Genomic DNA, 121896 nt, shown 5'->3' on the forward strand with positions numbered 1-121896 from the left:
TTGGAGAAGAAAAATAATTGACTGATCAATTACAATAGGGTCCTCACACCATCGGTGCTCGGGCCCTAAAAATTCCATTTACTCATCAATTATACTGGTGTTACTGTGCAGTTAAAGATGGCACTTTTAACTACCATCCTGAGGGAAGATGTGTGCTAAAGAGGGGGCAAGCTCGTGCTCCGCCAGCGTGTCTCCTCACGGATGACACACCGCTTCAGAAAAGCTGTCAGCATGCTGACACACACATACACACGCTCACTCTCACATTGTATCCTCAGCAGGTCTCACCAACTGAAGGCTGACGGCGACAGACAAGCGTTTCATTCCTCTTTTTTTTTCAGCCATTGTATGGCGGGCGCAAGCGTTTGGGCCACAGAGGGTTCAATACACAGGCGCCCGGTCCCATGTCTCCGGCCCAGCCCGGTCTTTTTTGTGAGCCAGTCATTGGGATTGAATTGAGCCTGGTCGTGGGTGCCAAGGAGGATTACGCCAGGAGGATGGGGGTGAGGAGGTGGCTAGTGGCAGACCAGGCAGGCGACCTATGGGAAAGCCCAATGCCCTTTCTCCTGGGGTAGAGTGTGGGAAAAGTGGCTGAAAGCTGGCAAAACGCTTAGAGGCCAGAGTTGATGGGAGAATGCCAGGCCAATGTGGGGCATATGGTGGTTATTCAACTTCCCGGGTACAAGAAGAGGGTTCATGCTGTGCCTCAGCGTGCCCCAAAGTTACCCCTTCACCGCCCCTCCATTCGCTTGCTCTCTCACTGGCACTGGCTCAGCACAGCAGATGGCAGTTTAGAGTGGAGGTTAGCTACAGGTAACCAAGAACAAGAATAGGTTATGGTTAGAACAATGGCACTTTAGTTGGCACTGGATAAGCTATTGCATAATTATTTTAATTAACTGAATGAATAATTTATTATATTCATTCTCTTCAAAGTATGAGCAGGAATAGTTGTAGATAAAGTTAGAATGCACAGCTAGCTGTGGATTATCCATAAAAACAAAACAAATAATGACTTTATTTAACAATTTGAACTATCAAATTAAAAAAAGTTGCAGAATATTAAAAGTAGAAAATAGCAAATATCAAAAGTAGCAGTCAGTATCTGTTGTGTCCACCAGCTGCTTTAAAGGGTTAGTTCACCCAAAAATGAAATTTATGTTATTAATTACTCACCCTCATGTCGTCCCAAACCCGTAAGATCTTCGTTCATCTTCGGAAAACAAATGAAGATATTTTTGATGAAATCCGAGGGTATCTAAAGCACACATAGGCAGCAACGTTATTGCACCTTTTGAGGTCCAGAAAGGTAGTAAAGGCATCGTTAAAAAAGTCCATGTGACTACAGTGGTTCAACCTTGTTATGTATATGTTATGAAGCGCCGAAAAACTTTTTGTGCGCAAAAACAAAACAAAAATAACGACTTTATTTAACAATTTGAACTGTTGTCATGCGCAGTTGATGTAGTGAATGCAGTTCAGCGCTTCTGTGTTCTATGTCAGAACGCCGACTCATTATTGTTCTGCTCCTGCGTCAGCATCACACGCATGCGTCGTGCTGCTCACGTGTACAGCATCAAGCCAATACTGAGCCGGCGTTCTGACGTTTTGCACACAAAAAGTATTGACTTTGACTTTGTTTAGGGACGTCAAATGTCTGTGAAATGTCTTCAGTTTATGTATCATATATATTCTATTGTGACCATAACTTAATAGCAAAAATCCAAAAAACAAAAACAAACAAAGCGATCCAAAAAGACATCTTTACAGAATATTCAAAACATCATGTGTGCCATCACACAGTTTGTATAGAAGATACTCAGTTTCCACATGGCACACCAGGCCTGCATTTAGCCGCATTGCTGCAAAAAGACGTAAACTATTAGGGACATTTGTATTGCATGTTCTTGAGGTCAGGACAGCTGTTCCCAGTTGAATCACAAATTCCCCTCTAAATACTACCACCCTGCAGAAAGACCTCCAACATTCAAATCCTCTTCAGTTGGACTCTGTGCCCATCCAAGTGTGATCATCTAATCTTTAACATGATTTTCTAAAGCATAACCCTGATATATTAGGCTTAGTGTGAAGTTCTGAGTGGAGTTGATGGTGGATGAGAGAGGGGAGAAATCTGCTTTTATATAAGCTGGTTTGGGATCAGTTATTTAGAAAAACAAAGGGAATGTCAATTTAACATGTTAATTTAAAAATATTATAACTACATCATATTATTTGTCATTATATTACAAACAACAGTGAAGAAAATTTTCACTCAGAAATTGCTATGTTATGAATGTCATTTTTCATATTGTAAGTTCTGTTTCAATGCCTTGTGAACTATGCCTACTCAGATTGTCCATCATTTATTTTTCCGCTTGCCTATCAGAATCGGATCAAATAAATAAAGTGCACAGATTGAATGTCTAACTTTTGAAAAGCCTGTGAAAAAACTGTGTCAGCTGGCACTGGCCCATAAAATAAACAGAGGTAGATATAGTCTTTGAGTTTTTCCCACGGTTAGCAGTGGTGTTGGAGTTACCAGTGAGAACTCTAGGTCCAGTGACTGACGTTAGACTGCTGTGACTGTGTTCAAACATTACACAGAGAACTGATTCTTATTGTGCCAATTCAGCAGCCTTTGAAATGCCACACTGCCAAACAGGAAGGTGGATGCTATCCAAAACACTTCACTGTCACGGCTGTCCCCCCAAAATTGACAAGACTCATGCACCTCTGTTCATTCAGAACTGAGCCTATAGGCTTTTAAAACCATAAGTGCCTTGAAATGCCATGAGTGAGCTGTCCAAGATAGTAGTTAACAGCGTTTTTGAGTGAGTGCTGCCACTTGCACTTGTTATTGTTTGTCACCGAGTGAGCAGGATCAGTTATCCCCTTTTGACCTCTGCCCTGCCACGCACTTACTGGGAGAATCATTAGAAGTCACTCTACATGAACAACGGCTGTTGATATCATTAGCTTTAAATGTGTGTGTGAGTATTCATAAGGCATAGTTTATGGGGGGTGTGTGGCTGGTCTGTGGCAGGTGTACAGTGGTATTTTTAGAAAGATTTCTAGAAGGGAAAGGCAAACACTCTTCTTGTTCATTTGTTGCATTTGTCAGCAGTTCTGTGGACAAGTGACCTGGTAACAATAACCTACTCTCACATGTGTGACATGTTGTCCAAGTCAGGTTTCTGTGACAAGACCTCATCATCCTGTCTATCTATAAAAGCGAGCATACTATAAATGAATGATCAAACAAACAAATAAATAAATAAATATATAAACCTTAAAGGGATAGTTCACCCAAAAATGAAAATTCTGTCATCAATTACTCACCCTTATGTTGTTCCAAACCTGGGGTGCGTTTCCCGAACAACGATGCATAGTTGAACAAATCGATGCATCGTTTCCCGAAACCGTATTGTCGCAAACCTGTCATTCAACCACGTTGGTGAATGACGTCACGCAGGTGGTGGACTAATAACTTCTTTAAATTAATCCTTCTTTAAATTAAATTAAACTTCTTTAAAATTAATTCATTTTAGATGATTAAATAAATTAATGCTAGAATTTCTGCTATAAATTACAGACAAGGCATTAGAGGACTAATTCTCATTTTCCTCAGTTATTTTGCTTTATTTCCAGATTAAATCAAATGCTTGTTCTTATGTACTAAACAATGATGCGCGGGTTGATCCAAAATGAGCGGGTACCTGCGGTCACCCGCGGTTACCCGCGGTTACGAGTCATCCAAAAATATTTGTAATGATATTCGGGTCGCGGTCGGTCGGGTCGTTTGAAATAAAGATGCCAATTAAACCTTTGTAATTTATATAGTACTAGACACAGTTTTCTATGAAATACATAGGCCTAGACTTTATTGGCTGAATAACTTGCGCGAAGATGACGCACGAGCTCAGTCTGCAGGTAGAGATGGAAGCGGCAAGAGACAAGGTGAAGACTGGGGAGTGGAAGCTCCACAAATACACAAATAGAAAGAGCAAAGTGTGGGAGACATTTGCCGAAATAATGAAAGAATGAAATAGTAACATTATTAATGTTGAGCGTTATTAACTTTTGAATAAATGCTGGCGCGGGACAAAATGCCAGATTTCCCAACACGTTGAACTGAGCCATTGCACCATTTTAATAGGCTACTTTTAAACGCATATAGCTCAGTAATGTCAGTTTTATGTATTTTCTGCAGAGGGGGCGGAATTTTTGTTGGGAAAGTCGGGGGAGAGACGCACACTTCGATTAGACTGGATAAACACATGCAGCATCTTAATTGTTAAGAAAATGAAACGAAATAAATGAATAAATCAAGCCTTTATTACATAACACTAGGCTATATCATACAGCATTCAGAAAAAGAACAGTTTGCGCTCCTAAGGGCTGTCACACTTTTCCAAATATGGCCCAATGACGCTACGATGAACATTTACCACTTTTAAAAAATGCGGGTAAGGAAGCGGGTCGGGTACAATATTTTCTTTCTTTTTTTTTTTTTGCGGTCCGAGTTGCGGGCGGGTTAGTTGAAAACGTCGGTCGGGTTGTTTATACATTGATCCGCGCATCACTGGTACTAAAGCACGTACGCACATGCGTGCTCTTCAAAAACAGTGCTTTAAATCTCTTGACAAACTAAAATATATAAATGACATTTGTATACATTCGAAATAAAAGTTATACATTGTACTTAATGTCAGCTTGCTTATTTTGCTCAAGATAAGGATTTATTAAGTCTACCTGTCATGAAAACAGGAAACTATGCTTCTAACCACAGCTCGAGACCACACAACCACACAAGTTTGCGATGCAGTTTGCGAATGTTCGTTTGAACTATGTAAGTAACGATGGAACTTGTGATGTTAGTTGGCTAACGATGCTTTTGGGAAACGCACCCCTGTATGAGTTTTTCATACAGGTTTGGAACAACATAGGGGTGAGTAAATGATGAAAGAATTTTCATTTTTGGGTGAACTATCACTTTAAAGATCAAGATACTGGTGATAAAAAACATTTTACTTTTATTTTAAATGACCAATCAATAAATCGATTGATCAATCAATCAATCAATCAATCCACGAACCTGGAGTTAAAAAATAAATAAAATAAATAAATAATTTTAAGAGCATACAATACATGAATACACTTCACTGTGTGCAACAGAAAGCAATAAAGAAACACAGCTCTACTCCTTAGGCCCGGTTCATGTCCCCACCAAGAAGACTGAGTAGGAGGGTGGGAGAGAAGAGAGGCGGAGGGGAAGGGGGAGGGGGGGGGGGGTTATTGGCGTGAAAACGTTCTTCGGAAGTCATAGTTCCAGGCGACGCGCTTTTGGCAGCCCCCTCCATTTCCTGTGTGCGGCCGACGTGGGGCAGGGCGGTCGCCGGGAGAGTGCCAGAGGAGAAAGCGATGGAGAGAGAGAGCGAGGGAGGGAGGAGAGGGGGAGAGTTCAGCAGAGAGCAGCACTTTCCCACAGTCTGGGGATTTGACACATGGCTCTCACACATTCCACAGCCTGTGGCCGGTGGGGCCTGAGCCAGTACTGAGCGTCAGAAGCACAGCCTGGCGGAGGAGAGGAGAAGAGAGAGGGAAGGGGGGTGGCAAGGGTACATGTGTGTATGTGTGTGTATTTATGTGTGTGTGTGTTTGGAGGGGTGGTGTTCCGCCCTTGGCACTCGCACTGGTGTGGAGATATGGAGGGAGGGGTGTGTGTGTAACCCACGTTGCGCTCTTAACCCTCTCTCGTCCAGGGTTAGTGTACAAGTGTGTGCGGGCGTGTCTGAGCGTATTTTTAGACCTGCTGAAGTGGATTGAATCTGTCTGGTGTGTAGGAGTGAAACTATAGCTGTCTTGTTTATTTGTACTGAGAGGAAGTGTGTTTAAATGTAGTAAATGACTTTCTAATGACACTTAACAAAATGTCATGTATTCAACTTTTGTAATGAGCAAATGAACATGTGATGGCCCAAAAATGAAGACTGTAAGTGGCTAATAGTAAGTTTATTTACAAAGTTATAATCAAACAGGATGTTTGCGTACAATCTTTATCTGTCTATTCAAGTATATGACAGAAAGCGAATTGATTATTGTTCAAACATGTCACACGCTGCCTCTGACCTTCGGAGCGATGGCACAATGCCAAGGCCAATTGTCGTACTAATGTGTATATAGAATGCAAGAAGATGAGATATACAATCAAATTAAAGATCTGTTAGTCCAACTTCGCAAAAACCATACTGGTACAATTTCAGTCAACTAGAGCATCAGAAAAGGGTAATTATTTCTTTAGTTCGATTGAAATTGTACTTGCGTGTAAATACACCTAAGGGCTTTTCACACTGTGCTTAAAGGTGCTAAAGAGGATCTTTTCGTCGACTGAGAAACCAAAGACTGTTACTGAGTTTTTGAAATGAGCGCATACGTAAGAATTTCGAGGGAACGCCTCCCAAAACTCGTGCATGAGTATTGGAACACGAGTGTTTACCACCGGCATTCGCTGTGTTGTGTTAGTGGATTCATTATGTCGGACTCACCGCATGTAACTCATAATCTGCAGTTGTTACTCCTGTCTCCTGACAAAAACATTGCATGCGGCGCCTGTGGAGTGTGGAAAGTTACTGGAGTGCGCAGCCGCCCTCGTCTCTCACAAGGAACGTCATGGCAGTGATTGACAAGCCAGAGGGCCAATCCGCACGTCTCTCACAAGGAACGTCACGGCAGTGATTGACAAGCCGGAGGGCCAATCCGCACGTCTCTCACAAGGAACGTCACGGCAGTGATTGACAAGCCGGGCCAATCGTTTTTAAGGCCCTACCTCGTGCACAGATGATGTATATTAATATTATTCCTTTCAGTGCACCTAATAAATAGTCTTTTATCAGTTAGTAAAGACAGTTTCAAGTAATATTGCAAAAATGTATAAAACAAAACATCCTCTTTAGCCCCTTTAACCCTGTGTTATCTTTGTTCTAAACACCACTTTTAACCCCAGGTAAAGGAGCGTTTCACACTTGCAATTTAGATGCGGGGTTAGCACCGCTTTTTACCCGGGGTTATGAAACCCTGTTCCGGAGCAGTGTTAGCACCTCTTTTGCAGAGTTAACCACCTCATTGCAGTGCCAAACTTGTACAGTGTGAAACAATGCGGTGTTAGAATGTTAAAACTAGATGCTTAGCAACCAACAACCAATTGCGTGCCTTATATTCATGCGCTTTGGGCAGACACGCAAACACTGCACAGTGTATATGAACAGTCAATTCTGCGTATGATAAGAAAAATGTCAAACAGCGATGGAAAACGCAACAATTGGAGTGAAGAAGAGACCGTTTCATTCTTACCTTCATAGTTCGAAAAGTTCACTCAGAAAAACTTGATATTACAGTTAGCAATTTGTAATATGAGGACACGCAATGCTAGAGCCTTATGTAAACAGGTCACGTGCTGCATTTGTCCAGTCAGTGACACTGACACCGCGAATATTCAAACTTTAACCCAGGGTTTAGGAATGTGTAATGTGAAACAGCAGCTTATGAAAACCCAGGATTAACCCCGGATATATTATGAGCAGTGTGAAACGTGAAGCAAGATAACCCAGGATTCCATTTAACCGGGGTTTAGTATGACTAAGGGTTAACTATTTCATGTGTGAAAAGCCCTTTAGAAATAGTCTAATTAAGTTGACTGTTTTCTGAAAAGGACTAAACTATATCATGGTTTACAGAAAAAAATATTAAATCTCAGTATCTTCAAGCAAGTTTTCAACATTGATAATGAGAAAAAAAAATTGAGCACCAAATCAGCATATTAGAATGATTTCTGAATAATGATGTGATACTGTAGACGGGAGTGACGACATTAAAAAAATCTTACCAACCCCAAACTTTTGAATGGTAGTGTACTTATTACATGAACTGGCTTTAAGATATTGAGATTGTACAATTTCATTTCTATCCAGACAAAAATATTCATATCCGACAAAAATGAGTCACGCAACACCCACTTTTGACAATTGATCAGTGAGTACAACATCCTGTGCCGTTTCCCCCTCTCCATCTGTTCGACTCATCTGGGATAAACATCAAGGAGGTCTTCACTCCACTGTGACTGTGAAAGTCCATGAAACAGGTGGCTGTCTGGCACTATCATTAAGAACACTTGCTCATTTTTTGACAGATTTTTTTTAATAAATCTAAACAAATTATGTGCTTTTGGCGTTTATGTGCGGTGGAGCAGGATTGCTGATCTTGTCATGCCACTGTTGTGCTTTTTTGGTTTCTCCCAAGCAATCATTGTACATTGCCTCTTCCCTCCTCCTCCTCTCTGCGACCAGGCTTTGAAGTGGTGGCCAAGGCCACGTGGCCCTGCCTCTTCCTCTCCCCTGTGCCTCCTAAATAAACGTTCTGCATGGTGTGATTTTAAAGGAACGAGGAGGTCACCCTCTTGGCAATTAGAATCTCAGCACGGAAAAGCAGGGCTTGGGAAAACCAAAAACTGCCTTCGCAGACGACAGACCACCCATTAGCTTTGATTTAAAACACGGGTTAGGAGACGACAAGAGGAAGAAAAAGAGAAACTGGGAAGAGACACCCGAGGAGGAAGGGAGGAAAAAGTTGGACGGGTGGCAGGGTGGGGCGGCTGATGAAAAGGGGCCGAATCATTTCTTACTTGAGTGCCCATCTGCAATGGGACTCAACTGAATCACAAATTGGCAATTAAGCGAGGCTCCTGAACCTTTCTCTTCCCCCCCGGTCAGGGTCAAGATGAAAACATCTCCAGATGACCGGGCAAGCCTGGCCCTGGGAGAAAAACGTAAAAGAGGGCTGGAAATCAGCTTGGTGCTAATTCCGTGTGCCCCAAAACAGCAACAAAGGCAGGAAACGGAGGAAGGGGCTGTAGCCCTCTCTTACCTCTGACATAGTAACTTCTGGGATAATTAGGAGCCATTTTTGGAGTCAGACCTCCTGTCATCACACTCCTCTCTTCTCCATTGCAACTTTGCTTTCTGCCTCCTTTAGGATCAAAGAGCATGAGCGAGGAAACAAACCTTCTGCATTATAGTACTATTACAGTAGAATGAGTAGGAATTTACTAGCCTTAAGTCCACGGCTCGTCTATAAGCACGAGGTGGATTACCTTGTGCCAGTCACAAGAAGTACTAGTTCTCCCTGCTTTTCTTCTCCTTTTTTTTCTCCCAGGATGGCTCAGAGATGTTGAGGGTCTTTGATCTATGGGTGAGATGTTTTGCTCGCCGAGCCGGGCGCCAGGCAGTGCACCCCCTTTGCACACTTACACCCTCATCAACCCCATCCGTTCTGTTCTCCCGGTGTGTGTGAACATGTTGGATTAGTGGCCCCTTGAGTTCTGCTAATGAAGGTTCCCGTTTGATCTGCAGGGCCCCAATTACCCTGCACAGGATCACCCATTAGAGCAGACCTTCCACTGACCCCACGTTTCTCAAACCAAGCCTCACTGTGACAGTCGGTGAGGAGTCTGCAATTTTTGGTCTAATTTATTGTTGTTTTTTTGTTAGTTAATTCAATTATTTTACTATTTGTACCTTACATGCTGTTTTGTCTTAAAGGGGTAGTTCACCCAAAAATGAAATTTCTGTCATTATTTACTCACCTTCATGTTGTTCCAAACTCATATGCCGTTTTTGCTTCTGTGGAACACAAAAGAAGATATTTTAATGAATGTTTCAGCTGTTTTTTATACATACTATGAAAGTCATTGTTACCCAAAACTTTCAAGCTCTAAAAAAAGGACTTAAAAGTAGCATAAAAAACCCATACAAATCAATATTTAAAGGGATAGTTCACCCAAAAATTTAAATCCTGGTATAATTTACTCAACCGCATGGCATTCTAAACCTTTATGACTTTCTTTCTTCTGTGGAACACAGAAGAAGATATTTTTGTCCATTCAGTGAAAGTCAGTGGAGTTCAATATTGCTGAAAAACAAAAACCATATGAATTTGGAACAACATGAGGGTAAGTAATAGTAAATAATGTCAGAACTGTCCTTTTTAAATGAGCTATACCTTTAATGTCTATACAAACATACAGATGCCTTAAAGATCTTGCTATGTGGGCAGCTGTCTTCCAAGGGAAAAAAATGGTCTATTTTGTTTTCACCAATCTGACCCCTGTCCAAACCTATGTAAATATTTAGTTAAAGGGAAGGAAATCTATTCTGACATGCCGGCAAGAATCAAGCGTGTGAATGCTCAAATTGTGTGTGCCCTGAATAAGCTTTCACATTCGATAATACGTAACTCCTTGTATATGTGCCTGTCAGTCTGTGTGTTGGTCTTTATTTTGGCCTGTGTGTATCTTTGCAAGTAGGCGTGTGTGTGGGAGTGCAGTGTTTGCCATAAGGAGAAAGTACCTGGGAGAATAGCTTCTCAAACTCCCTTTGTATGAGTGAGCTCCTTGTCTGTGTGAAAAAGAGAGGGAGAAAGATAGTGCGTAGCTCTGGGATAAGAGTATCTCTCTTGACCTCTGCCTCCTAATTCTGTTTTGGAGGAGTATTTAGACATTCACAAAGAGACACCAGGGAAATGTTCACCAACACGCACATTTTATGGCTGCTTCTCAAACAGATGCCTAAAAACATACTCAGTAGCATTTACAAACTGCATAAATATGAATTACATAAATCAGACAAAATGGCTTTGTAAAATGTAGCAGTAACTGTGTGTTTTGAGGAGGATGGTGAGGCAGCGTAACACAACACATAGCTTGATAGAAAGGGTGAAAATATATGAGTTGTGAGACTGTGGATGAGAAGAGATGGAAGAATATGACAGGCAGATGGATTGATTTCTTCCCCTGTCAAGTTTACACATCATACTATAACGCATACTATAACAGTGAATCCTTTAATATAGTTCTCTTTCAAAAAACCACTGAGCAGCTTCACTGCTGACTCTCTACAAAGAAATCTTAACCATCATAGAACCTCATAACTGTCCAAATCGAAACACTCTACATTGGCAGCAACATCACATTTTTCACAGAAGACTCCACTCCACATTTCAATACAATCTGACATTAGCATGTTGCTAAGCTAACACATAAAATACATAACACACATAAATATTTGTTAAAATGACATTACTTTTCAGTATTGAAAGGAATACATGTTAACACTTATTTATAACAGTTTTTCTAACCCTCCACACCTCAATGTATTTATTTTAATAGATTTATCATGTGTTCTAAGATCCAAACAAAACAAAGGCAATTAGCATCTTTTTAATGAGTGAATGAACCACAGTCCTATGAAATGTTGTGAATTACGTAAAAACAATAGAAAAATATAAAACTTTTGATTGAAAGTTGTTTATTATAAATATAGAAGCAATAGATTTTAAGTTTATTGCAAAATAATCAGATGTATAGAAATTTATAAGCAGTTGTTGAATGAAGGGAGACTGACTCGAAAATGGCAATTGCAGTGTTTCATTGGAAATTTGTTTGCCGCATTTCTCTAATTGGATGGACATTTCTCTGCAGGATCATGGGTAGTGTAGTTCTTCACAACGAATTTTGGCACTAAACATGGTTTTCATAAAATCAACTGGAAATTCATTATAAGCATGTACTATCAATTAACAATGTTGGAGCTCCAGATGGTTTTTAAAGGTTAAAATCACTACGCCTATAGAAAAAATGAACAGCTTTTGAAAAATGAACAATCTTCAGGCATGAGTTTTTTTGTTTTTTTTTAGCGAATCCATTCTTGATGTCTTGGGAAAAAAACAGATGAAGAGCACAAGAAGAAAAGGAAACCAATTTGAATAGATCAGGACAGGAAGTCAGATGAGAGGTCCACGGATGGCAACAAACAGAACAACACAGTCAAAAGAACCATTCAAAGATAAACAGTGAATGAAAAATGCTTGGACTTGCTAACCAAAATGACTCACACTGAGAAGGGGGGAAATGGAGGGTGAGTGGACGGGAAATGAGAGATGACATACTCGTCCCTCTTCTCAAGGGCCCCTACAACAGCGAGTCAGTGTATGTGCGTGTGTGTCCAGGCCCTGGGGGGCCCTCTCTACGTGCCAGCGGGAGCCTGTTTGCCTCTGAAAGCATGCGCGGCACTCCCTGGAGAGGCCCCGGCAGTTTGTTGTGTGATCTTATCTGGCGCGTGCCTGGGCCGCCCTTTCCCACACTCTGCACGCTGCGCTGTCAAGCATGGGATGGGGGGAGGAGGAGGGGGGAAAGAGGTAAAAAGGCCCCGGCCTGTCAACATTACATGGACTTGACAGCCGTGACATAAGCCCCACACCCAAACCTTTTCAATCATCAGTACACTTTATATAACAGAATCTCTGTTGCGAGGCTCTTCTCCACAATCTGGCATCCCCTGCTCTCCACAGGAGAAGCTTCCCTCCAATCAGCCTGTCCATTACCCATTCCTTTCCCTCTTTACAGAAAGCAGCTTTTCACCTCCTTTTGCTTTTCAATTTAATTCCATATCTTATAGGATTAGGTCCACCCTGGTGCTGCTGCCATCACAGGGGAGTATGGAAACATTTCTGACATATTTGAGAGATCAAACGGTCTAACTGAGGAGGGTTGGGAGGTTTATAGTATTGTGATGTACTGATGTGCCACTGCAGAAGAACCAGATTGCTATATTGAATAGAACAGAGATCCCAGAGACCTTAAACTTCTCCAAAATGATCATTTTATCCATATTTTACTGTATAAATAGGTGCATATTTAATTTTTTCACATTGTACCTAGCCTTACATGGTAGAATTAAGAATTGAGTAATTCAACTGTACACTGTAATGAGTCTGGAGTGAGGGTGGAGGAAGATGAGTGTGGGAACATGACAGGTTGTCTTGATAGTGCCGAGGGCTCGGCAGAGTGAAGGTGAATACATGGAGAGCTGAGGAGACTCTGGGTCAAGCTCTCTCTGCCCTTCAGTCTCCTCCAGGGGCTACGGTTGCTTCTGCTGCTAGGGAGGATCGATACTCTCCTCGTTCTCCTTTCACTGTCAAACCCACTTACAAAATGAGAAAGAAATGAGGGATAGAAAGAGCAATGAGAAAGAAAGAAAGAAAGAAAGAAAGAAAGAAAGAAAGAAAGAAAGAAAGAAAGAAGCAAGTAAGTAAGGAAGGACAATCAGACAAAAGAAAGAAAGAAAGAAAGAAAGAAAGAAAGAAAGAAAGAAAGAAAGAACACATAATAAACAAACAAAGAAACAGATGTAAAGAGAGAAAAAGCAAGGAAGGAATGAATGAAGAAAGAAAACAGAAGGAAGGAATGAATGAAAGAATGAACAAATACATAAATAAAGGATTCAAAGAAAAGGTGAACAATCTAATGAACACATGGCCAAATGAATGAATGAATGAAAGAGGAAGGAAGGAAAAGTAAAGAAGGCAGACAGCAGTGAGAGAGAAAGAATAAATAATAAACAAACAAAGAAACAGATGTAAAGAAATAAAAAGAACGTAAGGAATGAAGAAAGAAAACAGAAGTAAGGAATGAAGGAACAAATAAACAAAAAAGAATCAAAGAAAATGAACAAACTAATGAACACATGACCAAATGAATGAATGAATGTCATAAAGGAAGGAAAGAAGGATGGATGGATGGATGGATGGATGGATAGATGGAAAAGTAAAGAAGCAAGCATTGGACAGGTAGACAGCAGAAAGAAAGAAAGAAAGAAAGAAAGAAAGAAAGAAAGAAAGAAAGAAAGAAAGAAAGAAAGAAAGAAATGTAGGAAGGAGGTAGGGATGAATGAATGAATGATAAACAAACAAACAAAAAAGAATTAACAGATAGAAGGAAGGTGAACAAATGGATGAATGAATGAAAAAACAAAAGAACACAAAGAAAGAAAGAAAAAGAAAGAAAGAAAGAAAGGAATGAACGAAAGAAATGTAGGAAGGAGGTAGGGATGAATGAATGAATGATAAACAAACAAAGAAAAAACAATTAAAAGACAGAAGGAAGGTGAACGAATGGATGAATGAATGAACAAACAAAAGAACACAAAGAAATAAATAAAGAAGGAAATACATACATACATACATAAAGAAAGAAAGAAAGAAAGAAAGAAAGAAAGAAAGAAAGAAAGAAAGAAAGAAAGAAAGAACAGAACTAATTAGCAAAGGAAGGAACAAATAATTAAAGGAACAAATGAACAAACTAACAAGCAAAGAAAAAGGAAGAAGATGCCTGTATACACATCACAGATGTTACAGTCCCTTACATTGGCAACTTGAAGACAATTTAACCACATCACACACATACACGCTTATAGTACTACCCACACACATTGTTGCATGCTGCTTGGCTGTGCACCTAATTTCTTTCTTTCTCTCTCCATCCTTCTCTTACACACACACACACACACACACACACACACACACACACACACACACACACACACACACACACACAGAGCTGTGCTCCTGCTTGTCTGCGTGGGGGGCCCTGCAGGCTGTCTGGAGCCCAGTGCAGAACAGGATGCAGAGAGCGCGATGGAATGGAGCTTTTGCTCATGGCTGATCTCTGCTCTGATCCGACTAGCTGCTGAAGAACACTTTTTTCCTTCTTCACACCATTTCTTCTGCTCTCTCACTGTCTTACTTTTCATTTCTTTCTAGTCTCCACTTTCTTCCAGACATGAACGCAGGCCACATCTGATCCCTCCAGTAACCCTCGAAGGCATTGAACACTCACACACCTGCACACAAACATTGTAAATACATACAAGGAGCTGACATGTGATTGTGTTTAGAAACACTCTGTAAAAGACTTTTAAGCACAACTGATCAGGATCAGTTGCCAAACATGCATACCTCCTCAATTATCTAAAAGCGAATGTCAAAGTTACAGTGAAGTGTATGAAGTGAATGTTTATACAATAAGTCTCCTATGATCACCAAGTCTGCATTGATCAAAAATAAAAACAGTAATATCGTGAAATATTATTTCAATTTAAAAGAAATCAAAATATATAATGAATATTTAAATAAGTAATTTATTCCTGTGATGGCAAAGATTTTTAGCAGAATTACTCCAGTCTTCACTGTCACATGATTTGATGTTCAAGAAACATTCCTTATTATTATCAATGCTGAAAACTGCTTAATGTGTTTTTGTGGATTTTTTGACGAATAAAAAGTTTATTTGAAATTTATTTGAAAAAGAAATCTGTAACATTATAAATGTCTTTACTGTCGCTTTTGATCAATTTAATTTGTCCTTGCTGGATATATAATAAATAAGATATTGCTATCAAGTGCTAACAATGCAAAGGTTGTGGATTTGGTTCCCAAAAAGAAACCTTAATGCAGGGATGGGCAACTTCAGTCCTGGAGGGCCACTGCCCAGCAGAGTTTAGCTCCAACCCTAATCAAACACACCTGAACCAGCTAATCAAGGTCTTCAGGATTAGTAGAAAGCTATAGGCAAGTGAGTTTTTATCAGGGATGGAGATAAACTCTGCAGGACACTGGCCCTCCAGGACCGGAGTTGCCCATCCCTGCCTTAATGGATATAATCTATAAATCTGAATAAAAGCGTCAACCAAACATAAAAATGAAAATCATTGATCTCAATGTTTTCATATTTCTACCCTTTCACTCAAATCAGAACAGAGAATCATGCCCTTTCTGTCACAACGTCTTACATCACGGGTGCCAATGGCTGCTCATAATCCCCTCGCTGGAACATTCATTAGAAACCATGCATAGCTTTGTGCCCTGGGGGCCAACCATGACTTTCCCAGGACAATTAAAGTTACTTAGGAGGAAGGAAAAAAACTGGGTTTGCTGAGGAGTAAAATGAATAAAGGATAGAAAAAGAGTGCAATGGATGCAGGGAAGGAAGGATGAAGAGATCCTTCACAATCTAGCCAGAGACAGTCAGACTGGATCGGACCAGGATTACCCATTTTCTTAAAGGGTATAATTGGCCAATCTGTGGGAAAAATCAACCCCAGTTGCGCATTTACTTCTCTCTATAATTTATGCAAAGCTCTTGCGCTGGCTTCTTTTTAATAAGCGACTGAGTGATTAAATGTCCAGTTGGCTCCTTGCTTCCTGCAAAGCATGAAATAGACTCAGGAGGCTCAACATCATGTGGAGCACAACTTCTTGTTTCCAAAAAATAACTAATTCACCAAGTCTAAGGAAGAGGGGAATCTGGCCAAGAGCAACCTGTAGGAAAAGGGGGTGCATTCTCTGTATGACTGGAAGGGGGATTTGTGATGGTCTTTGAGATAGGGAACACTTCCTTATCTACAGAAGAACCCAATTTGACAGATGTTGTTATCCAGACTGATCTGTCAGAGATGCACTTTAGTCTAGTTCTATCTTGCTTCAGGATGTGGGATGAGAAAGCAGAGGTTACTACTAGCAGTATACTGAACCTTTGACCTCATGCTGACCTCACAAGCCTTAGCTGGATTTTAAGTTCAATTTGCAGTAACACCAAATTACAGACAGCTAAGAGCTCTGTGTTCTGTATGTGAATGTACTGTATGTTTGTGCATCACATGCAGTCTACAAAAGCTGTTTTGAGCAAGATATGCAGGTAAATTTGTTTCAAACTTTCTGCAAAGTTGCTTTTGAGAGCAATGCACTGTACTAATAATCATGGAAGACAATATATGAATATGAATATACCTACTTCCTTAAAGGTGATAGAGAGGATTTTTTCGTCGACTGAGAATCCAAAGACTGTTACTGAGTTTTTGAAATGAGCGCATGCGTAAGAACAACCCCCCTCCTTCACAACGCATTTCAAAGGAACGCCTCCCAAAACTCGTAAACACTCGTATTGGAACACGAGTGTTTACCACCGGCATTCACTGTGTCGTGTTTTTTGGATTCATTATGTCGGACTCACCGCAGGTAACTCATAATCTGCAGTTGTTACTCCTGTCTCCTGACAAAAACATTGCATGCGGCGCCTGTGGAGTGTGGAAAGTTACTGGAGAGCGCAGCCGCGCTCGTCTCTCAAAAGGAACGTCACGGCAGTGATTGACAAGCCAGAGGGCCAATCCGCGCACGTCTCTCACAAGGAACGTCATGGCAGTGATTGACAAGCCAGAGGGCCAATCGTTTACGCGATGATCGCGTAAATGATTGGCTGATGTTTTTAAGGCCCTACCTCGTGCACAGATGATGTATATTAATATTATTACTTTCAGTGCACCTAATAAATAGTCTTTTATGAGTTAGTAAAGACAGTTTCAAGTAATATTGCAAAAATGTATAAAACAAAACATCCTCTTTAGCACCTTTAATATATGCAAAAAGCGGCATGTCAGAATACACAGAACGTTTTTTTATCGGTGGAGAAGTTTGGTAACACTTTTTTTACAGTGTGCCTGTTACACATCTTACATGTACGCTGAAAAAAAAAAAATTGTTGGTTTAACTTAAAAAAGTTACCTTGTTGCCTTAAAATTTTGAGTTCATTGAAATTAAAAATTTGAGTTAAAGGGTTAGTTCTGTCATTATTTACTCACCCTCATGTTGTTCCACACATGTAAGACCTTCGTTCATCTTCAGAACACAAATTAACAGATTTTTGATGAAATCCGAGGGTTTCTAAACCAGACAGGCTGCAACCAGTGTTAATTTTGACAGCAAATTTTGATTTAGCTTTAGTCATAGTCTTTTGACTAAAATGCCATTTAATTTTAGTCATATTTTAGTCATCAGAAATTGTTTTAGTTTATAGTTTTAGTCGACTAAATATCATAAAATTTTAGTCGACTAAAATCTAATTTAGATAAATTGTAATGCATTAAGCATTTCTCTAACAATACACAGATCCAATACACTGATATAGGTACATCTGATATTCCTCAAACTGTTTATGTTCACCCAACTGTACTTTGCTCGTTTGACCGTTAAAGTGCAAAAAGACACAAAAGAGCAAAATTCAGTACTTTTCAGGGATTGACACACTTATCATTGAGTTACTATTATAGTTTTCGTTTAATTTAATAATTTTTATTAGATTTGATTTTTGATTTGTAATTGTAATTTTAATTAAAAGTTTTAGTATTTTTTTGTGTTTGGCTTTTAGTTTTTGCTTTAAAATGTCTATAAGTTTTTATTTCTGTTTATTTTAATACCTCAGGTTAAGCTAAAGCTTAGAAACTAGATGAAATAAAATGTTTACATTATTTATATATTTATTTTTTATTTAAGTTAATGTTTATTTCAAGTAATGAAGATTTCTTTGGTTTTAGGTTTAGTTAACTATAATAACCCTTATACTTGTAAAATATATTGAATAATGTGTCAAATAATGTTCTTAGTCTTTCCTTCCTGTGACGGAAGATACAGTAGTCTAGTATGAATTAAACAGAAATTAATTGTGTAAACAAAATAACAATAATGACCAGGAAAAAATAATAATTATAAACCACCCCAAAATACACCGTGACTCTTATTCTGAAATGTCTGCAGTATGCACTGTAGCAGGCTGCTCATGAGGGTGATAAAATATGCATTCTTACAACCGTCTAAAACATAATACCATATAAACATTGTGTAGTAAACATTGTCATAATTCATCAACATTACCTCATAAGCAATCGCTTGGCATAAATGTGCGCTATTCATTAATTGCGAAGCAGTCTGAAGTGCTGCTGGACGAGCCTGTAGAGGGCGCAACAGCGCTGCATTTCCCGCGGTTAGATCAGCACGTTACACTTCAAATGTTCGCATCTTCCACACAGGACAGCAGTCCTGACTGGATATCTTCCCAAAGCGTCCCTCTCTTTCCTTTTCGTCTCGTTTTTATTCGTTGACAAAAATTAGAGTAGATTTTAGTCATAGTTTTAGTCATTCAAAACGCATTTTTATTTAGTCATCGTCTCGTTTTCGTCCGTGAAAAAATGTCGTAACGAAATTAACACTGGCTGCAACGTCATTGCACCTTTTGAGGTCCAGAAAGGTAGTAAAAACATGGTTAAAATAGTTAAAGTGACTACAATGGTTCAATCTTAATGTTATGAAGCGACGAGAATACTTTTTGTGTGCAAAAACGAAACAAAAATAAAGACTTCATTCAACAATTTGAACTGTTGTCATACGTAGTGAACTCAGTGCAGGCTTCCTTGTTTACGTCGAAACGCCGACTCATAACATTAAGGTTGAACCACTGTAGTCACTTTGACTATTTTAACCATGTTTTTACTATCTTTCTGGACCTCAAAAGGGGCAATGACGTTGCTTCCATCTGTCTGTTTCTTGGATTTCATCAAAAATATCTTAAAATTATGTTCCGAAGATGAACGAAGGTCTTACAGCTATGGAACGACATGAGAGTGAGTAATTAACAACAGAAATTTCATTTTTGGGTGAACTACCCTTTAATACAATGAAGGCGATTGGTTTAATCAACAGAAACTCAAAATATTATGTTATCTAAACCACATTAATTATCTAAGTTGATTTGACAAAAGAAAAAATGAATTATGTGTACATATACATAAATTATGTATAATTCGTCCAAACCCTAATTATATAGTAAGTACATGTTGTTAATTAATATTACCCAGTACTTATTTGTATAATTAAGCTGTAACAAGGGCATCTTAAAATAAAGGGTTGCTTCTTTTCTTTTTTTTTCTTTTTTTTTTTTTACAGTACGTGCACTTACATGTACTTACAGTGTACTTACTTAAGAAAGTACTGGGTAATATAAGGTAACTACATTGGTTACAGTTAGGTTTAGGGGTTCAAGGTTAGTACCTAGTTATTACCCAGTTATTGCAATTACTATAATAACAGCACTGTAAAATAAAGTGTAAATTAAAGTGCTACCAAATAAAGTGTAAGCGTAAATGTCACATTAAATGTGATACACACTTTGACATACTTCAGAAAAAAAATGAACCGGAAAAGCAAAAAAAAAAAAAAAAAATCATACCAGGGTGCTTGGGGCAAAATCAGTACAACAAATGATTATATTTTTACAAAGAAGAAGGGAGAGATGGGGAATGTGATGCATGTAACACCGGTAGTGTGCTTGTTTTAACAAAAAGCACAACAAAAAGGTTTAGAGTAACAGGTATCTCACCTTGAGGGATGAATTCCATTCATGACATAAATTATGCAATGTAGACTAAAAAACAGGCCAGTGATGGAAGAACTTCTAATGCCTTGTGTATTAGCAAACATGCCTTCTACTTTATATAAAACTTGCCAATAGTTTGTTTGTCGACCTAAATTGTACATTTCGGGTGAGAATGAATACAGCACAGTAGCTTCTGATAATCTGTATTCTTGCAAGTCAGATCGTTTTAGGCTTAAACCCACTTATGTGTGAAACTACAATTGAAACCAATTATAAGCTCCCAGGCATCAGTCTAGCACCAGCAATGGGACTGTAAGTTCTGAGGGTGAAAGTTGATGCTTCACGAGGGCTAAGCTAGCCACTTTGTCCAGGGGGAGACAATGGACCCTGAATGGGTGGAGTGAGACTAAGAGGCCAGATTCAGTGTTAATACGGCCAGAGGGAAAAGGGAATGTGATTGGGAGGTGCAAGGTGAAACCTGGGGAGAATGTGCCAGCGATGAGGTCATGTGTGTGTGAGTGTTTCTGTGTGAGACGCAATGAATAGCCCGGGCTACAATGAGCAACAGGCCAGGAACTCAAAGGCGGCATATGATGTCATGGGAACTTGTGAGTGGCTACTGGATAGAGAGAGAGCAGTGAGATGTTTTGAAAGACTTTGTGTCCATGGCAGTGTATCAACATGGATCAAAGATGAATCATTTGCAGCACCTGCTTTAAAAAAAATACAGTAAAAAAAAATTGACCAATTCATTTCCATGACTTTTATGGAATAAGGAAGAGAAAACTGTTTTGACTCAGACTGATTTGAATGACTAATTTAGAACATTTTGTGAACAAATCGAAACTGACTCACAAGAACAATCACAAATCTACACTGTAAATTAATGGACCCTTATTTCCAGGGAGACTTTTTTCAGTTGTTTTGAACTGAGATGAACTTTTAGACATTTTGAAATTTCTGAATGATACAAACAAACCTCTTATATTCTCATTTCAAAAATGACTCAGCCTTCAGCTAACTTTGAAGTACTTTTAATAAAAATGCTTTAGAATCTTAAAAAGAAATGGAAAAACTTAAAAGAAAGGAAAATATGTAAACCTGCGGTGACAAGAACGGGGCGGAGAAGGAGACGCTGAGTCGATTCCAGTTCCTCAGATCTTTCAGACAGTGGCACTTGACCTTCTCCAGTACTAAAGAATATGACAGCCGTGAAGCTGGGGGAAAAAAGCAGAGAGAGACAAAAGCCACACAAAGTGCAGCCTGGCACCAAATAGTTAGTTTGCAATCAACGTCAGTCATCCCTCCTGTAGAGACAGTTTGATTTCTACTTTTCAAATGAGGCGTTTATTTCAAGGCCTGATAATAGGGCGGCGAAATTGAAATTGGCAGCTCGACAATCTACAGATAATAGTGCACTGCACAGGAGATCATGTGAATGGTGCTTTTTTACCCCCTTTTTTGTCCGAGACTTGATAGAGAGAGAAAGAGAGAGAGAGCATTTTGTGTGCGAGTGTGTGTTTGTGTGTACGAGAGCGAAAAAGAGAGAGATGTTTCACAGTCAGGTTTCAAAAAAGAAAAGTCTAAAAAAAAATGAGTCCAAGAAAAGGTAAAACTAGACAAAAAGCATAGAAATGTTAGAAATGGGGTAGAAATGCACTGGGTGGGCATGCTTGGAGGGGGTTAGAGCTCTTTAATGTTCCTGGCAGAGACCCAGCGGAGGTCTCAAGGTTATCCTGGCTTTGCAAACTCCCACGGGAAAGGTGGTGGAGTGAGGGGAGGTGGCTGGGTTGGATGGAGGTGGAGGGAAAGGGGGGGGGGACAAAACTACAATCTTCCGCAGGAGCAAAGCTCATGAACCAGGGGGCTGTTATCTAGGGGCCTGGCCTTGCTTGAGGTGGAGGTGCAACTGTGACCCTTTAACATTTTCAGCATGTGCTTCGATACAAAAAGGCCAAGTAAGTGTTTGATATGGGAATAACTCATTTATGCAGATTCGATCAATACAGGACACAAAAATCGTACTCAATCTTTTCGTTCTGAAATTAAAACCCGAATGACACCGGTGCTACATTGCGTAGACAAAGACAATAAAAAAATGGATTTCATAAACAGTTATTAGTTGAGCAATGTGTGCATTTTGGGATCTTTTAAAGCTTATGCACATAAAAAAAGTGTGCACATCCAAATCCCAGTAGTAGGCCTATGTGCAAAAAAAAAAAAAAAAAGGGGCCAATAACTTAAGGAGCACTGGGGTACACTGTAAAAAATAAAACGGAAAAGGTACTGGCAGCTCATTTCCAGGACATTATCCAGTAATTTTACAGACATTTCCATTAACCCTAAAACACAACTCGAAGTGCAAAATTACAGGTAAAACACCTGTAAAAAAAATAAATATGGAAAATTCTGTTAAATTAAAGCTGCAGTCTGTAAGCTTTGCCTCTGTCGCCAGCTCTGTTTGAAACCTGCAATTATCATCTTTACATGGGTTGTGCATCTGCACGGCTCCTCAGCGCGGATGAATCTAATGTTTGCTGTCAGTCACCACATCGGTGTTGATACTGTACTTCGGAATCACAGATTTTACATCTTGGAAGTATGACCAAAATAAGAATTTTCACCGGAAAATGTCATCTGAACAAGTAAGTAACAAATCTGCCAGTTTTGTTCTGACCAACTGAGAACAAAAGCATTACAATAAATCGCGCTGTCAATGGTGATTAAATCTAATGATCACTTAGCTCGGATCTCGTCAAACTGCAAATTATTATTATACATTCTTCTCAAATTGTTAATGTTAACAACATCAGCATTGTGTGACTATGTGTATTTAAAGGTCCCGTTTTTCGTGGTTTTTTGAAGCTTTGATTGTGTTTATAGTGTGCAATATAACATGTGTTCATGTTTCGCGTGTAAAAAAACCCAGTATTTTTCACATAATTTACTTATCTGTATACCGCTGTTTCCACTGTCATAAAAACGGGCTGATGACTTCCTTGTTCTATGAAGTCCCTCCTTCAGAAATACGTAACGAGTTCTGATTGTGCCAGCGGTTCCTGTGTTGTGATTCGACAGCAGCTTCTGCTACATCTTTCAAGAATAATCTTTGTGCAAATCCGGCATTAAACTGATTGAGATTGAGGAAGCTGTCCTCAGCAAAATGTGCTGCACATAGTTTTACATGTGGATTATAATTTTCGGGAACCGAGTTAAACATAAATTGTAACCATTGATCTCTAAGTACAGCCTCCCTGGGAAGGCCAAACAAAGGTAATTGGACTGCGGAATGAAAATAACAGCGTTACGACGACATGGCGACAAACACACTCTACAAACGCAACTCTTGCTCTTCTCCGTGGGAGCGCAACAAGACCACGCCCCCTTTTTTTGTGTATTCCTGTGGGCGGAGGTTAGTCAAAAAACTGTTTTAGTGACGTCATTAAAGAAGGAAGTAGAGGGATGTAGTCCAAACTGGCCGTTCGATGTAGGCGACTTCTGTTAAATAAAATATCTCGCTTGGCATTGAACTTTGAGCTTTAAAATTTTACAGATTTTATTTATACTCTAACAACAACATTACACACTAACTAAAGTTTGAAACATGGGATCACGAAGAACGGGACCTTTAATGTGTATTAGCGTTACCTGTAGATTTCAAATTCTGTAGCCCTGCAGTCCGAAGTCTTTTGCTTTTGTCACTGTTGATTGTCATTTGGACCTCAGTTTAATTATTCCAGCTGCTGTAAGAATATGCTATAAATGATCCGCTACCAGCAGTATCCTCACATGCCATATAGCCTACTAGCTGGGACTCCTTATTATGTAAACAGACGTGACGTAATGACGCAAAGACGAACGGCTGCATGCTCGAATTTCCCGTGGAAACCGCCAGTACCGATTTTATTATAAAACATTATTACAAGCTTACCGTTGTGAATCGGACTAAGGTAAGGATATAGTTTTGAACACTGGATGGTTATGTACTTGCTCAAAATTTGATTTTGGATAATTTTTAACCAAAAAAAAAGTTACGGACTGCAGCTTTAATAAAGTACATTGTGTTCTATTTTTATTTATTTTTTAAAGGCAGGAACACATCAAGCCGACGGTCGGCCGCCGGGCAGTTTTTCTTCGTCGGCCGACTAAGTTTTCTCAGTGTGTTCTGCACCGTCGGCTGAAGTTGGTCCTCGTCTGCCTTTTTTCAGCCGATTCGAAATGTTCAATCGGCGTTGGAGCTCGTCGGTCCGTCGGGCCATCTGATCATTCTGATTGGCTGTTCAGCTACTGCCGCCTGCTGTTTCGGAAAGGCATTTCATATCACACAGGCGCAGAACTGACGTGCTGCTTGGCCGTCGGCTGTTTAGCGTCGGTTTGGTGTGGCAGGGCAACTTTGGACACAGACGCTGCCGACATGAGCAAACCCTGCAGTCTGCTTTCGTCTCCACTAGTTCGTCGGCATCGGCTTGGTGTGTTCTGGCCTTAAGAGTATAGAAAACATAAAAAGACATGTATAAGCAACATCACATTTACTCATGCAAAAATAAATAAATAAATAAAAATGAATAAAAATTGTTTGAATGAAAAACCAGACAAAGGCATAAGAACTACAAGAAAAGCTTTATGTCAAAATTCTCATTTAGCCCTGATGGTGGCATGTTTAGAGTCTAAATCCAAAAGCATTCCCTTGAATAATTTTCATTGTAAATTGCCGCCTCTTGAAGCTTTCTGTACCTTTTTAATGCCAGCGTATTGGAAAGCATTAACATTATGTCCAGTTTGCTTCAAATGTAACGCTATAAGACTTCACAGTTAAAATCTGAAAAAATATCCAGCATATGAACATATTAAAAAATAGACAAATACATTGCATGTTTTATAGAAAAGTGAACGAATCATTTAAAAAAAGGCTGAGGCTTTGATATGTAAATTGAGAGGTGAAGGTAAAGGTAAGTTCAACAATTCCTGCTGTTTATTTACACTCTCCCAGTGCCTGTTAAAGATAATTATGCAAGTCAAAAGTGGGCCTATGCCTTCAACAGTTTATCTACTGTAAACAACAGGACTCCCTGAAGAGGAAACAGGCCGGTTTATTCACCTTTAATTCAAATGCAGCAAGATCAAGATCCTTTTTGTAAACAAAAACCCATTGCTCAGCCATTGTATGCAGAATACTTCTTTATCTCTAAGGTTCAGATACCATCAACAGCGAGAGAAAGACAGCTATCGGTTATCTGCTATCTTAAACTTAAAGAATGCTTTCAATGTTTGTGGTCTGGGAAAGTCTCAATTGAAAGACTAAATTAAATTAAGCGGCACGTACACCGAATGTTACATGGTACGTTAATGCACAATGAAGTGCTTCATGCATTTATTTGAGCTCGGACGTGTATTGTCTCTATTGGAAGGATTGTCATTAGCAATAACGCCCCAGGCTTGTTAATTCACTCACCACCCAAACCAGTCGAGCCTGGCAGCCAGATACTCATGCTCACGTAGTGACCCATGACCCAGTCTCTACTGCCTCCTCCACACAAGCACACAGCCCCTGGTACGCCGCTCCATGGGAGAGAAAACTTGGCTAAGCTTTACTAAAGATCCCCCCTAAGGCACACGCTTCTCCCCTGCCACAGAAGAAGCAGCAGCAGCAGCAGGAGCCGAAGCGAGCCCAGAAAGGCTTGAATCACCACTGCGCTAGGCATCTGTTTGAAAATCTCCCCAGCCCCTGCTAAATACAAAACACAGAGCGCTAATGTCTGCGAGGCTGGTGGTGACCCCGAATGATCTGTGTGTGTGTGTGCGTGCATGAGTGAAGGTGTGTTTTGGTCTCGGGGAATTTACATGTAGGTGTGCGCATGTGTGCGTATGCATGTGCGTGAAGAGCACTGTGAATCGACGCTTTTATCACGCCCCTGCCTCTGATCCCCTCAGGCCCTGGAGGCTGTGCTGTTCAGAGCCTTGTTGCAGTGTGTGAGTATGTGGCGCCTATGTTCCAGCACTCGTTCTGGCTGCTGTGTCTGCTCCGTGGGAAGACTGCTGGAGGGTCTCCAAAGCAACACTCATTCCCCTCTCTCATCTCTCCCACCTCTTATTTTGTTTCCTTTCTCTCTGTCTCTCTGTACTTGAAGGGTCTTGGTGCTGGAAGAAACTTCAGCACCCTCTCACATTTTTACTTCAGCAAGTGGTTGTCTACTTATATCTTGGTTACAGGCTATATTAATCATTCTCGATAAACAAAATACACATACACAAGTGAATATACAAATGCACTGTAAAAAGTGAGGTGCTTCAAGAACTTAAACAATAAAGGCAACTGTTTGCATGGCTTTTTTTTGGCACAATATGTAATATTTTTTGAAAAATATCCAAAAACCACTAGAACAGTGTTATATATTTTGTTGACTTGTGTACTTACATTATCCCAGATGTTTCCAAGAATGGTAAAATCCAGAGAAATAAGCAATTTTAATTTCCGTGCGTCGCCTCAATGACATCATACCCGCATTACCCTTGATTTCCAGATTTATTTTGTAAAAACCATGGAAACACCAAAGATGCTTTAATATATTATATGTTTTATTAGACAAGGGAACAACTGTTTGGATACATTAATAGACTGAAAACTAATCATTGTTATATAGCTCAACACATTTGGTCTTATTGTTTAAATCTCGTTTTCTTGTTTATATTAATATGATATTCTAATATCGATCTAGCTTACTGCAGTGTGCAACAAGTGTCTCATAGCAGCCGCCAAGCGAATACATAGAGCACATGTTACGTTGTAACATCATTTTCAACACACTCAAATGTATCTAATATGATAAAACAGCTCTGTTTTACCCCACGTATGCTTGACTGGAAGAAGCGGAAACGGCGACCGTGGCATAATAAAAGCTCCACTACTCGCCAGCCGTATGTCACGCTCGTCTCTCTTCAGCAATCGTTCTTGGCGGCCTTGTTACGCTCCCACAGCACTCGGTTCTGCTCTGCTTCATACTACAGTAATGTTAATAATCTCATCCACGAACATGATTTCTGCCCGAGTCCCGTTGGATTCTTTTCCCCTGGCTGTGAGGTGAAGACAACATCTCCCATGATTCTGCGCTCAATCTCGCCATCATCAAGCTACGCCTTTGTTTTGAATAGGTGACCTCTAGTGGCGAAAAACAACATATTGTGTCTTTAATTATTTGATAATAATACTGCACTTAAAATGTGACTTTAAATCTACCATCACTGTAACAATAACCAACTTAAAGAGATGGTTAGTTTAAACAAAAATTAAACTTCTGTCATCAGGTCATTCCAAACCTGCATGACTTTATTTCATGACAACTCTCTGAGTGTTTGGCATGGTAATGGATATGACAATGTTGATATGTTTGGTCTTGGCGGAATAAATCTGCTATGCTGCTGCTGCTGCAGAGAAAGAGTGGGACTTGCTACTGCCAATACATACACGGCACGCTGCTGTGAGCATGTAAGACATGAATTACCCATAGCAGATCTATACAGGTGGAGCTGGGGAAGGTGGAGGGTTTCTGAAAGCATGCTGCACCACTATAGCAAATGCTGACCAAGTATTTAAAGGTTGAGCAGTGAGCTCATTGGCTACTGATACAGCAGGAACCAATCAGCTGTGCTCTACAGTATGACGTGATGCAAGCAGATTGAGTTAACCCTTTCGAGCGTGAGTTTAAAATATTCTAACTGTCCCCCCAGAGTGAGTTTTTTTTAAGGCGACCGTTATTTTAGAACGTTTGCCTTTAATGTTTCCATAGTGACGCGTCTTGCTTGTCACGAGCGCTGAACGCAGCCACAATAAGGGGCCGTTCACACAGAACGCGTTTTTCTATTCCAATGCGCTTCCCATTGTTTTTCTATGTAAACACGCGCTTGACGGACGTGCATGACCGTTACGCTCGCGTCTCGCGTCTTTTGCAGCGCCTCACACATGAGCGCCGCGTTTTTAAGACGCCGTGTCAAGTTAAAAGAATTTCAACTTTTACACGCAGCGCAGCTCATCAATGTCAGTTCCAAAACAGTGTACCAATCAGAAGAACTTGGAGGCGGGGCAAGCGTTGCGAGTTGGCATGACAACTGTTTTATATAATGGCAACATGTCGGAGGAGGCGCTCATTATTATCTTATTTTCTTTTTTTTCCATGTCAAAACTTGTATCTGTAAATTCTGCAGTTTGCCTATTTCTATTATTTCCATTCTTGTTGTTATTGCATCACGTCTCAAAGGCGCGTCTCGAGACTCTCGCGTTCTGTGCTGCGCTTTTTTTAAAACCACTCCTGAGCGCTGCGTCTCGCGTTTTTAGACGCAAAGACACATTCTGTGTGAACGGCCCCATATGTGGGACCGTACGCCCAGGGGCACTGAAATAAAAAATCCCATATGTGGGACTGTACCGCTCAAAGGGTTAGTTCACCCAAAAATGAAAATTCTGTCATTAAGTACTCACCCTCATGTTGTTCCAAACCCACAAGACTTTCGTTCATCTTCAGAACACAAATGAAGATTTTTTTGATAATCTAAAAGCTTTCTGTCCCTCCATAGATAGCTACGCAACTGACACTTTAACTCTTCAAAAAGTTCATAAAGAGATCATAAAACTAATTCATATGAATTGAGCGGTTTAGTCTTTAGTTTTGTGAAGAGACTCGATCACTTTATATAATGAACAGATTTAATTTATGCTTTTATTCACATACAGGGAGTGCAGAATTATTAGGCAAGTTGATTTTCTGATCATATTTTTTTCCCAAGCACATTTTACCAATTCCAATCCACATCAATCTTAATAACTACTATTAATATTGTTTTTAATCATTTATAAGTGATATATAATTGTTCATGAAGGCTGGAAATGAAAAATGCCTTATATTCAGGTGTGCAGAATTATTAGGCAAGTTTTCTTTTACAGGCAAAATGAGCCAAAAAAGAGATTTAACTCAGACTGAAAAGTCAAAAATTATTAAATACTCATGAGAAGGACGCAATATTAATGCAATACTAGAAATTGCAAAGTTAAAGCATGACCAAGGGACAGCAAAATGCTCATTGGGTCAGCGGGGTCAGACAAAAACAGGTGGAAAAGAAAAGACACATGTTAACTGCAAAATAATTAAGAATTATGTGTGAAACCATCAGGAACCCTTTAGTCTCCAGCGCCACCATTTTCCAGAACTGCAACCTACCTGGAGTCTCCAGAAGTGCAAGGTCTCAGGATCTCAGAGACTTAGGTTAGCTAAAGAATCCTAAAAAATGACCCGCACTTGATAAGAATCACAAGCTGAAGTGTTATAAAATACATGAAGACTGGGTTTTTATAGGCCTTATAAACAGACAGCTTGAGAGTGACTCCTGAAGGACCAGCACCACATCCTCTTGTACCACTGTTTGAAGAATTTATCTTCCAGAATCTGGCAGTAAGTTTTGGAAGATCATTTTTAGTCCATCTCTGCAAGACAGACATTTCAGGATAAGAGATGGACTAAAAGTGAACTCAAACACCTTACTGCCAGATTCTGGATAAATTCTTCAAACAGTGGTACAAGAGGATGTGGTGCTGGTCCATCAGGAGTCATTCTCAAGCTGTCTGTCTATAAGCCCTATTAAAACCCAGTCTTCATGTATTTTATAACACTTCAGCTTGTGATTCTTATCAAGTGCAGGTCATTTTTTAGGATTCTTTAGCTAACCTAAGTCTCTGAGATCCTGAGACCTTGCACTTCTGGAGACTCCAGGTAGGTTGCAGCTCTGGAAAATGGTGGCGCTGGAGACTAAAGGGTTCCTGATGGTTTCACACTTAATTCTTCACCTTAATTCTTAATTATTTTGCAGTTAACATGTGTCTTTTCTTTTCCACCTGTTTTTGTCTGACCCCGCTGACCCAATGAGCATTTTGCTGTCCCTTGGTCATGCTTTAACTTTGCAATTTCTAGTATTGCATTAGTATTGCGTCCTTCTCATGAGTATTTAATAATTTTTGACTTTTCAGTCTGAGTTAAATCTCTTTTTTGACTCATTTTGCCAGTAAAAGAAAACTTGCCTAATAATTCTGCACACCTGAATATAAGGCATTTTTCATTTCCAGCCTTCATGAACAATTATATATCACTTATAAATGATTAAAAACAATATTAATAGTAGTTATTAAGATTGATGTGGATTGGAATTGGTAAAATGTGCTTGGGAAAAAAATATGATCAGAAAATCAACTTGCCTAATAATTCTGCACTCCCTGTATAAACATTGATCAGATATGAAATAAAAAGAAGCTCAACTGAACCTGCTTGACACACTAGAACAAACCTCTTGCAGAAGCTCAAACGTGCTGCGTAACACACGAGACCGAACCTCATTGGTTCTCGCACGCGCCAAAGCAAACATGCTTGAGCTTCCGTTTACCACAACTGATGTGTGAGTTGACGAATGTTTATATGTGAATAAAAGCCTAAATTAAATCTGTTCATCATATAAAACGATCATGTCTCTTCAGAAAATTTGGACTAAACTGCTCAATTCATATGGATTCATTTTTAGGATCTCTTTATGAACTTTGAAGAGTAAAAGTGTCAGTTGTGTAGCTGTCTATGAAGGGACAGAAAGCTCTCAGATTTCATTAAAAAGATCTTCATTTGTGTTCTGAAGATGAACGAAAGTCTAACAGGTTTGGAATGACATGAGGGTGAGTAATTAATGACAGAATTTTCATTTTTGGGTGAACTAACCCTTTAAGGGCCTATCAACCTGCATCATCTAGAGTTTCTTGACTGAATTTTGTATTTCTTGTGTGGAACACAAAAGAAAATAACTTGAAAAACTTGTCAGCATTTTTTTTGTCCATACAAGGCAAAAACAGTTCTTTTGTGTTCCGCAGAAGAAAGAAAGTCATATTGATCTTAGTCAGGGTAGCGCCATATTTAATTTTTGACAGGAATGAAAACAAGGCTGTGAGGGATAAAAGTACAGTGCGTTTAATGGAATGTACTGTAGTTTAACTTACCATTTACAAAGTCTTTTGATAAAAAAAACAGTTCTGAAAGTTGTGAGCTGTAAAAATTACATGATAAAATTACATAGAGCATGGGCCATTGTAAAGACTGTAAGTCTATCCCTCACAGCCTTGTTTTCATCTGTTAAATTCAATATGGCGTCTAACCTGACTAGGTATATAGGTTTGGATCAACATGTGAGCAAGTTAATAATGACAGAATTATCAGATTTTTAGATGTAACATCCTAAAAAGAGTTCTGTGCAAACTGTTCTCTTCATTTACATTTAATTTTCCATAATTTCATCAGAAATATACATGGAGAGCCAAGTGCTTGCTGGTTTAAACTATTAAAAACATCACATACTCATCACAAAACAATGAACGTGACAGTAATCAACCAACAACTATGTAAAGAAAACCTGCCAAACAGTCAAATGCAAGCAATTCATACCACAGTGCATGCTGAGAATAACGTATATGGGACAGAATATTGTAAGTTCTCAAAACTATTGAACTGTAAGTAAACTTATTTTTAAGCATTATTTACCTGATCTAACAATCATTTTTCTACAGACTAAAAATTCATCTGCTTATTCACACATATGGATATCTGCCAATGTCACATTATACATTTCAGTAAGCCGTCAACGGTGACTGACAGCTCCTTGAGCAAGGCTGACACCATGACACCCTCACTGCCGGCTGCCCGACCCCTTCAAGAGATCCCTATGAGCCGTCAACAGCAACTTTCCTTTGGCAGCTGGCATTCATCACTGGCTTACACATTAACTTTACACTGGCTCTGTGATTGCAGCTCAGCATGTTTGGGAGCATGCTATCTCCCACTTTCTCACGTACTTTAGTCCTGATTACATTATTGCTGTGTGTGGACAGCCATGGTTGAGAGACCTTGATAAAGATATGATTCTGAGAGAGAGAGAAGTGTGGAGTGAAAGGGGGCTGCAGAGGGAAGTGTATGAGTGTGCTTACGTGAGTGAGCGAGATAGTGAGATTGAGAGAGAAGCGGTGACATAAAGACTTTGCTAAAATGAGTACATGTTGCTTTAACCATAGTTATGTCAATAAAAGTGACAATAAACCAAGTGAACACACGGCCATAATGAACTTAATTGCACACACAGATGTATGCTGTTCTTCATTGTTGCAATTAATACACACCGTAACAATGAGCCTATTTTTCCCATATAGACACAATAACGACATGATCTCACAAAAGGTAACACTGCAGGAAAACGCACACGGGACTGGCAGCGTCCAGGTGCTTGGGGGGTGGGTAAGGGGGGTAAAGGGAGGGACAACGCAACCTGCCCGTAATTCAATGCACCCTCTAGATCCCTTGTGCAACACGAGCATGAGAAAGTTACTCATGCGGAGACTAAAGGTTTCTGAATCTACCAGTCTTTGTCTACTTGACATCAATACATTTGTTTTGCGAGTCCTTTACAAGTGTGAGAAAGAGCGATGAATCTGTTTCGCAGTGTAAACAAATGGGACATTGAGTACTTTGAGTGGTAAGTTTTTCTTAAAAATGTGTGGAGCTAGAATATTATTTTCCTGCAAGGGGAGAGCAGGAGTATTGTAACACATTTTGTCTGTAACTCAGTGTTTTGTGTCTCAAACTTTGATATGGTTTTCCCATATTAATCTGCTTCAAATTTACATTGTGTAGAAATCTACTACTTAACACTAAACTGTGTAAATTAGTGTGAAGCACAAAGAGTTCTGTTTGTTGCAACCTTCCCCCACTTCCGGGATGGGTTGTAACAGTAGGTGGGGTGGGCTGTAACACTAATTTACTTGTTCAAAATAATTGTTATGCCACCCCTCCATCACCTCCCCCATTTCAAAAGCATTTTAATTCAAAGCCGTATATATGCAAAGAAAACACTTCCATTCATAACAGCTAATAAAACAGAAAGCATGTCTGGTCAGACATTATATTAGCTGTTTTTTTTAACATGTAGCCTAGATGAAATGCATGTAGATGTTAAATATTTCATTAAACAAGAATATTCTCATTAAGTTCTCTCAAATAAGTCATTAACATTAATTTTCTTACCTCAGAATTTTTAATTGGTTAAACTGATGATGTTCAACTCACCCTGGTGTTACAACAGCTGTCTTTCCTACAAAAAAAAAGAGAAGAAATACATACATAAATAAATAAATAGTCACACACTGTACAAAACAATGTTCATTATCATACAAAGGTAAAGTAAAACTGATAATAAACAAGATGGAACTGCTTGAAATTGTTGCTCTTTTATTGCCATATAACAGTTAATTAACATCAACATGTATGTTACATGCACGCTATAGTGTCGTCAATACGAATTTTATAGCAAAAACTGAGGAAATGTGATTAGAAACGCATATAATAACAACACAGACAGTTTAGCAGCCTGCCACTATGATATATCACAGTCATGAACTGCAGGCGAACCCCCGGCGCTCTGTCCCGCAGACGCGCGCAAAGCCGGCAGGAGCAGCGCCTTCCCCCGCCGCTTGCGCGCCACGTGTCGCGGGGTCTGCAGCAGCTGGAGACTCTCACCCCTGTAAATGTGCATATCAGAGGGCTGGCAACACACTCCACACACTCCAACCAGTGTCTTTACTGTTAGTGGATTATGACACCACTAACTGACAAGTCTGTTAGTTTATGATAGATGGCAAAAATATGCAATATGTAAACGTCATCGTTTAAACGTCGATACATTCGACTTCTCTTTAGCGGACCGTGCACAGGGTTTTGTCCAAATTGTGTTTGTTTTCATGGCAGGACAGGCAGAAAAGCATGAATGAATTTAGGGTTTTGTGGCGTTCGTTTGCGACCTTGTCCGAGGATCATAAAATCATGACCTAAATTAGAGCTGCTTCTGACAGCCACAGTCAAGGACACTATCCGCGTTGTGCGCGCTTTCGGTCTGAAATATCTTCACACTGGCTCGCATTCCGATAAGCCCGATCGAGCTCTCAGTGGGCGTGGTTTTCCCAGGCTTTTAGAACAGCAGCTGCTATTTACCTTCCCTCTAATGTAAACCACCACCGCCACCCCTAGCCCGCCAGCCAAACCTCAACCACCGAGGTAATAAAACATCCTGGCACGTGCTCCACATTCACAATAGCGCTCGTGAGCCGACAGATGTCAAAATGCCAACAGCAGCGACGCACTTAAAGAAATACAGCGCTGCTTTGACAAATGAACTTGTACACTGTAAAAATGTACAACACACTAACATTAAAAAGCCTAAATTTAATTTCTGCCTTATTTTTTTTTTACTTTTTTTTTTTTTTTTTTTAAGTTAAATCAAAGTGGTGGGAAAACAGCCTGCAGTGATTAGGTTATGCACCTTTTCAACCACTTTAAATCGAATGACAGTAGCCTAATTATTGTGAGAAGTTAAGAAGTGACTTTCTTCAGTGTAACTTGCCAGAGAAAATGTGCATCCTCCTTTTTTAGATTTATAAAATTGAGACCACTTTAAAAAAATGCTGTTTTCATTTTTAATGATTTATCATTTGGAATACTGTAATATTGCGGTCTTCACAACAGGCAGTTTATTTATTTATTTATTTAGTAAAAGGCAAACTCAACTGCATTTTATTTTACTTTTTTATATAGCCTATTATAGTAAACAATTTTTTTCACGTGTTAAGCTTTCTATAACGAGCGGGACGTAAGTAGCCTACTTTTAGTTTCCTTACTTAGTTTCAGTGGATCTATATGTGTATTGAAATGTAATTACAAAGTATCTTTACGGAGACTGGCTCTTAAGTGTTAATATGTAAACTGAATGATTGAAGGCAGTCCCGGTTGTGCCCTAAACCCGGCCGCGCGCCATTGGCCACCCGCTCAAACGCTAAACAACCAATGGAGGGGCGCCGACCACGAGCCATCCTCCCCTCGGGCCGCGTGTCCCTCACGCTGATTGGTAGAAAGTTACTGTGGGAAAGAAAGTTTGGGAAGTTTCACACGAGCCGTTCGCGTGCAGTCGGAGATATAAATAAGACCAACACGACGCTGAGGCAGGCAGTTGCTACGACCGCTGGCAAACGGTGAAATCAGAGACTGTGACATCATTGCCGCACTAGTTGATCTCGGGACACTTCGTGCGGATATCCATTCATATCTGGAACTGTATCTACGTGCATAACAGCGTTTACTCTAATAGAAGATACTGAAGAGGAGGATTTCTTTTTTAAAAAAATCTCAAAGGATACTTCCCAGAGAAGATGCCTGCCGACATCATGGAAAAAAGCTCCTCTTCTCCGGTTGCCGCGACTCCGGCGAGCATGAACAGTACACCTGATAAACCCAAAACGGCTTCAGAGCACAGAAAGGTTTGTATTGATATTGAACTGTACTGCATTTATTTCCAAACATCGCACACTGGATTGAGAAATAGTTCCCGAAGTTGATAGACGCACTGACTTATTTTTTTTTCTTTTGCATTTTAGTCTTCTAAACCCATTATGGAGAAAAGAAGAAGAGCGAGAATCAACGAAAGCTTGGGTCAGCTGAAAACGTTAATCTTAGATGCCTTGAAAAAAGATGTAAGTACTGAAAGTCCGACTGATTTTTGCAATTATATCTGGGTTAAATATTAATATATCTCCTTACAAAACCGCATATCTAAACCAATCTCCTTTTTTTTCTCCACACAGAGCTCCAGACACTCCAAACTTGAGAAAGCGGACATCCTGGAGATGACAGTGAAACATCTCAGAAACATGCAGCGGGCACAAATGACCGGTAAGTCGCGGATCTAGCTAATGAATATTCATAAAAAATAGTTTTTGAGAACTTTCAGAAACTCGGCTGCAGAGCGTTTCTCTCTGTAGGCTACACTTGTTTTAAATGTTGCGAGATTATTTCCCCCTCCTGAATTCAGAGTTTTAGAACATGTTCAGCTACTCAAGATGTTCTGACCGAAAGTTTTTCCTCATTTTCTTTCCAGCTGCCCTGAACACGGATCCCACCGTTCTTGGGAAGTACAGAGCTGGATTCAGTGAATGCATGAACGAGGTGACCCGGTTCCTGTCCACCTGTGAAGGGGTTAACACCGAGGTCAGGACCCGGCTGCTGGGTCACCTAGCCAGCTGCATGACACAGATCAACGCAATGAATTACCCAACACAGCACCAGATACCTGCCGGGCCTCCTCATCCATCCTTCAGTCAACCGATGGTTCAAATCCCCAGCGCGACTCAACAAGCCAACGTTGTGCCTCTAAGCGGAGTCCCCTGCAAAAGCGGGTCTTCCTCCAACTTGACTTCTGACGCAACAAAAGTTTACGGAGGCTTCCAGCTTGTGCCGGCAACGGACGGACAGTTCGCCTTTTTGATTCCCAACGCTGCCTTCGCTCCAAACGGCCCCGTTATTCCAGTGTATGCCAACAATTCCAACACACCGGTTCCGGTGGCCGTGTCTCCGGGAGCACCGTCCGTCACGCCAGATTCCGTTTGGAGGCCTTGGTAGACAGATGAAAGAAAACAAAAAAAAACTCTTAAAGACTCTTAAAGACAAATTACACTTGTTTTCTTTGTTCAGCGTTTACTTTTTTGTTCTTTTTGTATGAAAATGTGTTTTAAGAGATGATGCACTATATTTGTATAGATCAAAAGGGAGAGAAGTTCATATTGAAATAAGTTTTGTATTGTTGAATTCCGTTCAATGCATTTTTATATTTGCGGTATCTTTTCCACGTTGTGATGCCAAAGATATGTTGAATGCGCTTTCAAGTTTCTTCATTTTGGAAGATAAATAAATTACATATTAAAAATGAAATGTTTTGCCTCAGTGTTTAGTTATATTCTAACCTTGCTTTTCTGAACATTGCTTATTCTTACTTTAAGCAATGATTTGGGCCGTCTCGCATGTTCATTTAGGCTAAACATGCTGCAGTCTTTAAAGAAGCTTGTTTTGTTGCTCTTAATCACTGTAAAGAACAAACTCAGGAAAACTTATGTTAAATCACGCCGGTGGAACAGACATTAAACTGCATGTAGTAGCTATGGATGTAGGCTACATTACTCTTACGTCTAAGAAGTGTTTTTAAGTATTTTTACAATCAGCTGATCATCTGTCACTTGTAGCCTCGTTTTCATTCGAGAAAAAAAAGTCTACACTGAATAGGTTTACAACTGTGGTGATACAACTTCTATATAGGCTTTATTTTGATTGATATCCTAGTGAAATACAAGTATTGTTTATATAGGCCTAAAAGTAGACTTTGTTAGCACGTAAATGGTGTCGAATTGTAGGCTAATTCGAAATTTCTATCGTTATTAACACTTTTCTCTTATTGCTCAAGAGAAACACTTAACTAGAAGTTTGTATTAATTAAATAAAGATTATATTTTAATAACTAAATGCTATGTCGAACACAGGACGAATAGGCTACTGGAAGAAGGTTTAATTAATAGCTACAATTAGCTTAATGAATTAACTGAATTAATAGCATGTCGCTTTATATAGCCTAAACATATAGGGATTTTTATCACAACAAGTACTTCATAAACATTACTGTTGAACGATTAATACCTGTATAAGCGTTGTGTGTGACATGTAGACAGCCATCAAAGGGATTACAAGAGTCTGAAGCTGAATGTAGCAACAAAGTTCAGCAGCAGACAGAGCGAGTGCAAACGATTTTTATTACGCGACCATTTAGCGCCATCTAGTAATTCAAATGTGAACTACAACTGCAGAGACACCGAGCGGACTGGTCAGTTAAGGATGTCAAGGACATTTACCTAGCCACATTACTTGCATAATGCCATCTTAACATTTATTTATTTGCATCTGCGTCACTAAATAAAAGTTTATAATAATAAAAAAACAATAAACTCAATAAATTATTATGATAATATCGAAGTAATGAAAAGTGGGCTACTTATTAAATAAGCTTAAGTGTTTTTATTTAGCATAAAGGATGCAGAAATATTTACACACAACTCACATGGCTTTGTTTAGTGTAGAATAGGAAAACGCTTGACATGATGAAACGTTTCCTTCTTCATGCATCCCTGTGTTTTCCAGGTGTGTGTTGCCTGTAGCTATTTCAGTGTGGCCATTCTTTGAAGGGGGCATTGCAGGTGTTTGCAATTACCTGCTATGAGGCACAAAGTGTAGATAAGTGCAATCATTTTGAGTTTCCATCACACCTTTTGTGGTGCCGAGAATATAGAGATTGGAACCACATGTTGGAGAAAAGCCTGCAGGGGGTGGCTCATCTTGAAATGCATATACGGTGGGTCACCCTGCTTTGCCCACCTTAACTCTGAGCACACCACCATCTCAACAGATCCACAGTGTTGTGGAGGACCATTTCCTTTATTCCAAGGTTACAGCTGGATCCAGAGGCGAGCAGCGCAACCAAGGAAACCGGCCGACCCCCTTCAGGCGTGCTTCCTCCTGCCCACCTCACTACAACCCACCTCTGGAGGACAGCTTTACGAGGGTCTCAGGTTACTGGCGCACTGACCACTGTGCCGGGGCGCCCGTGCACATGTCACAACATGACTGGAGGGTTAGCCAGCATGTATGTCAATTAACTTTTCCCACACTCTGTGCAAATGCAAGAGGCTTGAGAGGAGAAAGGCGGGGAGAGAAAAATAAAAAGGACTAAACGAAAGCCCCCTCTCTGCTTCCTCCTTGGCTCTTAAGTGTTACCATATGGCATGATCTCTCTCTCTCTTCTCATTCTATCTCTCTCGCTCCTTCTTTCTCTCTCTTAACTCGTCATCATTACCGCCTTGTCTTTGATTGTAGCCCTGACAAGCCTGGGATTTATGATTTAAGCACAGGGATTGCTGTACCAAGCTCTGGACTCACTATGCAGCCCTCTTTCTCTCATTCGCACTCCTTTTCCCTCTCTCGCCCTCTCCTGCAGTTGCAGGGGAAAGGCTGTTTTCTGGCAGGAAATGAATAGCTCCCAGATGAGCTGAGGAACCTGAGAGGTCGTGAGAAAGAGGCGAACCCCCTTCCCACAGCCGGCGCACTGCCAGCCGCCGGGGGAATGTGGGAGAGCGTCTCTCTGACACACGCATCAACTCTCCCGCTGCTTGCCCAAACACCCCACCGCCTGCCTGCCAGCAAGCGCTGACGCACAGGGCCCATCTGAGGGGGGTAGAGTTGAGCTGATTGGGGCAGTATGTGGGTAGTTTGACAGCAGAGACGTACGTGAGGACGAGGGCAGGGGACAGGAAGGAGGATGGAATGATGGAAGCCACGATGAGAAGAACATGTTCCCTAAATATACAGTTACAGAAGTAGTGTTTTTAGCAGTGATATCATTCAAAGGGAAGCAGGAGTTGAATAGTCGGTTACAACTAGCTGCGAATACAGAAAAACAAATGTATTATTCATGATATTCAATCGATTTACTCTTTATCTTGCTAAATGTCATCACTGTGCCAAAAAAGTGTCTTTTTTTTCTCTCTCACGTTTATATAAACATAAAGCTTAACTTGGTTTGAGAGCCTCTAAACAACTTTTTCAAGTTCTCAGACAGGAGAAGCAATGGTCAAGGGCTTTCATTTTGACTGGAGCAAATACGGATTAATGTGAGTGACCAATGAGTAATCAAAGTGGCACATTTGGCACAGCAAATGAGGGAGATGGCAAAAGATCTGCAGCATTTAAAGTTTAAAAAGCTTAAAGGAAAACACAAATACATGAATGCAATATAGATGGGAATTCTTTCCAAAATTTTGATGGAAGATATATATTTTGTCTATGGCAAGGAAATGTGATCATTTGGAAAAGAATCATAGCATTTGTTTTGAATCGTTTGTTTTGGTTTTTTGCTCAATAAAGCAAAGTCAGTCCACTTAGTACTGAGACGTTTTGAATCTGGCTTATTGTGGCTTTTTAATATGTGTAACAAGCAAGGAAGAATGCATTTAGTACACTGTAAAACTCAATAGGTTCAGAATACTCAAAACATTTAAGGAAACCTTTTACCTCAAAATATTTAAGTAAACTATTTTTTTTTAAAAGTTAGTAGAACTTAAAATTGTTGTGACAAGTGGGGTGGGGCAGAGAGCTGTGGAAGCGGAGCAAGGCTTGTGTGGTGCTCAGGTGTCTTTCATTAACAATCACGTCAAAGGCATCCCTTCGCTCTCACAGTTCTCAGCCTCACCCCACTCATCATAATGTCAATTACACACAGTTCAATTACATAAACATCACATTCAGATCTTGGTTAAATGTTAGATAGCAAATAATACATGCTATTATAACTATCAAAGAGACTGTCATTATATACTTGCATGTATATAATCAAAGTTTGCAGCCCATCCTGAACCTAACCACAGACTCTACTCTTCACCACAATAACCCTACAAAACTAACATAACAGAACCCCCTGTAAATCCCAACATAACACAACATTAAACACTAACTATGTCTCCCTGTGTTAATCTTGTGCAACAACAGACAAAATAACACTTAATTTCAGCATTTATTTTCCTTATACAGTCTGACACAAAGAAATCTGCTGCAACTCAATCATATTAAGTTCATCTTACTACAATCAAATTTTGAGTGCACACAAGTACAATGAACTTTAATTATTATTTGAGTAAAATGAACTCAATTTAAGTAATTTCACTGTTCTGTTTTAAAGTGTACCTCATACATATTTGATTAAAAAAATACAGTAAATTAGTAATATTGTTAACATTTATAATTAACCTTTTTCTATTTTAATATATTTTAAAATGTAATTTATTACTGTGAAGGCAAAGCTAAATTTTCTGCAGCCATTACTCCAGTCTTCAGTGTCACATGACCCTTCGGAAACCGTTCTAATATGTCGATTTGGAATATTTCTTGTTATCAATGCTGAAAACAGATGCATTGCTTAATATTTTTGTGGAATCCATGATACATTTTTTTGGGGGGATTCTTTGATCAAGTTCAAAAGAGATATGCTGTCACTGAAATATGCTGCTTATTATAATGTAACCAAACATTATACACTAGACAGGATTTGAGACTTGACTTGGGGCCAATGACAATTTTTGTGATGCAGTACTTGCATGATCAAAACTCTCAACTAAACGCTTATTTATAGTGAAAATAGTAAAGACTAGTCATAAAATGCATACACCCAATTGGTAGCGCTTTGACTCTTTTGCATCCGACATTCTATTTTAAATCTTCTAATTATTAATATGGAAGTATGAATTACTTAATATGTGACTTTTCAGTTTTTACACTGACTGTGCGGCTATAGTAGCCTTCCTGCACTTTTTGGATGCTTGTGTAGTTTTTTTTCCCTGTAAATCAACTACAAATATAGCTGCGAGCAGCGATGGCGGGCCCAAGCCCGGTGGCACCGCCACCCCGGTGGCTTCAGGGCAACTGTGCACAGCGGGCAATAGGCACTTAAAACGGTTAAACATCAAAGGACTATGTCAAATTCACTCCACATTTACTGCACTACAAGGTGCCGCTATAGAGCCCCTCCTCCCTGCCCATTTTCAAAGGATTACATGTGCCAAGTTTTAACATTATTCTGATGAATTTTGAAGCAAATCAGGTAAAAATAAGAGGGTGATCTCAATGTATGCTGAAAGTGACACATTTTCTGCTTCCAGTTGGTGGCGCTATGACTTTGAATCACAATAGTCACATCCATGTGATCAGCCTTGTACAACGAAGACTAAGCCGAAGTTTCATCAAAATCAATTAATGTATGCAGAAGTTATAACACTTTGTTTCCCTTTTCTTGCCATAAATTCGTTGCCTCGCCACGGCCAAACCGTTTGAGATATCCAAAATCCGTTTGCAATTAAACAACTTCAATGTGTTAGCAACAAGTTAAAAAAAGCTTGGTGTAAATTGGATAAACCCTGTAGGAGTAGTAGTATAAAATTCATAGCCTGTTTTTTCAAAAAATTAACATTCAAACCAAAATAGCTGACTTCCTGTTGGTCGGAGCTAATGAATGTAAATTAGAAAATTGTCCGGCTTGATGAGAACAATATGTGTACCAAGTTTGGTGACTGTAGGAAAAACAAACCCCCCCACTTTTGTCAAAAGGTGGCGCTACTGAGCCCCTCCACCACGCCCATTTCTATGGCTTTGTCCATGTCTACTGGTTGACAATATTGATGTGTGTGTCGAGTTTCATGCAATTTGAAGCATGTTAAGAGCCTCAAAAACACTCAAGAATATTATTACAGTTTGACCTGTTGCCATGGCAACAATATTTCAAATATCAAAAATCCTGTCATAGGTCTACATCTGCTGTGTATTGACATTACACTGATGAAGTTTGAAGCAAATCAGGTAAAAATAAGAGGGTGATCTCAAAACATTTCAAAAAGTGATACACTTCCTGCTGCCAGTTGGTGGCGCTATAACTTTGACTCACAATAGTCACATACATGTGATCAGACTCCTATAACGAACACACTTGTGAAGTTTCATAAAGATCAATATATGTATGCAGACGTTATAACACATTTCCTGTTTCCTTTTTCTCGCCATAAATTCGTTGCCTCGCCACGGACAAACCGTTCGAGATATCAAAAATCCCCTGGCAATTTTTAATCATCAGTGTCTTGACTTCATGCTGACCGAGTTTGGTGGCGATCGGATTAATCGTCTAGGAGGAGTATATCAAATTCCAGAGCATGCGTTTTTCAAACAACCCTTAATAGCTGACTTCCTGTTGGCGTGACGTTTAACTTAGAGCACGAAAGTTGTTCGGTCCGATGAGGTCTATATGTGTACCGAGTTTCAGACTAATACGTGCAAGCGTGTTTAATATATGGACCAAATTTTCAGACCTTTTTCAAGGGGGCGCTGTTGAGCCCCCCTGCCACGCTCGGGTACCAGCTTCTGCCCGGCCCTGTTGGCCGCGGATTCCAATGTGTGTGCCAATTTTCAAGAGTTTTTGAGCATGTTAAGGCCCCCAAAAAGCCCCGGAAGACGGAAAAAAAAAAAAAAAAAAAAAAAAAAAAAAAAAAAAAAAAAAAAAAAATATAGCTGCGAGCAGCGATGGCGGGCCCAAGCCCGGTGGCACCGCCACCCCGGTGGCTTCAGGGCAACTGTGCACAGCGGGCAATAGGCACTTAAAACGGTTAAACATCAAAGGACTATGTCAAATTCGCTCCACATTTACTGCACTACAAGGTGCTGCTATAGAGCCCCTCCTCCCTGCCCATTTTCAAAGTATTACATGTGCCAAGTTTTAACATTATTCTGATGAATTTTGAAGCAAATCAGGTAAAAATAAGAGGGTGATCTCAATGTATGCTGAAAGTGACACATTTTCTGCTTCCAGTTGGTGGCGCTATTACTTTGAATCACAATAGTCACATCCATGTGATCAGCCTTGTACAACGAAGACTAAGCCGAAGTTTCATCAAAATCAATTAATGTATGCAGAAGTTATAACACTTTGTTTCCCTTTTCTTGCCATAAATTCGTTGCCTCGCCACGGCCAAACCGTTTGAGATATCCAAAATCCGTTTGCAATTAAACAACTTCAATGTGTTAGCAACAAGTTAAAAAAAGTTTGGTGTAAATTGGATAAACCCTGTAGGAGCAGTAGTATAAAATTCATAGCCTGTTTTTTCAAAAAATTAACATTCAAACCAAAATAGCTGACTTCCTGTTGGTCGGAGCTAATGAATGTAAATTAGAAAATTGTCCGGCTTGATGAGAACAATATGTGTACCAAGTTTGGTGATTGTAGGAAAAACAAACCCCCCACTTTTGTCAAAAGGTGGCGCTACTGAGCCCCTCCACCATGCCCATTTCTATGGCTTTGTCCATGTCTACTGGTTGACAATATTGATGTGTGTGTCGAGTTTCATGCAATTTGAAGCATGTTAAGAGCCTCAAAAACACTCAAGAATATTATTACAGTTTGACCTGTTGCCATGGCAACAATATTTCAAATATCAAAAATCCTGTCATAGGTCTACATCTGCTGTGTATTGACATTACACTGATGAAGTTTGAAGCAAATCAGGTAAAAATAAGAGGGTGATCTCAAAACATTTCAAAAAGTGATACACTTCCTGCTGCCAGTTGGTGGCGCTATAACTTTGACTCACAATAGTCACATCCATGTGATCAGACTCCTATAACGAACACACTCGTGAAGTTTCATAAAGATCAATATATGTATGCAGACGTTATAACACATTTCCTGTTTCCTTTTTCTCGCCATAAATTCGTTGCCTCGCCACGGACAAACCGTTCGAGATATCAAAAATCCCCTGGCAATTTTTAATCATCAGTGTCTTGACTTCATGCTGACCGAGTTTGGTGGCGATCGGATTAATCGTCTAGGAGGAGTATATCAAATTCCAGAGCCCCCCTTTTTCAAGGGGGCGCTGTTGAGCCCCCCTGCCACGCCCGGGTACCAGCTTCTGCCCGGCCCTGTTGGCCGCGGATTCCAATGTGTGTGCCAATTTTCAAGAGTTTTTGAGCATGTTAAGGCCCCCAAAAAGCCCCGGAAGACGGAAAAAAAAAAAAAAAAAAAAATAATAATAATCCTTAGAAAAACAAGAGGGCCCTGCGCGAATTTTCGCTTGGGCCCTAATTATAAAGCGACGAGAATACTTTTTGTGCGCCAAAAATAACAAAATAACGACTTTGTTCAACAATATCTAGTGATGGGCGATTTCAAAACACTGCTTCATGAAGATTCGAAGCTTTAAGAATCATTTGTTTCGAATCCGTGGTTCAGAGCGCCAAAATCACATGATTTCAGTAAACGAGGCTTTGTTACGTCATAAGTGTTTTGAAACTTCAATAGTTCACGTGACTTTGGCTGTTTGATAAACGCTCCGAACTACTGATTCGAAACAAAAGTTTTGTTAATCTTCGAAGCTTCATGAAGCAGTGTTTTGAAATCACCCATCACTAGGTATTGTTGAATAAAGTCGTTATTTTGTTTGTTTGTTTTTTGGCGCACAAAAAGTATTATCGTCGCTTTATAATATTAAAGTTGAACCACTGTAGTCACATGAACTGTTTTAAATATGTGTTTAGTAGCTTTCTAGGCATTGAAAAAGGGAGTGTTATTGCTGGGGATGCAGGCCAGATAAAAAAAAACTTTTTGTGGTAAGCGACATGCTACAAATGTTGTTAAACAAGCTTAACTTGTAATCAACATGGGATAATGAGTTCATCAATGTAATAAATGATATATGGGCAGTTAAAAAAGAAATTAAATAATTTATTTTAATTCATTCTAATTATTTATAATTAAATTGATAATATGTAAATTAACATTCAAACCAAAATAGCTGACTTCCTGTTGGTCGGAGCTAATGAATGTAAATTAGAAAATTGTCCGGCTTGATGAGAACAATATGTGTACCAAGTTTGGTGACTGTAGGAAAAACAAACCCCCCCACTTTTGTCAAAAGGTGGCGCTACTGAGCCCCTCCACCACGCCCATTTCTATGGCTTTGTCCATGTCTACTGGTTGACAATATTGATGTGTGTGTCGAGTTTCATGCAATTTGAAGCATGTTAAGAGCCTCAAAAACACTCAAGAATATTATTACAGTTTGACCTGTTGCCATGGCAACAATATTTCAAATATCAAAAATCCTGTCATAGGTCTACATCTGCTGTGTATTGACATTACACTGATGAAGTTTGAAGCAAATCAGGTAAAAATAAGAGGGTGATCTCAAAACATTTCAAAAAGTGATACACTTCCTGCTGCCAGTTGGTGGCGCTATAACTTTGACTCACAATAGTCAGATACATGTGATCAGACTCCTATAACGAACACACTTGTGAAGTTTCATAAAGATCAATATATGTATGCAGACGTTATAACACATTTCCTGTTTCCTTTTTCTCGCCATAAATTCGTTGCCTCGCCACGGACAAACCGTTCGAGATATCAAAAATCCCCTGGCAATTTTTAATCATCAGTGTCTTGACTTCATGCTGACCGAGTTTGGTGGCGATCGGATTAATCGTCTAGGAGGAGTATATCAAATTCCAGAGCATGCGTTTTTCAAACAACCCTTAATAGCTGACTTCCTGTTGGCGTGACGTTTAACTTAGAGCACGAAAGTTGTTTGGCCCGATGAGGTCTATATGTGTACCGAGTTTCAGACTAATACGTGCAAGCGTGTTTAATATATGGACCAAATTTTCAGACCTTTTTCAAGGGGGCGCTGTTGAGCCCCCCTGCCACGCCCGGGTACCAGCTTCTGCCCGGCCCTGTTGGCCGCGGATTCCAATGTGTGTGCCAATTTTCAAGAGTTTTTGAGCATGTTAAGGCCCCCAAAAAGCCCCGGAAGACGGAAAAAAAAAAAAAAAAAAAAAAAAAAAAAAAAAAAAAATAAATATAGCTGCGAGCACGATGGCGGCCCAAGCCGGTGGCACCGCCACCCGGTGGCTTCAGGGCAACTGTGCACAGCGGGCAATAGGCACTTAAAACGGTTAAACATCAAAGACTATGTCAAATTCACTCCACATTTACTGCACTACAAGGTGCCACTATAGAGCCCCTCCTCCCTGCCCATTTTCAAAGATTACATGTGCCAAGTTTTAACATTATTCTGATGAATTTTGAAGCAAATCAGGTAAAAATAAGAGGGTGATCTCAATGTATGCTGAAAGTGACACATTTTCTGCTTCCAGTTGGTGGCGCTATTACTTTGAATCACAATAGTCACATCCATGTGATCAGCCTTGTACAACGAAGACTAAGCCGAAGTTTCATCAAAATCAATTAATGTATGCAGAAGTTATAACACTTTGTTTCCCTTTTCTTGCCATAAATTCGTTGCCTCGCCACGGCCAAACCGTTTGAGATATCCAAAATCCGTTTGCAATTAAACAACTTCAATGTGTTAGCAACAAGTTAAAAAAAGTTTGGTGTAAATTGGATAAACCCTGTAGGAGCAGTAGTATAAAATTCATAGCCTGTTTTTTCAAAAAATTAACATTCAAACCAAAATAGCTGACTTCCTGTTGGTCGGAGCTAATGAATGTAAATTAGAAAATTGTCCGGCTTGATGAGAACAATATGTGTACCGAGTTTGGTGATTGTAGGAAAAACTAACCCCCCCACTTTTGTCAAAAGGTGGCGCTACTGAGCCCCTCCACCACGCCCATTTCTATGGCTTTGTCCATGTCTACTGGTTGACAATATTGATGTGTGTGTCGAGTTTCATGCAATTTGAAGCATGTTAAGAGCCTCAAAAACACTCAAGAATATTATTACAGTTTGACCTGTTGCCATGGCAACAATATTTCAAATATCAAAAATCCTGTCATAGGTCTACATCTGCTGTGTATTGACATTACACTGATGAAGTTTGAAGCAAATCAGGTAAAAATAAGAGGGTGATCTCAAAACATTTCAAAAAGTGATACACTTCCTGCTGCCAGTTGGTGGCGCTATAACTTTGACTCACAATAGTCACATCCATGTGATCAGACTCCTATAACGAACACACTCGTGAAGTTTCATAAAGATCAATATATGTATGCAGACGTTATAACACATTTCCTGTTTCCTTTTTCTCGCCATAAATTCGTTGCCTCGCCACGGCCAAACCGTTCGAGATATCAAAAATCCCCTGGCAATTTTTAATCATCAGTGTCTTGACTTCATGCTGACCGAGTTTGGTGGCGATCGGATTAATCGTCTAGGAGGAGTATATCAAATTCCAGAGCATGCGTTTTTCAAACAACCCTTAATAGCTGACTTCCTGTTGGCGTGGTGTTTAACTTAGAGCACGAAAGTTGTTCGGCCCGATGAGGTCTATATGTGTACTGAGTTTCATACTAATACGTGCAAGCGTGTTTAATATATGGACCAAATTTTCAGACTTTTTTCAAGGGGGCGCTGTCGAGCCCCCCTGCCACGCCCGGGTACCAGCCTCTCCGGCGTCCTAATGGCCGCGGATTCCAATGTGTGTGCCAATTTTCAAGAGTTTTTGAGCATGTTAAGGCCCCCAAAAAGCCCCGGAAGACGGAAAAAAAATAAAAAAAAAAAAAAAAAAAAAATAATAATAATCCTTAGAAGAACAAGAGGGCCCTGCGCGAATTTTCGCTTGGGCCCTAATAATCCTTAGAAGAACAAGAGGGCCCTGCGCGAATTTTCGCTTGGGCCCTAATAATAATCCTTAGAAGAACAAGAGGGCCCTGCGCGAATTTTCGCTTGGGCCCTAATAATAATCCTTAGAAAAACAAGAGGGCCCTGCGCGAATTTTCGCTTGGGCCCTAATTATAGGTAACACTTTACAATCAGGTTCATTAGTTAAACATTAGTTAATGTATTAACATGAACTAACCATTTGCTAATCTTCGTTAGTTAATGAAAATAGAGTTGTTCATTGTTTGTTCATGTTAGTTAACAGTGCATTAGCTAATGGCAACAAGATTTTAATAATGTATTAGTAAATGTTAAAATTAACATTAACAAAGATTAATAAATGCTTAGAAATGCACTTCATTATCAATTCATGTTAAGTAATGTAGTTAACTAATGAACCTTATTGTAAAGTGTTACAAAATTATCAAACATGACAGTAAAGACATTTAACATTTAATGTTACAAAATACTTTTTTGAAAAAAAAAAGTTATTCTTTTGAGCTTCATATTTATCAAAGAATCCTGAAAAACATATCACATTTTCCAAAAAAATATTAAGCAGCAAGAACTGTTTTCAACATTAAAACGCAAGAACCATTATCTTATTATTAATAATTGAGCCCCAATAATAATTGATAAAAACTGAGCACCAAATCAGCAAATTATATTTCTGAAGGATCATGTGACACCGACAGGTGTAATGATGCTGAAAATTTAGCTTTGATATCACAGAACTAATTTACATTTTAAAATATATTAAAATAGAAAACATTTATTTTAAATTGTAATAAGATTTCACAATATGACGGTTTAAAAAATCTTAATTATTCCAAACTTTTTACCAATAGCGTACGGCAGAAAAAACAAAACAAAAGGAAATTCCCTATTCCTTCAGCAATGACCGACAGCATAACAAAACCACAAATCATAACTGACATTCTTTAGTAAGTGTTGAATAATTAACAATCCTTTAATAGAACAATATATCATTCTGATTAAAGCTATGAGACCAGTATAACAAACCAAACGGGAGAAAAACAGAGTTCTTTATACAAGCATCACTAATGTATGCGCATTGATAAAGAGCGTATGAGATAGAGGGGAATATTAATTAGCCATCAGTGCTACACCACTGAGGAAGGGCTAGACCGCTCGGAGGATCGGAGTGGTTGTAGGAGACCGTGCAAATGAAAACAAACAGATGTCAGCTTCGATATATCCATCGGAAGCTTTTTTCAAAAAATAAAAAAGAACAAGGTCAGCAAACACATAAACATAAAGTCATTATAGCTCTATGGAACAAACCATGAGGAAAAGCAGCCGTGCTGAGATGAGTCAGAGGTCACAGTGACGCACCAACTCAAAAAGCTAAAAAGCATCAGGTGATAAGAATATTGTCACAATAAATGTGTATAATAGCACAAGATTAACCCCTTCACTGTCGTGCTAAACGTGACCAGCAATGAAGTGGAAATCTATGTGAAAGGTCACAGGGACATCACGATTCTGTGTGTACAAACAGGAACAGCGCAAACCAAATAAACACAACTCTGCAAAGAGAGTGATGTCACGGTTTTCCTGTTTTCACTCCTTTTTGTGAGCTCTTCTGTATAAACTCAAAATCTTTCAACTGGAAAATATGCTCAAAGCTTCATATAGTACAAGTTCCACAAAAGAAATACCAGTTCAGGTCTAATACACACGTGACCTCTTTAAGAGAAAGTTCTCAAATTACTCCTATGCACACAGAAAACTCACACTAATAAAACCATTTCAAAACACTTCAGCACATAATGATGCATTTATCTAAATTGGGCTGTTCATTTATTCATCTATTCAAAATGTGTGAAACATTTGCAATCCCCGTTTGTGAAGATTTAGTTGGCAGTCAGCCATAAACATGGCACTACTTATGTGCATATTTTTGAAGGTAACCTGCAGATGGACGTTGTTATTTTTCTTGGCTTTTCCAGTAATGATAATGATTGATTTTGGTTGTCAATAATCAGACGTCTTAAAAAAGGTGGATGGAAGTAAATCATATTATAATAAATTAAATTAAAATGAATAAATAAACAATTAACAAAAAAAAAGAAAAAAGAAAAAAAAAAACCTGCTTAATAAAATGTATGTGAACTTTGAAGTACAGTGGTCCCAAATAATTGTTTAAATTATATAAGAAAATATAAAACAAAGTGGTATTTATTTCAAAGATAGTAATGATAAAGAATTAAACTTGAATCATTTTTACTTTATACATGCTTACATAAGCATTCGCATATCGATGCAGTCAAGTGCAAGAAAAAAGTCATTGAGTTTCTTTATTCTGGATTGTGCCTAATTTCTCAACAGCCTGTGGAAAAAAAAATCTTTTAAATAATAAAGTAGACTTAGTGAAGTGAGCTGTATGACTGATTAGCCTTGCTATACAATATAGTCCTTACCAACTAATATTATGAGCAATGCTCCACATTACACAATAAGCTAAAATGAGCTTAACATTTAAGGTTCAACACAAAAAGACGGTTAGGACCATGTTTGGAAACTCCCAGGAAATCCAATTAATACAACTATTCATCTGATAATAAAAACAAGGGTCACACTTAGGACTCTACGATATTGGAAAAGACTGGCATTGTGATATATACTGTGATATGAAAACAATTTCACCACATGACTTGAATAGCTCTATTTGGACAGAATTAATCATTCTAAAATTATTGGGGTGATTTTGTAGGGGAGTGATACAAAAGAACAAAGATAAAAAATAAATAAACAGTGCTTTATGTTTTTCGGGCAAGACTAACAGTATTCAGGTGCAGAAATGTAATAATCAAATGTAAAATAATGCATAATCTTCAATGTATAAATTTAATGAACTTAATCTTTGGTAAAGCTACAAAAGTGAGTTTCTCTTTGTATTCGGTTGTTTGATTAACATAAATGACACTGCAGCAGGAACATTAAGCTGCTGTCACTTTAAAGGAGTAGTTCACTTTTAAATACACTTTTCCTGATAAATTTACTCACCCCCATGTCATCCAAGATGTTCATGTCTTTCTTTCGTCAGTCGAAAAGAAATGAAGGTTTTTGATGAAAACATTCCAGGATTATTCTCCTTATAGTGTATTTCAATGGCTACCAACAGGTTGAAGGTCCATATTATAGTTTCAGTGCAGCTTCAAGGGCTTTAAACAATACCAGATGAGAAATAAGGGTCTTATCTAGCAAAACGATCGGTCATTTTTCGAAAAAAAATACAACCGCTTATGCTTTATAAACAAAATATCGTCTTGAACGTACTTTCCGCTTCCGCATTCTTCATAACGCTTCCGCTGAATGTCCTACGCCTTGCCTATTCAACTTACGGAAAAAAACGAAACTGGTGCCGCGTTCGTTCCGTAAGTAGAATAGGCAAGGCGTAGGACATGTAGCACAGTACTACTTAAAGTTATACACCTAAGAGTGATAAAGAAACATGCATGAAGGAGAAAATAAAGAATGAGATGTGCTTGATGTTGAGTGCAAAAAGCTGTAAAAAAAAAAAAAAAAAACGTATGTGGTTGGTGCTCGCGCTGACATACAACCAAAGCGCGTGCACAGAAAGCCGCCTCTCAGACAGAATGCACTGCGTTTGCGAGGAAGGATACTCACCAAGATGGGCATTTTGACATAATTTTGCATTTATGTGTCTGTTTAAGCACAAATGCAGAGGAGAATGGATTTCAGTGCTGTCTGTGCTGCTGTTTTTGTGCACAGAAAACAGCACACAAGCTCCGAATTGAGTTCTCTTTCATGTCTACTTGCACTCGAATGGTTTAAAATTGCTTGAATGTTTAAACTGACAGGACCTAAAACACGTGCAAATGATAAACTTTCGCTCTATGATGGTTAAACTTTGCAATTAATCCTGCGATAGACACATCCTGCAATGTGACTATCAAAGATGCTCACATTGCGATATCAATGCTAAAATTACATATTGTGCAGCCCTATTCACACTTCATATTAGGTGTCTTTAACTAATATATTTAACTAACTCCTTATAGAAAATGAAGGAAGAAGAAAGGGACATTTTAGGTATCAAACTGTAAGGACAACAGCAAAACAAATGTGTACTTCAGTGGTGGGAGTGAAAGTTTGGAATTCACTACAAAATGAATTAAAGCAATGTAAAAATATATTTCAGTTTAAAAAAAAGATTTAAAGAGAAAACAATGGATTTGTATGAACACTTATAGAAATTGATGATGATGATGATGATGATGATGATGATGGTTGTGATTATGGTTTGCTTTTGCTTTGGATGAATACTCATAGAAATTGATGATGATGATGATGATGATGATGGTTGTGATCATGGTTTGCTTTTGCTTTGAAATTTGTTTTAGGTTGATGTTTTGGTTTCTAGTTTGTTTCATTTGTTATCGTCATGCATTGACGGGGACTTGATATGTTGAATTTTTTTTTTTTTTATTGTTGAGGGGGCAGGAAATATAAGATATTCTTCACCCTGCCTCCTTTTCATCATGGTTTTATAAATTATATATATGAAGATGATGAAGTAAGATTTGTTGGAAAAAAAAAAAATATCCATGAATGAAATAAACATTTATCTATCTAAATATGTACTATCATCAAAATTGTTAGGTACAATGTTCACTTTTGCTGATATTGAGGTGGAAAGATTAGGGACAGGTTTGATGGTATGGTTAGGTGTAAAGGAAGGGTCAACAGTGTAATTATACATGTAACTACAGAAACAAAGCTGTAATTACATGCTGGTATTTTTTAAATATAAGCACAATGTAAAAACATGTATGTACACAATAACTGCATTGTATCAAATTATTAAAGGGGTCATGACATGTATTTTTTTGGTTTGTTTTATTATGTTCCCTATGGTGCAATTATAATATTACTTTAGGTTTTTGGACGAAAAACTTTTTCCACCCCGTTTCTCTCCCAGTCAGTCAGTTTTGGGGGGTTTTCCCCTTTAAAAGTTTAGTCTAACCGGCCACTGCTTTGATTGGCTAAAGACAGTGCCTAATCTGCCTATGCATTAATTATTAACGCCCCCTAGTCAGAACATGTGCAGAACTGTTTACAATAGTAGCTGGTTTTGCCGATTGCTGCGAGGCGATGGCTCCTGCAATGATACAGCCTTATAGGTTTGAGCCGGAATTAGATGAAAATGAACCATCTCCACAACAACTAAGAATGGATCAGCCCGTGTCCACATGAAAAGTGTGAAAATATTTCAAATAAATTATATGTCGTATCTATTTGTAACCCGAGACACTTGAAAACAGGTTATTGTTGCCTAATTATCAAGTAACTTGCTAACAGTTGCACATTATTTAACTAATTTCAATGAAATGATAGGTGTACCACAGACAAAGTGCATGCACAGGTCATATTTGAAGATGCAGCATTGATATGGCAAAATTGTACTTATGTATCACGTACTAGAAACGAGGCAACATATTTTCATAATTCGCTTGTGTGAGTGTTTATATTAGCAGGTGATAAAAAGTAATATTGTAAAGACCCTTAAAATGACAATTCTACATAAAATATCAAATAAAATACGATTGCTATAAACACTCACAGGTGCAGTTATGGCAATTGTGGTGCAATGCCCACTGAGAAAGAACATAAATGCTGCATGGAGACCCAGTACGTGCACATTCTAAAAGACTATTAATAATAATTATGTTAATCTGCATGTTTGAGTATTAACCTAATCTTTGAGCAAAAGTGTTCTGGCAAAGCCAGCATCATACTGCAATTAATTTTTTTCTTAAACTGTCATTCATCCGTGAAATGTAGTGAACACACACGTAAATTAACACTGACGTGACAGGGACGTTCGCAAAAAATAACCATGTTGTATAAAATAAACATATTCAAACATGTTTTTCCACAGCCAGGAATGGCACATCTACGTGGTATCGCAATCTTATTGTAAACAGCTACTTCTTCATACCCACTCGCTGCACATCGACTGAACACCTGTGGGCGTGACAATGATGCAAAATTAGGCGTAGCTGTCTTGCGCTGGAGGCGGTCATATGCAAACGACTGGTGCTAGATGACGTCACCTTGCCCCGTAGGATCCACAACGAGCTGTATTTGGAGCCTGATTAAATAAATGCTTTGTTTATAATGGGGAGGACGTCTTAAGCTATAAAACGTGCAGGAATTTTGTGTATTACGACGCATTGTGTACTACGTCGCGGAAGTTAACGTTTTTTGGATGTATGTCAAATGCGTATGGCTGTTGCGCCAGAAGCTCAATATTTTACTTTATAAAGTTTTAAATAAGGATACTTGTCTTACACAAACGCATCGATTCACTTCAGAAGGCCTTTATTAACCCCCTGGAGTCGAATGGATTCATTTTTTTTATGGACGGATGCATTTTTGTTTTGTTTTTTTGTCTTCAGAATTTGGGGTACCATTCACAACCATTATAAACCTTGGAGGACTAAGGATATTTTAAAATATATCTCAGATTGTGTTTGTCTGAAAGAAGCTAGTCATCTACACCTAGGATGGTTTGAGGGTGAGTAAATCATGGAATAATTTTTGGGTGAACTATCCCTTTAAGACACTTGATATAAAGTGGGACCAAAACAAGAATATAATGCTGAAAGTTACAGAATTCTCTTTCCTTTTCTAAAAAGGATGCTACATACAAACGCAAATTGTTGGATAAATTTAGTCTTTGCTTTCACAAGTGTCCAAAATCATTAACTGCGTGTGCACACTGTGTGTTTTGTTGAAATTCTGGACTGTGCACAATGCACATGCCACATCTCCGGTATTCGCACTTGCTTCAGTATATGGCTCTTGTTATCAATGCACACATAGCATGAAGGAGATAAGAGACTTTCAGAAAATGTTAAATGAGTCTTAATTGGGCAGTCAGGTTAATGTTCCATCTTATGCCACATAGCATCTTAGGAAATCTGAGAACACCTGGGATATTTTAGGTCTGGACATGTGAAGACGGCATGACTGACACTTTGACTGTGGCCTCACTATATGTATGACCACGATGCCCTTTAAGGTAGTGCAGAGTTAATGATTGAACTGACTGAAGCATCACATAGCAGTAACAAGTATGTAGGCCAAGGTGTACGAGAAAGACTGTTCCTCTTCAGAAGGATGACCTGGTTGTGAGTGCAATGGCCTGTTTATCATAAAAAAAAGAACATGATGTACACCATGACTAAACCGGAGAAGATCAGCAATGAAATAACATGCATGATCTTTTAGTCAAAACTGAAAGCGAGGACTGACTAAGAATTGACTTTGAACTCCTCCAAAAACCAAAAAAGCAAAGAGCAAAGTCATTGCGGATAAGCATGGATTAGCATATTCCATAACATATTGCAAGTGGTTATTGTGTAACATACAGTGTTCATGCTATAGTAACTCTATAACACGTAGCTATGGTGATACTTCAATCATCATATGTAACTATGGTTCCTTCGCAATAAATACTTCCTGCAACTGAATAATGTGGTTCGACTTTGTAACTAGTGCGACATTTAGGCATAGTTAGGTCATAAATTTAAGTAAACAGAGAAAAGCACCCCAGCCCTTACAGCAGAGGCGGAGGGGCGCCTGTATGCAGGACAGGACAGAGATGCTGTCAGGGTTTCATAAACCTTCATTAGCTATGACAACAGACAGAGACAGACTCACAAGGCAGGAATGCCAGGCCTGGCATAGAGACCATGTGGAAAACACAGGAACACATGCGACAGCACATACTAAGACTCCATAGAAATGTTCTCACACTTTGAGCAAACCGGCAAACTGCCGTTGACGGCTATAATGCAAGAACGATCAGCAGACCCATAAAAACCATAAAAACAGACAGAGACTTTGAGACAAACTGTCCTACACATTTCCTCCACACACACATGCCACGGAAATGTGTGCGTATGTGTAATGCACAGAGCCAGTTGGGTCAATTCGGGTCCAGAACACACAGAAACTGCTGTTGTCCTCAAGCGAACCTGACTGGAAACACACTGCCAGATTATAACACTGCCACACACTCACACACAAAGTCTTTCTCTCACATACACAACACACAAAATTCCACAAGTACACCACACAAATACAAACTTAGACTCATGCCAAGCAACACTCTATGAGGACATGGTAAAGTCATTTTTCTGTCAGATTCTTTCAGAAATTTCCATCTGCATAGGCTAAAAAAATACACATTATGTAAATATATGTAATTGTTTATAGTAGATGCTTAACCACAGGCAGCATTTACATTAACATACCTCTCAGAAACCGGAACAGCCGATATATTCCTTGAAATCAAGCTGGTTTCGATTTAACCTCAAGAAATATGGTTAACTTTAGGAGAAACACAAATTCAAATCCATGTAAGCCAACATCACATCCTCCAAAAAACAAAAATCTTTGCATAAACGCAAAGCACATTTGTCTCTGACAAATGTTTTCTGATATGTAATGCAAAATAATGAAGAAATCCTAAGGTTAAAGTTAAAAAAAAAGTGGAAATGAAAAGTGCAGTATTCTCTGCTGTATTAAAGAGATAGTTCGCCGAAAAATTAAAGTTCTGTCATCATCATAAATGAAAATATTTAGAGAATTCTTTGTTTAAAGATAACAAAAACCATTCATTCTGTTCTTCAAAATGTCTTCTTTTTTATATTCCACTGAAGAAAACATAGGTTTGGAATGACATGAGGGTGAGTAAATGAAAATGTTGATAGAAATTACATTTTTGGTTGGAGAATGCTGCACTTTCATTTCCACTTTTTTTTTTAATTACTTTAACCTATGGGTTTCTTTTTTATTTTTATTGTTTGCATTACTTATACAGTCAAACTAAAAATCATTCAGACATTTTTGATATATTTTTACAAGTGGGTGCAGGACACTATAGTTCATTTATGTAAGTGAGGATAGCAAAATAAAGTAAACTGCGACATATTATACCCAAAAATACTTCATACAGTGGACTACCAGTAAAACTGATAAAAATTTGGAACCAAAAATTATTCAGACACTTTGACCTGACCATGTTTTGCTCAAGTGTTATCTGACATAATTAAGATTATTTTTTCTGAAACAGTTTAACTCTGAGATCTGTATTACCATTTTTTTAAACTACAGTAAATAAACTGTATTAATGAATGAAATATTCAAGGTGTCTGAATACATTTTGGTTTGACTGTATATCAGAAAACTTGTCCAATAAAGGACAAACGTGCAAATGTCGATGACATACACATAACCGAGTGTGAAACAACAACACAAGACAGTGTGAAGAAGAACCTCAATTGAGCCTCAGCAACATCCACCTCTAATTGGTCAATAGTGGCATTATTCGTGTAATGACCACTAAACTTAATGGACCCTTTTCACAGACTGTGATGACGCGTTTTAACGATCATCAATATCGTTTCGTTATATTTTCATTTTTTTTTTAAATGTAGGTACACTTATAACGCTATACTTAGTATTATATTACCGTTGCATCAAATTACAAATATCTAGTTAATGCTGCTGTGAGGGTGTTTCTAATACAGCAGCCATGGGATTGACAGTAAAAGTGGCATCTTTCTCTCTTCTGACTGCCGTTATCAGTCGCTCTCTATTTTGTTCCTCTTTATGAAAGTTGTGAAAACACCATTGTTCATTTTTTCTTTTGCCATTTGAGAAAATGGAAACACAAAAAATACATTTAATGTATTCTCTCATTCACCGTTATAGAAATTTACCCAACTATGACGACTTCCAGAAATGTGAAAAGGGTCTATTATTGTAAAGTGTTACCATTATAATTATAGTGATACAAAATCCCCCTGCTTCATGGTAATGACTGACTGCCTATATATACCTTACATACTTCTAGACAATGCAAAATATATATAGGATTTCATAAAAAAACAATGCAAGTTAAAAAAAAAAAATCATACATTTCCTCTGTTTTTTCAGTCTATTTGATTCTCAACCCATGTAGGTTTAGTGAAGCCATATATAGCAATGTCAAGCATCTGAGCAAATAGTACCAATCCACAGTAGATGCTGTGCAAAGACATACATTAATCATTTATCATTCCATCATGCTGAAAAACCTCTACACACTGAACATCAATTATTTCTGAACTGTTAAATTCACCATAAGCAAACAAATATTATTTATAAAAAGATGCAAAGACAAAGATAGCACTGTAAAACATTAGCCACCACAGTAAACAAACAAGCATCAGGCCAGCACTGTTCAAGTTACATTACAAAATGGCCTGAAGTCAAAATTAGGCTGTTTACTAATGAGAAATCTTTCTCAGCTTTACGTATTCGTCTTTGGTTACCCTTGCCGTAACGCGACCACTCACTCTGCTCATGCAAACATGGGGCAAGAACACACACATGACCAGAAAAGTATAACTGACTCCTCCTTCCTCTTTCCTCCCTTTTCCCTCCTTCCGTACAGGGGGTCTTTCTACCCTGTGTCCAATCCCAGTGGTCTGCATGCACACACACGCATACACACACATACAGAGCCAACTTCCCCTTCAATGGGCCTCTCTACAGGGCTACAGTCAAGGCCTCACAGCTTCTGCCTAGAGTTACAGAAACTACACACAGGCCCACACATTCCAGCCTCTGAAATGAACACCGCCACAATAACAACCTAAACATCACAATCCAATTCCTTTAAACAAAAGAAACATATCAGTGCAACCTACATAGTGCAAGATGTGTAGAAAGGAAGTCCAGTATGACACAGGCTCAGAAACGATCATGATTGTGATCATAACACACAGGTGCATGGGAATTCTGGAACATACTCAACATGTAAACGTCCTGTATAGAGCAATATAGATTTTGCTACTGCTGTGCATTCTGGAGCTCAGCACAAAACGTATCCATGTATTTTTAGTAACTTTTCTTGCACTGATAATCTAATAAAACTAACAAAAATTAAGAGAAAGAGCGGAAAATGTGTGCATGTGTATACATTACATTATCAAAGATTTTAATGTTTTTGAAACGAAAAAAAAAAAAGGTCTCTGACAAAGAAAGAAGAACTGTTCACCAAGGCTGCATTTATTTGATCCAAAATGCAGTAAAAACAGTAATTATGTGAAATATTATTACAATTCAAACTAACTGTTTTCTGTTTTAATATATTTTAAAGTGTAATTTATTCCTGTGAAGGCAAAATTGAATTTTCAGCAGCCATTACTCCAGCCTTCAGTGTCACATGATCCTTCAGAAATCATTCTAATAGCATATTTGCTGCTCAAGAAACATTTATTTTTATCATCAATGCTTAAAAGCGGTTGTGCTGCTTAATATTTTTGTGGAAACCATGAGAGATTTTTTTCAGGATTCTTTGATGAGTAGAAAGTTCAAAAGAACACTATTTATTCATAATAGAAATCTTTTGTAACATCAAAAACGTCTTTTTTGATCAGTTTATTGCATCCTTGCTGAATAAAAGTATTAATTTCTTTTAAAACAAATGTTTTGACCAAAAACTTTTTAATGGTAGTGTACAAACGAAAGACAGTGGTACTGAATAAAGGGGGAAAGAGGGTTTTGAAACCTTTCCAGGGTATCACGTCTAATCTTGTTACATGGTTGGATATCTCATACTATTTCCACTCAAATTAGAAAATAGCAACCATGAATTTACACAATGGAGCATCGTTCACAAAGCAACCACTTTTACCAAATGCATAATAGCAACACAAAACATAAACATGTTATATCTGGGAATTAATATGGCCAGGTATTTTTCTTTTGACCATGCTTGTCTGACATGCCCTAACTAGTTATCCAATACACTGTAAGAAAAAAAAAGTCAGTAAAAATAGGCCACAATGTGAGTATAAATATGAAGAAATTTCCCATATTGTTTTTTTTTTCTTTTTTTTTTATACAGGTGTTTTGCCTGTTTTTTGTTTTTTTTTTAATTATGCATTGTGTTGTGTTTTAGGGTTAACGGAAATTTCCGTAAAATTACTGCATAATGTCCTGGCAGAAAATTACCAGTGCATTTTCCGTTTTTATTTCTAACAGTGTAGGAATGCTGAAAAAGTCCTAGCCCAGTTCAACAGACATGTTAAACAAACTATGCGGACTACAACAGATTCTCAACATACCAACAGCACAATGTGCTTTCATGTCACACGCTCCCCCTCGCTCCTATATGAAGGGCATTATGTTTAACAATACTGCTGAGGTTAATATGATTTATTACCATTATTCGGTTTTTAATAAAGCATTTTTATGTTTCACTTTCATCATAAGGTTTTATAAAACATCCATCAGGAAAAACACTTAATATGCTTTTTTTTTCTGAATATGTGAAAAACTACAATTGTGACTGCAGAAAATTAACAAGTAGAAAAATAGGAATTAATTGGAAAAATTACTTTCACTTAAAATTATTAAATATTATAGACAATAGGCAAGTGCATAATAAATCATGTCTTAATGTAAATTTAAATATGTGAAAATATATGAATGAAAGTTTAATTACATTGTAACTATTCTAATGTATATTAACTAATGATCTATTAAGCATTACAAAATGCATTAATGTATGGTAATATTATCAAAGAAAACTATATTATAAAGTGATACCACAAACACACAGCTATCAAAAAAAAAAAAAAAAAAAAAACATGTATCCGCTGTGAATCACTAAAGCCTGCATTTTTATGAATTCGTAGTTCAGTATATCTCTGACATTACAGTGTTTGGTTAGAAAAGTGAGCAAAATCTTCAAAGCAGCAAGTTTAAAAGTACTGGTAAAGCTATAGAAGAGATATTGTCGTTGTGGCTGCATGATGTCGCAGTTACAAATTACTGCAACAGATGAGCAGATACGCAGCTATACTATCAAACTCATTACACGCTTTTATATTGCTTTGAATAGAATTAATGCTCATTAGAACTAATTTCCTGCTTTAAGTCATTCTTCAGAACTGTGTGTACTTGGAGGCATGTGCAAAGTTTTCCACGTTGTATAACTTGCCAAGATCGGTGTTTAAATTGCATTCAATCAGTGCTACGAGAAAGATGCCTCTAAGACACAGAACGAATAAATAAACAGGTTTTCTAGTGACAAACGTGTTTTAGCTCAGAAACTACCCACATGAACTCTCTCTCTATCTGGATCTCATGTGCCATGTTAAAAAAAACAGTCACTTGAGTAGGTTACCTAACATTAGCAGACTAGCAGCTTTTGTTTTGAATTGCATTAGTGTGCGCACAAGGTTCACTTTGATAATAATGTGTGTTAGAGTAAACAGTTCGCTTCGTACCTGCGTGCAACTTTTCCGATCAAGCGTGATGTGACTTTTGCTGCTTCACTCTAGCCCGTAACTTGTAAATCTTGTTTTTTTCACGCCGAGAACTTGGCGCCAGCTCACATGCTAGCACGCCGAGAAAACACGCCCACCGCCTCGGCAGCGCAGCCCGCAGAGGGTCGCCTCGCTCCGCGTCCAGCCGCACCGCAGCCCCGTATTCGCGATGGAGCCTCCGGAGGAGCTAGTTGATGAGATGCTAACGAATTACGCTGGCTACTGCAGCTTTGCAATCCATTCCGTGCAGATTTTATCGCGAGTCTATGAATTAACTAAACACAAATAGTACAAAAATATCAGTCGAATCTGAAAGCAATACCTCCGCGCCCTGTGGGTGATTCGCAGTTTCCGGGCACAAAACAAACTTTGAACCCACGCTGGTTAGGACTGTAAAAATGTTGTACTTGACCCTAAATAGATGGGACTCCGTGTAATTACGCCCCGCCCCGACTCTACCCTGTACGGTGGATTTTCCTCCAAAGACTGTGCTGTGAGCGTTCGTCCGCTGTTTTGGTTGGTGTGACATCCTCTGCCACGCGCGCACTGTTTGGACAGGTCGGTTGTTCGTAAAGCGCGTGGGGACAACTCCCACATTCCACAAGCAAAACACACTCACTCACACGCACGCACGAACCCCACTGCATTCACAGGCAGCGACTGCGCGCGCACATACACACTCACACACACTCACGCGCGCGAGGGGTGTGTCGTGACGTCAGAGGCACCAACGAGGTAAACAGTTTGTCCGCATGAGGTCGAGCGTTATGTTCGTGTATAAATGAGGAGAAATGTGTGTCAGCCACTTAATTCGGTGTTTGACTGCGTTAAATGAATTGAAAATCATTTACTCATCCTGTTGTTGCAAACCCGACTTTCTTCTTTGGAGCACAAAAGAGCCTCGGTCACTGTACTATTCACTTTATGTAAATAAAAAAGCTAAACGGCTATCATTCCCTAACATTCTGCCTTATTTTCTCTCTCTCTCTCTTTATTGTGGGAAAAAAAGTCATAAGGGTGAGTAAATGATGAGAAAAAAATATTATTATTGTTGTATTTTACTGTTCCTTTAAGAAAAACATAAATACAACACAAAACAATTTATGGCCCAGCCAATAACCTACTTAACCTAATAGCAGTATGCGATTTCCAGTCACTACAGTAACCGCAGTAATTCATGGAAATGTTCAGCCATCTATGACGGCTAGTCTTTTTAAATATAATATTTTGGTTTGTAAGGAGATGAGTTCATGTTTTTTTTGGGTGTGTCTGCCTGAGTAGTATAGCAGAAGCTTCTGTTTTAGGCCTTAAACGCAGCACATGTTGTGTGCATTCATAAGAGCAAAATAACATACAAGTTTGATTGTGTGAGCCTGATCACATGGGGAAATTCATCGCTGTGGCACCCAGTGTGAGAAGAATGGTTCTGTGTCATGTTTGTGTGTATATAATATCTGAGCAGTAAAGATTGATGGTGAATGTTGAGATAAAAGAAGAGAAACGTGACGGGGTGACGTAGCGAAAGGAAGATCGTAGAAGCATGAACGGAAGTAAAAGATACAGAGAGAGGGGCCTCTTATGGTTATCCCCTGGCTGTTTCCGTTGTCCTCTCACAGGAACATATGGGCTATTGTCTGGAAATATAGAGGGGCACGTTTAGGGTACTAAGCATTCTTTGTACGTCCACTTAAAACAGAAAAGCAGAGAGAAATAAAAGATTCAGAGGCTTATGGAATAGGTACATAATCATTACACTATCAACAAAATAATATGTGAAGCTATGTGCTTGTGTTGTTTAATCTGGTCTTGTGACCTTCAGATGACTCTGTCATGGTGTTCACCTATAAAAGATCCCTCTCACGATAGACTCCTGCATTTAAAGACTATATGATCATACTCCCTTTTTTTCCAAAACATTTGTTCTCCTCTCTCCATTTGTAATGCACAAAATGTTCTGACGGTTACAGTGATGTAACAGGTCATAACCGCTCAGAGACTACAAAGATCATGCTGGAATGTGCGAGGAACATAGAATGTTACTTCATTTTAGGTCAAAGGTCAAGGGCAGCCAGCCAATCAGGATTCTGCATGGAAATCATGCCAATTTTTAAAGCTATAAACAATAAAACATTATCAACAATACACTTTGTAAACAGCACGTAGTATTAATACAGTATGCCTTTTATATGCATTACTTTTGTGCAATATAAGGAGTTTGTCGGATTCATAGTTAGCATTGTAAAATTAGATAAAACTGGGGTTACGCTTTATTTTAAGGTATCCTGGTTACTGTGTAATTACATGAATAAGTACTAAGTCATTTTAATGAACATGTACTTACTATAGGGTTTGGTTAAGGGTTAAATGCTTGTAATTGTGTATGATGTACTGTTATAGGAAGTGCATGTAACATGTTGGCTATAACAAGGGCACTGATATATAAATTACCAAAATTTGTTAGAATATTTAGTGTGTTATTTGACCCTTATTTAGTAATGAAAATAAAATATTATATATATATATATATATATATATATATATATATATATATATATATATATATAGCCAAAAAGGGAAACAAAAAAAGAAAACACTCATCTTTATTGCTACATATTTACTCATAAATGGCACAATAACAACAACAAAAAAAGCATTTGATTTCATGGAGAAAAGTTTGGATAAACAGTGGAAAAAATGACCAAAATAAAGACAGTTTTCAGCCTCAAATTTGACTCTTGCAAATGCTTAAAGAATCTGTTGCAGATGTTTTTGTCACAATTAAATAAATACATTTAACAAGTAAACACTTGGTGCATGGTCGTCATCTCTTGTAACGATTTGAGGATAATGAAAGGGGAATACCGTTTTGTAACAATCTGATGTGCCTGTTGTTCAGTAGAAAGGTAGAAATAAGTAAATAATACGATTAAAACCTTTTTTGACAGGGGAGATTGTGATTGCGTGAGAGATGTGCCTTCAGTTCGCGCCACTGACTGAGCTTAAGTTACAGCTAAAGTATATGTTAGCGTTAAGCGCAACAAAATACGATATGAAAATACATATTAGCAATAATATAAATAAAAGAAAGCAAAACATAAGCTGATAAATTTCGACAGATATGAAAGTCAGTAGGTTATAACTTATACAACGGTTAAAACGATTTAACAAGCTAAAAATACTGTTGGTTTGCGTGAACCCGAAGCGGCCGTAGTTAAATAAGCTAGCCAAGCACCATATATATATGCCCGAATGGAAACGTTGTAAATTCACAATAAACACACATACATACGCACAATTGAATACGATACAATTGTATAAAACAACTCTCATGGCGACATATTGAATAATTATTGTGAAGCCGCTCCTCACGGCAGTGCGGTCCCATGGTGTAATGGTTAGCACTCTGGACTTTGAATCCAGCGATCCGAGTTCAAATCTCGGTGGGACCTCGTCCTTTTGAAATTGTAGGAAAAGCTACTGTAGTCGAAGATTGAAAACAAATGCAATCTTGTTGAATTAGAAAACCCAAGGTCAAAGCATCAGCGATGTACCTCTGTGAAATGATAATTGAGCATGTGTTTGTTTACAAAACGAGCAATGACAGTGTCTTCAAGAAGAGTCTCGTGAGTATGCTCATATTTCATTTATTGATGAGGATGGGCTGGTTTTGATATTTGATAGCTGGTTACGGCATTTAAGTCATCAAAATTTGTGACAGTAAAATAAATTCACATCAGCACAATGTAAACAGCCCCTCTAGTTGGTGCCTTGTTGCAATGGTCATTATTGTAAACACGTAGGCTATGTCACAGTAAGAATATGTGTAAATATCAAATAATTTGTTAGTCCTTTCTTTTTTACAGTGATTTTTTTTTCTTTTCAACTCTATTACCAGATAGATTTGGATGTAACAAAACATTGAAACTGCCAAACTATTGCGATTTCATTTGCTAATATCGTACACATATGGTGCTGGTCATATAATTAGAATATCATCAAAAAGTTGATTTCTTTCACTAATTCCATTCAAAAAGTGAAACTTGTATATTATATTCATTCATTACACACAGACTGATATATTTCAAATGTTTATTTCTTTTAATTTTGATGATTAGAACTGACAACTAAGGAAAATCCCAAATTCAGTATCTCAGAAAATTAGAATATTACTTAAGACCAATACAAAGAAAGGATTTTTAGAAATCTTGACCAACTGAAAAGTATGAACATGAAAAGTATGAGCATGTACAGCACTCAATATGTAGTTGGGGCTCCTTTCGCCTGAATTACTGCAGCAATGTGGCGTGGCATGGAGTCGATCAGTCTGTGGCACTGCTCAGGTGTTATGAGAGCCCAGGTTGCTCTGATAGTGGCCTTCAGCTCATCTGCATTGTTGGGTCTGGCATATCGCATCTTCCTCTTCACAAAACCCCATAGATTTTCTATGGGGTTAAGGTCAGGCGAGTTTGCCGGCCAATTAAGAACAGGGATACCATGGTCCTTAAACCAGGTACTGGTGGCTTTGGCACTGTGTGCAGGTGCCAAGTCCTGTTGGAAAATGAAATCTGCATCTCCATAAAGTTGGTCAGCAGCAGGAAGCATGAAGTGCTCTAAAACTTCCTGGTATACGGCTGTGTTGACCTTGGACCTCAGAAAACACAGTGGACCAACACCAGCAGATGACATGGCACCCCAAACCATCACTGACTGTGGAAACTTTACACTGGACCTCAAGCAATGTGGATTGTGTGCCTCTCCTCTCTTCCTCCAGACTCTGGGACCCTGATTTCCAAAGGAAATGCAAAATTTACTTTCATCAGAGAACATGACTTTGGACCACTCAGCAGCAGTCCAGTCCTTTTTGTCTTTAGACGCTTCTGACGCTGTCTGTTGTTCAAGAGTGGCTTGACACAAGGAATACAACAGCTGAAACCCATGTCTTGCATACGTCTGTGCGTAGTGGTTCTTGAAGCACTGACTCCAGCTGCAGTCCACTCTTTGTGAATCTCCCCCACATTTTTGAATGGGTTTTGTTTCACAATCCTCTCCAGGGTGCGGTTATCCCTATTGCTTGAACACTTTTTCTACCACATCTTTTCCTTCCCTTCGCCTCTCTATAAATGTGCTTGGACACAGAGCTCTGTGAACAGCCAGCCTCTTTTGCAATGACCTTTTGTGTCTTGCCCTCTTTGTGCAAGGTGTCAATGGTCATCTTTTGGACAACTGTCAAGTCAGCAGTCTTCCCCATGATTGTGTAGCCTACAGAACTAGACTAAAGGCCTTTGCAGGTGTTTTGAGTTAATTAGCTGATTAGAGTGTGGCACCAAGTGTCTTCAATATTGAACCTTTTCACAATATTCTAATTTTCTGAAATTTTCCTTAGTTGTCAGTTCTAATCATCAAAATTAAAAGAAATAAACATTTGAAATATATCAGTCTGTGTGTAATGAATGAATATAATATACAAGTTTCACTTTTTGAATGGAATTAGTGAAATAAATCAACTTTTTGATGATATTCTAATTATATGACCAGCACCTATTTCATAATAAACACACAATTAAATATAAATATATTATTAATTTACACTTTGCACAGCACATAAGCACTATTTAGATTACAGTCTGCTGGTTACAAGGAGATACATTGCTTTAGGCCTAATTAAATGGCTCATATAAAATCAAGTTTAGGATTGTATGCCACACCTATGTGAACTACGCCTAACTGGCAACAAGCAAAGACTAGTGCTTGTCTGTACTAAACATAAGAAAAGCACAACATGATTAACAAATTTAGAAGAAGAAAAAAAAACACAAACATGACAACAAACCTAAATAACTGGAAATCAGTTACTTTATTTAAAAAATGAGAGTCTAGGCCTTTTAGTTCTTCATATTTTCCATTTTTATTAATACTTTATTTTAATACCAAAAAAGTATAAATTTAAAAATGCATCAGTTGCTGAAAACATGATTGTCTGGTAAAGGGCATTTTGAATAGAAAACAAACTACCAAAACATTCTGACCATTTTAGCTGAAAACAAACACACAAGGACATCAAATCAATGAAAATCAATGAAAATAAAAACAGAACAACACAATAACAGTCATACACTTTGGCATCCTGGATTAAAAGTCCCATTTACTCAACCCAAAATAGATTTGAGTGTTTAAAAACTTTGCCTATCATTTATTTATCCATTAGACATACTTTGCCAGGAAAATGTCCAGTTGTTGTTTTTCTCATATAAACCATTTTTATTTAATAAAAAGCATATAATTTAAAAACACTCTTACAATGCACTCAATTTTACCCTGACCTTATCTCACTGATTTATGTGAACATGAGAGAAAAAGTGGAAGCTTGCATATACTGAGTTGTCATAAATGTCATTTTTCTCTGTGCGTATAATGACAAACGCTCCTCTGATTCTGTGTATAAATGTAACACTGACAATATCCACTGCACTACCATCTTGTCCTTTGTTCTCTCAATTTTGTTTTTCTCCATCTCTCTATACTGTGTTCATTTTCGCAGCTGTTGAGGTCCCAGCATGACTTTATTGATGAAGTTCACAATGGCCGTGGCTGGCTGCTCTGGGTCTAGCTCTGCAAACAGGTGACACAAGTTTCCCAAACCACCACTGCGACGTGCAACAAATCCAAACACCCTATAGAAAACAAGTATGTGTCAGACCATGACAGATTGTTAAAGTGCTCCGATTACGCTATTTTAAAGGTTCCTAATTTTGTTTATAGGTTAACATGTATCTAAGGTCAAAAACACTAATTTTCTCACACTGTAGCATCACCAATTTCTCACAGTGTCTGAAACAGTTCAATAAAGAATCCAGTCAGGGTTGCCAGGTTTTCACAACAAAACCTGCCCAATTACTACATAAAACTTGCCCAATCATGTTTTGGGTGGGTCCCTCTGTAAAAATCAAATTCAGAGGCGAAAAATCCACGTTTTTAGTGGGGTTATCCTAGTAAAATTCGCATTCCAGGGGCTAATTGTCATGTTATTTGTGGTAGCTTCAACCTGTGGACATGAAAAACAACCTGAGGCAACAGTGTTAACCCTTTCAAGCGTGAGTTTTTTTTAAGGCGACCATTATTTTAGAACATTTGTCCTTATTGTTTCCATGGTGACATGTCATGCAACAATAACACTGTATGACAGATGTATCGCTATTATTTTGTTTTTCCTTTTTTATTTAAAATATTCACAAACTTGCTTACCATGTCATCAACTATCTCATATTCCGATTCTCAAATATGTGTAAGTCAGTGTGTTTTGTCGTTTAAAAACCTTTATAAATGATCTTTATCTTGATCTATAATGCGAGATGTTTAGATCTTAGTTTGCCCCGCAGTTCGCAGAGTCGTATTTACAGCAGGTGAATTCATCAGTTTCTCCCAAAATATATGCAAGTAAGTGGCTGGTGAACTGGAAGAATAATAGAGTAAACTTAATAATTACTTAGGCCCTTTATGTGTAACTGATATGAATAAATGTCGGCAAATTATATTTGAATTGACTGTTATTGCTGCTTCCACTGATGTCTGACATCAATTTGTATTTTATAAACTAAATGTATTGTTTTTCTGGTGCTTATGCATATTTAAATGTATGAAACCTTAAAAAAAAAAAAACATTATGTGGCTGAAAACACTGCATAGCTGTGATATAAGACAAGAGCTGAGCGCGTCTGTCTCGCAGCCAAAGCGTAAAAGCACAGTTTGAATCTGGCAGTTATGTGATGTCGCTGAACATTATAAATCCCATATGTAGGACCGTACCACTCAAAGGGTTAAAGTAGCCCAAAACCACAGATTTGGCAACACTGGATCCGGTCTCTCTAAACCCCTCCTTTACGATAGCTACTGTGCTTTGATTGGTCAGATGGCCCAGTCTGTTGTGATTGGTCTACCTCTAAAAGTGCGTGTCAGGAATGAAACAGCCATTACCATATCTGAATTTCAGCTCCAGAGTCTCCCTTAGCACTTGTTTACTTGTTTACAGTGAGGATGGCGTTGTAGTTCTTGGGCAGCCAGTGATATATAGGCGCGCATTATGTAAATTAGTTACAAACCATACAGGTTTGTGCAGGAAGACTGGAATAACTGACGACTCATTTCAGGCAGTTTAGAATTGGTTCGTTCTTTTGGCAGACAATAACTCCATTTGTTATGCACTTTGATATTTGAAACTATGCAGATCTAAACAGCTATAAAACACACTACGTGAAAGGTAATATCCGAAAAAGCATAAAAGGGGCACTTTAAATTAAGAAACTTGCTTATTCTGAGTGGCATAAAAATGTGGTCTCACTCCTGAATTTACATATTTGGGAATAAACTTCCCGAAAACATAAGAAATGCTACACCGAAAGAGAATATATGAGTGTATAAGTAGAAGCACTTACTTGCAGGAAGTGTTATCAGCATCAATCCACCTGGCACGCAGACACAGACACACACACACACACAGAGGCTAAGCAACATGTGCAAGCAGAGCAAGTAAGAGAGAAGCATGAAAGAGAGCAGAAGAGCCCTTGTGCAAAAAAATAATGGCATGTTGACAGCCTTAGATCAGCATGAGAGGCAAACCCTCTCGTCTAGCCATCTTTACTAGACTACGTTCAAAGCGATACATATTGGCTTGGCCATGAACAATGCAGTATGTTGTAGATTGGAGTTGTATTTTCCTAATGATTCCATCTTGAATTTTACCTTTGATCCAGTGGATCCACACTGCTGAAAGTCACACTATGAATAGGGTAATGTCGCCTGAAAAAGAGTCTATATAAATAAAAAGAGAGAGAAACAAAGAATGAGGATATGGATTAGATGCTTATCTGTGCTATGTGTCCTTTTTTGGACAGCATATGACAATGAAGACTGTTTTTACTTTTCAGTGTCTCTGATTAATGTCTTGGATATGAGCCATAAAGGCCTGTAGTTTACTTGAATGTCTAAAATAAGTAACTTTAATCTCATATTTGAAGGATGGGGCTAAAAATATGCTTGGGAGTGTTATTAATAAAGCCAAGATACAATGTAAATTGTTTTGCTTGGCGAAGCAAAACATAAGTGTTATTCAACATGTGTGTTTGTACTGTACCTGCGCTGATTATCAGTGAGGGTGATGCCCTGTGTGGACACTTTGAAGTGGACGACTGTTGGTGAAGGACGAGGCTCCTGGGTCAAAGTGCACTTGGTTGCCTTGGAGACGGCTTGCGGGCCAGTCAGAGATTCCGTTTCCACTGAGTTTAGGTAGAGAACATTACAAGCTGACAAAGAGAGAGAGAGTAGAATATTAGAGGGAGAAAAGGGACATTTCTGTCATGACATCTCTTGGAGTGTTTGGCATGGTAATGGATATGACAATGTTGATATGTTTAGCAATCATAGATCTGCTACGTTGCTGCTATTGGTTACTGCTGCTGCTGCAGAGCAAGTACGGGACTTGCTACTACCAATTCATACAAGACATGCTGCTATTAGCAAGTAAGGCATGCTGCTGCTGTACAATATGAATTACGTGTAGCAGATCTATACGGGTGGAGCTGGGGAAGATGGAGGTTTTCTGAAAGTGTGCTGCAAGTGCAACTGCTACAGCAAATGCTGACCAAGTATTTGAAGGTTGAGCAACAAGCTCACTGGCTACAGATACAGCAGGAACCAATCAGCTGTGCCCTACAGAGAATGATGTGATTGCTGAGTTAAAGGAACACTCCACTTTTTTTGAAAATTGGCTCATTTTCCAACTCCCCTAGAGTTAAACAGTTGAGTTTTACCGTTTTCGAATCCATTCAGCCGATCTCCGGGTCTGGCGGTACCACTTTTAGCATAGCTTAGCATAGTTCATTGAATCTTATTAGAGCGTTAGCATCTCGCTCAAAAATGACCAAAGAGTTTCGATATTTTTCCTGTTTAAAACTTGACTCTTCTGTAGTTATATCGTGTACTAAGACTGATGGAAAATGAAAAGTTGCGATTTTCTAGGCCGATATGGCTATACTCTCATTCCGGCGATATTTTGATATTACGATATTTTGATATTACAATGATATTACGCACCACCTGTGACCCCCTGCTTGCACAGGGAGTGTGCCTTGCAACCATGGAGACATTTGTGAGAGGCGCTGCGTAATATCATTGCGTCTGCTGCACCCATGGTACGGCAGCAAAGTTCATTGATTATTACGCTGGAATGAGAGTATAGTTCCTAGCCATATTGGCCTAGAAAATCGCAACTTTTCATTTTCTGTCGGTCTTAGCATACGATGTAACTACAGAAGAGTCAAGTTTTAAATAGAAAAAAGATCGGAACTCTTTGGTCATTTTTGAGCGAGATGCTAATGGTCTCATCATATTCAATGAACTATGCTAAGCTATGCTAAAAGTGGTACCGCCAGACCCGGAGATCGGCTGAATGGATTAAAAAAGGGTAAAATTCAACTGTTTAACTCTAGGGGAGTTGGAAAATGAGCCTATTTTCAAAAAAATGTGGAGTGTTCCTTTAAGGACCTATCAGCCTGTGCCATCTAGAGTTTCATGACAGAACTTTGTATTAATTTGTTTCATATTTTTATTTTGAAATATAACTAATATAAACTATGAAGTTTATCATCAAGGTTTGTTTTTTATACACTACCATTCAAATGTTTGGGGTCAGTAAGATTTTTATTATTATTATTATTATTATTTTGCAGGGATGCATTAAATTTATCAGAAGTGACAATAAAGACTTTTACATTGTTGCTTGCAAAATTTTAAATAAATCCTGTTCTTTTGAAGTTTCTGTATATAAAAGAATAAAAAATAGCATCATATGCACAAAATATTAATAAGCACTATGTCCAGTATCTTGAGCACCAAATCAGAATATTAAAATGATTTTTGAAAGATCATGTGACACTGAAGACTAATGATGCTGAAGTTGAACAATATTTCATCTTATTACTGTTTTTAAAGTATTTTTGATCAAAACTTTCATATATAGCTTTTTTTACTTCCACCATCTATACATAGAAAAATAAAATAAAAAATAAACTCACCTGCCCCCTGTTTCAGTAGGTCTGCAGCTGTGCTGGTATTAGTTCCACTTTGCAACTCCTGCAATTCACCAACAAGGTCTGAAACACAATTAGACAGTCATTATACACTCACTATGAAAAAAATGAATGCATTTCCAAAAGTTTACATGTTTGTATGACCTCTATCTGGGATCCGTAGTACACATGGAAGAGACACAGGAGTAATGGAGTGCTGATACACCAAAGCAGACAGGGAGCCTGGGAGGAAAGAGAAGAATCAGAATACAACAGGGGTCGCTGTTTTCTACACAGAGCATTAGAAAAACATCCATAAACCAGGCATAATCATCTTAGTCTCACCGAAATATGTTTCATTTTGACAGCCTTTGATCTTCACACCTTTAGCGCCACTCTCAATCAGGAAGTGCCTAACTAGCTGCTCCTGTGGGTTGCCCATCTCACCATGGTTACTAGCGTGGGCTGGAGGTGTGGTGACTTTGAGGGCCAATCCGTATGCGCCTTGGAATGAATTACTATCCCTAATGAGGAAGCAGCCAGGCTCCTTATCTTTTAATACTGCAATAGCTAAATGAGGAAAGAGATATTTTTTTTTATAAAGTCACAGCAATATTTATACATCAGCTCCTAAAGAATGATCATTTAATACAACTAGATTTTTAAATGTTTTGATTCCTACATTTTATTTGCTCATAATATGCTCAGGTTTTTAATTTTTTATTGCATTGCTATGCAGTTGCTAGGTGTTTATTACTTGCACTGAGTATCGATTAATCATATTGGATAAAATTCTGCCCAATAAAAAAAAATAGAATATGATTTTCATGATATAGTTGATTACTGATAAATGGCCAATATTAAAATTCTTTATCATTTTGTTTAAACACTTAAAAAATGAAAAAAAAAAAGTGATATATACTATATAGCAAAGCTCAGCTACTTGATTGTTAATAATATTATTGCAAAATGTAAACTATATCATTGCTTAGCTCTAATCTGCTATCTGACTAAAAGGCACGAAGATATTAAGATATTATAAACATTAACATTTTGCAAGGCAGTCTAAATGTAAAAACAGGGTAAATGAGCATTTGCAGTTAAATAGCTAATATCACCCAATACCCATGAATCAAAGAAGTTTCTAATGGTACCAATATATTGTGCATCACTAATAGTAAAACTGTAGCGCATAGGGCTAGCAATGCTATGATCATGGGTTCAATTAACAGAGAATACATACAAAATCTTCCAAATAAATGTATATATGTTATATTGACACAAGCACCATTAAAAACACAGATGTTCTCACCCTGGTCTCTGGAAATGCCAGGTTTGTACCAGTACTTGGAGCTGTCTTGAACAAACTTGGAGCTGAGGCGGTTCTCTGGCTCCTCCACACCACTAGAGGGGGTTACTTTGTGACTAGATGTGGGTAATTCACTGGTGGAAGAGGAGAAGGACACATGGAACTGGGCAGGTAAAACAGAAGGTTTTCCAGTTGATTTTACAGAGGAAGTGCCAGTGCTATTAGACACGTTCTGAATGGGGGGTGAACGTTGTTTTTCAGGAAGAGGAGGTTGGGGTAAGGAGGCCGGGATGGTAATTGCTGTGTAGCCTGTGTATGGTACATGAGGCACTGTCAGAAGAGGGTAGCAGTATGACGCTATAGGGAATGAGGGTGTGACGTAGCCATCAGGGTCAGGGGATGATGTTGTCAGGTCACTGTTGCTGCTTTCCTCATTGCAGTCGGTCAAGGGTGTCAGGCTTTGCCTTTCAGCATTTATGTTAAATGAAGAGAATTCAGAAGTGGAGCTTCTCTCTGAAGAGCAAAGAGGTGGTTGAGGACTTGTTGAGGTTGATGTTGAGGTGTAGCATGAGCCGGGGCGCTCCCCTTTATCCTGCACCGATTCTGAGACACAGTTACTGAGAGGTCTGGGGTTGTGCGTTTGTACCTGCACTGACTCCACACCCTTGGATGATGGTGGGTTACTAATGACAGCGGTGTTAGATGTAGAATCTATTATGGGCATTTTCTTCGTCTTTTCCTCTGCTCCACTGACTGTGATCAGAGACCCAGGGAAAGTTTCACCCTCTGGGGCTTTGCTTTTTATTGGTTCTCTTGCCTCCAATGGTCTACTGTTAGAATACACAGAGAGATTTAGGTTGATAGTACATTAAATTCAATCTTCAACTATCAAAATAAACACTGTGGTTGACATGAGATTAATGTACATGAGGAAACATAATTACCTGTCCTGGGTAGGATGAGAAAAGTCCTCAATGTGACTTTTATCACCATCTAAGACCTTAATACTCCTATCTACAAAACACACAAAATAGAAAGAAAAATAGAACAGATTAGAAATGGGAAGAAAGCTGAAGTCAAAGGGATAGTTCACCCCAAAATGAAAATTATATCATTTTTTACTATGTAACTTTTATGTCACTTTTCCTTTTCAGAGCTAGACAGTATCAATCACCAACAAATTGTGTGTACAGAAAAGAGCAGTGTGTACACTGTACAAAATATATGGTTGAAAAAAAAAAAACACTTGCTCGGACGACTTGAGAGTGAAGTTTAATTTTTTGTTGAACTCTCCCAATATACACCACCGTTCAAAAGTTTGGTTTGGAAGAGGTATCTTATGCTTGTTAAGGCTACATTTATTTGATCAAAAATACAGTAAAACGTAGAGACGCACCAATATATCGGCCAATAATCTGTATCAGCCGATAAAAGCAAATTTAGTTTAGCCGATAGTTTAAAAACAGCCGATAGTCAGGGCTGATATATCCTGTCAATCAAAAGAGGATAGGAAAATGCACTGAATTTGTGCTTTGTGCTAAGAAACCAGTTTGATGGTCAATATTAATAGTAATTATAATAATTAATAATAACATTGAGAAAGTTAAGAAATATTAATTTTAGTAATGTGTTTGTTTATAACTGATACCAGTTACTGTGAAACAAGTTGATGAAATGGAGAGAATAAAGATTTTATTTGCATTTTTCTATTTTTTTCAAAATAGAATAATTAAAAATATAATGATTAATTATTAATTTTAATGAAATTATCATTAATTTAAAAGAAGGTATAAAAGGCAGAACCCCCAAACTATCAGTATTATTATCAGTACTGGCAGATATCACTCTGAATAATCGGTATCAGTGGAGAAATTTAGTATTGCTGCATCTCTAGTAAAAACTGAAATATTGTGAAATATAATTTAAAATAACTGTTTTCTATTAGTCTGTTTTCAGTAGAAATGTCTCCAGTCTTCAGTGTCATATGATCCTTTTCAGGATTCTACAATGAATAAAAAGTTCAAAAGAACAGCATTTATTTGAAATAGGAATCATTATAAATGTCCTTACTGACACTTTTGATGAATTTAATGCATCCTTGCTGAATAAAAGTATGAATTTCTTTTTAAAAAGAAAATCTTACTGACCCCAAACTTTTGAACAGTAGTGTACAGTCTGACACTTAAGTTGCATTATATTATAGCACAAATATTTCTATTATATACATCTAATAAAAATGGTTTTAAAAACGCAATGTGATTACCATGCTGACTCTTTTCAGCTGAGGCACTGTTGTGATTGGCTCGTTTTGGAGATGGTGTGACAGCAATGGGGGAGGAGTTTGGGGAATGACTGATGGAGGCGTAACCAGGACTCTCTCTGAGTGGTTGTGGAGAGCAGGGACAAGGTGGATGCGGACTGTGGTAGCCACTGCTTTGAGGGCTGGGATATGGACTGAGTGGGGTAATATGTTCGGGTTGGGTGTCTGTGACATATACCGCTTGATCTTGTTTTGGGATAGCGTGGCAATGTCCATATGATAATGTTACTGGTGACATTGCTATTTTGCGCCGCCAGTATTCAGCCTCTTGAACTCCCTCCCAATGAGACTCCACTCTTCCATCCCTCCAGTGGATAGGCAGCTCCCGCCTAATCCCAAACTCCGCCTCTCTAGACCAAGGTAGAGCTTCTAATTCTCTGCCACGTAAAGAGTGGAGGGCAACGTCCTCTCGTAAGTGAGAACAATCCCTGCAGGAGCACGATGTTGGCGATGTTGTGCTGTAACGTAACTCTCTGTATGGACTGGAGAGCAGTGACTGATTAGGAGACAGAGAAGGAGGGATGTGGGCATGGCCCTGAGGGAGGGCGGAGCAATGAAACAGAGGACATGCCTCCCCTGTGAAGAATGCGCGTGTCTGAACAGGAAGTGTGTGGGAATGGGACGACTGTGAGAGGGAAAGTGGCGAATGAGGGTTGGCTCCTTGAGGGGGAAATGAGTATAGGTGTCTGATGGTTTCTGGGTAGGGATGGTGCAGACAGCGCCCTCTCTCCCATAAAAGATCCGGCTGGGATACACACAGGTCTCGGACTGGCAGTGGGCCGGTGCGGCTGCAGGGAAGTGTGTGGTGTTTGGGGTGGAGCGTCTGTGTAAGCGCATTCGGGCTAGTCAGGTCTGGGCCACAAAATGAATGAGTGTGGGAATACGGGCGACCGTAACAAGACTGAACGGAAGACCGATCTGGTCTCAGGGGAGAGCAGTCACCATCGTCAAGTATAGCGGTTTCTCTGTGTCTTTCCCTGTCTTCGTCCTTCTCTCTTTTTTCTCTTGGAAGTGGAGAGAGGGATTCAGGTGGTGCAGAGGAACGACTTGCGTCTTTGTTGTGTGAGGGAGGCTGGATGGAGAGATGAGTAGGAGTAGGAGGAGTAGGTGAGGAATGGCTGGGTAAGTGTGTGGAGGCTTTGATGGAGGTCGGGCATCTGCTGGGACTGGAGCCTTGTGCTCGACGCTTCTTCACTTGAGCATACAGGCTACCATCTAAAGGCCCACGTGTGTGACAGATATCTACAGATCACAGGGAAATACATAGACAAAACCATATTATTTACTGTCTCATGAAATTGAAGTGTATGAAAAATGTCTGTGTCTTTTGTCCCAGAACGTGATTTCTCCCATTTGGGACCACCTCAAGTAAATGATTCTCAAAAAAAGAAAAAAAAGAAAAATTGTTCATCACTATGTTTTTCAATTTAGTTCAAGTACTTTCAAGTAAGTAGCCTAACCTGGTTTCCTTAAAGGTGCCCAAGAATGCTTTTTCACAAGATGTAATATAAGTCTAAGGTGTCTCCTGAATGTGTCTGTGAAGTTTCAGCTCAAAATACCCCATAGATTTTTTTAAATTAATTTTTTTAACTGCCTATTTTGGGGCATCATTAACAATGCGCCGCCCCTTTAAATCGCGTGCTCCCTGCCACACGAGCTCTCGACTATAATACAGTGCATTTACAAAGTTCACACAGCTAATATAACCCTCAAATGGATCTTTACAAGATGTTCGTCATGCATGCTGTATGCATGCTTCGAATTATGTGAGTAAAGTATTTATTTGGATGTTAACGTTTTATTCTGAGTGAATTTGAGGCTGTCCTCCATGGCTAACGGCTAATGCTACACTGTTGGAGAGATTTATAAAGAATGAAGTTGTGTTTATGAATTATACAGACTGCAAGTCTGTAATTATACAGACTGTTTAAAAATGAAAATAGCGACGGCTCTTGTCTCCGTGAATACAGTAATAAACGATGATAACTTTAACCACATTTAACAGTACATTAGCAACATGCTAACAAAACATTTAGAAAGACAATTTACAAATATCACTAAAAATATCATGTTATCATGGATCATGTCAGTTATTATTGCTCCATCTGCCATTTCTTGCTATTGTTCTTGCTTGCTTACCTAGTCTGTTGATTCTAATGCGTTTTATAATGTTGGGAACATGGGCTGGCATTATGCAAATATTGGGGCGTTCACCCCGACTGTTACGTAACAGTCGGTGTTATGTTGAGATTCGCCTGTTCTTTGGAGGTCGTTGATTTGACAAAAGTTTTGTGAAAAAGATGTGATGATAAATCTTTTTTTTTTTCTTTTTTTTTTAAACAGTGTAGCTTGTACCTTGGCAAACCACAGTTTTTTTGCTAGACTGAGTGCACATACCCTCAACACTATCCTCATGGTGAAGGTTAAAGTTCTCATACGAGTCCCAGCGCACAACAGGATCTGTGGTGCCATGATCCACAGATACTCCCGGCTCATTTCCCTGCACATCTCCACCTCAGAACACACAAACACACACATAGAGCATTAAGACAGAGCTAACGGATGGAGGAATGGTGGAAGAGTTCAGTTGATAGATGTGTACCTCTCCTTTGTGGGCCAGAAGAAAATAGCAACTCCACTGTGGCATCTGCAGGGAAACGGTCGTCTACACACAAACACAAATCAGAATAATAATACAGAAAACACACATTATTACTGGAGTGGGCAGTCAAACAAACAGTGCCAATATTTACCTGTGCAAGCATGGTCAAGTTCCCCTTTGCCAAAAGCAAGCTGAGATCCATGAACACTACAGGTGTGAAACTGGACTCTGAACACACATTCTCTCTTACACACATCTGAGAGACGGTGATAACATTTCACCTAAAGAAAGACAGTCAGAAGAACATTTTTACTGAAGGAAATACTCGCTTACACATTGCTTGGGTGTTGTGGGTGGTTGCCAGGGCGTTGCTAAGTGGTTTTTAAGGTGTTCTGAGTGGTTACAAAAGTGTTGCTATGTTCTGGTTGGCTGCTAGGTGGTTAATGGCCCACCAAGTGTCTGTGAGATTCTTATCCAGACATGTGGCTTGGGTTTTTCACCTTTTTTATCTTTGAAGGAATAGTTCACCCATTTACTCACCCTCATGTCTTTCCAAACCAATAAGACCTCTGTTCATCTTCGAAACACAAATTAAGATATTTTAATGAAACCTGAGCCTAAATTAAATCTGTTCATCATATAAAGTGATCATATCTTTTCACAAGACTTGTATTAAGCCATTCAATTCATATGGATTCCTTTTACAATGCCTTTAAGACCTTTTTGAATTTTCTATGTTTTGGTTAACCTGGACTTTCCATGAAGGGACAGAAACCTCTCAGGTTTCATTAAAATGATTTTTGGGTGAACTATCCCTTTAAATGAAACAAAGCAGTCACGTTGCTTCATAAAATTGAGGTTAAACCACTGAAGTCACATGGATTACTTTAATGATGTCTTTACTACCTTTCTGGGGCTTGAAAGTGGCAGTTGCATAGGCTGTCAATGGAGGGACAGAAAGCTCTCGGATTTCATTAAAAAGATCTTCATTTGTCTTCTGAAGATGAACAAAAGTCTTACAGGTTTGGAAAGACATAAGGGTGAGGAATTAATGAAAGAATTTTCATTTCTGGGTGAACTAACCCTTTATAACTTGGCAAATTAATAGCACTCTTCTTCTCAACTGAAGTTTAATACTGGAGTTAAAGCTTTTGATAAATTCTAACCCTAAGCATTGCGTGCGATTTTCTGGTGTCTTATCATACATTTAATAATGGGATGATGTTTTTAAATATGTAGAAATAATCTCTCCTTTCAAAGCAGTGGCTTGTGAGCAGGTTTTAGGAACATCTAATTTAACAAGAATGTACTCATGTGAAAAGTTTGAGAGTCCTCACCAGGATGTCTCCCTTCAGCAGTAGAGCTGGTTCAATATTCACACACAGCATCTTACTGTTAGGGCTCTGAATATCACTGTAACATAAGCAAAAAGAAGTCAGCAAAGTATGATATCTGATTTGTTTTCATAGGTCAGTCAAGACATGACATGAGGAGAAGAGAGGGGAAATGGGATTTGGACACACTGTGAGCCAGACTGAAACTCACATTGCCTGGATTTCCTGCAGAATTTTTTTTTTTTTTTAAACCAGTCTAAGCTGGTCAGGCAGGTCTTTAGGCTGGTTTTAGAGGGGTTTTGGGCACTTTTCAGCTGGAAGACCAGCTTGTTGACCAGCATAATACCAGCTTGGCACAGCTGGGAGATGAGCAACATCAGTTTGGCCAGAGTGAGATCAAGATCAACTTAAAACAGATTAGACCAGCTTAGAGCAGCTAAAAACAGCAGGATGGTGGTTATTAAAATGGTTATTTTTGGAGTCTTGAAGTCAACATATCAGAAAGCACACAGTGACCACCATGCCTGAAAAATATTTCACACTTAACGAGACTGATAAAATAGACCCACTTACTATTTGCCTGAAGAATAGACCAGCTGCAATGACTGATAGATCTTCAGAAAGGGAGAGTAACCTTCAAAATGCAATGGAAAATATGAGGAAAAACAACAGTGCTACATTCATTTATTTACTCACTCTTCTGTCATTCCAATCCTGAATGACTTTCTTTCTTATGTAGAACATAAAAGATGATATATTGAAAGATGTCTCAGTGTTTGTTGTTTTGATACAATAAAAGTCAACAGGGACCAAAGCTGTTTTGAAACCCAATGGCATTCACTGTATAAGCAAAACCAATTGAAACATTATTCAAAATATCTTCTTTTGTATTCTGCCGAGGAAAGAAAGTCATACAGGTTTGGACATGACTAAATGATGCTTTCATTTTTGGTTCAACTATCACTTTAACATATTTAAACACATTCAAAACATTTACATAGAATTCTGTAGTTTTTTCCCCCTCCCCAAACCCAGTACAGACAATACAAAATAAGGCCTGGGTTTGATTGAACAGACATGTTGTGTACCTCCTCCAGACTGGTAGTTATGCAAAGCTGGAATATGAATCTGGTGCAGGAACAGTGGTGAGCTGTTCATCTTTATTGCACCCGAGAGAAGACCGGCAAAATAATATATATACCTGCAATGACAGAAAGAACATCATGGCCAAACTAGAACAAGTTATTCCGGAACAAACAGAAATAAACATTGGTCATACCTGTTCTGAGATGGTTGGAGAGAGGAAGAGATTTTATCCTCACAAAATTTCCTCATAGCAACTGTCGAGAGAGCCTGATCTGCCCTGCACACATATACCAGTAAGAGTCAAGTCATATGAATACCATTCATGAATTATAATAAATAAGCACTGCGTAAGAGTTTTTTAAATGTTTTTGAAAGGAATCTCTTATGCTTACCAAGGCTGCATTTATTTGATCAAAAATACAGTAAAAACAGTAATACTGTGAAATAGTTTTACAATTTAAAAGAACAGTTTCCTGTTCAATATATTTTAAAATGTCATTTACTTATGTGATGGCAGAGCTTAAAATAACAGCATTTGAAATAGAAATCTTTTTTAACATTATAAATGTCTTTACTGTCATAAAAGTCTTTGCTGAATAAAAGTATTAAAGGTGCCATAGAATTAAAAATTGAATTTACCTTGGCATAGTTGAATAACAAGTGTTCATTACATGGAAATTACATGCAGTGAGTCTCAAACACCATTGTTTGCTCCTTCTTATATAAATCTCATTTGTTTAAAAGACCTCTGAAGAACAGGCGAATCTCAACATAACACCGACTGTTACGTAACAGTCGGGATCATTAATATGTACGCCCCCAATATTTGCATATGCCAGCTCATGTTCAAGCATTAGACAGAACGTCTGGATGTGCACAGCTGAATCATCAGACTAGGTAAGCAAAACAAGGACAATAGCGAAAAATGGCAGATGGAGCAATAATAACTGACATGATCCATGATATCATGATATTTTTAGTGATATTTGTAAATTGTCTTTCTAAATGTTTCGTTAGCATGTTGCTAATGTACTGTTAAATGTGGTTAAAGTTACCATCGTTTCTTACTGTATTCATGGAGACAAGACTGACGTTATTTCAATTTTTTAAACACTTGCAGTCTGTTTAATTCATAAACACAACTTCATTCTTTAGAAATCTCTCCAACAGTGTGTAATGTTAGCTTTAGCCACGGAGCTCCATCAAACTCATTCAGAATCAAATGTAAACATCCAAATAAAAACCATACTTACGCGATTAGACATGCTGCATGACGAACACTTTGTAAAGATCCATTTTGAGGGTTATATTAGCTGTGTGAACTTTGTTTATGCTGTTTAAGGCAAGCGCGAGCTCCGGGGGCGGGGAGCACTAGAATTTAAAGGGGCCGCAGCATGAATCGGCGCATATTTAATGATGACCCAAAATAGGCAGTTAAAAAATTTTTAAAAAAAAATCTATGGGGTATTTTGAGCTGAAACTTCACAGACACATTCAGGGGACACCTTAGACTTATATTACATCTTTTGAAAACACGTTCTACGGCACCTTTCATTTCCTTCTTTAATCCTACTGACCCCAAACTTTTGAATGGTAGTGTAAATGTATGATGTAGCTTACCCATTTTGAATATCCATAACTGGTTAGTGTTAGTGTGTGTGTGTGTTCCTGGTAAACCCTAAGTTAAAGATAGTAATACCAGACATTTTTGACATTTTTTTGGTCCCCATGAGGAAAACAACTTATAAATCATACTAAATGTTTTTGAAAATGTAAAAATGCAGAACATTTTCTGTGATGGGTAGGTTTGTTTAGGGGTAGGGTTAAGGCTATAGGGGATAGAATGTGCAATTTGTACAGTATTAAAATCATTATGTCTATGGAAAGTCCCCAAACAACATGGAATCCCATGTTTTATGGTTTATGTTTTATATGCGTGTGTGTGTGTGTGTAAGTACCCAGCTGATATTTTGCTATAGTGCATGTAAGCTGCCACAATCACCCCTGTTTTTCCTTTGTTTCCCTAAGAAAGTAACAGGTAGAGAGAAAGGAAGATAGACAGAGAAGAAACAATATGTTCAACAACTAATACTAATTTGGGGTTATGATTTCTATGACATGAAATTTTGATAACATTTAAATTCTGTCATCATTTACAAGTCTATATGTTGGATCAGACTGATCTAGTTATTGAGTTTAACTCGCCGACTCTGATCTGGTCACAACGTTTATCACCCCACTATGGGGAAGATAATCATAGGAATTATCCTATTATACTAGGAATACAAGTGTATGAACTACTTTTATGTTACTTTTATAGTGCTTTTCTGTCACTTCAGTCCATATTCGTTGCAACTGCACGGAACAGAGAGTACATTAGTCTAAACTTTTCCATTAGAAAGACAGTCATACGAGTTTGGAACAACTTTGGCGTAAGTAAGTGATGACAGATTCTCATTTTTGGATGATCTATTCTTTTAATAAGACTGTGATGACATTTAGACACTTTTAGCTCTTTTATTAAAAATTAAATAACTTCTGATCTCAACCTTGCAGTGAAGTACAACCACGTTGTGGGGGTCAGAGTTAAGCCAGTTCTCCATGGTCTTGCACACAGCGCATATTTTATCGAGGGGCGGGGCATGTAAATCGGGCCACGCAAACTCCTCAACCTGAGGCAGGGGAAGGGATCATCCCAAAAATACAGAATCAGAACATACATCAAAACAAGCGAGCTATAGAGTGACTTTGAAATGTGGTTGTTTGCAAATCTAGACAATGGAATAACAAAGAGCAGGAAGATACCTTTGGATTTAGCCTGCAGATGTCATGGCGTTTCTCTGACAGATTTATAAGCTGAGAAGGAGTAAAAGAGACATAAGAGTGCTGATTCATATGGAATTAAAACTCAACAATGATTTTAAACAACAATACAACTGACCAAGAACTTGTCTTGATGTTTAGATTTCAACATGGCCGCCACTTCTTTAAGGTTAGCGCTGTAATGCTGTTCTTCCAGGTCAGACAGGTAGAGGACAGAGATGATACGCTCAGTGATGTAGGTCAGATCGAAATCATATTGACTGCCCATCAACTTCTCCATAACACTATCCATGCTGTCTCTACTGTGAAACACACATACAAAAAAGAAGTACTCATATACAAATACATGCAAACTTGAAGGAACTTTACACTTGAAAATAAGAAATTTGCCTATTTCGTCACCCACATGCCATCCCAACCAGGATTATTAGGAGTTAACCAGGAGTTAGCTTTATATAAAATTTGCTCTTACCTGGGAAGGATGTTCAGCTGGTTTGGAAATGGAGGCTAGGAGAGATCAGAGTTAAGAGAATGTGAGTAAAAGGCAGGCAGACATGGTACAGACATTGCTTTTAAATTGCAATACATCAAACACACTTCATAATTCATTTAACTTTCCATTTCTGTTAATAATGACTTCACTATTTTTGTGTTTGCCTGCAGTTGTCTTTGTAAAAATAATAGTAATTTAAAGGGGACCTATAATGCCCCTTTTAACAGCTTGTGCTTCGGTTGCTCAACAACAACAAAGCTGGAAAATCTCACGCAGCCAAAATGACTTATCAGTAACAGTGTTAAGTCTTACATTGTTCAAACCAGAGTTGGACACTGATGGAGAGATTCAGGAAGAAGTTACATCTTTTTGAATGCAACTGGACATTTCTGAATGGTTAGTGGATAAATTTATGTAGTCGCTGTGGAGTTGATTTAACTCATCGACAAGCATGTGCCGTCATGTTAATCTTTTGTGCAAATCAAGTGTTGAATTGACCCTTGTTTGTGAAGCAGTCCGGCAAAAAAATGACGGCATGGCAACAACACTCTTCCTCTTCTCTAAAGGTAGTCTCTACCAGTCGTTTGTAGTAGTCTTTAAAAAGCGATTTCTGTAAAAGAAAATATCTCCCTTTGCATTGAACTTTGAGCAGTGTAACTTTGCAGATGTAGTTTATGCTCAAACAGCAACATACACACTAACTAAAGTTAAAAAAAGTTTAATCATAACCAAGGACCCCGTTAAAATGAACCTCTTATTTCCTTTCAAATTGTTTTATTATATTCCTCTGATAAGACCAAAACCCAGCAGGAATAAATTATTGAAACTTTAACCCCCTGTTGTATTATAAATCAGGCATGCACTTTTCAAAAAAAATATCACTATATTATCCAATAAAATTATATTCTTTCTGCTTGGGGTATATTTAACCCCAGCAAAAACACATTTTAGAAAATACAAGAAAATAAATCAAAGTAAACAACCAGCAGGAGTGGACTACAGTGTGTATAATCAATCAGAAAAACTTAACACGTGAAAATGCATTGAATTTATTCATGTTTTATACCTGGCGTCTCTGAGACCCCAAACATAAGTAATGTAACATTTCTCATGCAGGAAACACTATTTAAAAAAAAAAAAAAAAATCCAGCTTCCATTTTGCCATACAAACTCTATTTTAAAGGTTGATTATCCTACTGAATGTATAAAAGTTGACATTAGATATGTCAGTTCCACTACTGAATTAATGTATATGCAATGTAGATGCACTGTTAAATATGTTTTTTAAGATATTTGTTAAAGGAGTCTCTCAAACCCCAGTTAGCCTAAATGTTGTGCTCTATATATATATATATATATATATATATATATATATATATATATATATATATATATATATATATATATATATATATATATATATATACACCAAGGCTACATTTATTTAATTAAGAATACAGTAAAAAACAGTAATATTGTGAAATATTATTACAATTTAAAATAACTGTGTACTATTTAAATATATTTCACAAAGTAATTTATTCCTGTGATGCAAAGCTGAATTTTCAGCATCGTTACTCCAGTCTTCAGTGTCACATGATCCTTCAGAAATCATTCTAATATGCTGATTTGCTGCTCAATAAACATTTATGATTATTTTCAATGTTGAAAACGGTTGAGTACTTTTATTTTTTTTTTTTTCAGGATTCCTTGATGAATAGAAAGTTCAAAAGAACAGCATTTATCTGAAATACAAAGCTTCTGTAGCATTATACACTACCGTTCAAAAGTTTGGGGTCAGTAAGAATTTTTATTTTTATTTTTTTGAAAAGAAATTAAAGAAATGAATACTTTTATTCAGCAAGGATGCATTAAATCAATGAAAAGTGGCAGTAAAGACATTTATAATGTTACAAAAGATTAGATTTCAGATAAACACTGTTCTTTTGAACTTTCTATTCATCAAATAATCCTGAAAAAAAAATATTGTACACAAATATTTTGTACAATTGTACACATTAAATGTTTCTTGAGCAGCAGATCAGCATATTAGAATGATTTCTGAAGGATCATGTGACACTGAAGACTGGAGTAATGATGCTGAAAATTCAGCTTTGCCATCACAGGAATAAATTACTTCGTGAAATATATTCAAATAGAAAACAGTTATTTTAAATTGTAATAATATTTCACAATATTACTGTTTTTTATTGTATTTTTAATTAAATAAATGTAGCCTTGGTGAGCAGACGAAACTTCTTTTAAAAACATTAAAAATCTTAGCGGTTCCAAACTTTTGGACTGTACTGTATATATATGCAATTCATCCTTAGTCATAAGACGTTATGGAAGTAAATTATAACTTAGCAATTAGCAATACTCACTGGATCTGAGATAACTTCACAGGGGACAGTGACCTGGAAGAAATAAAGACAAAGAAAGGTTTGTATTGTGGAAAACAGATACACTGAATCAAACATCTTTGACTCATGATATGGAGCATTTAGACATCAGAGACCATGACAGAGACACATACCAGTCTTTTAAACATACACATATGCAGCTAGCATACTTTGGGGCCACTGGGTGACTCTCCATTTAAAGACATCCTCTCTGTCCTCATTAGGTTATTATCACACCAGGGGACATCTGGTACTGTTTAACACTGTGTGCGAGTGTGTGGGTGCACACGTTTACTTTGCTTCCTTTCCAGTAATTAGTACTTAACATTTTAACTTACAGACTCTAACACACATGACTTTACATATGCTATATATGGATTTAATACATTTTTGTTAACATATGCAATTAAATGAACAGCCAAGGATGTAACCATATTTTTAAGACTGGAGTAAACGTTTGAGCATCTGTCACTGAAACCCTTAATTGACCACCATTCTGGATACTGGAGGGTGAAAGTGTGATGTGGGATATTCTGATAGACTGACAGACAGGGAGGCTGATGTGGACAGAGGGTGGAGACACGTATATAAAGAGAAACAAAAGCAGCTGATCTCTCCATCCAGAACGAATGAAATGCCTGCTGGCTTTGTGAACTATTTCCACTACTCTATTTCAGATGATCAGCTGGCCTGTGGCTCCTTCTAATCATGAGTCTGTAGGAGTATTTTTTTTCACCATGCAAGCCAATGTAATGTAATGTTCTCTACACTGCTGCCTTATAAAAGTCATTGTACTCATTATTTGAGCTCTATAGAGTAGAGTGACTTTGGATCGCCCTCCTCGAAAATACAATTGTTGGAAGCTGACATGTTGCAACATACGCTCTTAAAAACAAAGATTGCAAAAAGTGGATTTCACAGTGATGCCATATAGAAGAACCATTTTTGGTTCCCCAAAGAACCTTTCAATGAACAGTTTTTAAAAGAACAATTAATTTTCCACAATAAAGCAATGGAAAGATTCTGTATATGTTTCTTCATGGAACCATTGATGCCAATAAAGAGCCTTTGTTTTTAAGAGTGTAATGATAAAATCATATTACAGTGCAGACAAAACAAATCCTTTATGTGGGATAAGGAAACACACAGGGGTTCATTAACTACATCCTGTTTTAGCAGGTAGCAACTAATTGCTAGACACAGACACAATCACATGCTCACAAACTCTCAGTCACTAAACAAACAAAGATAAATGTTCATTTATAATCCATAATAACCATCTGATTGTATCTCTCATGTGTCAGTGTGTCTTACACTTGTCTCCACTTTCATCAAATGGTGATTATCTGTCTTTTCTACCGTATTTCTCTTTGTGCCAAACAGATCATTTTCTCACTTCAAACACAAAAAAAATGATTATACCATCCAAAATGAAAAGTATAATTAACTTTTGCAAAAAGCAATATGAAACCCCTTTGTTTAAAAAGTAAAAGTGTCTGTACCTTTCTCAGATAAGTCCAGTTTTCTAGAGTTCCTATAGCACACACACACACACACACACAAGTGCTCTCCTCTCTTTCTCTCTCTCTTTCTGATCCTCTCACTCTCTTGCTACCACCCAACTCTTCCTCTCTCTCTCTCCCTCTCTCTCTAAAACCATGGGCATGCACTGGAAAAAGATAAAGTAAATAATGCTTTAAAAATGTACAAAGATTTACTTGATTATTCATTGTTAGCTCTTGATACCAGCATTAATTGAACCAGTAACATTAATTAATGAATTAAAATAATGCATCACCTAACAATGAGCAATACATTTGTCACAATATTTATTAATATTTGTTAACGTTAGTTAATACAAATACAACTGTTCATTGTAAATGTTTGCTCAGGTCCATTAAATAATATTAACAGATACAAAATTAGATTTTAATAGTGTATTAGTAAATGGTTTTTTTACTAAGATTTATAAATCCTTTAGAAGTAATTTTCATTGTTCATGTTAATTATAATGTACTAATATTACCAATACCTTATTATATATATATATATATATATATATATATATATATATATATATATATATATATATATATATATATGTTTTTCTTACTTAGAGTTTTTGTCTTGTTTTTAGTCCAAATATCTATTTTCTGGACAAGAAAATTTTTTCTGAAAAAATAAATCAAAATTAAGTGAGTTTTTGCTTAAAACAAGCAAAATAATCTGCCAATAGGGTAAGCAAACTAATCTTGCTTTTCGGTTTGAAATAATCTTGTTTTAAGCAAATCTTGTTTTAAAATAAAAATCTTGTTTTAATAAAAATCATGTTTTCAGCAAAAACTCACATCATTTTCACTTTTTTTTTTTCTGAAAACAAGACAATAATTTTTTCCTTGTCCAGAAAATAGATATTTGGACTAGAAACAAGACAAAAACTCTAAGTAAGAAAAGCATTTTTTGCAGAGTAACTCTAATAATACTATATATATATATATATATACACACACACATATATATATTAAAAAACGTACAAATATTAGTCAGTATTAGTCAAATCAACTATAGCTAGCATAGTGAATTGCACAATGCGTTATTTTAATTAAATAGTGAAACACAACACTAAAAATGGTTTTGAATTCCAGTCCCATTGACCTTTTTTTACCAGCATGAATAATTATGATTGCATTGTTTTGACACTTGATATTTTAAGTTGAGGCAAGACATTTACTTAAAATAATAATAAATGAATTCAACTCAAAACATAAGCAATGGGAAATGTGCATGAAAAGATAATGAAGGAGAGAACGAGAGGAACAGCTGTAGCGTGTGGATACGCTAGTGTATATCCGTGTGATGCACTGATGGCATCCGGTGACTGATTGCAATTTCTATTAATACCAAAGATAACCAGAGTTCATAACTCATCTGATTTAGATCTATTTGTACTATATTTGTGAGTGGCAAACATCACAAGACCAAAAGCCACTATGATCATAGATGAACATATGGCACTAAAAGGACATACACAGTCATTGACAATAAGCGGATCTATTTTTCTGCCACATTTCCTTATTGTTTATAGCCAAATCCAGCGCCAGTCACAGTTTGGCCAAATTCAATGTACTTCACATCATAAGCAAAGAGTAGAAACAGCATTTCAGCTGCCAGAGAAAGAAACATACCTTTTCCTCACATTTGTTATGCACTGCAGTTTTACACTCTGCAAGGAGAAAATGTGGATTACATTAATAAATATTGATGAACATTACATGTGGGGGGGTCAGGTTTTGCCTTCAACGTGAAAAAAAATGTCCCACAAAGATGAAATCACATACATTGGAGCAGGGTGCAGGATACTTAAATAAGTATAAAAACAACAGAAGTAAATGTAAAGTAATGATAGAAAAGCGAATGTGCGTTTCACCTCTGCAGTACATGCCATGGCTTTCCAGGGTTTGTCTGCAGACAGCACAGTGGCGTTTCTTCTTGAAGTTCCTCTCTTTAAAGGAGTGTGAACCCATTTTCCCCAACTACACATGTAAGCACACACACAAAGACCTCAAAATTATACAGTAGCAGATCAATTTTCACAAATGTATTTATATTGGGATCTATGTACATCTGGCAAGAAATAAAACCAAACACATCTGCCAACCACAAACATGATATTAAAGAGCACTGAGCACACATGTCCACACGCCCCCAGTCGTGGTAATATGAGGAGCATAAATCAATCACTCATAAACTGGAGGTGATAAATGAAATGTATGTTTGAATTGGGGAAGAGTAATGTGATGATAGAACTGTTTTTGATGCACTGAACAGATATTGCATAAGACAGCTGGATGATTTGACAATCACTGAATGACATGATTCTTTATTCTATTCTACCCTGCAAATAGGTGATTCTTTTTCTACTTGATACAACTAATTACGTCTATATACCATTTCAGCAACATAATATTATCAATGCTATAGGAAATTCATAGCAATTATAATATTTTGTTTATGAAATGGTAGTAATGATTTTAAAGACATTATATTTTATAAGACATTTGTATATACACTAAACGTTTGCAGTCGGTGTAAGATTTTTTAATGTTTTTAATGTTTTTTAAGTCTCCTATGCTCAACAAAGCTGTATTAAAACAATACAGTAAAAAAAGTCTTTAGTGTTACATGATCCTTCAAAAATCATTCTGATATGCTGATTTGATTCTCAAGTAAACACAGGTGTGCTGCTTAATATATTTTTGTGGTAACCAGTGGTAACCATGACACATTTTTTAAGGATTCTTTGATGAATAGAAAGTTCAAAAGAACAGCATTTAATTGAAATATATATATATATATATATTTATAACAATTTTACAATTACTTTAGAGAGTCTTTACTGTCACTTTTGATCATATTAATGTGTCCTTGCTGAATAAAAATATTAATTTCTTTAAATCTCATGGACCCCAACCTTTGAAACGCAGTGTAGGCCTTTATAAACATTATTAGGTTTATCCGCTAGACAATGCTGCCATCTACAGGCTGTAAATGGGAAGTAAACAATCGCTATATTAGGAAGCGCGTGATTCATATGCGTTGTATAACACCTTAACCGCTCTACCTAAATATTTCAGAGGAAATATAACCGTTCTACAATCACAGAGAATGTTTTTAAAAAATCACATGTACAGCAGTTCACTAAACTAGTGCAAACTAGTTCCGTTTCATAGAGGTTATGTTTACGTACTGCGAGCCTGTGACATCCAGATATTAATGTAAACACACAGATATAAGCGAAACTCTGGTTTTAAGTTTCTTTTTTCTCTTTCTTTCTTTTCAAATATGGTTCTTTACAAGCACATTTCAGCTCTCCACCCTTCTCTCTCTCTGCAGCCAAAGGTTGGCTCATGGATAAAGCATTTCCCTCCACATATCCAACAACACAGCTTTCTCCCCATGCCTTCTTACTTCTTTGAAGAGAGCAGAATGAACTCACTGTTTAGGTTATGCTACTAGAATTCTCCCAAAGTCGAATGTACAGGCTTATATGACAGAGAGAGAGAGAGAGAGAGAGAGAGAGAGAGAGAGAGAGAGAGAGAGAGAGAGAGAGAGAGAGAGAGAGAGAGAGAGAGAGAGAGAGAGACCGCTACCGTTGCTGCAAACATTCTGAAATAGAGTTTTGGCCCTGCTAATTGGAATTCTCTTAAGCGCACATACACACTCGCATTCCGGGCAGGAGTAGACGGGAGCAGGTGGGAAGGCCGAGGTATGCTTCCACCGTCCCAGAATTCCACTGTCTATTTTTAACCAGTCTTTCTGACCACAGGACCCCTAGGAAACGTATGCGTTTGTGTGTATGCTTGCATGGGTATGATAATCTGGCTATTTGAGAGTGGTTATGGAATATATGTTCCTTTTTTTATGTCAACAGCACAGCAAACATATGACATGTAAGTGCTTGTCACAGTTTACAGTGAAATGTGAAGCGGAAATATTCCCTAATTCTATTTACATGCATCTAAATCTCTAAGGAGGTTCATTTTTTTCCATCCTATAGGTTAGTTTTCTAAGGGCACATAACATACTAAAGCTGTCTGACCCCAAAGATTCAGCCTGTCGCCTAATGACGGACAGGGAAGTGTGATTGTGAGTGAGCGCTTGTGTGTGGGGGTAAATGTTCATTGACAGGAATATCCCTTCAGCTAATATTCATCCTTACAGCAAAAATAGTTTTACACACACTTCTTTCACTTTCAATTGTATTGTACATTAAACTGCATTATGAGCAGTGACAGCAGTGTAAATATTATTAACAGAACCACTTAAAACAAGAAGTGACCACTGACAGCACTTACATATATAAACTTTAACCTGAAATTTTGTTGAGGGGGGAAAAAAACACTCATATGGATCGTCGACCAACTCAGGAACCACAAGAGTAAAAAAAAAAAAACAACAACAACAAAAAACACTTTATACTTAAATAGGCAGATGCTTAAGAATCTATGAGTGGATCATTGTGTTTCTAGCATGTTTTATGTTTGGCAATGGTTCTTTTAACCCTAACAGATGGAGTGCTTTTCATTTCTTAAACAATCATGTCAGAAGATGTAATCATGGCCATATTCCAGGATGACAGTGCCAATATTCATCAGGTTAAAACTGAAAGAATGGTTCAGAGAGCATGAAGAATCATTTCCACACACTAAGTGGCACCTCTGAATCCTGACCTTAACTTAACCTCAGTGTAAGTCTTTGGGATGTGCTGGAGGAGACTTTACAGAGTGCTCACCTCTTGCATTGTCAATACAAGATCTTGACCAAAAATTGATGCACCTCTTGATGGAAATAACATCACAATATTTATATCCATCAAAGAGAAATACTTTTTTTTTTCTTTTGGCTGGGCAGTGTATAACAATTATAGGCCTATAGTTAATGCATTTGGCAACATTAACAAACAGTACTTTTAGAAGATTTTTTAATCTAGTTTAATGTTAATTTCTACATACATTTTAACATTTCAAGCTATTTAAAATGAATATTAATGTATCATGAATGAACATGAATTAAAGTTAAACAACAGTATATTAACATTAAACTAGCTGTACAAATTGTTAGTTCATGATACTAATGCATTAACTAATTTTAACAAACTGAACTTCATTGTGAAGTGTTAATTAGATCAACTTATCAAGTACATTAACTAAACATATCATTGTTATAAAGTTACAAGTAGTAAAAACAAGTTCTATATGTTTTCTCCATGGACAAGCAAGGGTCAACAAACCCCTATTTGAAAATCCCTGACTCTAAAGATTGCAAATATGGAACGATTTACAGAAGACATAAAACATAAGCACTGCGGAAGACCCACAGCAATCATTGCCTGGAGATCATCTTACCTACATATGACCCCATGTGCACACACACAGAAACACACACACACGCGTGCGTACCTCTCTTAAGCTGAGAATCTCTGCATCCTCTGTGAGGTCTCGTGTTTTCGGGGGATCCGAGGGCTGGGAATTCCTCTGTTTAGCCCACCACTGCTTGCTGAAGACACAACCCATTCTACTTCTCTTGCTTTATTCCTCCTTAGATATCCTTTCCTTCTCCTCTTACACTTTCTTAGCCCTTGTTTTCCTTAGTCTTCAGTCCAGGTTGCTCCTTGTTTCCTGTCTCCTCAAGGACGTCTCCTTGTTCCTCAATGTCTTAGCGTCCAGTTCCAACACGGAATCATATCTCTCACACCTTCTTTTCCACACATTCTCTCCCACTTCCAATGTCTCTCTCTCTAAGTGTCTCTCGGGGTGTCCTCCCTCTGACTGTCTCTTGCCCCCTCACATGCACACTTTGTAACGCCCTCCTCCGTCTCTATCGCAGCTGTTTTTGGCAGGCTTACGTCAGACCCTTCCTCTTCTCTGGCACTTGAGCTCTGCTCACCCACTGGGAGCCATCACACACACGCACACACAACCCCTAAGGCTTGTATTCCAATGTCTCTCCACCACCCAGTCTCTAAGTCTGCACACACAGAAAGCATTAGGTCTTCTGTTCCTCCTCATCTCTATCTTTCATTGGCAGAATGAGACAACAAAGCATTTGTTCTTGTTCCTTCACATCCGCTCCATCCTAGCAGTACTCGCCTCGCATCTGCATGTGTGGGTGTAATACAGAATAAGTTACTGTAGAGCATATGAAACCACAAAATTGTTCCATGAATAAAATCCCATTCATAATAAAGTTTCTGTAAAACAGGGTGAGTTATAACTCTAATTGAATAAATATCAGGGACCACCTGAGGTGAAGTTTGACAAAGTCAAAGTACAAAAGTTTTTATTATATATATATATATATATATATATATATATATATATATATATATATATATATATATATATATATATATATATATATATATATATATATATATATATATATATATATATATATAAAGATTTGTGGGACCAAAAGGTTTTTTTTTTTTTTTTTTTTTTTTTTGAGTGGAATAATCAGCAATTGACTTTTTGGTTATAGTTTTCAATAGTGAATGAAGATTACATGATAGATCCAGCATAATGTAATACAGGTATCAAAAATATCATGGCTGACTTTTCAGTGTACATTAACTGGACTAAATCATAATTGACCATTGATAAGCTACTTTTACTTTTCTCAAAATGTAGAAAGACATTGAATATTGAAGTTTGTGTGTCAAAAACAAAGTATAAATTATTACAATTTTAAATAATTTACATTAATCATTTTTATGTTAAGAGTATTCATAGTGTCATTACAGTACAGTATGTGGCTAGACATGTGTCCTGCAGTGCTAAATTAATTTTGTCCTGCATTTAAATTAATTGTGTAAAATAAAATCAATCAATTCCTGATGAACTCAATTGTTTGAATTATCACTTAAGTCATTTAACCATGGATTGTTTGATGTCTTTAAAATGCTTTTTTCTTTCAAACACATTTTTATTAGAATTTATTATTTTAAATATTTTAATTCAATTGTAGATTATGATTTATTTAATTATTAGCTTTTCTTTAAAAGGTGCAATGTGTAAATTGCAATGAGGTTTTCTCTTACTTCTAACAAAGAACTGTCTCTGCGTCTAATAAACCAGGCGATGACTAAGCTACTTCTACTACTACGTGTGTATTCAACATAGTGAGGATGCAAGCTGCATCTAAAAACACGAATGATTTAGAAGAACAGTGACTAAACGCACTCTGTAGCGCATAATGGCGACTTGACATGGAGGGGGGACCCCTTACACATTGCACTTTTAAACTCACAAACCCCCTGCAGTTCCTTCACGAACCGTTTGGAAAACCCTGACATAATGTAATGTTTAATGCACTTTATGTTGCTGATAAAGAATGAAATATATGTTTCTCTTTGTATTTTTATATCAATATGGTACAATATTATCCTGTTCAATTCAATGTGAAACGAGTTTAAAGTAATTTAAAAGTAATCAAAAAGTTATTTTAGCTTAAATGCGTAATGTAATGGATTACGTTACACGTGACATTACTATCATTTTTGTCATGTAATTTGGAATAAGTAACCGACTACAATTTGTAAGTAATCTACCCAGCACTGCACATACACAGGTGCATCTCAATAAATTAGAATGTTGTGGAAAAGTTCATTTAGTCCAGTAATTCAACTCAAATTGTGGAACTTGTGTATTAAATAAATTCAGTGCACACAGACTTAAGTACTTTAAGTCTTTGGTTCTTTTAATTGTGATGATTTTGGCTCACATTTAACAAAAACAGAAGACATCTGTGTGTGGTGGCTCTTGATGCACTGACTCCAGCTTCAGTCCACTCCTTTTGAAGCTATCCTAAGTTCTTAAATCGGCTTCGTCTGACAATCTTCAAGCCTGCGGTCATTCCTTACACTTGTACACCTTTTCCTACCACACTTTTTTCCTTCCAGTCAACTTTCCATGAATATTCTTTGGCGCAGCACTCTGCGAACAGCCAGCTCTTTCAGCAATGACCCTCTGTGGCTTACTCTCATTGTAGAGGGTCTTGATGATCATCTTCTGGACAACCGTCAAGTCAGCAGACTTCCCCATGACTGCTGTTGGGAATGAATGCTGAGAATGGTAACTTAATAGAACTTGAAATTAAATATTCTAATAAAATTGAAAATACTGATTTTTTTATTTTGATGAATAGCAAGCTATAATCAAAATGAAAACAAAAAAGTCTGGAAATATTTTACCTTGTCTAATAAATCTAGAATATATTTAAGTTTTACTTTTTTAATTAAATTACAGGAAAAAAAAACTTTCATGATATTCTAATTTATTGAGATGCACCTGTATTATATAATTAAAAACATCACAATATGAGGTCATAAAGTTCTTTTGAGCTCATCTTATGATTGAAAACTAAAAAAAAACAAAAAAAAACAACCTTGACCATTTGCCAAAAACTTATTTGTGAACTACCAATACAAAGGTCGCTTCAGTAGGTTCTGTGTCCAGAGACCACCAGTTAGCACCATCTGCCATTCGACAGACAACAGAAACAACACATACATGCACCTGACACAGCAGAAAACAACACTAAACACACAAAGTGCAGCACCTGTCACTAAAGGCTGAAAACACACACGTTGCAGTCTCCTATACCTTGATTCTGCTTTTTGTCTTGTACAGCCAGGTTTTTCTTGAAGCAATCACTTGGAAATTGTGTTGGAAATTGTATCCAAATATAAATTACCAATCAACATCACAGAGGAATATTTGTTTTAAAAGATTATGAATTATTAAAACATTGACAGCCAACCAGAATCCACTCATTTAAAGCGGCAGTTATCGTACATCGGTGTGGGCGCTGAAATAGCAATCATAATTTTTGGTGAGAATGAGTCCTAATAAATTATTATCTGAATAATTACCCTAACTGCACGTTTTTATAACTAAAAACAGTCAATTAATGACCGTTCACACCAAAAACTATAGCTATAACCGTACAGTTTTAATAATAGTTCGAAATCTATAAAAATAGGTGGGTCCACATCACAAATAGGATAACGAAAAAGAAGAACAATGTCGTTGGAATGCAAATACAGTTATAGTTGTGAATGAGTTGTAATTAATCTTTATCTGATAGATTTCCATAAATGTACTGGAAACAGTAGGCTAAATTATAGTTCTTTAAAAAAAAAAAAAAAAAAAGCTTGAAACTAAGTGAATATTATGTTCAACTCTAAAAAACAAAAACAAAACAATGGCAGAAAACAGTTATAAAAGCCATCACAATGACAAACACATTGCACTCATTAACTAATTTATAACAGGACCAGAGAGTTGAGCTATTTCCATGTGTGGACACATTGGCAACACACTCATAGAAGAGATTGCAACAAGATTGTCCATCTGAGTATGAAGGATATTATGAAAAAATGCCAGACCAGACAACTCTTTTTCTCTGCCAATAAAAAGAAAAATCGCAGTAGCTGTGTGAAGCTAAAACAGCCCTTAAATCTGGTTACAGGCAAGAGAGGTTCAGTTAGGGCAGCTGGGAAAACATGGACAACAGCACAATATGACCACACAAAGAATGCAACAAGCATTGCAACAAAGATCCCACCCTAGAATGGGCCATAAAACCCATCCAATAAAAGCAGGTGAAAGACACCTTGAGAAACACACATAGCTCAAAATCTTTCGAATCTTAAGAGCAAGTGGCTCAAAAACATAACCAAACTAGTTTTCTTGTGCCACACATGCAAGCACTGCAGTCCAACTGTGGATTGTCATGCAGTCAGACCTTTACGATCAGTTAAAAAATAATATAGTGCTCAGGAAGGAAAAGCATTAAGCGTCTTGGACATCTTATTTCAATACTCAATCACCAAGAGACTGGGAGGATCTGCACAGCCTCATTACATTGGTTTGAGAGCACTTTGAGAGAGTTCACTAACCTTGCCTTTTGAGAAAATAATGCTATGCAGGTTTGAGATGAACTAATGAACAAAAGATAGCAGAAACCTTGAGTTTCAGTGTGAGGCATTAAGAGGATTTGAGTGGAAAGCCTATCCTGCTGCCTACGCCTCAGTTCTGAGGGTGTTTTTGCTAACCATGAACTCTTCAGTGGAAGATTAGATGCATACGCCCTTTTCAAAAAAAAAAAAAAAAAAAAAAAAAACATTGTTTATGGCATTACAACACAATACAGAGCAATGAGTGAACAGTTAAATCAAATTTATGAAAAATATGCAAATGCTGACTGAATTAAATCAAAGAAAGTATTCCGAGGCAATTTATAGTATTTTACATACTTTTTTTTATTTATAACAATGACTTTCAAGTTAACAATGATTTTTAAATGTCTACATGAATGCATTTATCTACTTACTGCACTGATTTGTTTTTATTTTATTTTTTAATTAAAATGGACCAGTTTTGGGAATACTTGTATACATTTCCATAAACGTGACACAGAACAGCATTGTGGGTACCTTAGCCATCATCCCCTTAAGCTACGCCACTCCATCATCATGAAGGAATTCTAATTCATCCCTTATTTGATCATTCAGTTGCTCTTTCTTCCATTCTGCGTTTCTGTAGTTAGTCGATCCTTCCTAATTGTTCATTCCTCTCCACCTTCATCTTCTCCCTGGTCTCCATCCATTAGTAGGGCAGCATACTTACTCGCTGAGCTAAATTGCTGTAGGGACAAAAATAAATTTTATGACCTCGACGTTTGTGATAAACAAGTTAATCCCAAAGCTCTACACGAGATTGGACTGAACACCACCACTGATTTGTAGTTTCTATAATCATTCATCTTTGGGGTCTAATTGTTCTTGCAATGTAGCCTACATTGATAATGCTTCAAGAAAAAAACTCATTGAGGGGTCAGGACCAGGTGAGGTACTCACAGGAGGTGCACTCTCTTCATATTTCTTTGGTTCTGAGGCTATTCTGGGATCTTTGTCCCGTCTGACCTCCTTCCTGTCAATTAAAATACATGAAAGAGTTTAAGAATAGTTCACTCAAAAGCTAAAATTTAGTCATCTTAAACTTGTTACAAATCCATTTTTTTCCTTCATGCAACACAAAAAAAGACTAAGCTGCTCTTTTCTATACAAAGAAAGAATAAGGACTAGGGCTGTTGACCTCAAAAAAAAAAAAAAAAAAAAAAGGGGGGCGGGGGGCATATTTCAAAAGGCATCTATTAATTATTATTATATTTCCCCCTAACAGAAAGCCTAAATAAAATCTGTTCATTATAAAATGGGATCACATCTCCTAACACTGAAAATGAAAATTAAAAAAATTAAATTAATATAGTTTTGTTGCAGTTTGTGATGAACGAATATAAAGATGCATCAACACACACCAGTTTTTCAGCAAATAACATTTTTTTCTTACAGTCTCAAATCGAATACTCGCCAAGCCCAGCATTTTGACATTTCTGCATGTATCTGACCATTTAAGTGTGCAGACGAAGCTCAAAGATCACTTTGTTTGTCCATGTTCCGCTCTGCCTTGGAGTTAGTGCACAGAAAGCTCCTTGAGGAACAGGGCCGAGTTCTCTATTGCACTTTTAATAACTCATTTTAATATCAAGCACATCCCATTTTGCGAAACTCACGTGATTTTACTGATTTACACACTACGTTTTGGGCTTTTAAGGAGTGAAAGAGCACCGCTGAAAATGGACTAAATGGGGTAAAATAATCGTTTTATCTCAATTTTCATATTTTCATAATCATTAGAAGCCAATATTTGAAACTCAATTTCGATTAATCGTAGAGCCCTTCTATGCAGTCATTTGAATGTATACAGTGCGTGACAAACTCACATTAAAGGAATAGTTACCCCAAAAATGAAAATTATCCCATGATTTACTCACCCTCAAGCCATCCTAGGAGTATATGACTTTCTTCTTTTAGCTGAATACTATCAGAGTTATATTAAATAATATCCTGGCTCTTCCCAGGAGATAATGGGATAATTTTCATTTTTGGGTGAACTATTCCTTTAATGAAGACTGCCTCACCTGTCTGCGGGTTCTCTCCGTTTGTCTTTGTTTGGGCAGTCAACCCCTCGTCCCCGCCCCCCTCCTCCTCTCCCAATTCCTCCTCCTCCTCCTCCTCCTCCTCTTCCCTGAGGCATAACTTTATCCCTTCGAACCCCATCAACCCGGTTTTCATCTAGCAAACAGAACAACAGACAAGTGAGAAAACTGTATATATTCAAAGGTTCTTGCCCATCTGCTGAAATGTTATCGTGGAGACTTTTACCCTTGTCCAACACAGTCTCCTCTGGTGACCTAGAGAAACAATGACATAGAGAGAGACAAAAAGCACATGACTGTTACTTGTGCTTCATCATTATGCATTTTATATTTCCATAACTTGTAAGAGAAATCACACCTGTTAGGCTTGGGAGCACTTCTGATGCTAGGGGCAGCTGAGGGTGGTCCTTCCTTCTCATTGGCACTTCCCCCTGTGCTGCGTTTGGCCCAGGCATTTTCTTTAGGGGGAGGGGCTGGCATTACTTTCAGTGGGAGCCCTCCCTGATTGGAAGAGGGTGATTGACATGCAGGAGAGATCGGCTCATCCTCCTGGCCACTGAAGACTTCATTCTCTGAATGTTCACCATCTTGAGACCTAGATCCTGAACATCACAGATACAGAAATCTCTTAACTACTGGATTTTTCCTGAAATTTCCTGTTATTATTGACATCTTCAAACCAGTGTTATTTTAGTATTACTTGAGTTTTGGAACGCCTGCCTTTACGTGCACATGAACTTCAATGACATCCCATTCTTAATCCGTAGGGTTTAATAAGGAGTTGGCCCACCCTTTGCAGCTATTATAGCTTCAACTCTTCTGGGAAGGCTTTCCACAAGGTTTAAAAGTGTGTTTATGGGAATTTTTGACCATTCTTCTAGAAGCGCATTTGTTAGGTCAGGCACTGATGTTGGACGAGAAGGCCTGGCTCGCAGTCTCCGCTCTAATTCATCCCAAAGGTGTTCTATCGGGTTGAGGTCAGGACTCTGTGCAGGCCAGTCAAGCTCCTCCACACCAAACTCACTCATCCATGTCTTTATGGACCTTGCTTTGTGCACTGGTGCGCAGTCATGTTTGAACAGGAAGGGGCCATCCCCACAAACTGTTCCCACAAAGTTGGGAGCATGGAATTGTCCAAAATGTCTTGGTATGCTGAAGCATTAAGAGTTCCTTTCACTGGAACTAAGGGGCCAAGCCCAACCCCTGAAAAAACAACCCCACACCATAATCCCCCTCCACCAAACTTTACACTTGGCACAATGCAGTCAGGCAAGTACCGTTCTCCTGGCAACCACCAAACCCAGACTCGTCCATCGGATTGCCAGACAGAGAAGCGTGATTCGTCACTCCAGAGAACATGTCTACACTGCTCTAGAGTCCAGTGGCAGTGTGCTTTACACTACTGCATCCGACGCTTTGCATTGCACTTGGTGATGTAAGGCTTGGATGCAGCTGCTCGGCCATGGAAACCCATTCCATGAAGCTCTCTACGCACTGTTCTTGAGCTAATCTGAAGGCCACATGAAGTTTGGAGGTCTGCAGCAATTGGCTCACTAACTGTTGTACCACTAACAGTTGACCGTGGAATATTTAGTAGTGAGGAATTTTCACGAACAGACTTATTGCACAGGTGGCAACCTATCACGGTACCACGCTTGAATTCACTGAGCTCCTGAGAGCGACCCATTCTTTCACAAATGTTTTTTTTTATTTTTTTTTATTATCTTTATATTTATTTTAGCATTAATTTGAGCAATTAATAGTACTTCAAGAAAACATGTCTAATTATGCTTTGATAAGGTCTCTGCTAAGAACAGAAATGTATTACCTTTAGGTTGTGAGGATCCACTTCCTGTGCGTTGCCTCTCTTTGTATGGCTCTTCACTTCTCCAACTTGGGTCTCTGAAGAAAAAGAGAAACTCAACATCTAAAATTCTCTAATAACTCATTCATCACTATTTAAATGTTACTTTTTTAGAGACTTCAGATGTATTCCATTTCATCCCCTCAAGATTTTCACACCACTAACCACCTTTCCAAGTAGACAACAGTGTGGTTTGCTGGTGAGCACCCAAGTTTCATATCAACCCATCTATTTCCCCCTTCTCACCGGTCTCGTGGCCGTCTCTCTGAGGCCCTGTTCTTGTCCTCCTCCATCTGTTTCTGGAGTCGTTCTTGTTCTTTCTTCAGCCTCTCCTCCACCTCTCTTTCCTTGGCAGCCGTGTCCACAGGTTTGGCTGCCCCAAATATAGAGGAAGTCCTGCTGGAATTTGTCGTGCTGCTCTGGGGGGACAAGCTTCCACTCTGTTCCTCCTCTTTTGGGATACTCCGTGGCTTCAGGTTTAACTTGGGCCTCTGTGGAGGGGCTAGAATGGAAAATCTCATACGATTAGAATAGGACAATGTTTCTGATATAAAATTTGTATCTTTAAAGCTGACATGTGTAATTTCTCCATTAGCATGGTCTCATTATGTACCCCTCTCTTCTCTTCCATCATCCCTCCTGTCTGAACGCTCTTCTCGATCTCCGTAGCGATCTCCTTCATAGTCTCGTCTGAAGCCACTGCTGAATCCTCGTCGACCTCCACCACGCGAGTCATAACCTAAGACAATCATATGACCATAGCATTACTTAAAAAGAAACTGCAATAAATGTACACACCAAACATTCAAGAACTCAAAGAGAAATTAAAGGGATAGTTCACTCAAAAATTAAAATTCTATCATCATTTACTCACTCTTAAATTGTTCCAAACCTGTATGAACTTATTTCTTCTGCAGAACACAAAAGAATATATTTTGATGAATATGGGTAACCAAACAGTTGATGGACCCCATTGACTTCCACGGTAGGTAAAGTCAATGGGACCCCATCAACTGTTTGGTTACTGACATTCTTCAAAATATCTTCTTTTGTGTTCAGCAGAAGAAAGAAATTCATACAGGTTTGTAACTACTTGAAGGTGAGTAAATTTTCATTTTTTACTATTCCTTTAACTTGCACTACCATTTTTGAGCATCATATAAGAAAGTCCACTAAAAGAAACTCCACCAACCTCCACGATCGTAGTCTCTGCTACCTCGGTCATCGTAGCGATCTCTACCACTAAAGCGATCTCGACCGCTGTCAAAACGATCATCACGCCTGGGAGCATCTCTGAAACGGTCCGACTCATAGCGATCACGTGACCCTGCAAAAAGAAAACACAAGGCATTACAAAAAGTAGTACAAACAACTGTATGTTAACAGTCAAACCTGGTTTAAACTGATCTATATTTAACCTTGAATATACCAAAATTTTACAAAATAAGAAATATTACTAATATTTCCCTGTAAAAAATATTTAAGAAAAATAAATAAAATATTTTTACAGTACAAATAGAATACCAATATTTATGTTGTCTTAATTTCTTTATTTTCTAAACTTAAACCATTGAGCTTTTATTTTGGTGGAAAACCACAGGGAGCCCTCAAAGCTTCATTTTTGTAGACAAGAGACTTAAATTTTTTTTGTATTATTACATACACATTACATATTTGACATGTATTTACATACATGTACATAATTAAATTGCAGTATACTTAATTAAATATTTGTGATTTGACAGTCGCATTAAGCTATATCCAAAAGCATTTTATTTTGAGTAATCATGCAGCTCTACTTTTAATGTTATAAATACTTTAATTTCAGTTAATAGTAGACATTCTGAAATATAATATATGCAAAATATTCTGTTTAAGCACGATATACAATTAACATTTGTTTAACTGACTGTCTCCATATCCGTCGTCTTTGCGTGGTCCATCATCTTGCTCTCCACTTGGCCGTGCCCTCCAATCAGAATCCGTCTTATCAGGGCCACCATCCATCCCACGACCACGATCTCTATCCCGGTCTCGCCCTGACATTGATCCACCATCCCTCTCTGGAGGAAATATGATGTTAAATTTAATCAAGAAAAACACTTTCACATAGGTAAAGACAATGTGAAAGAGTTTGTAAATCATCAGTTCACCTTTGTCATTGGACTGATCTGCAATATCCACACGGATCCGCCTGTTCCCAAGATTCTACACAGATTTAAAGCAACATTAATTCAAAACAGAAAACAACAGCAATGCACTAAGGTCAGTATTTTATTGTTGACCTACCTCCTCATTTAGACTGAGAGCACGCAAGATTGAGTCAACATCATCAAATTCAGCATAACCAAAACCTTTAAGTCTTTCTGGGTTATTAGGCTCCCGCGGCAAACGCACCGCACTGATCTGAAAATATACACAAAAGATGTCAAGCAGCTGAGAGTGATATTTCCTGCAAGCAAGACTTAAAATATAAGCGTATTATCTAGACATCCCATTTTTAAACATGCATGCAATGTTTCCACTGACCGCAAGTCCCCTGAAGAAGTCTTTGATGGATTCCTCACTGACATCGTAGGGAAGGTTACCGAGGAAGGCAGTGTAGGGCGGGCCGCGTGGCAGCCGAGAACGGTCAATGTTTGGCTCCCGTGCTGCACGAGGCGCAGTAGGCAGGATGGAGCGATCAATGGGAGGAGCTCGATATGAATCCTCCACAGTATGCCAGGAAGTTGAGACTAAAGAGAAGGAGAATGGGATTTGATCACCACAGAATATGATTTTAATTGACTGGATCCCAAAATGCACTGGTGATTTGCTGAGATTTGATTAAATATATACGCTGCGTGTTTGCAGCGTCTCAGAGTGGCTTGGTTCACAGTAAATGCTGCTTCACACAAACTCTTCCAAAAAATTTCCCTCCGATTCCTCAGCTCAAGACAATTCAATTGCACCCTATGACGTCATTTCCATCATGGAAATTATTCCGCCATTTTGAATTTTTTGAAAAACCTACTTTTTCAAACTCTGTTGCTCCAATTTTCACAATCTTAAATAACAAGCGAACAAATTCAACGAAGAGCATGGCAAAAAGGTAGGTATCATTTGATAGAACACTTTTTAGAAAATATAAATTACATTTGGACATATATATATATATATTTCATTTTATAATTTTTTTATTTGACATGGAATAACTCAGGAAGGCAATAAGATCAGAGAAATTCTTTTTTGGTGATGCTCTCCTACATGTGAGCTGCATCTTTCTCAAATTTTGTGGCGATAAAGTGTTATTCATTTTTTCGCAGCTAGATGGCGCCCACGGGCGGTAAACTCCAGTTTAGAGGCACTTCTCAGCACTCGTTATTAGTTTTTCTAAATGGCTAGATGCATTAAAAAGCTGAGTTTCTAAGTTTTAAGATGATACCTATTTTGTGTTATTCCACGTTGGAAAACGAACATGGATGGTTCCGGGAACATTGGATACACACTGCATCCCGGAAAGATGAAATACATGTTTTTAGCCAAGTATGTTAAATCATTTTGTGAGTAATATCTTGTGATCAACTCAATATATTATGTTGATTTTGGATTCATTTTAATCGTAAGAATCTGCTTTAAATAATGATGTGCATTTTATGATCTGTGCATTTTTCATTAAGTTATGAGCACGTGAAATCTACATATTTCCCTACATATCGTCCCTTTCTCTACGTCAGAGGAAGTGACGTCGCCTGCGTCTGCGCAGTGCGACCTGATGCGAGTCTGAAGTGAGACACAGGAAACAGAAATACTGCAAAATAATAATAATAGCGCGACTAAACGAGATGAAATAACGTTATAACATTTCGTCTCGTCTCGTTTTGGTTAATGAAAATGAAGAGACATTTTAGCATAGTTTTTATTTTGTAAACCACATTTAGTCTCGTTTTTATTCGTCAACAATATTGCATTATACATTTAATTATAGTCATCGTCACATGACCAGCATTTACGTTGCGTCTCATCTCATTTGTCACGTGATAAAGGTTCGTTGACGACGATATTTAGTCATAATTTTCGTTGACGAAAGCAACACTACATGGTACAAACAATGTGTATATAGCCGTACAGCTGCATGCGCCACTGCGGCCACGATATCTAACCAAATTTAGCCGCATCGCCAAGAAAAGAGGAGGAGGGAGATTGGCGTCCCGCAGGCCAGATTAATATGATTGGCGAGCCGGATTTGGCCCGCGGGCCGCCAGTTGATGAGCCCTATCCTAGACCATTGCTCAGATTTTCACCAAAATCGAATTGTGTCATTTTCAGACCATGCCGGCAAAATGTTATGGATTTCGTGTTAATAGACGAAACAAAGTTAATGGCATGATACCAAAATGACTGCGAGGCTCTATCTCTGCAATACTTTGGCATTTTGACACCAAACTTTGCATGTGTCATTGTCATCTTACTCTGGCCACAGCACCACCTATTGGCCGAAAGAGATAAACTATTAAATCAATCAGCCATTTTGCCAAAAATCATCTTAAAGGCAGGAACACACCAAGCTGACGGTCGGCCGTTGGGCAGTTTTTGTTCATTGGCCGACTAAGTTTTCTCAGCGTGTTCCGCACCGTCGGCTGAAGTTGGTCCTCTTCGGCTTTTTTTCGGCCGATTCGATATGTTGAATCGGCGTCAGAGCTCGTCGGTCTGTTAGGCCATCTGATCATTCTGATTGGCTGTTCAGCTACTGCCACCTGCTGGTACAGAAAGGACGTGCTACTTGGCCGTCGAGCGTTGGTTTGGTGTGTCAGGGCAACTTTGGACCCAGACGCTGCCGACTTGAGCCAACCCCCGCAGTCCGCCACTAGTTTGTTGGCGTCGACTTGGTGCATTCCTGCCTTAATATGTCTTTAACTGCTCATTGTTGCAGTTGGTCTGATGCTTCCAGCCATGCTGGCATGACTTATTATGCCTTCTTTGTGCTTGGCCCCTTAATTGTTGCTTGCAGCTATATTTATTTTTATTATCATATAATCATATTGATATAATCAATTTTGGTCAAATTGTGCAGCCCTACAAACAAGCACAGCAAACCTGGAATGTTCTTTATCTAATTTTAAATCGCAATTTTTATCAGATTTTGCCCCAAATTGTGTAACCCTACTTCAGACTATGATTCCATTCAGTCTGAGGATATCAAACATGTTTGATATTTTGAGCCAATTTTAAACACATTGTTTTCATTTGTCATGCATCTCCTAGCAATGAGTCAGTTCAGATTTTAAAAGTCCTGTAATGCATTCCAGGCTTTACTCACCATCTCCATCCAAGTCATCAGTCTCATCTGCCCAGCTGGTGGTCTTTGTGCTGGGGTAACTCGGGGGTGCACTGCCACTGCTATCATTCGCAAGGAAATCAGTCAGGGTCAGGGTCTTCCCCTTCTTCTTATTCTTCTTAGCTAAAGAAAGAATAACAGATGCAAAGAGAATGCCAAACTGAGCCATTTCATTATTTGACACATTTATGCATGTTAAAGTCACAATGAAATTAAAGTAGCGACAGATCTTTTCTTCCATATTGTGGCGTTCATCTGAGTGAAAGATTATTGAAAAAGGGGAAAAAAGCAAGGCATGGACTTGGTTCTATTCAACGATTGCTGATAGAGCTTGGCAAACTACGTCACTGCGCGTTGCATTCTGGGTAGTCGCCGCCATGTTTTAGGTCACGCTCAGGAGCGTACAATGACAACAAATACAAATCACCAGATGAAAAAACGACTGTATTTACGTTAATTTTTTGAAAGAGCTGCTTGTACTTGCTGAGAATGAATGGGCTAATATTTGAATCTCTTGTGTTCATTCGATCGCTCAGTCGTGTGGCCAGGACACGATATACACACAAATAGAAATCATACTGACGCCTTCTATCGGACCACACACAGGACAAAAGAGATTTCTCTATTTCAGTTTTTAATAACTAAGTGGCACCGATATATCTGCCAGATAAAATAATAAACACAATATAGATTGATCTCAGACAGCATATCATCATATCGCCCTGATTTTTTCATGTTAAAGCATTACGGGATAACATAACAGCATGATCCTCTGTAATGCAGCTCTGAAATTAATTATATTGTGGAATCGCTACACCAAGTTTTAGTGGACCTAAATGGAATAAGTACATGATTTCTTACAGAGAGAAGCTTAACAATGAATCAGAGGTGTTGCTTTATGAACACGGAGAGTGATCGCAACGAGCTACATCACAAATGACAGTTCTAAATGCGTTTTCTTACATTATTCATGGCGTGAGCACGTACATATTCAAACGGATCAGAAGTTATGAATTTGTAATAAATACAAATGACAAAGCTTACATTACGCCACGTTAAGCTTTTTAGAATGTCCCGAAAATGGGACAAAATGGCGCTCCATTTCACATTCGTTTTCCACGCTGGTCAGTATATGCAGATAGTTCATAACACAGCCAGCGTTCATCATTCTAATATGTTTTTAACTGTATAATATAAATTTTAACATCTTCCTCCACTATTTCCCAGTCCCTACTGTACTGTCCGTGACCTAATGTCCCAGAATGCAATGCGCTGCTGACGTCACGTTCCCAGACTCTATTGGATGGAGGCCGATCTGAATGCAAGCTTGAGGTCGATTGTAAGAAAGGGGCAGTGATTAAGCAGACAAGTCATTCTTTTCAGAAAATTAGATCAGAATTATGAAAATTTGATTAAGAATTACAAGGTCAAAAAAGGAGACATGCATGGATGAACTGTTCACAGTAAGGCCAATAACATGCATTTAGAAAACAGGGTGAATTTTCATTTCATGCAAAGTTTAATATTCGGAGTAACAAAAATATTTTGATGTTCCCATCATAGCTTGGCCACATGGTGACAGAGATAACAGACAAAGTATGATTATGCAAAAAATGGATAGGCTTACTGAAAAGATATTTTGTTTTCTCACTTTCTCTGCTTGCCTTAAAAGTTACCTTAAATGTTACCACACTCGCAGAGCAGTTCCTCTACAACACCCTTCATTAAACCTAGAACAGATGCTAATAGGCTTCACTCCACTCATTGAGCAATATCACACTTGTGCAAAAGACACGTTGACACTATGCAATGTACAACTGAAAAGGTGAGATAAGACACACTCAGTGAGCCTCACTAGGGATGTTGTAAGAGCGATGATGGTTCATTCATATAAAAATGAATGGTAATGTCAAACATGCTGCAATATGATAGCTCTAGTCCCGCCTTACAGTTAAAAGAGCCAATGATCTTGTTCACATACGCATCGTCTGTTTATTTCTCTATAAAGTGCGTATGTTAACTGAACCAGCCAGAAAAACAGCGCAAATTATGATACCATTGGTGTTAGATGCTACTACTGATTTGAAATATGTCGTTCATTCAGATGCAACATTACAAGACTTGGAAATAGCATTCAAGAAACATATTTTGTGAACAAATTCACGTTCCAATCATGTTTTGTTAACTTACAGTCTAAAATGGTTTGGACAAAATCTTGACACATCAATTAATATAAGGTAAGAAGAGATGTTTTGGTCGTGAATTCTTCGATGATTTTAATTCATTTAAAGAATTAGCAAATTATTAAATGACTCGACAGAAATAAGACACTCGCCAACTACAAGAGAAACGATGTAACTGCACTGAATGAATCTGTGAACACAAAAAACGAATCGCTAAGATGAAATCTCCACCACTAATGTTACAATCGTTCCTCTAATAAAAAGTGCGGAGAACGTCCACGGCTCCGTGCACGTGGTGAGCCCTCAGGTCCCTCCTATGGAACATACTGCGCATGCGCAGCAAACACGGGTTATTAGCACCATCCAGAACTTTATGCACTATCATTTAACATAATATTTTCACTTTCCGCGCACTAACCTTATAAACTACCACGTACATTAAATCACCCGAACATCCGTTTGCGAAATTTTGTCCCGTCCTAAAACTCATGACGACAACGACACAGACGAGGCACATGATTTGGCCGCTAGCACACTGGCTAATTCATTTGAGCATAAGGCTTTCCCAATACAACTAATCCATGTTTTCATTGTATTTTACCACCAGATTTAGCTGAGCCGGGTTTGAAAATCACACACAGTGAATGCCATAACCATTACGCTTGAACCCAAGAGTATCATTTAAACTTGTTTACAGCTGTTTCGTAAAGAAGCCTACAAATGTAGGCAGAGCACGAGTGCGCATTATTCTTACCTGACGCCGCCATGTTGGAGAGTGTTCTGGTGAAAGAGCCCCGGATGAAGGCGTCAGGGATTTGTCACGGGGGCAGGCAGGCATCACCATAGACATTATAATAAACACGTCTATGGACATCACACCCTCACTCACAACCACACGAGAACATGTTTTAGAAGTTGCACTTTATGAGGATGTGAAAGCTGGTAATAATCATATCTGGACAGCATAATTAAACTGAACAGAAATCCTAGAGATATAAAATGGCATAAATATTATATAAAATTTTATATAGGCTTATTTAACCTATTTAATTCGTTATGTTTTTTTTTTTTTTTTACAAAAAAACATTTTACTTTAAGGTTTATGTGTGTGTTCTGTAATATAAAATATATATGAGAAGAGGAGTAGGTAGGCCATTTACACACCCTGATATTCAGGTGATTTTCTGGGCCTCCCCTTGTACTGTTTGTTGGAAACGGGCTTTTGTTGGCTCCTCTGAGGTTGCTACTAGAAGTCTTTTCTACATTTCTGCATTTTGACAGATGCTTTTATCCAAAGCAACTAACATTACATTGAAAGTATACCATTCATGCATTCCCTCAGAATCAAACCTATGACTTTGGCATTGCTAGCACAGTTCTCTGCTGTTGAAGCTAGAGGAACAGGACTGTTCTGCTAAGAATCTCTTTGCATGTCTCTGCATCTCTACCCCAGATCTTTCACAGAGTACAGTGGATTTATCTTTGAGAGGCCTGGATGACTCCTTAACATTTGTGGAGAGAAAATATGGGTTAGCATTTCTCTGTGTGGGAACTCAATGTGGCTCTCTCAGATGGTACTGCAACTTGCAACTTTGAACAAAATTAATAGAAATATAACAGTCTGATAATATTATTTTTAATGTTCTATCACCTTTTTAGATGAGTATTGAGCAATGATTTTATCACTTTATTTCTGTACATCCTTGTTCTAGCAATACACAAGCATGTGGTTTGTACCATGATATATAAACACCTTTCTTTCACCTCCTGTTGGTGTGATATTTAACAGAAAAAGTCATTACAAAAGCCAGATGATGCAAAGCATTTATTTAGTCATTTATATAATACAGATTTCAAGCAAGACTGTAATTAGAATATGAAGTTATGCTGATATTATATAATCCGTTTATAAATTATTAATTTGTATACATTGTATGTTCCATAAAATGAATTATGAAACTTGTAAATGAACTTGTATTATTTAGGTATGTTTCTGACACACACACACAATTTTTGAAGAAATGAATTTAAATCTGATTTATTATGTTCTGGTTTAAAGGAATATTTTTGAGTATTATTTACTTGATGCATGAAATATATAGTGAAGGTGAACCATTTAGAAGATTGTGCCAACCAAGAGTTATCCACTATTCCCCTGCAGAGGCACAAAACAAACAGAGTTGAAGACTTTTAAGAATTTGAATCATGTTTGAATTGTGTTCCAGAACTATTGTTTATGTATATGTCTGTGCATTTGTACTTACTGCATCGCTTTCTATAATCCCAGCAGCAGTTTCTGCTACAGAGATGATTGCAGTTGCAGCGGTTACGGATGTCAAATCTCTCACCACATCTCCCTTGACAAGAGTTTGAGACTACACCAAAAAGACATTTAAACAAACATTATGCAGAGAAGTGGTGTTAAAGGGGTCATGACATGAGAAATCATTGTACCATTAAAACATCCTTCAAGTTTCCCCACATGGAAAGAACCTATATGTGGATATATGCGCATATATGAAACATATATGCAGTGTATATGCACATATATGCTGCATATATGCATATATATGATAATATATATGCCGCATATATGCTGCATATATGCCGTTAAATACTGCATATATGCTGCATATATGCGTATGTATACTGCATATATGCTGCATATATGCGTATATATGCCACATATAGGCAAAATTGAGGTGCATATATGTGCATATACAGGAAATATACTCTAAATCTATATATGCTGCATATATGCGTATATATGCCACATATAGGCAAAATTGAGGTGCATATATGTGCATATACAGGAAATATAGGTCTCCTGTATTGCTTCTACATATCCACATATAAGCCCTATACATACAAGATATGTCTTCTATATAGCTAATGGCAGGATCTGGTCATTTTGTAGCTCATATCTCATTTTTGACTGTCATACATGATGCCTATCTCATATTTTCTATTATCAAGGCAAAAACTAAGAATTAACGAAAAAAATGATGCAAGAACTTATGTATGTGCGAACACGTGAAATTGGTATCACATGTAATTGGCATGTTATGGAATTTAACTATGGCAATATATTAACATGATATATTAACTATGATATCTACACGTTTTCCAGAAACATTTACAAGGTCAATTCTTTCTTGTATGAAGATAGTGGAAAAGAAGGAAATGTATAACAAAATATATGTAACATATATATATGTGTGCATATATGTACATATATGTACATATAATATAGGAAAACGGCCAATTTTATATATGTCACATATATTAAAAACCTATATCAAAACCTATATTGAAACATATATGTTTATATAGGTTTTTTCCATGTGGGTCATAGCTTAAAACGTATTCTTCATTATAAACAAAACATTTAATCAAGCTCCAAAAATGGCTCGTTTTGATATTGCAGGATCTGTGATGTAACAAGGGTATTTGCATATGACTGCCTTCGGAGCAAGATATCGATAAATAGTTATACATCATCTCTGGCATTCAGTCTCTTAATGGCTGACATTTGCATACACTGGAAGAGAGCGTCACATCAAATGCAAATGCAGTAGAACCAATTATAATTACCAACACTGTCTACACTGATACAGTATAAATATGCGTCTTTCTGACATACTCCATGCACTTGAGTCTGTCGACAACAGGACAAATGGAAGAGAGAAAGAACGTCCAGTTTAAACAGCTTGTTTGCGTCTCTGTACAGACTTTAGAAGGATCCCAGCGTTAGAACCAACTGGATGGTTTATTTTAATACTGTTCCGGATCGTGTCGGAGGATTATATGTTTGTTTGGAGAATTTTGTTTAGTAAATGAGGTACAGTGTACTGGAGAGTTTGCAAATAAACTTTTGTTTAAAAGATACAGCAGCCAGCTGTATTGGATCTGACAGAAGCTGCATCACAAATCAAAAGTAAATTATTTCATAATGCTTTGTCTGGAAATTACGGTTTTATATGGATAATGTTTTAAAAACACTTACTCATGTGCAATAGCGAGTGGGCGTTGATAGTGTTCCCTATGCAATGATGATGTTAAACAGTCATAACAGTGGCTGTTTACTGACAAGCCTTAAGGGGCCACACCTTAAAAACGGATAATTTCAGACAGAGAATGAAGGTTGGTAAACAACTTTCAAAATTTTTTTAAATATTATAAACGAACCTTAAGGAACATATTAAAATAGAAAAAACTCCATGTCATGACCTCTTTAAAAGTGTAGTCCACCCAAAAATGAAAATGAATGAAAATCATTTACTCACCCTCACTTTCTTTCTTCTGTGGAACATAAAAGAAGATATTTTGAAGAATGTTGGTAACCAAACAATTTTAAGTTGCCATTGACGTCCATTGTATCAGGAAAAAAAAAACAGCGGAAGTCACTGGAACTGGAACTGGTTGGTTACTAACATTCTTCAAAATATCCTCTCTTTCAGAATAAATAAATGCATTCAGGTTTGGAGTGATATGAAGGTTAGTAAATGCTGGTAGAATTTTAATTTTTGCGTGGACTAACCCTTATATAGGTGTGTAGAGTGTGTGTGAGAAAGTTTGAACACTGATTGGGTGGTAGGGTAGTAGTGGTTGTTGAGGTTGAAGTAGTTGGTGATGTAGTTGAAGTAGTAGAAGCAGTTGAGGTAGTAGAAGCAGGCAAGGTCATAGAAACAGGTTGGCATGTGCTTGTAGGGTTGAAGACGACGAATCCTGGGAGATACTGGACAATGGCAGTGGTGATCCAACTCTGATACTGTGAAACTCACGTGTAAACACCAGGTGCGTTGGGATCGGCACAGCCATAACCCCAGCTGGTGATGCCAAACAGAACCCACACTAAACATTGCTTCCTAACCCAAGGAAGACAGAGAGCTTTTGTTTATGGGACAAACTTCTCATCCAACATGGCCTGAAAGTAAAAGAGGAATCATATGCATATATAAAAATGAAGCACAGATAGATGTACCTGGCATGTGTCTTTGCCTCCCTCCAATAAACCAGCACAGATCATGTTGTTAATAACAGATCCAGAACCCAGCAGATTATTACATTGAGTATTACCCACCACTGGAACCATAGTCTCCTGCAGAGTCCCAGGAGCAGCTAGGCTCACTGAACATACACAAACATATGTAATTATTAATTAGTGGTGTTAGAAGTAGATGCATATGTGAATTGATGAGTTTATATGTGTTTGTACCTCCAGACTGAACATCTCCCCAGCCTGTGATCCAGCTGCTGGTGCCAGAAGGGAAGCTATACTGTTCAGGGCCGCCAGACACACGGGTCTAATGTAGTCATTAAAGGTAACTGCAGAGGACAGACGCAGCAGAGCGATGTCATTGTCATGTGTGTTGCTGTTGTAGGAGGGGTGAACAGTAATTTTGATGACATTTCATTGGCATTGACTCCTTGTTGTGTCCTCCTTCCCAAGTACACACGGAGGCTGGATGCACTGACACTTAATACAGTCAAAGAATACAGTGAGAAACAGGAGTATGGCAGAAATGTTTAGTGCTGATAAATTTTCTACCCTAAAAATCAAGTGTAAGTGTTACCTTGAACAGATAAGAGCAGGGCCAAACTGACACACATTAACCTCCACATCTTCACAAACTGTCTCTTCTCTTGAAGAATGGATGGAGATAGTGGATTTGGTTCTCTTTGCCTCTCACAAACCCTTTTTTTATACCCACTTTTTCAGTATCTGTTTGTCACTTGTTTAATCACTCTAATGTCACACTAATCCATTTTTACTATTATTTTCTGCTCCCCGCCCTGTTTTCACAATGCAGACCTGTTAAACATGTACTGAACTAAACACTAAACATTTTAAATTCACTAAACATCTTAAATGGTAAATACATTTTATTTAAGAGAGTTTTGTTAATCTCTGTCTTATTGGGCAGGGTGTTCATGTTATATAATCATTTATTGCCATTTGATCCAACTGAGAATAATTAGTCATCCTAATATATTTAGACAATTATAATGTTAAAGAATATATCAATATATATAAAGCTATAATATTAATATATATTAATAATAATTAATGTTAATAATAATATATAATATATACAGTGCACAGCATAAATGAGCATACTCCATCTGAAACTTCTGAAAGTCAGCAATTACTAAATTACTTAAAAGACTGTTAGGGTTCTTTAGAGTTATAATGTTCCAGCAAGTCTGCTTAATCAATTACCATTGAAGCATGTCAAAATTATTCAGGAAAATAAGATTTTCTTATCAAGGTGATAAAATGTTGTGTAGCAAAAATGAGTACACCCTCCTAAAAGTTACTAAATAAAATTTTCCTGGTGTAAGTTTAAGGCAATGTTTGATCAACATGTAAGTATGTTGAACCAAAACATTTAAAGAGAAGCAATTTCTTAACAATTAAAAGTGTTATATAGCCCACTGAATCATTCTCAGACTTAATGCTGACAACAATGGAACCACTTGTGAGAGAACTGTCAGGAGACTTATTTCTTAGCACAAAAGAGGACAGTGGTACAAGAGGTTTACCAAATCATGGTTTTAAGTGTGAAAATATAGCAAAAGTAACACAGAAATTCAAAAACAATGGACTTGTGACAAGGCCTCTGAAATGATCAGGCCTTCATTTTAAGCTTTCATTTAGTGATGAGGGATTTTTTTGCTACACAAAGAGCAGGAGAAATACCAAGCTAGTGTCTCAGAGCCAGCAAAAGCTATGAAAAGAGTGACTGTTTATCTCACAGAGTAAGATGCAGCCTGCAGAAATGACATGCATGGTTGTTGTTCTCACTGGAACTACCTACTGTAGCCAAAGCACAATAAAGTCAGTTAGCCATTTCCAAAGCCCATATTTACAAAATAATAGATTCTGGGAATCAATACTCTGGTCTCATGAGACCAAATCAATCATTTTGGATCTAACAGCATCCAAAATGTTATGGTGTTGCTAGAGGAGGAGTACAGTGAGAAGTGCCTGGTTCCCACAGTAAAGTTCAGTGGTAGTAAAGCTCTTATATAGGGATGTATGAGTGCTGAAGGTGTGAGGGAGTTGTGCTTTATCAATGCTGTCATGAATTCACACACCACTGTGTAATTTAATACACAAACTTGAAGATGTTACCCTTTCCTCATTCCCTGCATTGTTGGGCATTTTTTCAACATGACGATGAGGATATGCATTCTCCCAAGGTGAAAAACTTTCTGTGGACATGTATTGCACTCAATCTTACCACTCTTGAGCGCCTGTGGGGGATTCTGTAGAGACGAGTTGAGCAACACTCCTTATTAAAGATCAGGGCATTTAAGGAGCTCATCATCCAGGAGTTAAACAGGACAGATGTGACAGTTTGTCATGAACTTGTACACTCTGTGCCAAGAAGGATCAGAGCTGTATATTCAAAATTATGGAGGGCATACTAAGTACTAGAATATTATACATTTGTTGAATTAAATCTAGGGTGTACTCATTTCTGCAATCCTTAATTTAAACAAAATTGGCTAATTTACTTATTTTATGGCTATTAATGACATATATTTCTCAGTTTTTATTATGTATATGTTTAATATATTTTAGTTTTGCCATCTTTCCATGAATTGTATTAGTGATCATAAAGAAAACACATCTTTTGTATTTGTTCACTCATTTATGCTGTGCACTGTATATCCAGACAATTATAATAATGTTAAAGAATATATCAATATATAAAGCTATATATATTTTTCCAATATATATTAGTAAGTCCTTAGCAATGCATATTACTTACAAAAAATATATTTTTTATATATATTTACTGTAAGAAATTTACAAAATATCTTGGAACATGATCTTTACTTAATATCCTAATGATTTTTGGCATAAAAGAAAAATCGATCATTTTGACCCATACAATGATTGTTGGCTATTGCTACAAATATACCCGTGCGACTTATGACTGGTTTTTTGGTCCAGGGTCACATTTAATGAAATTCATATGTTGTCATGGTGTTGATCATCTTGTTTTTCTTGCTTCCTTTCTGAGATTATCACCAAAAAAAATGTTGGTCATTGATCATTGATTTTAAAAAATGAAATCATTATGAATATCGTTCACGTTATTTATGGGTTTCTGTATGAAGATGAAACTTTCTAAAATGGATTGCTTGAATTGCTAAAGCGCTAACTGCAGTACTCAACGAGTCACCTGCCCTCTGATACACTTTTACAATGACTTTGTAAAATTTACAACCGCCACATGCTGTTATTTATAGGTCATAATTCGTATCTTAGACTCTAACAAATACTGTAATTTTTGTACTTGCGTGTTTCACCAACACCTTTCTTTTGTAAACTGAGCTTAGCTTAATTGCTGGGTGATGATGGATGTCTTATCTAAATAATCAACTCACATTCTCTCCCATGTTCCTCTGTAATTTATTATCTGAAAATGAATCAAAATGCTTATGTAAATGTATATTTTGGATCATTTTATTATTCAAGCATTACATAAAATCAAGAGAAACTAAATATTTGATCACTTACTCTAACATTTAAAAACCATGCATGTGAATTTCTATGTAGTTTCTATTACTTTTGTAGATCTGAGGACTATTGTGATGAATTCCTTAAATAAAAATCATATTATTGTGTCTTTTTTCCATGCAGTGAATGGTGAAATATACAGAATGGTGACTGAGATCTACTGTTGAAATTCAAACCGGTTTGGGAAAAAAATTAGGGTGGGCAAATTATGCATTTTTTGGGTGAACTATCCCTGTAAGATTTAACATGAACACCCTAGACAGAGATGAACAAAACTCTTAATCTCTGAAAACAAAACTTGCATTTAATATATTTGTTTAGCGAATTTAGTTCTAGAAAACGTTTAACAGGTCTGCATTGTGAAAACAGGGCAAGGAGCAAATAATAATAATAGTAATGGATTAGTGTGACATTAGAGTGATTAGAAGAGTGACGAGCAGAGACTGAAGAAGTGGATATAAAAAGGGTTTGTGGGAGGCAAAGAGAACCAAATCCACCATCTCTATCCATTCTGCAAGAGAAGAGACGGTTTGTGAAGATGTGGAAGTTAACGTGTGTCAGTTTGGTCCTCCTCGTATCTGTTCAAGGTAAGGACTTAAGCTAGAATCTTTATCGGCACTAAACATTTCTGAATGGTCCTCTTTCTTGTGAGGTAATTTCATTCAATTAATTTAGTTGGAGGATGTTACATGCAGCTAAAATAACAATTTTTTCTCTCTCTCTCTCTCTATTATGACTCTACAGGTTCACTTTCTCAGCTGAATGGTAAGAGCTTGTCTCATTCTTCATATGTTATATAGATACAGTCAAATAGCACAGAAATGTGCATGTGAATAATGAATCTCTCTCACTTTCTCTCTCAAAGTTTGTGGACAAGCCCCTCTAAACAACCGTATTGTGGGTGGTGTGGATGCCTTTGAGGGGTCATGGCCGTGGCAGGTCAGTCTGCACAGCTCTACCTATGGAGGTCATTTTTGCGGAGGCTCCCTCATCAACAGTGAATGGGTGCTGACGGCAGCTCACTGTTTACCTGGGTAAGATTCACCTAAACACACAACTATTCATCCAAACAGGTTCTGAGTGATCGTTTTTACACTCTTGATTCATTCTTTGATTCCTGATTTCATTCTCAGTGTCAGTGCATCCAGCCTGCTTGTGTACTTGGGAAAGAGAACACAGCAGGGAGTCAATACCTATGAAATCAGTAGAAAGGTCGCCACGATCGTCGTTCACCCCTCCTATGACAGTCAAACCAGTGACAATGACATCGCTCTGTTGCGCCTGTCCTCCGCAGTTACCTTTAATGACTACATTAGACCCGTGTGTCTGGCGGCCCAGAACAGTGTCTTCCCTTCTGGCACCAGCAGCTGGATCACAGGCTGGGGAGATATTCAGTCTGGAGGTACAAACACATACAAACTCATTCATTCACACATACATCTACCCATAACAACTCTAATAGATGATTGTGTGTTTGTGTTTTACCTGTTCAGTGAGCCTACCTGCTCCTGGGATTCTGCAGGAGACTATGGTTCCAGTGGTGGCTAATACTCAATGTGATACTCTGCTGGGTTCTGGATCTGTTACCAACAACATGATCTGTGCTGGTTTATTGGAGGGAGGCAAAGACACCTGCCAGGTACATGTGCATATGCATATGATTCCTCTTTTACTTTCAGGGCATGTTGGATGAGAAGTTTGTCCCATAACCAAAAGCTCTCTGTCTTCCTGCAGGGTGACTCTGGAGGTCCAATGGTCAGCAAGCAATGTTTGGTGTGGGTTCAGTCTGGTATCACCAGCTGGGGTTATGGCTGTGCCGATCCCAACGCACCTGGTGTTTACACGCGAGTTTCACAGTATCAGAGTTGGATCACCACTGCCATTGTCCAGAATCTCCCAGGATTCGTTGTCTTCAACCCTACAAGCACATGCCAACCTGTTTCTACGACCTTGCCTGCTCCTACTACATCACCTGCTCCTACTACCTCAACTGCTTCTACTACTTCACCTACTCCAGCTACCTCACAATCTTCTACTACTTCAGCAACAACAACTACTACGCTAAGACCTCCACCCAATCAGAGTAACTCTCTTACACACACTCTACACCCCTGTATACATTTACTCCTCTTTAACACCACTCACTTCTAATGCTTGTTGAAATGTCTTTTTTGTGTAGCCTCAATTTCTTGTCGAAAGAGGTGTGGTGAGAGATTTGACATCCGTAACCGCTGCAACTGCAACTATGGCTGCCGCATAAACTGCTGTAGGGATTATAAAAAGCGATGCTGTAAGTCCATATACACAAACAAATACACATGCAACTGTTTATGGTGTTTATAGTTCTGAAATAAAACTGAAATCACTGAACCAGTAAGTAACTCCAGCAATATCACACAATCTGTATGTTTTTGTGTCTCTGCAGAGGATCACAGGGGGTAATTCTTGGTTGGAACAAGCTTCTACGTGGCACAACTTCTCTCTCTCTCTCTCTCTATATATACATATATGTTTTCAGTTTCTTCATACATTATAAGCTGTCCAAGTACAGCTTATAGAATAAATATATAAATATTTCTTTAAATCAGAACAAAATGGCTCAGATTTAAATTATTTTCTCTATTCAGACTAAAGATTTATTTTAAATAAAATGTCAAAAAAATAAATTTCAAATTCTTGTACCATACAAAGCATACAAAATAATATGATATAATTGTATTATAATGGTGCGTTCAAGTCATGTCGGAAAGATCGTATTTACGAGCAGAACCGCCATGAACGCCACCACAATGTCGTAAATACCAGTGGGAAGCTCGTAATTTTTTTTAAGCTCCGATCTTTACGAGTTGGGGGCGTGTCAGTCAGAAACATAGTGAAATACCACAATACTTACAGGTATTTAGCAGTAACATTGTCAGGCTTTTCTATTTACAACGAAGTAAGCTGATTACCAGCAAAAAATACGCTAGCATCACAATGTAAAAATGTAATATGTAACAAAAAAGTTTACAATGGCTTCATAAATTAATTAAAAAACTTAAAAAAGCAACATACAGCTAATGCACATTCTTTGCTCTACATTTTCTAGAAGCAGAAGTGTTGTTATTTTGTGTAATTAATTTAGAGAAGGCACACCGCCATCATACTCCGACGAAAGTCGAACTTGAAAGCACCTACCGTCGTACACACGACTTCCCACCTCGTAAATACGAACTTCCCAGGAGGACTTGAACGCACCATAATTATTGATGCATCCGAAATGGTCAATATTCATATTCATGCACCTTTATTAATATTTATGTTAATCGTTTATGGCTTATGATTTATCAGTTTCACTTTTGATTTCCTATATTTATGTACTAATACTTTACATATTAATTCTTATCATATTTTCAAGTA

At 38.0% G+C, this 121896-nt stretch overlaps 4 protein-coding genes, 1 long non-coding RNA gene, 1 other non-coding gene and 1 pseudogene across 15 annotated transcripts; 3 read left to right on the forward strand and 4 right to left on the reverse strand.

The window, feature by feature from the left end:
* Positions 1 to 9899: 9899 nt before the first annotated feature.
* On the reverse strand, positions 9900 to 11764 carry LOC125273255. Its single transcript, XR_007186031.1, has 2 exons — positions 10401 to 11764; positions 9900 to 9963 (listed from the first exon to the last, which is right to left on the reverse strand). It is a non-coding gene; the product is annotated as an uncharacterized LOC125273255 (long non-coding RNA).
* Positions 11765 to 35091: 23327 nt separating this feature from the next.
* On the forward strand, positions 35092 to 36909 carry her6 (hairy-related 6). Its single transcript, XM_048199282.1, has 4 exons — positions 35092 to 35462; positions 35580 to 35675; positions 35787 to 35874; positions 36080 to 36909. Exons 1-4 carry the CDS (start codon positions 35355 to 35357, stop codon positions 36598 to 36600), a joined length of 813 nt encoding a protein of 270 aa, XP_048055239.1. The 5' UTR covers positions 35092 to 35354; the 3' UTR covers positions 36601 to 36909.
* A 28073-nt stretch (positions 36910 to 64982) lies between these two features.
* trnaq-uug lies at positions 64983 to 65054 on the forward strand. The gene has a single exon. It is a non-coding gene; the product is annotated as a tRNA-Gln (tRNA).
* Positions 65055 to 67487: 2433 nt separating this feature from the next.
* tns2b (tensin 2b) lies at positions 67488 to 94854 on the reverse strand. Of its 7 annotated transcripts, none has more exons than XM_048199284.1 (26): positions 93994 to 94854; positions 90462 to 90567; positions 90220 to 90257; positions 87017 to 87049; positions 84612 to 84646; positions 84258 to 84438; positions 84122 to 84172; positions 83866 to 83988; positions 83275 to 83339; positions 81510 to 81593; positions 81319 to 81431; positions 80804 to 80864; positions 80234 to 80309; positions 79048 to 79177; positions 78897 to 78959; positions 78692 to 78808; positions 76238 to 77536; positions 74919 to 74988; positions 73978 to 74804; positions 73011 to 73235; positions 72831 to 72908; positions 72672 to 72749; positions 70733 to 70901; positions 70342 to 70410; positions 70035 to 70064; positions 67488 to 68276 (listed from the first exon to the last, which is right to left on the reverse strand). In XM_048199284.1, exons 1-26 carry the CDS (start codon positions 94105 to 94107, stop codon positions 68132 to 68134), a joined length of 4380 nt encoding a protein of 1459 aa, XP_048055241.1. In that variant the 5' UTR covers positions 94108 to 94854; the 3' UTR covers positions 67488 to 68131. The 7 variants fall into 7 exon arrangements, with proteins under 7 accessions (XP_048055241.1, XP_048055240.1, XP_048055244.1 ...); XM_048199283.1 differs by having other exon boundaries at positions 84258 to 84441; XM_048199287.1 differs by lacking the exon at positions 93994 to 94854 and adding an exon at positions 92031 to 92075 and having other exon boundaries at positions 84258 to 84441.
* Positions 94855 to 98833: 3979 nt separating this feature from the next.
* On the reverse strand, positions 98834 to 110859 carry eif4bb (eukaryotic translation initiation factor 4Bb). Of its 4 annotated transcripts, none has more exons than XM_048199292.1 (15): positions 110716 to 110859; positions 107761 to 107901; positions 104991 to 105196; positions 104751 to 104867; positions 104615 to 104669; positions 104372 to 104524; positions 103654 to 103788; positions 103075 to 103200; positions 102708 to 102963; positions 102426 to 102499; positions 100956 to 101199; positions 100824 to 100852; positions 100580 to 100733; positions 99456 to 99528; positions 98834 to 99241 (listed from the first exon to the last, which is right to left on the reverse strand). In XM_048199292.1, the coding sequence occupies exons 1-15, from the start codon at positions 110726 to 110728 to the stop codon at positions 99164 to 99166; spliced, it is 1854 nt and encodes a 617-aa protein (XP_048055249.1). In that variant the 5' UTR covers positions 110729 to 110859; the 3' UTR covers positions 98834 to 99163. The 4 variants fall into 4 exon arrangements, with proteins under 4 accessions (XP_048055249.1, XP_048055248.1, XP_048055251.1 ...); XM_048199291.1 differs by lacking the exon at positions 110716 to 110859 and adding an exon at positions 109969 to 110017; XM_048199294.1 differs by lacking the exons at positions 100580 to 100733; positions 110716 to 110859 and adding an exon at positions 109969 to 110017.
* A 993-nt stretch (positions 110860 to 111852) lies between these two features.
* Positions 111853 to 115586, reverse strand: LOC125274495 (annotated as a pseudogene).
* A 3449-nt stretch (positions 115587 to 119035) lies between these two features.
* Positions 119036 to 121296, forward strand: LOC125274497 (tryptase-like). Its single transcript, XM_048200938.1, has 8 exons — positions 119036 to 119084; positions 119242 to 119262; positions 119363 to 119531; positions 119631 to 119899; positions 119991 to 120136; positions 120232 to 120580; positions 120677 to 120787; positions 120923 to 121296. Coding segments are annotated over exons 1-8 (1116 nt in total). The 3' UTR covers positions 120925 to 121296.
* Positions 121297 to 121896: the final 600 nt, after the last annotated feature.

Source organism: Megalobrama amblycephala, linkage group LG8 (assembly GCF_018812025.1).
Source record: "Megalobrama amblycephala isolate DHTTF-2021 linkage group LG8, ASM1881202v1, whole genome shotgun sequence".
In the NCBI taxonomy this organism is placed as follows: Eukaryota; Metazoa; Chordata; class Actinopteri; order Cypriniformes; family Xenocyprididae; genus Megalobrama; species Megalobrama amblycephala.

Coding starts and splice junctions, on each gene's coding strand:
- LOC125274497 (XM_048200938.1), top strand. CDS start 119,036: ATGTGGAAGTTAACGTGTGTCAGTTTGGTCCTCCTCGTATCTGTTCAA. Junction 119,263..119,362: donor TTCACTTTCTCAGCTGAATG/GTAAGAGCTTGT, acceptor TCTCTCTCAAAG/TTTGTGGACAAGCCCCTCTA. Junction 119,900..119,990: donor GGGAGATATTCAGTCTGGAG/GTACAAACACAT, acceptor TTACCTGTTCAG/TGAGCCTACCTGCTCCTGGG.
- eif4bb (XM_048199291.1), bottom strand. CDS start 110,002: ATGTGTCAAGATTTTGTCCAAACCATTTTAGACT. Junction 105,197..107,760: donor TGATGACTTGGATGGAGATG/GTGAGTAAAGCC, acceptor CCTTCTCTTTAG/TCTCAACTTCCTGGCATACT. Junction 104,525..104,614: donor AGATCAGTCCAATGACAAAG/GTGAACTGATGA, acceptor TATTTCCTCCAG/AGAGGGATGGTGGATCAATG.
- her6 (XM_048199282.1), top strand. CDS start 35,355: ATGCCTGCCGACATCATGGAAAAAAGCTCCTCTTCTCCGGTTGCCGCG. Junction 35,463..35,579: donor CGGCTTCAGAGCACAGAAAG/GTTTGTATTGAT, acceptor TTTGCATTTTAG/TCTTCTAAACCCATTATGGA. Junction 35,875..36,079: donor GCAGCGGGCACAAATGACCG/GTAAGTCGCGGA, acceptor TTTTCTTTCCAG/CTGCCCTGAACACGGATCCC.
- tns2b (XM_048199283.1), bottom strand. CDS start 94,107: ATGGGTTGTGTCTTCAGCAAGCAGTGGTGGGCTAAACAGAGGAATTCC. Junction 87,050..90,219: donor ATAACAAATGTGAGGAAAAG/GTATGTTTCTTT, acceptor TATTTCTTCCAG/GTCACTGTCCCCTGTGAAGT. Junction 74,805..74,918: donor TCTCATCCTACCCAGGACAG/GTAATTATGTTT, acceptor GTATTCTAACAG/TAGACCATTGGAGGCAAGAG.